General features: G+C 40.2%; 1 protein-coding gene and 1 non-coding gene across 4 annotated transcripts; both read left to right on the top strand.

Moving 5' to 3' along the window:
• Positions 1 to 31,828: 31,828 nt before the first annotated feature.
• On the top strand, positions 31,829 to 99,905 carry St6gal2 (ST6 beta-galactoside alpha-2,6-sialyltransferase 2). 3 transcript variants are annotated; one of them, XM_021149975.3, is made up of 6 exons: positions 31,829 to 32,092; positions 68,722 to 69,715; positions 77,776 to 77,873; positions 81,755 to 81,856; positions 83,725 to 83,899; positions 95,536 to 99,905. In XM_021149975.3, exons 2-6 carry the CDS (start codon positions 68,788 to 68,790, stop codon positions 95,805 to 95,807), a joined length of 1,575 nt encoding a protein of 524 aa, XP_021005634.1. In that variant the 5' UTR covers positions 31,829 to 32,092; positions 68,722 to 68,787; the 3' UTR covers positions 95,808 to 99,905. The 3 variants fall into 3 exon arrangements, with proteins under 3 accessions (XP_021005634.1, XP_085689034.1, XP_085689035.1); XM_085832908.1 differs by having other exon boundaries at positions 68,705 to 69,715; XM_085832909.1 differs by lacking the exon at positions 31,829 to 32,092 and adding an exon at positions 32,554 to 32,704.
• Positions 99,906 to 102,054: 2,149 nt separating this feature from the next.
• On the top strand, positions 102,055 to 102,157 carry LOC147000393 (U6 spliceosomal RNA). Its single transcript, XR_015046012.1, has one exon. It is a non-coding gene; the product is annotated as a U6 spliceosomal RNA (small nuclear RNA).
• The last annotated feature ends 42,022 nt before the right edge of the window (positions 102,158 to 144,179 follow it).

Genomic DNA, 144,179 nt, shown 5'->3' with positions numbered 1-144,179 from the left:
GTTTGGTCCCGTGACTTTTGGGACAGTGTCCAGGCAGTACTTCCTGACAGAAGAATGTAGCACAAGAAACATGCTTATCTGCTAGTCAACTAAACATAGAAAAAGAAAGGATTGTGGTGTCACAAACACTCTTCAAGAGCAAGCCACCAACTTCTTCCAACTAGGTCCAACCTCCTAAAGGTTTCGTTGTCCTAATTATGCTATAGGCCAATGATTCTGGGCCTGTGGTTCATGACCACCACAGGAGTTGCATATCAGATATCCTACATCTCAGATATTTACATTATAGTTCATAAGAATAGTAAAATTATCGTTAAAAAGAAGCAAGAAAAAATGTTATGGTTAGGGGGGAAGTGTTACCACAACATGAAGAATTGTAATAAAGAGCCCCAGCATTAGTAAGGTTGAAAAATCACTGCTCTGGGTGATTTTGGCCAATCATGCTTACTCTACCTAGGCTTTTGGTGAACACTTCTAGTTGCCTTCCTGTTGCGATGATAAAAATGGCATGACCAAAAGCAACTTGAGGAAGAAAAGACATATTTGGCTTATAGTCTATAATGGAGCAGAGCCAACGCAGGCACTCAAGAAGTAACCTAGAGGCAGTAACTGAGACAAAGACTATGGAGGAATGCTGCTTGCTGGCTTTATTCTTATGGTTTGCGTAGGGACATTTCTGATACAAACAGATATCATCTGCCTAGGAGTGACACCTCCCACAGTGAGCTAAGCCCTCCTGCACTGTTGACCAACTAAGAAAATGCCCCACATATGTGTCCACAGGCCAGTGTGGAGGCAGTGTCTCAATTGAGAGTCTCTCTTAGCAATTACTCTAGTTTGTGTCAAGTTGCCAAAAACTAGACAACAAAGGCACTCTTTTTTTTTTACTTTATATTACTTTATTTTTACACCAAAAATCACAACTTCCCCAAAGTTAAAGCGTGTAGTACTTAAATTTATTTTAAAGGTAAATGAGAGGGTTTTTTTTTCTCTCAAAAGAATATTTTTATGGATTCTTTGAGGATTTCACCTCATACACTCTGATCACAATCACTTTCCTTTCACCTGGCCTTGTAACTTCCCCATCTGCCCAGAACAACAATAACAAAGTACAGTTTGTGTTGTCTCTGTACTTACTAGAGCATTGTTAAAATCCCTGTGGCCTACTCCCAAAAGTCTTTCTCTACCTGCAGGACCCCTCCCCCTTCTACCTATTGCCAAAGCTTTCTACTGTGGAGAGCAACTCTTCAGCATCCTCATCACCATTTTTTAAGCGTTCTCTTGATGGCTTCCTTTTTAGGCTATCATCACAGAAGCCACCGACATTTCTACTTTTCAATTGTGCATCTGCAGTCATCCATACCACTGCTAAAGTAGCTTCTTCGCTCTTTACAGTCTACTGGAGCTGAGATCACGGGCTTCCTTATGGTTTTTGGTCACATCACAGACCTCGAATATGACCACAAGCTGAAGTAGGACTATGAACCGAGACAAGGCCCTCAGAGGCAGCCTGTAGTATGCATATCAACATGGCCTCAGGTGGCAGCACAGGCCACTCACCTCAACATGGCTCCTTGTGGCAGCGCAGCTGAAGACATCATTGTGGCTTCAGGCTGTAGTATGAACCATGAACATCCATGTAGTCTTCAGTTGTTAACATGGGTCAGACTTCAACTACATCAGGACCGCTGACCCACATATGGCCCTCAGCAGCATAACAGATCACAGCAGTCCTTGAAGAAGGATCAACCCAGAAAGTCAACCATTCTTCTCAGCCTCCATTATTGCCCTGTGGCTGTGAGGCATATTCAAGAGCAGAGTCTGTAGGACTCCATCTCATCAAACATACCAGGCCAGACCCTTTCTATTGTTGTCTTCAACCTGCTCTCAAATATGTTACTGCCATTACCTCTCCACAGAGCAAGTACTGTTTTACCTTTCCATTTGTCCCACCTCTCTAGTACACATTTGGTCATCGTAGTAGGGCCTACCTGCCTGTACATCTGAATGATGCAGGAAGCAGGAGCTGCTGGCTGGTCCATCAGCTTTCCTTTCACCTGGCCTTGTAACTTCCCCATCTGCCCAGAACAACAATAACAAAGTACATAATTTGGAGTTTCAAAGAGAAAGATTGAGAATTTGGTATGTTTATACAAGATGTAAGGATAACTATGAGTAGAAACACATAACTAGATCATGTTTACACAGTATTATTTTTAGGAGACCCATCTGATCATCAAGGAGAATGGAAGGAAAATAAGTGATAAGGAGGTAAGGATATATAGCATAAGAATCTCAGACAAAATGTAGAAGGGGGAAAGGTTTGTTTGTTTTTAGTTGTGTGAATTTAAGGCTTGAAGGATGTAACGGCGCTAGGGAGGAAGGGTTGTGCTTTTTCTTTAGATCTTCATTTCCCAGTTCATACACCTTGGTGGAAGCCATAAAGTCAGCCAAACTCCCATGAGTCAAGTATAGGATTTTTTTTTATGCCTTTTAGCTAAGAAGGAAAGCTTAAACTCTGGTTTCTACTCTGAACAAATGACTCTAAAGCCATACTTCTATTAAACACTGCTGTTGTCTGTACTTGACTCCCTATTCTGTTCAATGCTAACCCATAGGGCTTCTTGCCCTGCTCCTCTTAAGAGGTCGAAGGACCCAAGTTTGTCAGTTCTAGACTTTTTGTCAGATCTTCTTTTCCATTCAAGACTCTTGAAATTAAACACATTGCCTCATGCTAAGCATGTCTGGTAATATTTCTAAGGTGAGTACACAGAGTAAGAGTTACAGTATGTCCTCCCACAGCATTAGAACAACTGCCCGTTCAAAACACACATAGGAGTTCTTGTGGAAGCATCAAGTTGGGCAAAGACTTTGATCCCAGTTAAAACTCAAGGAACTTTAAAGTTCCCAAGCAAGCACAATCTTGGTTGGTGTTTTGCTGATGGATCTTAGAGATGACAAATTCACATTGAGTGGACCTTCCCTTTATGTGATGAATTACAGAAAACATTGCTATAAAGAAAGCAGATGAAGAAAGATAGCTATTACCAGCAGGGCCAGTTTAAGCAAGCCATTGTGTGCCTGGGTAGAAAGTACATGGTCCATGAGAAGCAGAGTTAATAGAGATAATTCCATCAATAACAGGTAGGCTTCTTCACCTATACTGATGCTAGTAGGAAAAAGAGGCCAAAGTCATACTTTAGATGTATAGATTTCTGGGCCTGGGAATCTAGAGCTGCTGCTCGAGTTCTATAACACCTTCAAAGAAGATCTAATCCCAGTTCTCACAAACTATTCCACAAAATAGAAACAGAAGGTACTCTACCCAACTCATTCTATGAAGCCACAATTACTCTGATACCTAAACCACAAAAAGACCCAACAAAGATAGAGAACTTCAGACCAATTTCCCTTATGAATATCTAGGCAAAAATCCTCAATAAAGTTCTCGTTAACCGAATCCAAGAACACATCAAAACAATCATCCATCCTGACCAAGTAGCTTTCATCCCAGGGATGCAAGGATGGTCCAATATACAGAAATCCATCGATGTAATCCAGTATATAAACAAACTCAAAGACAAAAACCACATGATCATCTACTTAGATGCAGAGAAAGCATTTGACAAAATCCAACACCCATTCATGATAAAAGTCTTAGAAAGATCAGGAATTCAGGGCCCATACCTAAACATGATAAAAGCAATCTACAGCAAACCAGTAGCCAACAACAAAGTAAATGGTGAGAAGCTGGAAGAAATCCCACTAAAATCAGGGACTAGACAAGGCTGTCCACTCTCTCCCTACCTATTCAACATTGTACTTGAAGTCCTAGCCAGAGCAATTAGACAACAAAAGGAGATCCAGGGGATACAAATTGGAAAAGAAGATGTCAAGATATCACTTTTTGCAGATGATATGATAGTATATATAAGTGACCATAAAAATTCCATCAGAGAACTCCTACGCCTGATAAACATCTTCAGTGAAGTAGCTGGATATAAAATTAACTCAAAGAAGTCCCAAAAAAAAAAAAAAAAAAAGCCGGGCGTGGTGGAGCACGCCTTTAATCCCGGCACTCGGGAGGCAGAGCCAGGCGGATTTCTGAGTTCGAGGCCAGCCTGGTCTACGAAGTGAGTTCCAGGACAGCCAGGGCTATACAGAAAAACCCTGTCTCGAAAAACCAAAAAAAAAAAAAAAAAGTCAATGGCCTTTCTCTACACAAAGAATAAACAGGCTGAGAAAGAAACTAGGGAAACAACACCCTTCTCAATAGTCAAAAATAATATAAAATACCTTGGTGTGACTCTAAGGAAGTGAAAGATCTGTATGATAAGAGCTTCAAGTCTCTGAAGAAAAAAATTAAAGATCTCAGAAGATGGAAAGATCTCCCATGCTCATGGATTGGCAGGATCGATATAGTAAAAATGTCTATCTTGCCAAAAGCAATCTGCAGATTCAATGCAATCCCCATCAAAATTCCAACTCAATTCTTCAACGAATTAGAAAGGGCAATCAGGAATTCATCTGGAATAACAAAAAACCTAGGATAGCAAAAACTCTTCTCAAGGATAAAAGAACCTCTGGTGGAATCACCATGCCTGACCTAAAGCTGTACTACAGAGCAATTGTGATAAAAACTGCAAGGTACTGGTATAGCGACAGACAAATAGACCAATGGAATAGAATTGAAGACCCTGAGATGAACCCACACACCTATGGCCACTTGATCTTTGACAAGGGAGCTAAAACCATCCAGTGGAAAACAGACAGCATTTTCAACAAATGGTGCTGGCACAACTTGTGGTTGTCATGTAGAAGAATGCAAATTGATCCATTCCTATCTCCTTGTACTAAGGTCAAATCTAAGTGGATTAAGGAACTCCACATAAAACCAGAGACACTGAAACTTAGAGAGGAGAAAGTAGGGGAAAGTCTCGAAGATATGGGTACAGGGAAAAATTTCCTGAATAGAACAGCAATGGCTTGTGCTGTAAGATCGAGAATCGATAAATGGGACCTCATAAAGTTGCAAAGCTTCTGCAAGGCAAAAGACACTGTCAATAAGACAAAAAGACCACCAACAAATTGGGAAAGGATCTTTACCTATCCTAAATCAGATAGGGGACTAATATCCAATATATATAAAGAACTCAAGAAGGTGGACTCCAGAAAATCAAATAACCCCATTAAAAATGGGGCTCAGAGCTGAACAAAGAATTCTCACCTGAGGAATACCGAGAAGCACCTGAAAAAATGTTCAACATCCTTAATCATCAGGGAAATGCAAATCAAAACAACCCTGAGATTCCACCTCACACCAGTCAGAATGGCTAAGATCAAAAATTCAAGTGACAGCAGATGCTGGCGAGGATGTGGAGAAAGAGGAACACTCCTCCACTCTTGGTGGGATTGCAAGCTTGTACAACCACTCTGGAAATCAGTCTGATGGTTCCTCAGAAAATTGGACATAGTACTAACAGAGGATCCTGCAATACCTCTCCTGGGCATATATCCAGAAGATGTCCCAACCATTAAGAAGAACACATGTTCCACTATGTTCATAGCAGCCTTATTTATAATATCCAGAAGCTGGAAAGAACCCAGATGCCCCTCAACAGAGGAATGGATACAGAAACTGTGGTACATTTACACAATGGAGTACTACTCAGCTATTAAAAAGAATGAATTTATGAAATTCCTAGCCAAATGGATGGACCTGGAGGGCATCATCCTGAGTGAGAGGCAACACAATCACAAAGGAACTCACACAATATGTACTCACTGATAAGTGGATATTAGCCCAGAAACTTAGGATACCCAAGATATAAGATACAATTTGCTAAACGCATGAAACTCAAGAAGAACGAAGACCAAAGTGTGGACACTTTGCTCCTTCATAGAATTGGGAAAACACCCATGGAAGGAGTTACAGAGACAAAGTTTGGAGCTGTGATGAAAGGATGGACCACCTAGAGACTGCCATATTCAGGGATCCATCCCATAATCAGCTTCCAAACGCTGACACCATTGCATACACTAGCAAGGTTTTGCTGAAAGGACCCCGATATAGCTGTCTCTTATGAGACTATGCAGGGGCCTAGCAAACAAAGAAGTGGATGCTCATAGTCAGCTATTGGATGGATCAGAGGGCCCCCAATGGAGGAGCTAGAGAAATTACCCAAGGAGCTAAAGGGAACTGCAACCCTATAGGTGGAACAACATTATGAACTAACCAGTACCCCGGAGCTCTTGTCTCTAGCTGCATATGTATCAAAAGATGGCCTAGTCGGCCATCTCTGCAAAGAGAGGCCCATTGGACTTGCAAACTTTATATGCCCCAGTACAGGGGAATGCCAGGGCCAAAAAGTGGGAGTGGGTGGGTAGGGAAGTGGGGGGGAGGGTATGGGGGACTTTTGGGATAGCATTGGAAATGTAAATGAGGAAAATACCTAATAAAAAATATTAAAAAAAGAAACTTAGAAAAACAAACAAACAAACAAAAAAACAGTTTTTAATTTTTTCTGTTAAAAAAAAAAAAAAGAATGCTGCTGCTCTTGAACAGGACCTGATTTTGCTTCCCAGAACTCACACTGACTGGCTCACAACCTAATACTCCAGCTGCAGGGGATCCAAGAGCAATGTATTTTTGCACAAATCCACAGAGATACACATATTTAAACATAATTAAAAATAAATCTTTAAAAATAAGTGTTCCTTTCCTTGCAATTCTTTTTTTATTAGATATTTTCTTTATTTACATTTCAAATGTTATCCCCATTCCTAGTTTCCCCTCTGAAAATTTCCTATCCCCTTTCCCCCTCCCCCCACTTCCCAACCCACCCACTCCCGTTCCTGGTCTTGGCATTCCCCTATACTAGGGCATAGAACCTTCACAGGGCCTAGGGCCTCTCCCATTGATGACCGACTAGGCCATCCTCAGTTACATATACAGCTAGAGCCACAAGCTCCACCATGTGTTTTCTTTGATTGGTAGTTTAGCTCCTAGGATCTCTGGGGGGTGCTGGTTAGTTCATGTTGATGCTCCTCCTATGGAGCTTCAAACCCCTTCAGCTCCTTGGATACTGTACTGGCTATTTTTGTGTCAACTTGACACAGCTGGAGTTATCACAGAGAAAGGAGCTTCATTTGAGGAAATGCCTCCATGAGATCCAACTGTAAGGCATTTTCTCAATTAGTGATCAAGGGGGATAGGCCCCTTGTGGGTGGGACCATCCCTGGGCTGGGAGTCTTGAGTTCTATAAGAGAGTAGGCTGAGCAAGCCAGGGGAAGCAAGCCAGTAAAGAACATCCCTCCATGGCCTCTGCATCAGCTCCTGCTCCCTGACCTGTTTGAGTTCCAGTCCTGACTTCCTTTGGTGATGAACAGCAGCATGGAAGTGTAAGCCGAATAAACCCTTTCCTCCCCAACTTGCTTCTTGGTCATGATGTTTGTGCAGGAATAGAAACCCTGACTAAGACAGATACTTTATCTTAATACCAATGAGAGTCTATTCTCAAGCTTCCTCCCTTCTGATGGCCTGTGACTGGTTACAGTGTAACCACAGGTCCACTATGAATACTATAAGCTCCTCCTCATATGCTTGTTCTTCCTATGGTTGTTATTACCAACTGACATGCCATAGAATCTATATTTATTTACTAAATCTGTGTAACACACACTCTCAACACTACACACACACACACACACACACACACACACACACACACACACACACACACAGGTGACCTTCCTTCCAGAGGCTAAACAGACCTGAGTGCTTGCCAAAATAGGTTTAAGGACACAGGTGAAGTCATCTAGCCTTGATGTTCTTAAGGGAACTTAGAAGAATAGACTGCCTGCTGAGCTGGCTTTGCAATGTAGGCCAGCTGAAACAAAGGCTAGGTCTGTGGGTGTGGGAACTAAAAGGGGGCTGGGGAAGAAAGGGGAGGGAGGATAGCCCAAGTCAGGCCAGAGTTCCTCCTAAGCTCTGGGCAGGCAGATGTGGGAGGGCTGCTAGAGGCTTTGCAATCAGCCCTGGGTGGGCATCTAAGCTTCTGACCCCACTGGACTGGGGGGTGGACAAGGGGCAGCCCTCCACCAGGGGCCCCGAAGCAACATCCTATAGCCCTGGGGTTATGGGGGAGAGGGCTGAGGGAGAGAGGTTCCCATGCAGGGGAGAGTAAGCGCAGATGAACAGAGACAGTCTATTGTTTTAGAGCTTTATTATAGAAAGGCAGGAAGAAAGAGAGAAGGTAAGAGAGAGAGACAGAGACAGAGACAGAAACAGAGAGGCCAGCCATGGCCAAGAGGAGAGAAAGGGGAAAAGGAGAGAGAGAAGAAAGGCTAGAGAGTGAGAGGAGAAGAGAGGAGAGAGGAGAGGGGAGAGGAGAGTAAGAGGAGTAAGAGCAAGAGAGCAAGAGGAGTGAGAGAGTGAGGTGGGGCTAAGCAGCCCCTCTTACTGCGTGCTGCTAACTTTACTGTTGCTAGGTAACTGGGGAGTTTAACCCGAAGGTCAGGAGCTTGGGACATTGTCTACATGACTGCTAGCCATGCTCCTCTTCTGGGGGCTAAGGGGGTGATAACTTTGACAGGAGCCAGGGTTCCAGGAGACATGAGAGAGCTCCTTCCATCCCATGTAGGTGAATTATCACCACCAGGTCCCAGGGTTCAGGATCTCAGATCTACTGGAGACCAGACTGTCTTTGCATAGCCCAATGCCCCACATGTGGGCTTTCCCTATATAAACACAGAGCTGAATATTAAACTTTGAGCCTTGATCAGAACCTCTGTCTTGGCTTCATCCTTCTCTTGCACCCTGTCCTTTTCATTTCCAGCCCCCCTTTCAGGTAACCCAGTTTATCCATGGCCACTGGACAGCAACACACATACATGACCATTAGGCCCACAGGGTCTTCAGATTTCTAATTACATTTTCATCATTTTATATGATTATATACTTTTACCTAGAGCAAGTCCTAGCATAGAGAAAACATTCAATTATGTATTTAGTGTGACCACAATGCTGTTAAATGCAACCACAAACAGGTACTGTGGACCACAGTGGTATGCTTAAAAAGGGCTTACTTTTGTTTGAGGTATCAGTTACGTTTTTGTTGTTGTTGTTTTGTTTATTTGTTTTTGTTTTTTTCTCAGACATATAAGCAAAGGATAGTGAGATTCTACACTCAAAGAAGTAGAAGAGGGTATGGAGGAAGAGGAGAGTAGAGCTCAGGTTGGGTGATAAGGGAATGAACACAGGATCTGGGGGGGATGTGATGTTAGAAAGAAGGGAGAGAAAAGGACCACATGAATAGCAGTGGCAAGAGCTTTAATGAAACACTAAAAAATTGCTTTATCAGAAATGATACAGTTGGACAGCCAGGGATTCACAAGATACTAGAACACATCAAGGAAGAGTGAACCGTCAAGTACATTGGTTCCCCAACTTGATCATCTCACCCATCTTTGTCATTCTCAAAAATACTGAGAACCCAAATACTGAGAATTCCCTTTATAGAATATCTATCTACATTTTGCATCATTTGAAATTATAACTGGGGGATTTGAAACATAGATATATCTTTCAAAATGTGTAGGCTGGCTGAGTTTTATGGTACATGCTTTTATCCTTAGTTACCTGGGAAGCTGAGGCAAGAGGCTAAAAGATGAAAGCCTTACTGTATAATTTAGAAAGGTCATGTCTTAAATAACTGACTACATAAAATAAATTAATAAGCAACACTAAGAGTATAGCTCAGTTGTACTTACCTAGTATGTGTAAAACCCTGAGTTTAATTTTCAGTACAATAAAACATAATAAAAGTACTATAAGCATTCCATATTAGCTCCAAATATTTTTAAATGAAAATTAAATGTTTCAGAACTTTAGCCACATGAATCCTATCATTTTATATTTTCTTCTTCTCCTTATTCCTCTTCTTATTCCCCTTCTCCTTATTCCTCTTCTTCTTCCCCTTCTTCTTCCTCTTCTTCTTCTTCTTCTTCACACTTATTATTATTACAATTATTAATTTATATTTTTACACTTCAGATTTTATCCCTCCGCGCTCCCCAGTCCACTCTCCAACTATTCCATATCCCGTACCTCCTCTCCACACCCCTGTCTCCACAAGGATGTCCCCATTCCCAACCCCTACCCCACCTGGCCTCTAAACTCCCTGGAGCCTCCAATCTCTTGAGACTTAGGTGAATGAACACAGACCCAGCAGACCTCTGTTGTGTATGTATTGGGGCCTCCTATCAGCTGGTATATGCTGCCTGGTGTTTGGTGGTCCAGTATTTGAGAGATTATGGGGGTCCAGATTAATTGAGACTACTGGTCCTCCTACAGGGTCACCCAGCTCCTCAACTTCTTCCAGCTTTTCTCTAATTCAACCACAGAGTTCAGCAGCTTCTGTCCATTGGTTGGGTATAAATATCAGCATCTGACTCTTTCAGCTGCTTGTTGGGTCTTCTGGAGTGCAGTCATGATAGGTCCCTTTTTGTGAGTGCTCCATAGCCTCAGTAATAGTGTCAGGCCTTGGGACCTCCCCTTGAGCTGGATCTTACCTTGAGCCTGTCAATGGACCTTCTTTTCCTCAGGCTCCTCTCCATTTTCATCCCTGTAATTCTTTCACACAGGAACAATTATGGGTCAGAGTTTTTGACTGTGGGATGGCAACCCCATCCCTCCCTTGATGCCCTGTCTTCCTGCTGGAGGTGGGCTCTATAAGTTCCCTCTCCCTACTATCTGGTATTTCATCTAAGGTCCCTCCCTTTGAGTCCTGAGTCTCTCACCTCCCAGGTCTCTGGTGCATTCTGAAGGGTACCTCCAACCTCCTACCTCCCCAGGTTGTCTGTTTCCATTTTTTCTGCTGGCCCACAGGGCTTCAGTCATTTTCTCTCATCCAATACCCAATCAGGTTCCCTGTCCCCATCTCTCCCTCCATCTACTTTCCCTCTCAGGTCCCTCCTTCCCACCCATCTTGTGATTGATTTCTTTTCCCTCCCAAGTAGGAATAAGGCATCCTCACTTGAGCCCTTTAGCTTATTGACTTTTTTTTTAAATCGACTTATTAGTGAATATGTACCATGCATGTCCTTTTCGGTCTGAGTTACCTCACTCAGAATGGTATCTTCTAGTTCCATCGATTTGCCTGCAAAACTCAGGATGTCCTCATTCTTTTTATATATTTATATATATATATATATATATATGTGTGTGTGTGTGTGTGTGTGTGTGTGTGTGTGTGTGTGTATTACATATTTTCCTCAATTACATTTCCAACGCTATCCCAAAAGTCCCCCATACCCTCCCCCCCCACTTCCCTACCCACCCATTCCAATTTTTTTGGCCCTGGAGTTCCCCTGTACTGGGGCATATAAAGTTTGCGTGTCCAATGGGCCTCTCTTTCCAGTAATGGCCGACTAGGCCATCTTTTGATACATGGATGTCCTCATTCTTAATAACTGATAAGTATTCCACTGTGTAAATGAACCAAATTTTCTATATCCATTCTTCTGTTGTGGAACATCTGGTTGTTTCCAGCTTCTGGCAATCACAAAAAGGCCACTATTAACATAGTGGAAAATAGTGGGGTATCTTTTGAGTATATTCTCAAGAGTGGTATTGCTAGGTGTTCAGGTAGATCTATTTCAACTTTTCTGAGGAACCTCCAGATTGATTTCCAGAGTGGTTGTACCAGTTTGCAATCCCACCAGCAATGGAGGAATGTTCTTCTTTCTCTGCATCCTCTCTAACATGTGTTGTCACCTGAGGTTTTGATCTTAGCCATTCTGACTGGTATAAGGTGAAATCTCAAAGTCATTTTGATTTGCATTTCTCAGAACAATAAGGACTTGAACATTTCTTTAGGTGCTTCTCGGCCATTTGAGATTCCTCTGTTGTAAATTCTCTGTTTAGTTCTATACCCCATTTTTTGATTGGGTTGTTTTCTTTGTTGGTGGTTAGCTTCTTGAGTTCTTCATATTTTTTGGATACAAACCCTGTATCAGATATGGGGATAGTGAAGATTTTTTCCAATCTGTAGGTTGCCGATTTGTCTTATTGGCTATGTCCTTTGCCTTACAGAAGCTTCCCAGTTTCATGAGGTCCCATTTACCAATTCTTGATCTTAGAGCATAAGCCATTGGAGTTCTGTTTAGGAAATTTCCCCTTGTGCCAATAAGTTCAAGGCTCTTTCCCATTTTTTCTTCTATTAGATTCAGTGTATCTGGTTTTATGTTAGGGTCCTTGATCCACTTGGACTTGAGCTTTGTGCAAGGTGAAAATATGGCTCTATTTTCATTTTTCTACATACAGACAGCCAGTTACACCAGCACCATTTATTAAAGATGCTTTCTTTTTCCATTGTATATTTTTGGCATTTTTGTCAAAGATCGAGTGTCCCTAAGTGTGTGGTTTTATTTCTGGGTTTTCAATTCTATTCCATTGATCAACGTATCTGTCTCTGTGACAGTACCATGCAGTTTTTATCAGTATTGCTCTGTAGTAAAGCTTGAGGTCAGGGATGGTGAGTCCTCCAGCTGTTCTTTTATTGTTAAGAATTTTTCCCCATTCTGGGTTTTTGCCTTTCCAGATGTATATGAGACTTGCTCTTTCCATGTCTTTGCATTGAGTATGTAGATTGACTTTGGTAGGATGGCCAGTTTTTACAATGTTAATTCTGCCAATCCATGAGTATGGGAGATCTCTCCATTTTCTGAGATCTTTGATTTCTTTCTTGAAAGACTTACTGATAGAGTTACCCCAAAATATTTTATATCATTTGTGGACATTGTAAAGGCAATTGTTTCTATAATCAACCTGTTTATCATTTATAAAGGAAGGCTACTGATTTATTTGAGTTAATTTTATATCCCGCCACTTTGCTGAAGTTTTTTATCAGCTGGAGAAGTTCTCAGGTAGAATTTTGGGGGTTGCTAATGTATTCTTATTATCTGCAAATAAAGATACCTTTATTTCTTCTTTGCCAATTTTTATCTCCTTGATCTCTTTTTGTTGTCTTATTGTTCTAGCTAGCACTTCCAGTGCTATACTGAATAAATATGGGGAGAGTGGGCATCCCTGTCTTGTCCCTGGTTACAGTGGGAGTGCTTCAATTACGTCTTCATTTTATTTGATATTGGATGTTGGTTTGCAGTAAATTGCTTTTGTTACTTCTAGGTATGGGACTTGAACTCCTGGTCTCTCCTATACTTTTCACATAAAGGGGTGTTGTATTTTGTCAAATGCTTTTTTTGCATCTAAGGAGATGATCATGTGATTTTTTTTCTTTGAGTTTGTTTCTATAGTGGATTATATTAATGAATTTTTATATATTGAACCAACCTTGCATCCCTGGGATGAAGCCTACTCGGTCGTGGTAGATGATGGTTTTGATGTGTTCTTGGATTCATTTTGCAAGAATTTTTATTGAGAATTTCTGCATCAATATTCATAAGTGAGATTGGTCTGAAGGTCTCTCTTTTGGGTCCTTGTGTGGTTTAGGTATCAGAAAAATTGTGGCTTCATAGAATGAGTTATGTCGTATTCCTTCTGTTTCTATTTTATGGAATAGTTTGAGGAAAATTGGTATCAGGTCTTCTTTGAAGGTCTGGTAGAATTCTGCACTAAATCCATCTAGTCCTGGGCTTTTTTTAGTTGGGAAGTTTTTAATGACTTCTATTTCCTTGTGTGATATGGGCCTGTTTAGGTAGTTTACCTGCTCTTGATTTAACTTTGGTATGTGGTATCTGTCTAGAAAACCATCCATTTCATCTAGATTTTCCAGTTCTTTTGAGTATAGGCTTTTATAGTAGGATCTGATGATGTTTTTGAATTATACTGCCTCTGGGCCCTTTAGTTAGTTTGCCTAGGGGTTTATCTATCTTGTTGATTCTCTCAAAGAATCAGCTTTTGATTTTGTTGATTCTTTGTATTGTTCTTTTTCTTTCTATTTGGTTGATTTTGCCCTGAGTTTGACTATTTTCTGCTGTCTATCCCTCCTTGGTGAGTTTGCTTCTTTTTGTTCTAGAGCTCTCAGGTGTGCTGTTAAGTTGTTAGTGTAAGATCTCTCCAGTTCTTTACCAAGGCACTTAGTGCTATAGTACTGCTTTCATTGTGTCCCATAAGTTTGGGTACACTGTGTCATCATTTTCATTAAATTCCTTGAAGTCTTTAATTTCTTTATTTCTTCTCTGATCAAATTATCACTGAGTAGAGAGTTATTCAGTTTCCATCTATCTGTATGTGCGTTTTCTGTTGTTTTTGTTGTGAATGAAGACCAGCCTTAGGCCAAGGTGATCTGGTAGGATGCATGGGATTATTTCAATCTTATTGTATCAGTTGAGGGTTGTTTTGTAAGCAATCATATGGTCGATTTTGGAGAAAGTACCATGAAATGCTGAGAAGAAGGTGTATTCTTTTGTTTTACAGTGAAAAGTCCTGTAGATATCTGTTAAATCCATTTGGTTCATAACCTTTCTTAGTTTCATTGTATCTCTTTTTAGTTTCTGTTTCAATGACCTGTCCATTGGTAAGGGTGGGGTGTGCAACTCTCTCATTATTATTGTGGGGGATTCAATGTGTCTTTTGAGCTTTAGTAAAGTTTCTTTTATGAATGTGGGTGCTCTTGCATTTGGGGCATAGATGTTCAGAATTGAGTCTTTCTCCTGGTGGATTTTCCCCTTGATGAGTAGGAAGTGTCCTTCTTTATCCTTTTTGATAACTTTTTGATGAAAGTCTATTTAATTGCATATTAGGATGACAACTCTATCTTGTTTCCTGGGACCATTTGCTTACAAGACATTTTTTTCTCCTTTTACTCTAAAATAGTGTCTATCTTTGTTATTGATATGTGTATCTTGTATGCAGCAAAATGCTGGATCTTGTTTGTGTTTCCAGTCTGTTAGCTTATGCCATTTTATAGGTGAGTTGAGTCCATTAATATTGAGAGATATTAAAGAGAGATGACTATTGGTTTCTGATATGTTTGTTTTTGCAGGTGGCTTTATGTGTTTGTGGTTCTCTCCTTTTGGCTTTGTTCTGAAATGCTTAATATCTTGTCCTTTCTTTGGTGCAGGTACTTTCCTTGTCTTGGAGTTCTCCTTCTAGGATCCTCTGTTGGACTAGATTGGTAGAAAGATACTGTTTGAATTTATATTTGTCCTGGAATATTTTGGTTTCTCCATCTATGTTGATTGAAAGTTTTGCTGGTTAGAGTAGCCTGGGCTGGCTTATGTTCTCTTAGAGTCTGTATGACCTCTGATCAGGCTCTTCTGACTTCCTAGTCTCTGTTGAGAAGTCTGGTGTAATTTTGATAGGTCTGCCCTTGCATGTTACTTGGCCCTTTTCCCTTACAGCTTTTAATATCATTTCTTTGTTCTGTGCATTTAGTGTTTTGATTATTATGTAATGAGAGGATTTTCTTTTCTGGTCCCATTTATTTGGTGTTCTATAGGCTTCTTGTACCTTTATGGTCATCTCTTTCTTTAGGTTGGGGAAGTTTTCTTCTATGATTTTGATGAAGACTTTTTAAGATCCTTTGAGTTGGGATCTTCATTCTCTATTCTGATCATTCTTAGATTTGGTCTTTTCATTGAGCCCTGAATTTCCTGGATGCTTTGGGTTAGGAGATTTTTAAGTTTTGAATTTTTTTTGGCAGTTGTGTCAATCTCTTCTAAGGTATCTTCTACTCCTGTGATTCTCTCTTCTATCTCCTGTATTCTGTTGGTGATGCTTACATCTGTAATTCCTGACCTTTTTCCTAAGTTTTCTGTTTCCAGGTTTGCTTCCATTTGTGTTTACTTTATTGTTTCTACTTCCACTTTTAGGTCTTGGATCACTTTATTCAATTCCTTCATCTGTTTACCTGTGTTTTCTTATATCTCTTTCAGTGAGTTATTGATATCCTCCTTAAAGGACTCTACTATCTTCATGAGATAGGACTTTAGGACAGATTCCTGATTTTCAGGTGTGCTGGTATATTCAGGGCTTACTCTGGTGGGAGAACTGAGTTCTGATGGTGCCAAACAAAGTATATTGGCTTCTGTTGCTTATGGTCTTGTGCTTGCCTCTCGCCATCTGCATATCCCTGATGTTTGTTGTTCTGGATGCCTCTGTCTGGAGTCTGTCTCTTTTGTCCCTCCCTGGGTTGCTTCAGGTCTCCCAGTAGGTCTTTGGCCCTGGCTGTATCAGACCACCTGTGGGGCTTTCCAACTGTGGGCTCTTTGCAGGGTTAGAGAAGCTGCTGCTCTGTTGTCCTGGTGCAGTAGGTTTTCATACTGTCCGGTCTTCAGAGGAGCAGTCAAGTTATTGTTTTGCGTGCAGTTGTTCTCCAGGGGGGTGGGGGGTGGGGCTATGGATGAGGTTTCTGTTTCCCTTTATGCAACAGAACTCCAGGGAGGCTTTCAGTCTGTCAGGTCAATTTTCCTGCATCCCTTCAAGCTGTGGTGTTAACTGCTCTGAGTGTGTGGGATCCTCTAGGATAGCTCAGGATATGGTGTCTTCACAGGAGCAGACCAGCTAGGAGACTCTCATTTTATATTTTCGATAGTCATCTTCATAATTGGGTTTTAAAACATGGGTAGACCTTAATGGCTTCTTTTGCAACCAATGTACTAAAATATCATGTGTCAAACAATATCCTGAAAGTTCCACTGTGCACTCATGGAAAGAAAGAAAGAAGACATTAAATACCATGCAGTATTATCATTGTATCCTTTACCTTAATAGACTCATCTCCAAGGTATTGAATAGATCCCTAAAGCCACACATAGTAACAAACCCTATATATTGTTTTTCAAAGCAATACATACTCATTATAAGTTTTCATTATAAACTTGTCACAGTCATAAACTAACAATAAGTAAATTAGGACAATTATAGTAATACCCTGCAGTAAAAGTTAAAAATTACTTATTACTGCAATTATTTAGTTAGTGTTTTCTGGCTTAAGAATGGTTGCAGGTAACTGAAACCTCAGAATCTGATGCCACAGATGAGAGAGTCTGTTATGCTACAATAATACTAGTGTCTTCTGAGACCCATTCTAAGAGGAACCTGAGGACCAGTGGGTGCTGAGCCACAGTTTAGGGGAGTGGTTCCTCTTCTTCCTCCTCCTCCTCCTGTTCCTCCTCCCCCTCCTCTTCTTTTCTAGTTACTTTATTGAACGTTTTACTTCCTTCTTAACTAAAGATTATTTTTTTGGTCACACATTTATTTTATTAGGAAATTTTTCATTTTACCTTCAGTGTGTTTTCCTCTTTTTTATTGGATATTTTCTTTATTTACATTTCAAATGTTATCCCCTTTCCTGGCTTCCCCTTTCCCAGAAACCCCCTATCCCATACCCTCTCCACCTGCTTCTATGAGGGTGTTCCCCCATCCACTTACCCACTCCCACCTCCCCTCCCTGGCATGTCCTATACTGGGGCATCGAGTCTTCACAGGACCAAGGGCCTCTCTTCTCACTGATATCCAACAAAGCCATCCTCTGCTACATATGCGACTGGAGCCATGGGTCACTCCATGTGTACTCTTTGGTTGATGGTTTAGTCCCTGGGAGCTCTGGGGGGTCTGATTGGTTGATATTGTTGTTCTTCCTATGGGATTGCAAACCCCTTCAGCTCCTTAGGTACTTTCTCTAATTCCTTCATTGTTGACCCCATCCTCAGCCTGATGGTTGGCTGCCATCTGCCTCTGTACTTATCAGGTGGGGCAGTCTCTGGATAGACTTTCTTTCTGTCTCTACTCCACACTTTGTCTCTGTATTTCCACCATGAGTATTTTGTTCCCCCTTCTAAGAACTGAAGCATACACAATTTTGTTTTCCTTCATGTGGTCTGTGAATTGTATTTTGGGTATTCTGAGCTGTTGGACTAATATCCACCTATCAATGAGTGCATACCATGTGTGTTCTTTTGTGATTGGGTTACCTCACTCAGGATGATATTTTCTAGTTCCATCCATTGGCCTAAGAATTTCATGCAATCATTGTATGGAATAGTTGAGTAGTACTCCATTGTGTAAACAAACCACATTTTCTGTATCCATTCCTCTATTGAAGGACATCTGGGTTCTTTCCAGCTTCTGGCTATTATAAATAAGGCTTCTGTGAACATAGTGGAGTGTGTATCCTTGTTATATGTTGGAGCATCTTTTGGGTATATGCCCAGGGGTGTATAGCTGGGTCCTCAGGTAATGCTATGTTCAATTTTCTAAGAAACTGCCAGACTGATTTTCAGAGTGGTTGTGCCAGTTTGTAATTCCATCAACAATGGAGGAGTGTTCCTCTTTCTCCTCATCCTCACCAGCATCTGCTGTCACCTGAGGTTTTGATTTTAGCCATTCTGACTGTTTTGAGGTGGAATCTCAGGGTTGCTTTGATTTGCATTTCCCTGATAACTAAGGATGTTAAACATTTCTTTAGGTGCTTCTCACCCATTCGGTATTCCTCAGTTGAGAATTTTTTGTTTAGCTCTGTACCCCATTTTTAATAGGGTTATTTGTTTCTCTGGAGTCTAATTTTTTGAGTTCTTTGTGTATATTGGATATTAGCTCTCTCTCAAATGAAGGGTTGGTAAAGATATTTTCCCAATCTGTTGGTTGTCATTTTTTCCAATTGACAGTATCATTTGCCTTACAGATGCTTAGGGCAGTGGTTCTTAACCTGTGGGTTGTAACCCATTTTACAGGGGTTGTGTAAGACCATAAAAGACTCACAGATATTCACGTTACAATCATAGCAAAATTATAGTTGTGAAGTAGCAAATGAAAATAATTTTTTGGTAATGGGGGCGGGTCACTACAACAGGAGGAACTGTTAGAAAGGTTGAGAACCACTGCTTTAGGGTCTTCTTCTGCATTTGAGAAGATGCCTAGGGAAATCTGTGGTGGCAGCACTGTGCTTGCACGTAAACATGATCCTACACGGGAACTTTTACAAAGAAAACCATGGATGTGTCATCCTTACACTGCTTTTCAGTGATGTAGTAGGTAAGAGCAGCCTTCACAATCTACATAAACTAGAAATAGAGACTCAAAATGCTAACTTTTTCAGTACAATTATATCATGTGTCTTGGAAATGTTGCCACCAGAAGCTAGAGTTGAGTTAAAAGTAAGAGACTGATTCTGTTCCTGCTATTCTGATCTTACCTGCCACAGGATAATTTGGTCCCTTTATGCAAGTCATTCAAAAATTTAAACACTATATTCCACATGTTATGTAAGTACCACTTAAAGTGGTGAGTTTTGTTGATTTTTTTGTTTGGTTGGTTTTACTTTTTTGGGACATGTCATCACTCTATGGACTCAGCTATCTGTATTTGTGAAAACTTATATACTTTAGCTGTTCTACTAGTGGGACTACAGGGGAAAGACACACTGGTGATTCTTTATAAAGTTTGTGGTGCTTGAATTAAGAAAGACATAGTAGTCTGGGCTATGCTGTTTTTTGGTTTTGGGTTTTTTGGCTTTTTTTTTTAATTATGTTTTGGGTTTTTTTTTCCTTATTTGTTTTGTTTTGAGACAGGATTTCTCTGTGTAGCCCTGGCTGTCCTAGAACTCACTCTGTAGACCAGGCTGGCCTCAAACCCAGAAATCCACCTGCCTCTGCCTCCAGAGTATTGTGATTAAAGGCATGTGCCACCACTGGCCAAGGGCTATGCTGTTCGATATATAACTTACCATAAATATCAATCATGGAGAAATGCCCTCAGGAAGCTGAATTAATTCTTAAACCCTTAGCTAAGACCTGGAATGGTGCAGAGAAGAATAACTTGAGTTAAAAGAGGCATATCAGGCAACTTAGTATTTCTTTTTTAAAAGTATGTAGGTTGTGTAAAAATTGGTCCAAAGCTTTTTGTTCATGCCTCTGAAGTCCTAAATTAGTGCCATTATTATCCATTAGTTTCTATAATGAAACCTATTTTGTATCATTTCTACTAGTGACTGAACAAAATTTAAATTGCTGCAGGATTTAGACTTCTGAAATGGCATCATGTTTTCAGCTCCATCATGTTTTCAGTAATCAAGTGTCAGAAGAGGTCACTTCAACTCAGAATGATTGGTGTTTTGTAAGGGATGGATGAGAAATTGCTGGGCTAATCAAGGAAAAATTAACCAGCACTCGAGGTGGGTTTTAATTAATTACAATATGCTTGCTCACTAAAGAAAGGCCTTTGAGAAAGTAATCAAAGGGGACGCACACATAGAGTGTTTCTTCTCTTAAGATAATTTTTCTAATGGAAATATCTACGTTGGTCTACAGATATCAAAACAGTCTTGGGATATTTTTCAGTTGATTTTCTTTCTTTTTTTTTCAATTTAATTATTTTATTAACAAATAATATGTAAAACATTATAAAGCAGGATTAGAGTAAATGAGTAAAATTAATATAAGGAAACCCTTTTTTTTTTTACAGCATACAACAAAATTAAAAAATCTAAAGCATAGAGTTTCAAATATATGCCATCAGTAATTTCAGGGCTTCAGATCCTGGACTTCGCTCATGTAATTCATCTGACTTTATGGTCATCATTTACAAAAACTTCTAAGATAATTTTCACTGATGGATTAGGTTTTTTTTTTTATTACATATTTTCCTCAATTACATTTCCAATGCTATCCCAACAGTCCCCCATAGCGCCCCCCATTTCCCTACCCTCCCATTCCCATTCTTTTGGCCCTGGCATTCCCCTATATTGGGGCATATAAAGTTTGCAAGTCCAATGGGCCTCTCTTTCCAGTGATGGCCGACTAGGCCATCTTTCTATACATATGCAGCTAGAGACAAGAGCTCTGGGGTACTGGTTAGTTCATCATGTTGTTCCAACTATAGGGTTGCAGATCCCTTTAGCTCCTTGGGTACTTTCTCTAGCTTCTCCATTGGGAGCCCTGTGATACATCCAATAGCTGACTGTGAGCATCCACTCCTGTGTTTGCTAGGCCCCTGCATAGTCTCACAAGAGACAGCTATCTTTGGGTCCTTTCAGCAAAATCTTGCTAGTGTATGCAATGGTGTCCGCGTTTAGAAGCTGATTATGGGATGGATCCCTGGATACAGCAGTCTCTACATGGTCCATCCTTTCATCACAGCTCCAAACTTTGTCTCTGTAACTCCTTCCATGGGTGTTTTGTTCCCAATTCTAAGAAGGGGCACAGTGTCCAAATTTTGGTCTTCATTCTTCTTGAGTTTCATGCGTTTATCAAATTGTATCTTATATCTTGGGTATCCTAAGTTTTGGGCTAATATCCACTTATCAGTGAATACATATTGTGTGAGTTCTTTTGTGATTGTGTTACCTCACTCAAGATGATGCCCTCCAGGTCCATCCATTTGGCTAGGAATTTCATAAATTCATTCTTTTTAATAGCTGAGTAGTACTCCATTGTGTAAATGTACCATAATTTCTGTATCCATTCCTCTGTTGAGGGACATCTGGGTTCTTTCCAGCTTCTGGCTATTATAAATAGGGCTGCTATGAACATAGTGGAGCATGTGTCCTTCTTACCGGTTGGGACATCTTCTGGATATATGCCCAGAAGAGGTATTGCTGGATCCTCCGGTAGTACTATGTCCAATTTTCTGAGGAACCGCCAGACTGATTTCCAAAGTGGTTGTACAAGCTTGCAATCCCACCAACAATGGAGGAGTGTTCCTCTTTCTCCACATCCCCGCCAGCATCCGCTGTCACCTGAATTTTTGATCTTAGCCATTCTGACTGGTGTGAGGTGGAATCTCAGGGTTGTTTTGATTTGCATTTCCCTGATGATTAAGGATGTTGAACATTTTTTCAGGTGCTTCTCTGCCATTTGGTATTCTTCAGGTGAGAATTCTTTGTTCAATTCTGAGCCCCATTTTTTAATGGGGTTATTTGACTTTCTGGAGTCCACCTTCTTGAGTTCCTTATATATATTGGATATTAGACCCTTATCTGATTTAGGATAGGTAAAGATCCTTTCCCAATCTGTTGGTGGTTTTTTTGTCTTATTGATGGTGTCTTTTGCCTTGCAGAAGCTTTGCAGTTTCATGAGGTCCCACTTGTCAATTCTCAATCTTACAGCACAAGCCATTGCTATTCTATTCAAGAATTTTTCCCCTGTGCCCATATCTTCAAGGCTTTTCCCCACTTTCTCCTCTATAAGTTTCAGTGTCTCTGGTTTTATGTGAAGTTTCTTGATCCACTTAGACTTGACCTTAGTACAAGGAGATAGGAATGGATCGATTCGCATTCTTCTACATGTTAACAACCAGTTGTGCCAGCACCATTTGTTGAAAATGCTGTCTTTCTTCCACTGGATGGTTTTAGCTCCCTTGTCGAAGATCAAGTGACCGTAGGTGTGTGGGTTCATTTCTGGGTCTTCAATTCTATTCCATTGGTCTATTTGTCTGTCACTATACCAGTACCATGCAGTTTTTATCACAATTGCTCTGTAGTAAAGCTTTAGGTCTGGCATGGTGATTCCACCAGAGGTTCTTTTATCCTTGAGAAGAGTTTTTGCTATCCTAGGTTTTTTGTTATTCCAGATGAATTTGCAGATTGCAATTTCTAATTCGTTGAAGAATTGAGTTGGAATTTTGATGGGGATTGCATTGAATCTGTAGATTGCTTTTGGCAAGATAGCCATTTTTAAAATGTTGATCCTGCCAATCCATGAGCATGGAAGATCTTTCCATCTTCTGAGATCTTCTAGAATTTCTTTCTTCAGAGACTTGAAGTTCTTATTATACAGATCTTTCACTTCCTTAGTTAGAGTCATGCCAAGATATTTTATATTATTTGTGACTATTGAGAAGGGTGTTGTTTCCCTAATTTCTTTCTCAGCCTGTTTATTCTTTGTGTAGAGAAAGGCCATTGATTTGTTTGAGTTAATTTTATATCCAGCTACTTCACCGAAGCTGTTTATCAGGTTTAGGAGTTCTCTGGTGGAATTTTTAGGGTCACTTATATATACTATCATATCATCTGCAAAAAGTGATATTTTGACTTCATCTTTTCCAATTTGTATCCCTTTGATCTCCTTTTGTTGTCGAATTGCTCTGGCTAGGACTTCAAGTACTATGTTGAATAGATATGGAGAAAGTGGACAGCCTTGTCTAGTCCCTGATTTTAGAGGGATTGCTTCAAGCTTCTCACCATTTACTTTGATGTTGGCTACTGGTTTGCTGTATATTGCTTTTATCATGTTTAGGTATGGGCCTTGAATTCCTGATCTTTCCAAGACTTTTATCATGAATGGGTGTTGGATTTTGTCAAATGCTTTTTCTGCATCTAACGAGATGACCATGTGGTTTTTGTCTTTGAGTTTGTTTATATACTGGATTACGCTGATGGATTTCCGTATATTGAACCATCCCTGCATCCCTGGGATGAAACCTACTTGGTCAGGATGGATGATTGTTTTGATGTGTTCTTGGATTCGGTTAGCAAGAACTTTATTGAGGATTTTTGCATCAATATTCATAAGGGATATTGGTCTGAAGTTTTCTATCTTTGTTGGGTCTTTTTGTGATTTAGGTATCAGAGTAATTGTGGCTTCATAGAATGAGTTGGGTAGAGTACCTTCTGTTTCTATTTTGTAGAATAGTTTGTGAAGAACTGGGATTAGATCTTCTTTGAAGGTCTGATAGAACTCTGCACTAAACCCATCTGGTCCTGGGCTTTTTTTGGTTGGGAGACTATTAATGACTGCTTCTATTTCTTTGGGGGATATAGGGCTGTTTAGATCATTAACCTGATCTTGGTTCAACTTTGGTACCTGGTATCTGTCTAGGAACTTCTCCATTTCATCTAGGTTCTCCAGTTTTGTTGAGTATAGCCTTTGGTAGAAGGATCTGATGGTGTTTTGGATGTCTTCAGGATCTGTTGTTATGTCTCCTTTTTCATTTCTGATTTTGTTAATTAGAATTCTTTCCCTGTGCCCTCTAGTGAGTCTGGCTAAGGGTTTATCTATCTTGTTGATTTTCTCAAAGAACCAGCTCCTTGATTGGTTGATTCTTTGAATAGTTCTTTTTGTTTCCACTTGATTGATTTTGCCCCTGAGTTTGATTATTTCCTGCCGTCTACTCCTCTTGGGTGAATTTGCTTCCTTTTGTTCTAGTCCTTTTAGGTGTGTTGTCAAGCTGCTAATGTGTGCTCTTTCTAGTTTCTTTTTGGAGGCACTCAGAGCTATGAGTTTTCCTCTTAGAAATGCTTTCATTGCGTCCCATAAGTTTGGGTATGTTGTGGCTTCATTTTCATTGAACTCTAAAAAGTCCTTGATTTCTTTCTTTATTCCTTCCTTGACCAAGGTATCATTGAGAAGAGTGTTGTTCAGTTTCCACGTGAATGTTGGCTTTCTATTATTTATTTTGTTATTGAAGATCAGCCTTAGTCCATGGTGATCTGATAGGATGCATGGGACAATTTCAATATTTTTGTATCTGTTGAATCCTGTTTTGTGCCCAATTACGTGGTCAATTTTGTAGAAGGTACCATGAGGTGCTGAGAAGAAGGTGTATCCTTTTGTTTTAGGATAAAATGTTCTGTAGATATCTGCCAGATCCATTTGATCCATAACTTCTGTTAGTTTCACTGTGTCCCTGTTTAGTTTCTGTTTCCATGATCTGTCCATTGGTGAAAGTGGCGTGTTGATGTATCCCACTATTATTGTATGAGGTGCAATGTGTGCTTTGAGATTTACTAAAGTTTCTTTAATGAATGAAGCTGCCTTTGTATTTGGAGCATAGATATTCAGGATTGATAGTTCCTCTTGGAGGATTTTACCTTTGATGAGTATGAAGTGCCCCTCCCTGTCTTTTTTGATGACTTTGGGTTGGAAGTCAATCTTATCAGATATTAGAATGGCTACTCCAGCTTGTTTCTTCATACCATTTGCTTGGAAAATTGTTTTCCAGCCTTTCATTCTGAGGTAGTGTCTATCTTTTTCTCTGAGATGAGTTTCCTGCAAGCAGCAAAATGTTGGGTCTTGTTTGTGTAGCCAGTTTGTTAGTCTATGTCTTTTTATCGGGGAGTTGAGTCCATTGATATTAAGAGATATTAAGGAAAAGTAATTGTTGTTTCCTGTTATTTTTGTTGTTAAAGTTGGCATTCTGTTCTTGTGGCTGTCTTCTTTTAGGTTTGTTGAGGGATTACCTTCTTGTTGTTTCTAAGGCGTGGTTCCCGTCCTTGTATTGGTTTTTTTCTGTTATTATCCTTTGAAGGGCTGGATTCGTGGAGAGATAATGTGTGAATTTGGTTTTGTCGTGGAATACTTTGGTTTCTCCATCTATGTTAATTGAGAGTTTGGCTGGGTATAGTAGCCTGGGCTGGAATTTGTGATCTTTTAGTGTCTGTATAACATCTATCCAGGATCTTCTGGCTTTCATAGTCTCTGGTGAAAAATCTGGTGTAATTCTGATAGGCTTGCCTTTATATGTTACTTGGCCTTTTTCTCTTACTGCTTTTAGTATTCTATCTTTTTTAGTGCATTTATTGTTCTGATTATTATGTGTCGGGAGGTATTTCTTTTCTGGTCCAGCCTATTTTGGAGTTCTGTAGGCTTCTTGTATGTTCATGGGCATCTCTTTCTTTAGATTTGGGAAGTTTTCTTCTATAATTTTGTTGAAGATGTTTGCTGGTCCTTTGAGTTGAAAATCTTCATTCTCATCCACTCCTATTATCCGTAGGTTTGGTCTTCTCATTGTGTCCTGTATTTCCTGGATGTTTTGAGTTAGGATCTTTTTGCATTTTCCATTTTCCTTGATTGTTGTGCCGATGTTCTCTATGGTATCTTCTGCACCTGAGATTCTCTCTTCCATCTCTTGTATTCTGTTGCTGATGCTTGCATCTATGGTTCCAGATTTCTTTCCTAGGGTTTCTATCTCCAGTGTTGTCAGTTGATTTTCTAATGAATACCCCTTCTGTTGTGTGGAAGTCACCAAAAACCATCAAGCAAAGAACAACGAGAGTCTAGATCCACATCTGTGTGTTGCATAGTCTTAAAACTAACAGACAGGTGGGAGAGCTTCAAAGTGGAAGGCATGGGAGGCGTTGGGTGGGAGCTGGTGACAGTCTGCTGGCCTGGGACCTGCAGGGTGATGGCAGAAGTGAGTGCCCCATGTAAGTGCTGTGGTGCATAGATTTACCTGTTTCTTACCTGCATGAAGGAAAGTGAGACCAAATAATGGATTGGCCCACTCTTCTTCATTTCCAGATGTTACTGTGAGCCTGCTACAGCACAGACACCTGACAAGCAGCTGCTGGAGTCGGTTAGTAATAGAACAACCCAGCAAGCATCCCTCTCACCTTCTCACTGTATATTTGTATTTGCAGACTGGGATTCCTCCCAACCTTCTAACAATCCTTCAGTTTGTTGAAGGTTACAATATTATGCACTGAAATAGGCACTTCAGTATCATCTTATTAAATCCTCCGAACAGCCCGAAGGTATGATGTTATTATCAATTTACAAATGGGGAAATTGCTTCAGAGTTAGCTGTCATGTCTGAGTTTCTTGCATTAACCAAGAAAACTTACTTACTTTCTATGCTGAAACTGGTTGACAAAGACAATAAATGTTTTTCCCAGGCATGCTATGAACAGAGAAAAAGAAACCTTTTTCTTTTTGTCCTAGGGAAATTGCCAGTTAGACTATGTGAAAGAAGAAACAACGTAGAGAAGAACCCATGTAGAGTTGGACTAGAAAGTAAACTAAAATTAGAGAGTGGATTTAAGGAGAAGCAACCTCAAATTCAACCCAAATAAAGTATCATTTAACTAGAAAGGGGTGAACAGCACTTCACAGTGGCAAGAGTAGATAATCATCTAATTTATCAAATAGGCAAGTTAACATTATCCAGTGTTGGGGAAAATAAGCACAGTAGCATCGTATGTTGTGCTGAGAGGAAATGACTCTCTGAGTTTATGGCCCCAAAATAAAAGAGAACAAAACTGTGAGTACATCTGCATCTAAACCATGGGGAATGTACTGGCTGGTTTTGTGTGTCAACTTGACACAAGCTGGAGTTATCACAGAGAAAGGAGCTTCAGTTGGGGAAGTGCCTCCATTGAGATCCAGCTGTGGGGCATTTTCTCAATTAGTGATCAAGGGGGAAGAGCCCCTTGTGGGTGAGACCATCTCTGGGCTGGGTTCTATAAGAGAGCAGGCTGAGCAAGCCAGCTCCTGCTTCCTGATCTGCTTGAGTCCCAGATCTGACTTTCTTTGGTGATGAACAGCAGTATGGAAGTGTAAGCTAAATAAACCCTTTCCTCCCCAACTTGCTTCTTGGTCATGATGTTTGTGCAGGAATAGAAACCCTAAGACAAATTGGTACCAGCATAGTGGGGTATTCCTGTAACAGTCTGACCATGTTTTGGAGAGGACTATGGAAGGACTTTGGAACTTTGAGCCAGAAGATCCATTCGGTGTTAAAAGCTCTGTTGAATGTTGTGTATGAGCTTGGAAGATAATGTTGAGAACAGTGCAGAAGATGGAAGCCTGGCTTGTGAAATTTCAGAGGGAAGATTAAAGACTCTTTTCAGGGCCATTGCTAGTTTGATTGTGAAGATTCTGTGGTTCTGGGTAGCTGGGGCTGAAGAATCAGCTGTGATTAACAAGATACCAGAACTACTAAAGCAAAAAATTTGCATTACTTGGAGTATTGATGCTGGTTAGCTGGAGCTAAGAAATTAGCAGTGATTAAGAAGAGACCAACATCATTGAAGTGACATCTTCTCGGAAGTGTTTTCTGAGAGCACAGAGGCTGTGTTCCAGAGATAGCCAAGGTTGTACCTTGTGCTGTGGCTGGACTTGGTAATGTGTAAGAGTTACCCACGTGGTGCTGGTTTTGAGGGCATGAAGGGGTCACGCAGAGCAGCTGAGGCTTGGCACTGTGAGAGGCCATGGAAGGCCATTGGTGAAGGTTCAGCCTTGGTTGCAATTGATGGCCCAGGACTGAAGGGGTTATGCAAAGGATTTGAGGCTTGGCAACATGAAGAGAGCCTATGAGAGGCTATTTGTGAAGCCTAGTTATGGTGAAAGACAGCAGCGTTTTGGAGATGCCAGTACCATGAGATGATCGCCAAGAACAGCAGCAGCAGTGGAGTATAGGCAGCTGGAGCCTAGAAGACAAGGTGTGTGCTACAAAGGGCATGGCTGGGGAAGTGATCCAAGTCCTTGGAGGAGCCCAGAAGATCGTGAGTTGGATCCCAGACATTGGACAGTTGGAGTTTAATTTTTGCATTTGATTGTGACTGTGCCCTGATATTTTTCCCTCTTGAAGGAAGAAAATATTTTAGTGGATCCCACAGTTAAGCGACTTTTAATTATAAAAGATTTTAAAAGATATTGGATATTTTAAAAGGATTGAACTTTTAATACGTAAAGACTGTGGGACTTTTAAAGTTATTTAGATCTTGGGAATGAATAAGAAAGTAAGGGTTGAGGCTTAATAGTGATGTGTTTATGTGTCAAGTTGACAAAAGGTCAATTGTACTGGCTGGTTTTGTGTCAACTTGACACAAGCTGGAATTATCACAGAGAAAGGAGCTTCAGTTGGGGAAGTGCCTCCATGAGATCCAGCTGTGGGGCATTTTCTCAATTAGTGATCAAGGGGGAAGAGCCCCTTGTGGGTGAGACCATCTCTGGGCTGGTAGTCTTGGGTTCTATAAGAGAGCAGGCTGAGCAAGCCAGGGGAAGCAAGCCAGTAAAGAACATTCCTCCATGGCCTCTGCATCAGCTCCTGCTTCCTGACCTGCTTGAGTTCCAGTCCTGACATCCTTTGATGATGAACAGCAGTATGGAAGTGTAAGCTGAATAAACCCTTTCCTCCCCAACTTGCTTCTTGGTCATGATGTTTGCACAGGAATAGAAACCCTGACTAAGACAGGGAACAAGCTCAACCTGGGAGTCACTTAGAAAATGGTTTGAATTTTTAAAAATATTCTAAGATATGTAACAGGCACACTGAGGAAATGACATGAGAGAGAAGAAAGAGAACAGAAAACCTAGCTATGAGAATGTCCCCAGTGATAGATAGTGATAGATATATGAGAAATGGAAATTCTAATGATGTTATTGTCTGAACATTGCTCATCAAGTGTTGGATTATCACACTGAGATTCATAGATATTGACAATTATATAGCTCTTTCTATTGATGGGGAAACTTTTGAGATATTCTAAATATTGTCTTTGGGGCAAAGGAACATGATGCACCTTTAACTCTTTAGATATGTGTGCTCCATTTGAATTATCCACAGAAGTCAGAAAATTAGTAAAGGGTTCTGAAACTTGGGGGTGGGTAGTCAACAGCAAGAAGAAGGAACATGTTGATACGAATCAGAACTTAAAAAAAAAAAAGAAAAACAGGAAAGGTTAAGTGGGGTGGGGATAGGAGGATAGTTTAGAGGAAGAAGCATGGGACAGGATAATTAACACCATGGTCCTCGTTTAAAAAAAAAAAACACATTGGCAATGTCTTCTTGCAATTTAAACATACACATATCTAAAAAGAGTTTTAAAGGAGTTACTCTATAATGGGGCCACAGTGCTCCTACCAGACACCACCGAGTAATGAGTGATAAGTAAAAAGTTTTGTGCCAGGGAGGGGCTTCCTCTTTATGAATTCTTAGACGGGGGGTCCAGTAGACCCTTAATATTACAGTTTTCTTTCCCTCAACTGCTGGTTCTACTCCAGACCTTGATGGTAAGACCCTGTTGACAAAGACAGCACACACATAAGACACAGAATGTGTACAAACCAAGCTGATACTGAGTGCTGCTTTCAGAGTCTATTAGCAGTATGGCTATGGGTTATGGCAAGGATGATGGAGAAAGCCTGAGTTTAACACAGAATACAAGTTAATAGGAGCACATACAGAAAAATGGATTTCAAAATGCTTCCTGGCTTTTTAAAAAAACATTCACTTGGAATTGAAAGGAATATTCTAGAGCCAACATTGCTCTTCAGTAGACCAATGGAAAGAACCCTGTCTACCCTTATTTAGGATTCCCCCGAGCAGACCAACTAAAGCATGTAAAAGTATTTCATTTATTATTACATTCCAACAAAAACCAGCATGACATACAGTTTTCTGCATTTAAACTGCCTTCATGATTCACCTGGGAAGCAACAGATTTCCAGGTCGACCCCATTTATTTTCTACTTAGATCATAAATGGTAAACTAAGTTAACTTACATTTCTATGACAGCAATTTGCATATTTGTTTTAAGCTGGGTAAATTTTCTACAGGCACAAAGTCCATTGTTGTCTTGGAACACATAGTGTTTTGGTTTTGTTTTGGTTTTTTTGTTTTGTTTTTAAGGTAGGCATGAAGGCATCATCTTTGAAGTACTTTTGAAAAATAGCAATATGAGGTAAAAAACATTCACAGTCTGTAAGAAATGTTATAAATTGCCGGATGTGGTGGTGCACACCTTTAATCCCAGCACTTGGGAGACAGAAGCAGGCGGATTTCTGAGTTCGAGGCCAGCCTGGTCTACAAAGTGAGTTCCAGGACAGCCAGGGCTATACAGAGAAACCCTGTCTCGAACCCCCCCCTAACCCCCCCAAAATAAATGTTATAAATTGAGGATTTTTACTTTGCAGTGAATTATTGTAAGGATGCTACTATGCTTTTTATTACATGAATTGATTTGTTGTTACATTTAAGGACTAGAGCATGTATAATCCACTTTTAGCACATTGTGCAGCATACCTTGCTGGTACTTGCAAACGTACCCATTAGACAGAAGACAAAGCCTAGAGTCACAGTTTACATCACTTCAGTGACTGGCAGAGTCCATCGTGGTGAATTGTGGGAAAGTGCAGAGCACAGAATTAGCCATAGCGTATGTATTTCTCATATATAAGATGCAGTAATTAATGAGTGACAGACCATCCCCTCAGGCAGTTCTTAGAAATTCCAAGTGTCAGAAACAGTTAACAGAACTGAGGAAATCCGAGAAAGCATCTCCCAGGTACACTTGACCACACACAATGAATTTTACTCTGTGGGTTTTAGTTTAATTCCCGGTTGTTAAATGTCTGTAAACTTCTAGATTGAGTTTTGCTCATCTATCATGATGCCTAGCCCCAAACACATAGTAGGCACTCCATGAATTCTGAATAAGTTGGACAACTAGCTAAAATATCTAAAACAAAACACCTTGACTAGATAGATGAACTTCAAATTCAATACATTCAGTGAAGAATTTTATCTTCAAAATGTTCATTCCTGCAAGGACCCCTTGCTCTTGTCCTTTTCTAACTACGCATGAAAACTTGTAGGTAACACTCACATCCAAGGGGGCAAAGTTCAGAGAAGCATGTTTACCCACAACCAGGGACCGCTGTGGATGCCTTTGAAAAATAGGAGGGTTGCAGTGACAAATGGGCATTAGCACTTGAACACACTCACATGCATTCTATCTGCGGCTCCCGCAGCACCGCTCTTGGTCACCCCTACGCCCGAGAGAGAATGTGACCACCTTTTCCAGGGTTGGATGGATGTATGGAGTTGACAAGTGGGAAGCTCTGAAAGCAGCACGTCCCCAAGTGTGTCCCTGCACTGTCGGGCGCTTCTCAGAAGCAGCCAGAGTGAGAATGCCGGCGGCTTGAGTTGGCCTGGGTCTGAACAAAAGGAGCCAGCGGCCCAGAGGATGCTGTGCTTCTCACGCTCCATCCAGCTGCCTGGCGCGCAGGTAGCCCGGCTTTTGCTCTGCCTGCAGAGGGCTGTGTGTTCGAAGCCAGCACACAAAGACTCACTTCCTCCCGGCCAGCTTCCCAGACCGCCCTGCCCACCACCGGCGGCCGGTGGCATTCCAGAGGCCACCACCGGGACACTCGTGTGCCCGGGTGCCAGGTACTTGGAGCAGAGGCCATTCGGGGAGCCCTTGGAGCCGCTCAGCTGGTGAAGGTGGCGGCTGGGATTAGCACGCCTTTTTAGGCAGCCGCGCCGCCCCACGCAGCGGAGTCTGCAATCGCTGTACGACAGACAGGCTCTGCGTCGCCAGAGCGTCCCCGCCTGCGCTGGCCGCGGGGCAAGCTGCGGGCCGGAGCGCTCGCGGGAGGCCGATCAACTCCCCAGAGCCTAGCCAGCAGGTAAGCTCCGGCAGTAGATCGGAACAGGGAAGGCGGGGGTGTGTGCGGAGCACCAGGCCCGCTGCCTCGGATCGCCTGCCCTCGGGGCCACCGGCAGAGGTGCCACTGCCACGCGGATTGGAACAATGAGGCGCGCGGCGCGGAGCTGAGCGCAGCCACGCACTGCTGCGAGGCCAAGCTGCAGCCGGCGGCGACGCGGTCATGCCTTGTCGGAAAGGAGACCGCTCCTACACAGGGTTGCCTGAGCCCCTAGCGTGGCGGCGGAGCTTCCCAGGGCATCCGAGAGAGAGTAGGAGCTCGTGGTGTGCGCGCTCGCTCATCCGCTCGCTCGCCCTCCCGCCCGCTCGCCACCCGGCAAGCCCTCCTGCCCTCTAGGCTGCGGGGGTGGGGAGGGGGTGGGGATAAAATGTGACCCTCACGAATCCTACTGAGGCACCAAGCACAGGCGAAGCAGCATAGGTGTAGGGACAAACTGAGTGAGTACAAGCACGCAGGTCTGTAAGGTCTGAGACCTGCCGTATCCTGCTGGAATCTCCTTGGCCGGTTGCACTGAGCTAGAGTTAGATAAGCTCTGCGAACAGAAGCCAGCGCTGTATGTGGAGAAACAACAGGGTGAGCGAAAGGAGGGCTTGCACTTGGACAGGTGGACATAGTTAACTGTGGGGATGAAATACTGTGCATTGGTTTGATTTGATGTGATTTGCTTGTGAAAGGTGGAGATTTTTTTTAAATCAAATTCCCACACCCATCTTCATGCAAATTAGCGCGCTTACAGCTTAGAGAGCATCCTACTTTTTCTTTCTTTCTTTCTTTCTTCTTCCTTTTGTGGCTATAATGTTCATGTGCAGAGGGATTTTCGGGAGCCTCCTAAAGTCAGTGTTAATTCTTATGCACTTGACTGGCAAAAACTCGGCGTTTGGGTTGTTTTACTTCCCACCGTTTAGAGTGGTTATGTGATGAATTCTTTTTAATTCAGAAGATGGCATCTATCTTTTTTGGACTTGATGGTACTGGTGCAGTGGGGCCAGTGGAGTTAAACTCATGGCTCTATGCAAATTAGGCCTTCCAAAGAGAGATGAATAGTGTGTTTGGAGAAGCTGTGCTTTCCAGGAATTTAAATGAGACTTTTGTGATTGCCTTCCAGCTTCTCCTTATGTGTTTCCTGGGGCATAACTTATAAAGTAGAGTTGGATTCCTAAAGCTTTGTGGGATGGGGAGGTATGTGTACCTGGATTTTGGTAAACTTTGGGGAACAGTCCTGCTGAAAATTTGAAGAGAAATAGGTCGTGTTTGGTGGAAATCATTGTCTCTTGGACTACTGAACAGTCTGGTATGTAGGAGTATACTGTAGCCCTTCTGAGGACTGCGTTTTTGGGTCAGGAGACGCCTTGGCCGACTTAAAAACCACACTTTGTGCATATTAAAACAAAACAAAACAAGACCGAACAGGAATTACCTCTTCAGTCTTTATTTTTCATGAGTGTTTGGGTGGCAAATTTGGGGTGACTCTTCTTTTCGAAGGGAAAGCAACGTGTGGCCCCTTAGCCGCTTTTTCCATCACTATTTTTTCTGAAACTGACAACCATTTTTTTTCCCCACTTTGTTCTAATGTGTTAAAATGACTGTCAGCAACGGTGGTTGAATATAGTAACTGAAGAAAGACAGCATTAATAGACGAATACGTTCTTAATTTTATAAGTCCGGAGGATGCTCAGACATGCAAAGAAGGGGTCCTTATCTGCTTCTTCTCACTATGACTGATAGAAATTAGAGCATGCTTTATCCCTTTTTGCTTGGTTAAAATGACGCTTCCTGAGTTGTGAACTGAATCCTTTGGTGAATTTTGAAGTACTTCTCTTCTGATAGAGCTACGAGCTCCACCTTTATGGTGCGGGTGGTATGCATAATTTAGAAAGTAAAGGTAAGGATGACAACACACACCTGCAAGAATCAGGTTGAGCTATGTTAATATCTGGAAATGTGTAAATGGATGTAGTACGAAGAAGGGACAGTCATTTGTGCTTAGTCCTGACAATGAAAACCAAGAAGGAATGGATTTGAGTTTCTGAGTGCACCCAAGCCAGATCTGATCAAGACTGAACAAGACAGCTTGTATGTTTGTTGCAGAGAAATATTGTCCATACGTCCTGTTTCTAGGGCTGTTTTTTTCTTCATCTTCTTCTGAGATTTGTTCTCATTATGTGCAGATACCTTGATAATATTCTAACTTAACTCTTATCCTCTAGTGTTGAATGTATCAACTCATTTTTCATAAGTGTTGATATACATATTCTTGGGCTGGTACAGCTCCTGCTTAGATAAATAAACCTCAGAAAAGCTTGGAGGCATGTATCCCATGGGAAATTTTTAATTAATCTTCAGGTCTGTTGCCTCGTTTCTGATAATCTGAATAAAAATATCTCATGCATGATAATAGGATATAGATTTCTCTTAGAGTACTGTAATATGCTATTCCCACTACATTGTGCTTTTCCTTCTTTGGAATATTCTGGAGTGTGAGCTTAACATTTAATTGTTTAAATTAATGTCTAACTCAACTTGGTCTAATGTCTAAGCAAAATATGAGTTTTGGTCACTACATGTTAAGTTTCAAATCTTTTAAGCCTTAAAACTGGAAACTCATTCTTCACCAAAGATGACAATCACATATAACTATAAGAGAAACAATTTCATGAGGCCAGACACTAATTTTGGAATCTGGTGGGAACAAGTGCACATTAATGCAAGTTTTCAGTGTTTTTAGCACCAACTATTGATGAGAGTGCCAAAGACTAAATGGGTTATGGATAATGACCAGCTACTGTTAGTAAATTAACATGACTTCAGTTTAATAAACCACCCCCCTCTTGAAAACCCTCCACTGTACCACTTTTGAGCCGTGTTTGTAAAGGTTAGCATACCTTCAGCACAGAGACTACAACACTGGGCAGAGATGGATTTATTAGGTCTCTTATCAAATCTAAAGTATATTATGATTCCAAATTCTCTGCACCCCCATTTAATGGATAGTGAATAGCTGCAGTGTAAAATATATACCCAGTCTGCATGTGGAATGCATTAAGATAGAGATAAGGCCATCTTCAGGCTTTGCCGGGGCTGGTGATCTGGTCCAGCACTGCTGTTCATCTTAACTTGGACATGTGGTAAAAGCAGGTCTCCACAGTGTCAGCCACCTGTGTGTTCTGATACAGGGGCAGTGGAGAAGAGTGGGTCTTTGATAGGAAATGACACCTGGAGGCTTGCTCCCACCCTCAAGCATGTTGTCTCTGCATGATTTCTGTAAGCCTGTTCTGTCTCCTACTGCCACACAAGCTGCAGCCTGTGTTCCTCTTGAGTACAGAATTCCAAATTCAAGGTGCAATTTGGGCCCGGAGAGATGGAATCATGTGAAGACTGAGTTTGCAATTTTGCAGTTCTCTTTCTTGAAGAACAAAGTGATCAAGAAAGCTGACAGCCAGTGGCCGTGCAGTGACTTATCCTGGAGGAAGTCTCCCTGCACCAGGAGTTCAGTCTCCAGAGCTGTAAAGGGAAAACAACAGAGACCAAATCTACTTCAAATTGACTTCTGGTGCTGGATTCTTAAGATCAATAATTTAATGTTCTGGTGTACTTAAAATCGATTTTCCTGGCAGCCCTAGGAGAAGGTAGCAATCCAAGGAATAATAATAGCAACTGATTTGCAGGTACTATGTACCACACCTTGCTATTTGCCTTGCATGGAATGAGTGCTCTTTAGCCACAAGCTGAGGAAGTATCATTACCCTATTTTAACAATGAGAAGACTGGGCCTCAGAAAAGTGAAATGTCTTGACAGAGCTGGCCCAAAGCTAATGTTCCTGGGGTGAGCTCCACTCTCCAGAACCCAAATAACCATTGTCAAAATTGTATCCAGCCAGAGATTGCTGCAACTGTGAATTACCACCTCCTCCATCAGGCTTGAGCTGTGGGGTGAGGCAGGTGCACTGGGGAAAGAAGAAGGCGGGAGCCCTCAGAGGCCCTGTAAGCAGAAAGAAATTTTTGAGCTAAAACTTTGTAAATGGGCTATGGCATCTGGAGAATTCAGACAAGCAGCATTAAAATGAAACTCTACCTGATATTAAGCAAGGCATACTGAGTGAAATTCTCAGGCAGAGATTGTGTTGAAATTTGAGAGAATTAGGCATTTGCTTTGCATTGTCAGGTAGTGACGAGAGTGTGTTTGAAGAGTAGTCTTTTGAGACATTTAGAGGTATTTTGGGTAAAGCATCAGCAAGTTCATTGTGGCAGGCCCTGCAGTGTTGATATCAGTCTCTTTTCATAACTTTACACTTCACACATTGAGTTCTTCTCAGTGCTGCTTGTAGCTTGAGCCCGATAGGAGAACACTTTATTAAGTTTCCAACAATTCATTTTGCCTGTTTGAATTGTACAGATTTTTCAAGTAGAGGTTCTTGTTTCTAAAAGGACTTGGCTTTAAATTAAATTGTGGTAAGGTGAACCTCTTAGATAATCCAAGTAGTTTATTATTTAGAAATATATCTGAGAAGTAGCTTCCTGGAAAGCACAGTGGTAATGATTTTTACGAATCGTTCTATATGACTGTGGATGAAAACTTTGATAAGATAACATGGAATTTGTTTAGGGTGGCTCACTCAAATGTAAGATGGATCTATAGTGTATAATTAAGTGAATGAACTCATTTTTGCTATTGAGGGAGTGAACTATGTAAACTATGTTGTATATATATATTTTTTAAATCCAATTAATATCACCTTGTGAAACTGGACATGGTGGTAAATTCTTGAAATCCCAAGCAATCTGAGCTAAGTAACAAAAATCACTATTTAAGTTTGTCCCTTATCACTGAGAGAGCATTCCTTTTCATATATAAATTATCTCTGACAGAATGATATTCTCTAATTTACATATGGTGTACAGAAAATTACCCAAATGGGTAGGGTTTAGAGAACCTTTAGTTTCTTACCAATAGGACATATGTGGAAATGTATGTTAATTTACGTGTGTGTATATTTATGGGGTGCATGCCTGTGAGTATTCTTAATAGCAAGCAGCACTTTCACTGTGCCTTTGGTTGTCTGCATACAGCTTTTGGACTGAGGAGCCTGGTTCTATTGAGGTCCTGAGCAGGCATCCAGTGGAGTGACCTGATAGACTGAGGACTGGACCACTCACTGTTCCATATAAGCAATTTTTCAGGTTATAGGTTGAGCCACTTACTTCAGATCAACATGAACTTGGTCAAATAATGTAGGTGATTAAGCCTCTCCCAGGAACAAAACATTGTTTGAAGTTGTCCTGAGTCATAGTGTGTTCTAGCTCACTGTTGATAGTAGCAGATCAAGGAACTTAAACAATAACCCTAAGACTTTTGTTTTTAAATACTACACTTCCCAATTCTCAAAGAATTTTTTGAGTATACAAATGTATGAGTAAATGGAAGTGGTTAAGTGTGAAAGTTTTTTTTCAACTGACTATCTGTAATATGTATGTGGTTATATAATTTCCACTTTTGAAAGAGAATCTCCAACTTGACTCACAGTATAATTAAGAGTTATTTTGTTCTGGATGTAGAAAATTAGTAGAGAGAAAACTTGAATTCATTAAGTAATTTGCCCAGTTTAATAAGGTTAGACCTCTGCATCTGTGAATTCTACACAAACAATTTAACTAACAGCAGTCTGTTTGGAAATAGTTTCACAAAATTGTGTTTATTCTGAACATATGTGGACTTTTTCCTGGCACCATTCATAAACAACTCAGCCTAACACATGTATAATCTAGGGAAGACTGAAGTGAGAGGATGTGTGCATTGTTTGTGAATATGCTGTCAGTTGACATGAGGGACTCAAGTAGCCAGGTGGTCTAGGAGTAGTGGCTCTCAACCTTCCCACTGCTGTGACACTTTAATACAGTTCCCATGTTGTGGTGATCTCAGCCATAAAACTATTTTTGTTTCTACTTAGTAACTATAGTTTTGCTACTGTTATGGATTGTAATGTAAATATCTCTGTTTCCTAAGAGTTTAAGGCATCCTCTGTGAAAGGATCATATGAATGCATGATGCATAGGCTAAGAAACACTGCCTTAGAGCAAATCCTGTAGTTCATATACCAGAATAACAGTTTTCATGCCATTAAATAATGTGTTTTATTAATCATTTGAGGTAAGGGATTTTCAAAAACTGACTTAACCATGTAGAAAATAGATATCTGTACATACCCTTTACATAATATGATTTTCCAGAAGGTATACCCCAATGTTCTCTTATATACTTCATTCTACTCTTTGAATCATAAAGTTAAAGTATATCATACATTATTATAATCTTACCCTAACAATATACCTTCTGGTAGAAGAGAAGATTTAGCACATATTACATATTATTTTTCTTATGGAACCATTAAAGGAATCCTGCACCAAGCTATCTGTGTTGTTCCTAAGGTGTTTCTAGGGTGTGCTTGCAGAACTGCCTAAGCTTAATAAGGTGTGTGCTATGCCTGTTGTATTGGCAACAATAACTTACTTTATCCTAAATTTCTCTGTGTAGACTTAGTCATCTGGACTGAATCTACATTGCATTTAAAAGGACAGTTATTGAATATGGCAGATGAGTGTATGATATTGAAACATAAAGTGAATATGCGACTCACACTGTGAGCACAAGTCCTGGCTTTCCATTGTAGCAACACAGAGCCAGCACCTACTGTGTTGATGTGCATCATTCCTTAAGAAAATCCATGCACATGCTGTGCTGTTTGCTTTAACTTTCCTAGTATTACAAGTACACAAAGATTGGCAATTTCAACGTGGTATTAAAACCCACCTCTTGTTGTAGGATCTAAAACCTTATTAGGTATATAGTGCTCACATTCTTTCTATAACAGCATAATATTTGAAAAAATCTACATATATTAACCAGGTGTCCTTCAAATCATCTCTAGATGACAAGTACCTAGAAGAAAGTTATAATGCATATTTTAGGAAATAATGTTAAGAATAACAATCATTTTTTTGATATACATGCAACATTTTGTGTGGGAGAAGGATGGATATTTTTATCCATTGTTGACTGCATCTAGAACCCGTGACTGTAGAGGGCCTATTGGACTATCTAGTTTTTCTCAGAGCTGTTATTTAGTGACTGTTCATGAATGGTATATGCTTGTAGAAAGCATGGGGGAATAGACTTTAGTGTCTCCAAAGTCCCTGTTTGGTTTCTAATAGGATAGATGCATGTTTTCTTCCAACTTACACTGGGTTTAATCAAAATGATCAACAATTTGTCATACTTTCTTGTAGAATTAAGACAAAGTTAAATAGGAATAGAATTATTGGTTATACATTATAAAGTTGAACACTTCTGTAGTAGTTCATTAATGTTACCAACTCTAGAATTGCTGTTTTTATCATAATAACTTAATTTTGTCAATGAGTAAACACCATAGGCTTTTTCTTTTTGTTGACTACAGCCAGAAGTAAATTTTAAAGTGTTCTAAAACTGCCATGTTATACTTCAAACTATGAAGACAGAGGGCAGAACAAAAATAATCAGTGAAATTTGTATTTCCAACTGAATTTATGTCATATGAATTGTAAATTTGAGATAATTTGATATTGCTAAAAGGACATTAGTAGACAAAGAGTTGTAGAAGGGGTTTTGCACAATCTGGTTAGAGTATCCTAGGAGATGTAGTAGAGAAGGTAGCGAAGGTAGTGTGGTGTGGGGTAGTTAGTCAGACTGATTCCTTGGTACTTCTTTTAGTCAGGATTTCTATTCCTTCACAAACATCATGACCAAGAAGCAAGTTGGGGAGGAAAGGGTTTATTCAGCTTACACTTACATACTGCTGTTCATCACCAAGGAAGTCAGGACTGAAACTCAAGCAGGTCAGAAAGCAGGAGCTGATGCAAAGGCCATGGAGGGATGTTCATTACTGGCTTGCTTCTCCTGGCTTGCTCAGCCTTCTCTCTTATAGAACCCAAGATTGCCAGCCCAGAGATGGTCCCACCCACAAGGGGCCTTTCCCCCTTGATCACTAATTGAAAAATGCCTTACAGTTAGATCTCATGGAGGCATTTCCTCAACTGAAGCTCCTTCCTCTGTGATAACCCCAGCCTGTATCAAGTTGACACATAAAACCAGCCAGTACAGCACTTATCTTCTTAGAGAAGTTTTCTCTTATACTGTGGAAATTAGTGGCGTTTCTGAAAACCTAATTCAGACTGTTCCATGACATTAGCTTACTATCTTGTGCTAGAGTGAGGAGCAACTTTGAGACACCTGCCTTCTTTACTGAAAGTGAAAGCGGGAAGGCATTTTCCCCCAAAGGTAGAAAGATATCTTAAAATTTAATAGAGGTGGAGAAAGCAAGACAAGAGCTGTGGGGCTGGAGAGATCAATAAGTAGTTAAGAGTTCTTGCAGGTGACCTGAGTTTGGTTAGGATTACCCACATTGTAAGGCTCCAAACTACCTGCAACTCCAGCCCCAGAGGATCTCATGAAGTCTTCTGACCCCTTTAGCACAGGCACTAAGTAGTACACATGTATATTCTCGAACACATATACACATGGACACACAGAAAAATAGAAAAATCATGAAAAAATAAAAAGGAAATGGAATTTAGGCAATAAGGATAATGGGTGAATTGCTTAATGAAGGTTAGCTGTAGTCAGATTATGTTGTATGAATTTGGGGTTTCCCCTAAAGCCAAAGCTGGCTTGTATTTCACACTAGCTGCAGATGTTCATTGTAGAGCTGTGCGGGAGGCAGAAAAGCCTACATGCAGGAAGGCTTTATGGCTGCCTCCTGTAGAGGAAGCTGTGTTTGCTACCTGCTTTCAGCAAAGCTAGCTCCTCCACAGCATGCTCCGGGGCAAGAGCTATTTAAGGGTTTGGAAACATGTCATTATGCCCCCTGTGCTTGTCAATCCCCTTTCCTCTTCTAGGCAGTGACATTTATGGTTTCTGGAGGGATACTGTTTCTTGGACTTCACTTTCAGGTCCTCATATCCTTAAAGAAAAATAGCAAGGAGAAATGGTTTCTTGTTTACAAAGGATGAATCCATGTTATCTCTCTCCAATCTTTTAAGACTTTTTGTCCATCTATTTTTATTTCTGCGTGCTAATGGGGCACAGTGGGGAATGCTGATACATGCATACATTTAAACATTTGCCTCTTGTGTGTTTTGTATTCTTTCCCCTTCCCTTTTTCATCTGTCTATGGTCTGTCTGACAGAGTCCTCTTATCAGGTCCCAGCCATTCTCCACAGTATACAAGGCTACGCCTCTGATCTAGAGCATCAGTGAGATGTGTTTCAGTATTGGCCCAGGTCATGGTCTCCACTTTTTTTTTGCTATTCTAGCCCATTCTGCTTTCAGGCTATTTTGTCTCCTTTGTAATTCCAAATAACACTGGCCATTCCATGCTTCCTCTCCCTAACACCAACCACCAGTTCTTGTTAATTTTTCCAACAGATGTTAATACACACACAGAGAAAGACACACACACACACAGAGAAACAGAGACAGACACAGAGAAATAGACACAGACAGAGACAGAAGCAGAGAGACAAAGACAAAGAGACACAGGGGAGGGGGGAGTTAGCTAATGGTCTTTCTGTTGATTTATTAACCACCACTTTTACCCCTTTCTCCCTGTCTTGGCTATAAGAATCTGTGTTCTAGCTACATAGATCATGGTGTGCATGATACTCAAGTCAGTAGGTGCTTCATGAATGTTTGTTGAGTGAGTAGCTCTAAGAATTTTAGTATACTTAGATGAGTGATGTCCATTCCTTAAATGTGAGTTTTAAAAATGAAAGGGAATGGGCAAGATATACACCACCACCACCACCCCTTATTTCAAGTCAAGTCTCCATGGAGACAGCTTCCCACTTAGAGCCAGAGAAAAGACAATGCCCAAGGCAAGGTAAATCCTTTTGAATGTACGTTAACTTGTGCTTGAGAGTTTCTATTAATCATTTTGAAGAAACACCTTTATTAGCAGTGTTGTGAAATCAGCATTAAACCACTCAACCTTAAAAATTTTGAGACAATGTGAACTTCAGAGAGGAACCTGAAATGCACATTAGTTTCTATAATTGTTACAGATAAGATTGAATGACTTTGTTTCTTCCTTCAGCAACCCATTCAGAATAGAAGGACATGAGAAACTGGTAAATAATTAGAACATAAATTAGGTAGGTTCTGTCTGTGGTGGACACATCATCTCAAGTTCATAAATATTGTATTAAAGCCTAACAATTAGGACTGCACACAGTACCCATACCTGACCAAGATAACAAGGCAGCATTAATATAAATGAGCTCACTAATGCTTTGTTATTAGGTTGTGTATTTAATTCTTCCTCCCCAAATAGCTATTAGAATATGGGAAAATTACCTTAAAGCTCCCGAAGAATTCTACATATGGAGTGCCTTGACTCTTAGTTCAGTCTAAGCCCAACTGCAGGTCAGGAATATAAGACACCTTTAGTTTTCAACCTGAGAATATATTCTAATGTTCCCTGCCCCACATCCCCTACACACCATATTAGATGCACGGCTCTGACCTTACTCTGCCAGTGCTTCTCACAGGAGCCAGATACATTGATGAGGGACTAAATCAAGAGTCAGTGTGCATTAGCAGGGGTATACACCAGCATGGCTTGTCAGAGCTTGTCAGCAGCTCTCTGTCCAAGTATCTTCCTGGACTCCTACACCTTCCAGTCCCAAACATTCTGCATTTCCCTCCTTAGTATCTGTGTAGTTTTATTTTGGCTTTTGAAATTTTGCTGTCTCTCAAAAGGTCGAGCTGCAACTGAGAGACTGCCTGAGACTTGTGAGTTCATTAAAAGGGCTATGTCAGTCACTCTCAGTCTACAGCAGACACTACCGGTGCTGGAAGTTGGAGACACTGGATGACTGTGAGTGGAAAATTATGCATTTACTAAATTGCACAGATGGGATCTGAAACAAAGAAAAGTGTATAGAGCCTTTGTATAAAGTCTTTCACTGTCTATTTATGATGGACTAGATAGGCAGGCTAGGAGTGAAGAGGCGAATTAAGGTGGACTGGTCACACGGAAATCATTTTACTGGCATTCATAATCACACCAAGTGCTAATGGCTTTGTGTGGGCTAGCTATTAGCTGTTATCCTGCAGAATGTCACAGCCTGGCAGTGCTGTTGTCTGATGGCCCTACCAGCACCTGAGATGTGACCTATCTTCACAGCATAAAAGTCTCAACTGGCCTTGAATTGACACCGAAAAAATGATGCTTTTAAGTTAAGAAAAAACAGTTCTACTATGAGGAGCTTTGGTGGGCCTCAGAGCATCTTTGTGTTGCTGTTAGTCACAATAATGTGTGAGATATGAAACTCTAGAAAATTTACTTCATGTTTTGTAATAATATTAGATCTCTGTGTATCCCAGGCCCTTTTCATTTTCCTTCTGAGTCATGCTATGCCAGCTTAATAGAGCTTGCATGGCCAGCTGGTTTCTGTGTCCTTTTAATTATGTTGTGGTCATTAACAAGGATTTGATAAGAGGATGTGGTAAGAAAAGTCTTATGCTTTTGTTCTGGAATATTGGTGCCAGCTAAGACAGCCTCATCCTACACTAAAGCCAACTCATCAATCAGAGATGAGTATAGGAAAGCAATGAACATAGACACTGACAGAACCTTCAAAATGATGCCACTGACAGAATCTTCAAAATGATGCCAGGCACAGGGGAAAGAGGATAGCTTGCTTTCACATCTCCTGACTGACAGGTTCCTGGGTGCTTTGCCCATCTATTTGCTGGATTTTCCTTTTTCTTCCTCCCTTCCTTCCTTCTTCTCTTTCTTTCTTTCTTTCTTTCTTTCTTTCTTTCTTTCTTTCTTTCTTTCTTTCTTTCTTTCTTTTTTGTTTGTTTTTCAACCGCATTACAGTCCTGGGGCAATGAACATGAATTTAATGTGGGGGTTTCCTGGGAAATTGGCAAACTAAGTAGATTAGTGGGATGTCTTGCCATTGTTTATGCTCATGATCATCTGTGGTAATTGGAAATTACAGTATTTTGGTCTCTGTTAGTAAATTCACTATTAACCAGTAATTTGACATACTACAATAGTGGCCTTTGTTTGGCGAAAATAGAAGCCATTTCTCTGAAAGCTTAAAATGATGTGTATTGTGGGGTCTGTATCTTCTCTTCTCTTCTCTTCTCTTCTCTTCTCTTCTCTTCTCTTCTCTTCTCTTCTCTTCTCTTCTCTTCTCTTCTCTTCTCTCCTCCTCCTCCTCCTCCTCCTCCTCCTCCTCCTCCTCCTCCTCCTCCTCCTCTTCTTCTTCTTCTTCTTCTTCTTCTTCTTCTTCTTCTTCTTCTTCTTCTTCTTCTTCTTCTTTTTCTTCTTCTTCTTCTCTCTCTCTCTCCTCTCTTCCCTCTCTCTCCCCCCTCTCCCTCTCGTTCTCTGTATTTGTGTTTGTGTGTGATCCTCCTGCCATCGTCTCCTTTCCAATTTTACCCAGAGGAATGTCTGTATAGAAGAATCCAGGGCAAAGTCCAGGGACTTCTAGGTGACAGCTGTGTCGAGCTGGCCTGCAACATTTTGCTATTGTTCTGGAGAGGAGCTCCTAGAAGCCACAACTGTTAGTTATGTCCTTCGGCCACCTCAGGTGTAGTGCAAAGGTGCTTCTATTGAGGTTTGCCTCCTAACATTCTTCACAAATAGAAGCTTGTCTGTACCAGGCCTGAGGTTATGAACCTCTAGGGCAGGGTGTTCTGTTCTATGCTCCTTCCAACCTATGATGGAGGGCATCATCAGCCCCATATCTGCTGACAAATTGGGTCCTGCTGTATCAAGTACAGAGCTTAGCTGTGGAGTTAATGAGAAGGCTTTAAAAGCAAGCAACTGCTCTGTCTTCTCTAGGCTCTGTGATGTCCAGGAAAGACTTAACTGGTAGCTTTGAGGACCCCTTACTGCCCAGAGGCTAGAAAATGGGAGGGGAGTTTAGAAACTTTTTAAATCATCAGTGGGTCTTTCTCTTAGTATCAGACGAATGAACAGGAAATTATGGTGCTCCTCTTCTTCCCCCTCAGTTTGGAACTTCCTAGGAAAGGAAGCTTAAGCACTATCTAAGGACTTGAGAGGGTGATAGTTTGAGAGCTCCTGGGGGGAAATGGTGAGACAAGGTGTAGTTTCTGCCTATAGTGAAAAAGTTCTCACATTGGCATCAAGTTGGTTTTCTCAGAGTATCTCAATGTTGAGCTCTGCACATGGAAGCTGCCCAGTCCAGCTGCCTCCCTTCCTGGTGGAAATTCTAGGGCTCTTCAGCTGCTTCCTGTCCTCCTTGCTCATAACTCCTGGATCCACCTTCTTTTTCCCTGCAACATATCTCCTTTCAAAGTCCTTCAATCATGAGAATTTGTTTAACTAGCTTTCTTATTAGTACCTATTCAGTGCCCCCTCACAGATATGAGGGATGTGCTGATCAGCAGTTTGTTTGTTTGTTTGTTTCCCAAACTAAACACAGGCTGGGCTAATCTGGGTAGTGGGGGGGGGGGACCTCAACTGATGATATGTTTTCATCAAATTTGTTCTGGAGGCAAGTCTGTGAGGTAGTTTTCTTGATTAATGATTGATATGGAAAAGCCTGACCTTTTAGGAGATGTGCTACCCTTGGGCAGGTGATCCTGTGGTGTGTAAGAAAGCAAACTGAGCAATCCAGGATGAACAAGCCGGTAAGCAGCATTTCTCCCTGCCCCTAGCTTTCTACTTTGAGTTCCTTGCCTGACTTCCCTTCATGACAGTCTATAAACTGCAAGCTGAAACCAACCCTTTCCTCCCCAATTTGCTTTGGTTATGGTGTTTTATCACAGAAAATATGTCATAGTAACAGTGAGTTTCTTAACACCTACATTCCTTTACATGTATTATTGTTTGGCCACACCTGGTGCCTGTGAAGGTCAGAAGAGGGCACTGGATCTCTTAGGACTGGTGTTATACATAGTTCTGAGTCTTGATTTGGATGCTTGAAACCAAACCTGGGTTCTCTGCAAGAGCAGCCAGTGTTCTTACCTGCTGAGCCATCTCTCTCTCTAGCCCCTACATTCTTTAAACTTACTACCAGGAAGTAGAAAGTACAATAGAAAGTAATGCACTCTGTCACTTTGTTTTTCCACTGATTCTTACTTTCCAGCCATAAGTAATGCATTTGGGAGTAAGAAAGCACATTTGAAGGTTGGAAATTTCTTTCCTAAGAACAAAGATAAGTGGTCAGTTCAGTCAACTCTTTGTGGATGGGTGGATGGCATTCTTTATATTAAATTTCTCCACAGAAGTCTCAGTCTCCCTTCTCCCTCCCCTGGAAATTCTTGCTGCTCTGCTGTCTTTCTCCAGTCCACCACAGGAGTACTTGAGTCATGACAGTAACCTCCAGGAAAGTTGGCCAGCAACATTACTGTTGCTTTGGGACCTGCACATACTTTGTTTACTATTGTCAGTTTTTAAAAATATGACCTATGAAGTTTTATTTTCAGTGTAGCTGAGGTCAGAATGAAACATTTCATCAGAAACCTTGTCATTTAGTTCTCCCACCTGTGAAAATGCTTTGGAAGCTGTAGAGGGCAGCCATGGGAGAGGCCCAGGCTCAATTCAGCAGTTACAGGCTCAAATCCCAGGGCGCTGCCTTCAAGAGATTTGTGGATCACCTCCTCCCCATTTGGTTATTGTTGTTGCTCCTCTTCATCCTTTCCCTCCTTCTCTTCTTCCTCTTCTTTTTCTCTTAAAGTAAATGAAAACAAAACCAACAAAATAATAAACCATTAAGTACATTCTAAACTTCAAGTCCCACCTCTGTAACATAAGAATTTTGTGACAAGCAGTATTGGGGGGTTAGCCATAATACCTGCACAGGACTCAAGGTCAGTGCCCTTGCTCTCATTTGAAACATAGCAAAATAGTCAAAGGAGACAGAGTTGACTGTGATCTAGTCCATATGGCTTCAGCAGGCTCCGTTAAGCCACATGGCATTTTTGTTCCACATTAACTCTGGGTAATGCCTTGTTCTGTGAAGGGACTTGTGATTGGGCTTGTGGTAGAAATCCTCAATTTTTCTTTCCCCCTTGGAACTTCAGTGCACAGTTTTAATCCCTTACCTCCAGTGCACATCTGGTCCTCGGTGCAAACAACCATTTGAAACTCAATGCCTCTTAGCCACCAAGGGCACTTTTCAAAACCCTCTTTCCTGTTTGTACTTTTAGTTCTCTAAAAGATCAGACCTGCCAGGATGTACAGCCTCTGGGCAGAGAGGTCATTAAATATGAGATGAGCCAGAGAGAGGCCTTGAGGTTATGTGAAACTTGCCATGTAAATGAAAACTTTTTGTTTTCATTGAGGTTATCAGAAGTGACTTTATCATACTTCTTTCTGAAGTTGCAGGTTAGGCTGATGTGCCCTGTGTGGCAGAGTTAGGTGTATCTAGCACGCAGGGAGTGGGTGACAAAGCTCAGCTGAAAGATACACAGAAAATCAGAGCAGGTGAAGGGGATGAGTTGTGTGCCTTCAGGAGTCCAGATTCATCTCTAACCTTGGAACAGCAGTGGACAACTCTGGACGCTGAGGAGTCTATTGTTGAGAAGCTGAATTGCCTTGTGCCAATGCAGACTAACTTTAGATTCACTCTACTTGGGACACTAGGCTGCCATTTACAAGGGTTGTATGTGGGATGCTAGGAAATAAGTTCCTGAAAGCAAGGTAGGACTCTCTGTTTATGGTTTACTCTTTAGTGCATGTAGTTGACTGAGAGAGAAAAAAAAAGTAAGAAAGGGCAGGAGGGTCCCTGGGTCCTTTGCAGTATATCTGTTTAGTTCTGCTGTGGAAGCAGCACCTGATTCTAGCAGAAAGCATGGTCTCTTTGGCAGTTGGGTCCCCTCTTGCCGTAAGGCAGTCAGTTGAGAAGTGAATGGGGGCAACGATCGGGTGGATGCACAATTCACGCATTCCTAGGATCTACTCTGCTCAGGTGCCTTGTTTCTTTCTCTTCCAATTCACATTATCTGCAGAATAAAATTTTCAGACAGCAGCGGGAAGGCTTTAGCTAGTGTGAGCCTTCCAAGCCTGTGGTTCCAGGGGACTATACAAAAGACAAACCAAGTGTCTCGGCCCTGCTGACATCTCATATACTCTTAGACAATGCTATTTCTTATACATGCTATCTATAGCAATGTGTATTTGTAGATTTCTTCTATGTTCTGTTTAGTGACATCACATTGCTAGTTTGAAATTATCTGAGGATAATAAAGAAAGATGTGCAAATGCTAACAGTCAGGTGTCTTTGCCTGCCTCTGTCTCCATAAGAATCTGGTAACCTCCCCCCCCCCCCAAAAAAAAAACCCTCAGTAAACTGCAGAGTTGGAATATAAATTCCTTTTGGATAATTTGTTACAAGGTGTAGCTACTGTGGCCATTAGAGACGCCATTAGAGAACATGAAAAGGAAAAGTTGATGTCATTCCTTGGACATTGGTCCTCGGTGAAACTTTTAATTGCCTTTTGTTTGAAGTCTGATTAAAATCCTCTTCTAGATGAATTAAACTGTTTGAGATTACATTGCTCTTGCAATTGGAGAAGCTGCCCTATGGCTTAATAATTTTGATAAACTTAATAAATGAAAATGACCACAGAAAGTCCTAAGTTAGAAGTTTGTTTGAATCCAGATATTCGTGACTCAAATTTCATTATCTCCGCTTTAGTCAATGGGAATATGAATGTATTTAGTGTTGTTGTTGTTGTTGTTGTTGTATGATATAGAAGATGGCATTTAAGGCCATACATGTACTAGGCACGTGTTTTATCTTTACAGCCTTACCATGGGAGGTATTTGCTTGTGAAGTACTGTGAGCAGAGGAAGAATTTAGGAAGGCCAGGAAAAGTCTTAGGGAAACAACTCATGCAAATCAGTAGATATGTGCCTGGAATCCTGTGCAGTCTCTCGGGTTGAAGGGAGAAGCTGGTTTGGGTAGGAGTACTGGGAGTTCACAGATTGTGGTCAGACTGGCATCTGTGAGTAGTTTGTTAATTTCAGTCATTATATGGATGTTTTTCTGTTCAACATACTGTGGGAAACTTTCCAGAATCCTAAACCAACTGAAGCAACACCTGGAACTCATCTTCTTCTAGATTTCGCTCAAGCATCTGCTCAAGTGTAAAGATTTCCTAGGGAGGCTCCTGGATGGTCATCCTTATCTAGTGAGTCTTGAGGAGAACATGGGATGGTGCTTTTTAAACACATCTGCTTAGAGATTCCAAGGCAGCATCAGGAATCACACCTGGGTAAGTGCTGTTTTACAGCTTCTCGGCTATCCAGGTGAAAAGGAAGGATTCAATCGATGGTAATCATCTTCCCTGTTCCTCTTCACTTTACACGCAGTCTGAATGGATCATCGTGACAGTTGCTGTGAGAGGCTGCAAGCCGTTAATTATTCTTCTTAGCTTACAGCTGAGAGAACTTTTTTTTTTTTTTTTTGGCCCTGCACCAGGATAACATGCAAATTCATGAAGTGTTTCATATATTTTATATTTTATTTTGTTATCTTTTAAAAGACGAATGAGTGGATGAATCAAAGAGTAAAACCTAACCACTAAGGTAAAGGTTAACAACCGAGTGCTACTTATACCTTCTGGGAGAGGAAAATTCAGTTTTCTCAAATAGAGTGGATACTGGAAGTGTCAAACACTCCAGAAAAGGCCTCATGGAAAACTCATCTTCTACTAGCTCAGGTTAATAAAGCAGCACCAGGTCTCCTCATTGGCCAACACTAGACCCAGACCTCTAGATTCTTTGCTAATGTGCTTTTCTTGGGTGCACACAGCCTCAGCATGGCCAAAGTGTTGTAAGGATGTTACCACATGGTGGTCTACATCAGGACCAGCCTTACAAACACAGTGCTTTCAACTCATAAGTTCTTTTGGAATAGTTCCTCTTTGCTAATAATAATTCATAAAGGAATTAGATCATAAGCTGCATTCACCTTGTAACCTTTCTACCCACAGGGAAACTGCATTATGTGAGAGTGAACCCTTTGAAGTTAGAACACCTAGGGACAATCATAGCCATCTCAGTTAATGTAAGTACATAGTAAGGTTTAGACACAGCCTTGAACATAACTAGTGGTACTTTTCGCAGAGTGTACCTTTATCATTAAGTGACATATGACTGTGCCCTGGAACACCACCAATGGTCTCATCTAGCCAGCATCATTGGATGATGGGTTCATATACACAGATTAGAGTTATGAAATCTTTAAGCACTTCTGTCTTTTTTTTTCCATTGCTTGGTGCCAGAATAAAACTGAGGATAAGAGAATGAACACAATTCCAGATATTGGTGCTTTCATTTTATCTGCATCCAGCTAGCTGGGTAACCTTGTATAATTCTCTCTCTTCCCCCCCTCTCTCTCTAAAGAAGAGAATGTTGGAATTTTGTAATGTCTGCTCCAAAATCTATAACTCCACTGATAGCATGTTCTTTGGTCTAAGGCAAAATATTTGCATGTAAGTCACATATCCATGGTTCTACCCTTACATTTGTTTATTTGGGATCTGGGACAATGGTAATGCAATTTGCCAGTCAAATCCTTTATATTTAAATAGTTCAGCAATTTGGTTAGCTCAACATTTGGTCACATTTTTTTTTGTTTGCATGACTGTCTGTATCTGGCTGGGGATGCTTGCCCCACATACTGCATGTGTCCCTTGGTTAGAAAGCAGTTTCCATTCATCTCCCCCTGCTTCCCTGTTGATTCTATTTAGATCTGATACTTTATCTTATTGAAGAACTGAAACTAAAATTTCATTCTAACAAAAGAGGCAATCAAGCTAGAAACTGTGTAATGTGCTGTAAACTTGAAGTAGCCATTCATGACTTGAGCATTACATTCTGAAAGAGCCAGAACATTTGGGTGTGTGTGTGTGTGTGTGTGTGCGTGTATTTTTTCTTTGGAAGGAAAGAAATAACCTTACATTGCTCAGAAATGAATTGTAGAAACAGATTTTTATCCAGCTCATCTGACACTTTAAGTCAAACTCAACTGATGAATTCTGTTTCTTTGATAGACATCATAAACATTTTTCCTTTTTCAAAAACCAATCTAGCACGTGTGTATTTTTAGTGTAGATAAGGCTGTGTTAAACTTGATGTAAAATAGATGCTGCAAACATTTGTAGAGGAAAGAAAAAGGCTTTTATTTCAATATTTCCAAGAGCAGAAATAAAATGAGCAAAGGCAAATTGGCGTTAGAGGCAACTCATGAAAATCAGGGTTGCTCTTCGGTTGCTTGGCAGTGGCTTAAGCACTTCATTAGTCTCTGTGTCACATATAGAATGATATCTAGTAATTTTATGTCTGAACATAAGTGGATTGCAAAGGATACTTACTGAGTGAATAAATAAATTCTGCTGCAAAACTGTGTAGTGTACTCACCGTGGATATTATATTCAGATACATACATTAATTGAATGTCATTTATATACTTAGTTGAGAGTATGACATAATAAACATAAGCTGTTTCACTTATTTATGGAATGCATTCAAGTGGCTCAAATGTCATGAAGACTCTTACAGATTTTCTTCACTAATCCTATAACTGAGGAAGATAAGTCTATTTTATATCATCTATTTAATTCCCACCCATTTGCATATTATCTGTGCATTTAGCAAATTCCAAAGGTGTATGTATGTGCTTGTGTGTGTATGGTGTGTACACTTTTGTTTAAAGTGATTGAAACCAAATATGTGTCAGATTTCAGATGGTTTTGATTTTGGATTTTTAAAATGTGCATAAAGAGACTCGGGGGAAGAGTCCCATATCTAAACATGGAAGTGTTTTGTCTTGTGTGCACCTTGCAGACAGAATGAAGGCAATTTCGTGGCAGATTTTTAGTGTCCTTTCATTTTTACCACAGGCACTCACAGAAGTCAAGGATGGACATTTCTGCTTGTGCGATAGGGCTGCCCCTCAAAGTTTCAACTATTGGCACATTTTGAATTTTAGATACTTAATCAAATTTTCTGTGAGTATATTAACATTTCCGTGTATTTATGAATGATCTTTATCCTCACAGGGCAGGGGAGCAATTTCTATGCACAGGCCAGAGAGCTTTACAATAAAGAAAAAGGGTGGGCCTCAGAAAAAGCCCTGTTTTTACCACTGATGGATAGGAAGTCTTGAATTCTGTAGTTTGAAGAGACCATGATATCTTTCTTCATCTTTGCTGTGCTGTATCCTGTATCATCCTGGAGAGGTTTACTGCAGAGTTTGGTTATCTAACCATATCCATGGCCTTATCTTTCTGTTGTCCTTTTACTTCTATCACTAATGTATCAAGAGCAGATTAAAGCCCCCCTCCCCCCCGCCCACCCGCCGCCACTTGCCCCCAGCCTATTCTGTGTCACTGGTCAAAGTTGTGCCTGTATTATTATTCTCTCTATTTTCTAATCCTATATATCACAGATTAGACTTCTGAAAGTCATAGGTGCAGTGTTTCAAAGGAGTTTTAACAAAAATCATTTGTAGGGAAGGGTCTCTCCTGAGATCCAGAGGGAGCACTGCAATCTGCTGTGTTAGTGTGTCCCCAACACAAGTGTCATGACGGGCTTGACATTACCAAAAGCCGATAATATGCTTTACAGATGCCAGCGCATCCAATTCACTATGTGTTCATGGGTTTGGTAACAGGTGACTAAATCCTTTATAGGGGATGTTACATAAACCAGAAATTTATGAAATTACAGTGCACCATGTCTAGCTCTTAGCTGCCTTAACTCTTCATTGCTGAGGTTCCCCAACTTAAAATCCATTCATGAATCTAACTTTTCACCATCCATTTCTTCTCAAGTTACATACTTCAGTCTCCTTATGACCTTCCCTGGATAGAATTAAGTCCACGAGTCTTATGTAAAGCCACTTCTTTCATTTCCAACTTCCTTCCCCGGAGTACTGTCCTAGGCACTGAGGATGAGTCTACAGGGGAGTCTATACTCACTAGAGAAGAAATGTGGGCAACAAACATAAGTTCATTGTCAGGGTCAAAAATTAAAACAAAGCCTGGCAAGACAGAGCACAAGAGAATTGGGAAAGCATTTCCATTTGAGTAAAACCTAGAGACAGCCAGGTCAGTCTAGAGAAGGAAGGACTCAGGTAAAGGAAAAAACCTGTGCAAACTCCATGTGACAGCATGAGTAGGATTGGGCAACAGGGGTTGAGGAAGGAGCCAGAACAGCACAGTAGTGCTACTGTGTGGGAGTTACTTAAGCATAGGGTGTGTTCTTTCAAGACCTTTGGCTGCATCTGACTCTTCTGTTTCAGTTTCTATACTCTCTTTCCAGCAATAAGGGATCAGTGAAGACTATACAGTATGAAACATATGTAATTAAGATCTGGTTTTTTCCCATATCACTGTCTGTTCCATTAGAAAAAGTTAATCTTTCTTTGGTCACTGGACAGGAGTATTATAGGACTTTCATGGTTGTGAATATCTGTGGATGCACAAGTACCTTATGTAAAATGGTGCAGCATCTACAAAGGATACACCTTCTTACATATGTTAATCATCTAGGTGATTTACAACACCCAATTTAGTATGAGTGGATACTTGCTATTCTGTATTTGTTAGAGAATGACAAGGGGATAAAAGGCCTATATGTGCTCAGTAGAGACACAATTATCTTCCCAAATTATTTTCAATCTGCAGTTAATTTTCTTCGTAAATGCTAAATGTTTGGATACGGAAGGCCAGATGTTCTTTATCTGCTCAGCATTGTGCTCACCATAGGTGCTCATATTTCTGAAAAAGAATGAATGATAAAGGCAGTAGGTGAGTAAGTGATGGATATCTGGACTCCTTGTACATTTGTGCACAAAAAAACAGCTGGTGCAAACTGAACCAGACTGCTGGACAGGAAACACCTGGCCCACTGCAAGGGGCTTCTCCATCCACAGTAGGGCTGACTATGACCAGCGCTTCTCTCAGCAAGTGCTACTCAAGTGTTTGTGTGAGGACAGCGTAGAGCCTCAGCGTTCAGAACTTAAAACTTAACTGTGAAGTGTCCTCAAAGCCCTATTTTACATACTAAATACTCAACTTGATTTTATATTTCATTTCAAAATATTTTTGTATGTGTGCATTAATATAAATTTAATGTTTCTTTCTCGTTGTCTCTACCTGGGTAGACATGCCGGGCTTATCCCTTGACTTTTACGGATGAGACATCATTAAGGACAAGATGTTAGTGCCTTCACAACGTCATAGTTCAGTGTTCTAATGTACTTATTGCATCTAAATTTTTGACAGTGGATTATATAATGAAAACCGAACGAGTTTGGTAAAATACCCTAATTTAAAGTGTTTTCCCCAATATCACTTCTTTCTGTTGACTGTCTAACAGCACTCTGAAACAGACCTCTCCTATTCTCTGGTAAGCCATACCATGCACCTTGTTTTTTGGTTTTTGGTTTTGTTTTGTTTTTTCTTTTGTTTTTTGTTTTTTTTTTTTTTTTTTTTTTTTCTGCACACCCATATATACAAGAGTTTGGGCTGCAGACCGTGTGGCAGGATATCACACCAGGATAATGCTGCCTCAGTGGCGGAGGACTCCTTTAGTTTAGGAAGAATTGATGGGAGGAAGAAGGAAACACAGTTGCAGCAGGAAAGGTTTCATTGAGGTCATCAAGATATTCACATATGCGGATAAGTACATAGCACACGTGCTACCACACAGCATAGGTGTCAGTTTTAGATTTTCTTTGTTTGCATTAGTACCATGGATGCTTCTCTTTCTGTGAATAACAACATTGGGGTGGGGGATGATGGGAAATACACTGAGTTTGTAGGTTGCTTCTGGTAAGATTATCATTTTCACAATATTCATTCTTCCAGTCCATGAACATAGGAGGCATTCATTCCCCTTTTCTAGTGTCTTCCTCAATTTCTTTCTTATTGGGTTTTGGGTTTTCACTGTAGAGGTTTTAACTTCATTGGCCAGGCTTATCCCAAGTCATTTTTTTTTCTATTTGGGGGCGGGGCAGGCAGAGTCTGTTGTTGTCTTAGTTAGGATTTTATTGCTATGAAGAGACATTAAGACCATGGCAACTCTTCTAAAGGCTACCTTTCAATTAGGGCTGGCTTACAGTTTCAAAGGCCCACATGGTGCTGGTGGAGCCAAGAGGTCTACATGTTGATTGAAGGCAGTCAGGTGGGGAATGTCTTCTACATGCAGCCAGGAGCTCTGATTTCATACTGGGAGTAGCTTCAGTATAACAAAAGTCAAAGCTCACTCCCACATGGACTCACTTCCTCCAACAAGGACACATTTCTATTAGTGTCACTCCCTGTGGGACAAGCATTCAAATACATGAGTCTATGGGGGCCAACCCTATTAAAACCACCACAGTTGTGAATGGGATTATTCCCCTAATTTCATTCTCAGTATGTTCATCTTTGATATCTAAGAAGGTTGCTGATTTTGCATGCTTATTTTACAGCCTGTTACTTTGCTTTCAAGTTACATTTACTTTCAAGTATATATTAGTTACAAGAGTCTGGTTGAGTCCTCATGGTCTCTAATGTATTGAATCGTATCATCCACAATTACTGGGACTTGGGCTTCCTTTTGCTCCGTTTGTATCCATTTCATACCCCTCTAGTCGTCTTATTGCTAGAGCTATGATTTCAAGTATTATATTGAATATGGGGGAAGAGACTCTTGTTCCTGATTGTAGTGGAACTGTTTTAAAAGCATCCCCACTTAGTATAATGTTGGCTGTAGATGTGTCATATAAAATCTTTATTTTGCTGAGATACATTCATTTTATCCCTAGTGTCTTTGTGTTTTTTTGTCATGAAGAGATGCTGGATTTTGTCAAATGATAAATCTGCCTTTATTGAGATCATGTAATCTCTACTCTTGAGCCCATTCGTGTGATGTATTGCATTTATTGATTTGCATATGTCTTAGTTTCTATCCTCATTGCAATGATAAAATAACTTATAAAGACAAGGTAAGAGAGGAGGGGTTCCTTTTAGCTCCAAATTTGAGCTACAGTCTGTCACGTCATGGAAGTCAAGGCAGTCTGAACTCTAAGGACCTGGTCACATTGTATCTACTATCACAGAGGCTGGCTAACTGTACCCCAGTACTTAGATTACAGATAGACACCAAAACAATGAACTCCAGTGATTAAATCACTCTTTTTATTTTATACCTTTCATTATTTTACTTTAAGGGGTGGTCTTGCCCACAGTTAAGATGGGTCTTCCCATAACAATTAACATAGTCAAGATAATCTTCTATAGGCATTATCAGAAACTAAATAATCCCTCACAGATATATGTGAAATCCTGTCTGCCAACAGATCCTGTCTTGTTGACAGTTACTACCTAAGATGACAGAGTGTATTGACCTATCCTTGTATCTCTGGAATGAAGCCAGTTGACTATGATAAATAAGCTTTATTCTGTGTCCTTGAAATTTTTGGACTGTTTTATTGAGTGTTTATGCATCTGTGTTCATGAGGGAGGTTTAGTGTGTGTGTGTGTGTGTGTGTGTGTGTGTGTGTGTGTGTGTGTGCCCCACATGTACACATGTGTATTTGTGTGTACATGTAGACCACAGGAAAACCTTGAATGATATTTCTTAGGACCCATCCACTTTACTTTTGGAAATAGGACATTTTACTATTTTAGGCTTTGTTGTCTTTCTCCTCATCCCCAGAGATGGGATTGCAAATGCACACAGATATTCCTGGATTTTTAACTTCAGATTCCATGGATTGTATTCATATTCTCATGACCGTAAGCTCTTAGCTGAATGACCTATTTCCTCATCCCCTAATTTTCCTCAATGTGTCATGTGTTGTATATTTTATCTTTATTTAGTTTGGGCATCATGATAATACTGGCTTCCTAGAAAGAGTTTGGAAGCATTCCTTCTTCACAGAATAGTTTGAGATGGATTGGTGTTACTCTTTTGTGATTCTGTTAGAATTCAAGAGTGAATTCATCTGAGCTTGTTCTGGACTTACAGATGACTATGAGCTAAGATGGGTGCTGAGAATTGAACTGGGGCTCATAAATAATAGTCAGTGTTTTTAACTGCTGAGCCATCTCTCCAACATCCCCCACGCAGTGTGTTGTAATGATTTAATAGGTATCTGTGCTAGTGTGTTCCTTTGAAACAGTTTTCTCTCTATTTCTTTTCTCCTTCTCCTTCTCCTTCTCCTTCTCCTTCTCCTTTCTCCTTTCTCCTTCTCCTTCTCCTTCTCCTCCTTCTGCTCCTCCTCCTCCTCTTCCTTTTCTCATCCTCCTCCTCCTCCTCCTCCTCTTCCTCCTCCTTCTTCTCCTTCTTCTTCTTCTTCTTCTTCTTCTTCTTCTTCTTCTTCTTCTTCTTCTTCTTCTTCTTCTTCTTCTTTTTTAGGTAAGAGTTTAGTATCTTGTTTATCTTCAAAAAATAACCTATGACACTTTGTGTTTTGGTGTTGTTAATATTGTCATTGTTTTTCCTATTCTATTAATCTTTGCCCTAAACCATACTTAGTTCCACATACTGCTTTGAAATTTGACTAATTTTCTGAGACCTTAATGTGTATAATTAATGTATTTATTTTAGACCTCTCTGTATTTTAATGTACACACTTGAGCAGTGAACTCTCTCCTTGGGAACTTCTTTTGTTATATAGTACATAGGTTCTGCTATGCTGTACTCATCCTTCTATCAGTCTTAAATTGCTTTTTTTTGTTTTTTTTTTCAATGACCTGTTCTTCATTCAATAAATTCAATTAACCTCCTTGAGTTTGTGAATATTCTGTAGTTAATTTTGCTGTTGATTACTAGCATCCCATTGTGGTCAAATAATATACAATTTTCTTGTATGTATTAAGACTTGCTTTGTGTCATATGAACAATTGCAGAGAATTTCTGAAGCGTGTTCTGCACTGTTTGTGTATAATGTCCTGGGGATGTCTATTAGATCCATTTGATCACTGTTACCACTCAACTCGCATATTTCTCTGTTTATTTTTAGATGACCTATCAGTTGCTCAGCCTGGGGTGTTGAAGTCACTAATATCTCCTGTCACTAGTTATTTGTAATCTTTAGAATTTTATCATTCCTCATTTGCTTCACTATTTTTCCATCATGGCTTCCTCCTTACTGTGTCATTCTGAGGGAATCTTTACAGCATCTTTTGTGATGGTCATTAAATCTTTTAGTCTATTCTTTCAGAATATAAGTCCTCCTGGGTTTTAAAGTTTCTTTAGAAAAAGCATGTGCCTGCCTTTATATGCTCTTGTAGATTTAAATATAAAGTTTTGTTCTGTATATTAAATATTTTTAACTATAAAATGTTCTTTTTTTCTGCTTATTACTTCAATCTTTACTTGAGTGGGTATCTTCCCCTATATTTGGGGAATTCTCTGCTATGATTTTTTTTTAAATAGTTTTCTCTGCCTTTGGCATGAAGTCCCTCTTCTTCTTTGCCCGTGATGCATAGGTATGTTCTTTCCATCATATTTCATAGATCTTCAATGCTCTGTTAATATGTTTACTAATTTTCATTTATCACTGACTAAATGCTCTAACTGAGTTTCTATTTTTAAGGCTTCACATTTGGACCCCCATCTGTACTATCCCATGCAGACTTTGGAGGTGCATTTTCAGTTGACATTATTGATGTTTTCATTTCCAGTATTACCAGTTTGCTTTTTTGTTCATTATTTCTATCTCTTTATTGAATTCTATTTTCCTGTACAGTATTGAATTGCTCATTTAATTCACATGTTTGTGTTAGAATCCACTCTAGTGTTTATTTTTGTCCTGTTTGATTTCTTGGAAGGTTTTATAATCATTCTTTTGTGTCTTTTGTCTGAAGTTTCATTGTATTCACTCAGATTAAATTGTTGCCGTAGTTTATCATGTTTCCTGTGATTTTTACATTGGGACTTACCCATCTCTGGTTAGGTCATTTATTTATTTTAATTTAAGGAATTCTTATTCTTTTGATGTATATATTCATAATGTTCAAGATAGACCAGATTATAGGATTGAGTTGAGATTTTCGTATTTCAGACAGCTTCTCAAGTTACCAAATTAATTCCCAAAACTCCTCTGAGAGTAGAAAAATGTCTTTAAAAAATACCCTTAAGAGGGTAGGGCCAGTGTGAAAATGTAGTGATGGTCAAATAAGTAATAACCACTCTTTAACCATCAATCATTTTAGGAAATTAAGCAGCAACAGTACTGTGCACACTGATGTGTTAGCATAGTAGAATGATTGTTTTTAAAAACCACTTCCTATCAAGAAGAACAAACTAGAAGAAGGGAGCTAAATGTTTCAAGGAAAGAAATGATAAGAGATAAAAATTATAATTGTCATGCTCTGATAAATGCACAGTGTATTGAAATATCAAACTATGCCCCATAAGTATCTATAATTATTATGGGAAAATTGAGAAAGAGAAAATGAAAGTAAAAAGCTGTAACTCTATAGGGCTGAGATTCTCATTATTTTATGTACTATGATAAAGCTTAACATGTACAAACTTGCCCAAGTTCATGTAGATGTGAGGGCTATGGATCTGAAGCCTCTTCCAGTGTAATCCTGCACCATCATTTACTTCAGAAAATTACATTTATTTGGATGGAGGTGTATGGATGTAAGAGGACAATTTGGTATCATCCTGTTGGTCCCAGGGTTCAAATCAGGTTAGCATCCTTGGTGCCAATCACCTTTAACCACCGAGACATCTTGCTATCCCCCTTCACTATCATAATCAGTAGATTACACAGTTTGTCTCTTCTTCACTGATAATATTGTCTCACTAGAGTTTTGACTAAACCTGAAACCTTGTGTAAACTACACATTTTATGTTTTGTGTTACTCTCTTAGCAGTAATTGTTACCTAAAGTGCTTTGGAAATAGATTCATTAATGTAATTGCAGTTAATGATACCTCTGTCTCATTTTTATGAATTTTATGATTGTTTTTATTATTTAAAATTATTGACTACTAGACATATAAGAAAAAGGATTCCAATAAAGGAGTTTATGTACTCATATTTAATGATAGCAGTATTTTTCTTCTTTGGATCCTTAAATGTTTCTGCATGGTGCACATACACCCCTTCTCTCTTATCCATTAAAATTTCTTTGCTTCCCTCAGAGGTGTTTAGTCTATGGAGTTCTGTAACATTTTACATGGTTACATAAATGGCCAATCTGTGTGTTTGCTTTTCTAGCCTCTGATGCTCTCTAAGGTCATATTTCATATTTGCTCATGGAGATAGCACTAAGACATTTAACTTTTCTTCTATTTTTACTTTTTGTTTACATCTTTGAAAACAAACCCTCTTTCAGAGAGAGAAGCAAATTTCACACAGAGCCTCTAAAATCTTCTGCAAGTTCCCTGAAGCCCTCTTTATTTGGTTCTTGTAAGAAACCTAATTTTCTGTTCTAGAGAGATTTGGGGCTTTGACTCTGTACAATCCTTCCTATTCCTGCTTTTGCTACAAAGTCACTTCTCCAAGAACTGAACACCATGTAACATGCATTCACCTCTACCTTCAGTTTAATAAATATTTACTGAATTATAGCAGAATGAACTATAATAAGCTGACTAGTGCCCCAAATCCATTTGAAGATACATATCAGTTCTTCTAGGGTAATTTTACATTGATGACTGAAGCAGTAAACACAGGTCTTTATGTAGGGAATATTTTTTTAGTGCTTATAAGCTATAGTCAGGTATTGATATTTGTCTAACCAAGGATGCCTCAATGTAGGGTCATGTAAGGAGAAGGAGATGCCTAGCTCAAGTGAACTCAAGGAACCCAAAGGAAAACAGTAGAACCCAAAATTTTTATGCCACTCTTTCCATTTGTACAAATATGAAATCTACCTTTTTTTTTTAAAAAGTATCTAGGCTCTTGGTGTGGGTTAGACTCTGTGCTGAGTGTGTCAGCCACTTCATTCATTCACTTCATAAGGAAATACTGTGTAAGCATAGCCATGGCTGTAGGTTTGGTGTAGAAACTAAGAGTCTAGTATCCTGTTAGAAAGTAACACTTTTCTTAACACAGAGACTTCTAGTCAACCCTAGTTTGCCTTTGCTCTTGTTTTTGATTGTGTGTGTGTGTGTGTGTGTGTGTGTGCGTGTGTTTGGAGATGGGACTTATAATGAAGTCCAGTTTGACCTTGAACACACCAAGTATCCAGGAAAGTACAACCTTGAACTTCTCATTCTCATGGTAGCTCCTGCCAAGTACTGGAATTACAGGTGTGAGCCATCACATTTGATTTTCTTTAGTGCTAACTAAATCCAAGGTTTTACACACACTAAGCAAGCAGTTTGCCAGTGAAACATATCCCTAGTCCCTTTCTTTTCTCTGCTTAGATTCCATTGTCATATGTTCTGTTCAACCCAATGCCTAGGTCAGGGATGTTGGCTCTGACTTTACAGTTGTATCATCAGATGCCTGTGGTGATACTCTAGATACCCCTTGGGTTAGGATGGGGAGCAAACTACACTGTGAAGTTGCAACTTAAGCGGTCTTTGGAGAGTCGGTTGGATGGTGTTTTGCTGGGGCTAACGTGTGAACGAGTGTTTTCCTAAATTGGACACACTAAGGCAGACTCGTGAAGGAATGTTGCACTGAAGCAGACACCAGACAAAGGATGTTCTCCTAAAGCAAGCACACAAAAGTGCACATGATGAAGGATTCTTCACCAATGACATAAATGTATTTGTCTGCCTTACACTGCATAGTTGAGCTGCATTTGTCAGGATTCCATAGAGAGAAATGCACCAAAAATCTTCTGGTGATGTGCTGTAGTTTCTTGGCTCTTTCTCAGACTCAGGCTGATTGGCAGAGACAGCTGAGACAGAGGCACATGCTGAGGCAAGACATGTGTAGAGGCAAGACCTGTGCAGGACATACGATGTTTGGAGAATATAAATAGGACTCTACAGACAGTGACAGAGGCTGAGCTTGGCTTGCTTATAGAGCTAGCTGTGTAATGATTATGGGTCTTGCATCTTCATTGATATTCGATTCCCTGAGGGAGACACAGAGGAGAACTTCTCCTAGCTTTCCTCCTGGTCCGTCCTATTGAATAGAGCCCAGGCTGAGGCCTGGCTATCTCTACTAGGTAGTGCCACTGCTGCTGACTCCTGTTTGATATCCCAACTCTGCCAAACTGGATTAGTGTTGTATCTGTGAAGTGTTTGCAAGAGGATAGAGCTGCCTCTACTAACCTGTGAACTGAGTTGCCTATTTCCAGACAACACATTCAAGAGTTGCTCCAAAGAAGCTTTCTAAGTAGGACCACTTTCCCCTTATTTTTTATTTTCTACTACCTCTGGTGGTTGGTGGGCTAAAAGGGAGGCTAAAGCATTTAAGAACCATCATTAAGAGTTAACTTTGTAACAACTAAATTTACAACATTGCCTTTTGAAAAAACAGGGAGCCTATGCTTGTACAGAACTCTCTTCTAAGAGCCAACTTTGGCTATATCTATGTTATGTTCAAGCCCAATTCTATTTTAAGAGTCCATGCAAATCTTTCAAGTCTGCAACTTCATATCTTCTGAGTTAAACAGTGGCGCCAATCCCTGACTATTAATGATACTCTGTTATGCTAAGGCTCCATCAAGCAGGTGACTCAGACAGATACCAACACCCACAGTCAAACACTGGCTGGAGTTTGACCCATATGGAAGAATAGGAGGAAGGGTTGCAGGCCCTGACAGAGATAGGAACCCTACAGAAGACCAACAAAGTCAACTAACCTGAACCCTTGGGGCTTTCTGAGACTGAACCACCAACCAGAGGGCTTACATGGGCTGGACTTAGGCCTCCTAACACATATCTATTAGATGTGCAGGATGGTCTTAATGTGGGTTCTGAACAACTCTAGCAGGGGCTATTCCAAAAGTTATTTCCTATACATGGAATTAATATGTTCTTCTAGTTGGCCTGCCTTGTCTGGCCTCAGTGGGAGTGGATGTGCCTAGCCTGGAAGACTTGATGTGCCAGGGTGTGAGGATACCCAGGGGGTCTCACCCCCTCAGAGGAGAAGGGGAGGAGTAAGAGGAAGGATTGTGAGAGGGGGTGACTGGGAGGGGACAGTGAGTGGGATGTAAAGTGAAAAAGTAAAATAAATAGATAGATAGATAGATAGATAGATAGATAGATAGATAGATAGATAGATGGATGGATGGATGGATGGATGGATGGATGGATGGATGGATAGATAGATAGATAGATAGATAGATAGATAGATAGATAGATAGATAGATAGATAGATAGATAGATAGATAATCAGTGCTGAATCAAATTGACAGCTTCAACTACAAGCCTTGGCACATTATTGGTGCAAACTGTAAATATTTGAATGCTAATGAATATAAAACAAAGAGACATTGTGCCCAAAGTCTGAAAGCTGTTTCAGAAAGAGAAAAGAACACCACACTAGGCAGCTTGTGTTGTTTTCATACAGTACAATCAGTGATAGTCTTTTGAAATCATTTTTTCTTCCCCTGCTCCTGCCCCACTGAAAGCTGCCTGAGAGACTCACATATGCAAATCTCCCTTTAAAACCATTTCCTATCTGCCTGACTCCTCAGCAAAAACACTGTACTGTAGACAATAACTGACCTAGAAATATATGTATGCCACCATCTTGTAAGAGCATCCCACCCTGAGTCAACCCAAACCTTTACCATCCTTGTGCTTTGTGTTTTCTGCACACATCCTCATGCAGGAACAAGCCTAGGTGTCCCAAGGCTTGAGACAATCACCCCTCTTCCACCCTGATCATAAGTGTCCATCTCCAGGCCTTCTCTTTACTGAAGTACTCAAGGTTTGCTTTAGTGCACTAGGCATGCAAAAAGCCTAACTGCCTAATGCCTAGTTTTATGCATTCCTGGAGCCAACCCAGACCCTCCTTGTAGGTTGAGAAGCATATACCAACAGAGCCATCCTATAAACAACTAGGAACATGTGCTTTCCTGCATTTGCTATATCTTACTAGTTCCAATCATTTATTTGAAAAATACAGTTTAAGAGTGTTCCATAGGCCATCCACTTTCCCTGAGTGTTTAAGACTGAATAATATGTTGCTGCCACCTATAGGAGGCTTGCAGTCATCTCCACTGTAGCTTGTCTAAGTATCTTATCATTAATTGCCCTGGCACCCCTTATGAAAACTTAACACCTTTGCCAAATGAGATCCTTTGAGTGTGTCATCCCTTCCTCACATCTGTGCTCACTCATAACCCCACCCTGTCACAGAGAAGAGGCCTCTCTATCAAGGGGGACTGTTCTTCCAAAGACAAAGATTTGGAGTACTCCTTAAAAGGGGGCTTGTGTCCCATCACCACAATACTCCCTGATCTGGCTGGCCTTTCCCTTCTGTTTTTCTGAATATGGCTTTAGAACGGGATGGGACTCTTAGCCTTCTGTATTTATTTAGTGGTCTAAACATGTCCTTACCTTTACAAAAGTGAAGTAAGGAAAGGGGCCATTTGTAAAGGGGCCTGTGAGGTTGGGAAGCAATAGATGCATCCTAACTGGAGCACTTTATATTCCTTCTCTATGTCTGGAATGCCTTCTCGTGTGTAACAAGAGCTAATTTTAAGGACAAAGGTCATGGAGACCATTTAGATATGGATGTCCCTCTGTAGTTCACAAGTTAAATCTTAGATTTGAATTTGGTCCAGACAACTCTTTGGTTTCTGAGACTCGCAGAAAACCTGGTCATTAGGGTTATGCCAAACGTATTAAAAGTATATTAACAACTGCAACAATCAACACCAAACCTGAATCAAAACAAAACAAACAAACAAACAAACAAAAACAAAACCTGGTGATAAAACTTGTCAATCTTAGGGCTCAGGAGTGATTCCATTACAGAAGCAAAGACTTTAACTATAATTCAACTCTTTGTCCTTAAACAAAACAGAAACTTGGCTGCCTTAGCATCATGCCGAATTTTACAGCTTGCAGAATTGTTTACATTTCATAATTTCATCTAACAACATGTCTTTGGGAAAATATGATCTCTTTTAGAATACTTTGAAGAATTTAAACACTCTTCTGTCTAATTATGATTTTCCTGAAGACAACTGAACTCTTTTTATTTTCTCTGTTTGGAAGAGGAAATCCATATCTTAGATAAGGAAACCCACCAAACTTTCTAGATGAGCAAAGGAATAAGAATAATTTCTAGGGGTTATGGATCTATTCTCTACATAAAAATAGAAATTCCATAGGACAGAGGTAGTGCCAATAACAGAGAGAGTCCCCTGGGCATCAAAATCTTCCTGCTGCTAGGTAATAATTGAGCATATCTGTGGAGAGCAGAGTAAGTTGCACTGGTCCAGTATGCAGATAATCTTGCCATAGCTGAACGTGGCAGTCATTTAACCCTCACTGACAATATACACATGAAGTTCTGATTAGGGAGTACTTTCCACTGGCATCTAGGGACAGATGCTTTGCCTATGGACCTCTCCTCTACCTCCGATGCCATTTATACCATACCCACTAATGATGGCTTATAGCAGTGAGTGCAACAGATGATTCTGTTTAAGTGATGTCATTATAGCAGTTCAGATGTGCTATCATAGGAAAAGGATGCTCTCTGTTGCATAACAAGAGCTTCCCTTCCACATGAAGCAGGACACATGCTTTGACTTTAATGTCCCTCACCTTTCTGACCTAGATCTGTTATAAAATGTGTCTGATGGAGACCAGGAATAAACAGAGGGAATTATGTGTGTTTTGCTAGCAGAGGATCTGCCAGTGTCTTTGAGACGTAATCATTTTGAAGGGTGGTCTCTTAATTAGCAACAGAAGGCTTGCAGCCATCAAAGTTGCACGGAAGACTTGAATTATTAAAAGTTGAAGCCTGATCATGAGTGGAGGCAGCAAACTTCCTCCGCTGCATAATTACTTACTGTGTGCCAGGAGGTCTGTGCATCTTACCCGATGCAGAACTGCTTGTTCTTTGCCTTGAGATTATTACTTCTTTTGTGAGCTCTGAGGATCATGGGAATTCTTCTGTTTTCTCAAGTCTAGCACATCAGGAAGGAAAGAACAAATAGGGACAGGGCCTTGGGTACTCAGTGGGACCTTCTTTTCCGAGTGTCCCCAGACATCTTCTCATTATTTTACCTCCCTACTGTGCCAGCCATTATTTCCCTTGACAGAAAAGGCTTCCCTTCTCATTTTCAAGGAACTAGGCATTTTCATGTAAAGAAGCCGGGCTCTGATCTCGGGAATCATTCTGTGTAATTCAGCAGGTTCACCTTCAGACTTCTTTTGCCTCAGCTTCCTGCAGTCACTAAATTATAAGGCAACATGAATTCATGTAGCACGTGAGGCCTGGCTTCTGGAGCCAGTGGTATCTGGCTTCTTCCCAACAGCTCAAAGCTGTTTTTTTTTTTCTATTTTATTACACCCCTGATTCTCACACCCCACCTACCCCACCTTTATCTGTAGGATATAAAAAGGTTCTCACAGGCTAATGCTGAAATGATCTTATCTTTCTCCTGTTACCCGCTCAAAGCTCAGAGTAGCGAAACCATCCCCATTTAGAAACAGGAAGGCAGGCTTTCAAATCCATCCTTTCAGTCGTAGCTCGCCCTGTGAACACTGAAGGACTCCTTTAGTCTTTGTCATAGGAACCTTTCTGAAACTCTGTTTCAAATATTCAGATTCCCTGTCATAGAACTATGCTCATGATTACAAGTTCCTACAAAGCTTAAGTTAGGGACTTCTGAAAGGCTAACAATGTGAATTTTTTGGCTTAGAACTCAGTATTGCCTTCCAACAAGGAAAGGAGAGCTGTGCATTGAGTTTACTCTTGAGGCTGGTAATTCATGAAATAATACCCATATAACACAACCTCAGTAAAATGCTGGCAGTGAGATTCGATATAGCTCTATGACTACTGAGGTTTTTGTATACTAGAAATGATATCCCTTCATTCATCACCTCATGGGTCTTGTGTATATAAAACCAAGATAATTACATATACCATTTTGCTTGGTTTTGTTATTCATTATAGCAGAGTATCAAACCTAATGGATATTGTGGGAATTTTCTGCTTGATAGCTGAACCATCAGAAACATGGCCTGGTGACCCCACCTAAGGCTGGCATCTGAAGTGAGGGAAGTCTTATGAATATGCTCCTCACTTGCACCACCTATGGGTAGTAAGTGATAGAATGAAATTGCAATGTCCACACTTTTAGTGGAAATAGAATAATTGTTACAGAGGGTAATGTTACGATTTCCAGTTGATTCTCAAAATACTAGAGAGGACTCCTAGACCTTTTTGTTGGACGTTATAACTTAAAACATGATGGACTGTGTCCTTAATGGACAGGTGAGTTGAGTAACATAGAAAATGACCTTCGAATCATGGTCCCAGGTTGCACTGTAGAAAAGTATCTGTTATCTCTTTCTGGTGAGACATGTGGGGACATAAAGAGTAAGCAGTGAGAAGTTTTGACAGTAACTGGCACAGCCATTACATTCTGGTTCAGAGGGAAACAAAAAAGTATAGCAGTGAGCGGCAATTTGAGTGAAAATGATCCTTTACCACAGACAGATAAGCTAAATCTAGAAAATACAACTTTCCTTAAGCAGATATGAGCAGATATGAGCAGATATGAGCAGATATGAGCAGATATGAGCAGGTATGAGCAGGTATGAGCAGGTATGAGCAGGTATGAGCAGATATGAGCAGGTATGAGCAGATGCTTTCCAAGTTTAGTGAGCCCCAGGGTCATAGTGGGTTTGAACATAATATTGCTTGCTCGATGTGTTTGTGAGCATATTGGTTTACCTCGGTGGACCTGTTCCTTCATTTGGAAATGGATGTAATAGTGCTTTATGTCTTATTCAGAGATAAAAAGATCAAGAGATAACTCAGGACAAGTACAAATGCAGGGTCCGGAGCACAACAAGATAACTGCTGGTATTTTCTCTTGGTTTACTTTGTGGCTCTAGTTCAGTCTTGCTTGCAGAGGGTAGGGCAATTCTTGAGGGCACTGAAGTCAGCAAGGACCCTGCAGTATTTGCCTGTAGCCACAGTCACCCAGCATTGCTCTATTCAGTACTAACAGTGGTGGATTTCTGATATGTTCTAGTTGGGTCATGAAGAACTTAGGCCTACCATTGATGCCTATAAAATGTATGAGCTGAGACTTTGATGGACTGCTAGCAGATATGAGCAGGCTACTTAACTACTTTATTCTCCAACTTTGCCTCACCTAAATAGAATTCTGTTAGATGCCAAGGGAGGGAACAGCAATAGACCCTCACAAGAGTGCTTAGGCTAGAAATGGCGGACATGTCCAGAGTCTCTTGGGAGACGTTTATTTCTCTCAAGATTTTGCTTAGATGGTGTGACCCTTTGTCTTTCAGAAGTCAAGAGTGAGAGTAGGGGAGAAGAGAATTCTGTTTTTCTGATTTCCCCCCCCCCCCCTTCAGTCGACTTTTGATTAAATGCTGCCCCAGCAGTGTCTGAGCAGATTTCTTATGCTAACCAGGCTCTTGTCTTTTTCAGGTTTTGTCCACCTTGTAGTGCTTTAGAACCCCAAGGTGAAGGAAGTGCTGGCCCCAAAGATCTGCAATGAAACCACACTTGAAGCAATGGCGACAACGAATGCTCTTTGGAATATTTGTTTGGGGGCTCCTCTTTTTGGCAATTTTCATCTACTTCACCAACAGCAATCCTGCGGCACCTATGCCCAGCTCCTTTTCCTTCCTGGAGAGCCGTGGGCTCCTGCCTCTACAGGGCAAGCAACGGGTCATCATGGGCGCTTTGCAGGAACCCTCTTTGCCCAGAAGTTTGGATGCAAGCAAAGTGCTGCTGGACAGCCACCCTGAGAACCCTTTCCACCCCTGGCCTGGGGACCCACAGAAATGGGATCAGGCCCAAAATGACTTGGACAATGGGGATGAGTTTTTTACATCCCAGGTTGGGAGGAAATCACAAAGCGCTTTCTATCCCGAGGAAGACAGCTATTTTTTTGTTGCGGATCAGCCTGAGTTGTACCACCACAGGCAGGGTGCACTGGAGCTGCCATCTCCAGGGGAGACATCATGGCGATCAGGACCTGCTCAGCCCAAGCAGAAGCTGCTCCACCCAAGGCGAGGCAGCTTGCCTGAGGAAGCCTATGACAGCGACATGCTGTCGGCCTCCATGTCCAGAGCCTTCCTGTACCGGCTCTGGAAGGGGACCGTGTCCTCTAAGATGTTGAACCCGCGCCTGCAGAAGGCCATGCGCTACTACATGTCCTTCAACAAGCATGGAGTGCGCTTCCGCAGGCGAGGTCGGCGCGAGGCTACGCGTACAGGGCCAGAGCTGCTGTGCGAGATGCGCAGGCGTGTGCGTGTGCGCACATTGGACGGCAGAGAGGCGCCCTTCTCAGCGCTGGGCTGGCGGCCTCTGGTACCAGGTGTACCTCTGAGCCAGTTGCACCCGCACGGTCTGAGCAGCTGCGCAGTTGTCATGTCTGCTGGTGCCATCCTAAACTCTTCCTTAGGGGAGGAAATCGGTGGGTCCCGTGGGGCAGTGTTTTCTGAGCTCTCTGAACTTCTAGTTCCAGTCTGGGGCTGTGCCCTAGATGCTAGACAAGCTTCATCCATCTTAGGAACCATAGTCATCATGAGCAGAATCAACCAGGATCAGGGGCAACAAAAGAATACGGGGAAAGGAGCTAAGGTCAAGTATGCTGGAGGTTGCTTTTAGGGGTGCCACTCATAAAAGAGAACGATAATGATGGTACTGAACTCCCAAGGACTAAACTCAAGTTTAAGGGTGCTGAGGAGAGCTTGGCTGCTACTGAAAACCGTTCCTAGGAAAGGCTTAGCCTAACCTTCGTTTGGGTCACAGCCCATGTGTACAGTGGGGACCTTCTTCAGGATGGTGAGCAACATGACCTACTGAGACAGCTATCTACTCAACCATACTGTCCTCAAAACCTCTTGTATTTGGAGAGAATGGGTTTCCTACTTCCTCTATCGCTCAATAGTATATGGAGAGGGAGGGAGAGATTTAAAAGGACTTGGCTGAGCGTACAAGTCTGAAATGTGTAGGATATACTAACAGTTGGGGAATGTTAGATAATTTTAATGCGTTCTTTAAAAAAAAATCCTCTAAAGATTTATTATTATTTTATGTGTTTGAGCATCCTATCTGCATACCTGTAAGTGTTCAATGGGATGTATCTACTCCTGGAGTCAGTGGGGACTAAAAGAGGACACCAGATATCCTGGACTTGGGTTTGGTTAAGGTTGTGAGCAGTCCTGTGGGTTCTGGGAACCAAGCCTTGGTCCTCTGCTCTTCTCTTCAGCCCCTCTACGGTACATTTTTGAGGCAGAGCCCCTTGCCGTACCACTGTGTATGTTCTTAGCGCCTTCAACTGGTTGAACAAGGTCCAATACAATATGGACAGTAATCTGTTTTCCAAGGGAGGATGGGGAGGGAATCCCTTCACAGTGACAACCATGCCTCCTCATAGCATACATAGACAGACAGACATACAGTGTCAACTTAGTTGAAGGGTATGGAGTAGGGTTGAAGTACATTTCCCACAGTGGAATTCATATCCTGCTCCAGATGGGCTGGCCTGGGCTCACCAACCAAATTCTAGTTCTTGGTGGACAGTATTCATTTTCTCACCCTTCTTTGCCAGAGAAGATTATCTACTGTTCTGTCCTGTCCCTCCTCCAGTGTTTCTCTTTCTGGTAGTTTAAGGTGCCTTGTTCTAGGAACCTTCTGGTTAGGTTGATTCCATTGCTGTGCCCATAAGCAAGCAGTTTGGCTGCTACTGAAAACCGTTAAAATATAACCTTAAAAATAACTCATTTATTTCACAAGCCTGTATTTATCCACTAACTGGTTCTTTGCTGAGCACGGGCTACAAATGTGGCTGAAACGTAGCCTCAGCTTCAAGCCTGGATGCAAAAGAACAGTTACTACAGTCACCCTGCAGATGGTAGTAGATCCTAAGTAACTAGTCTGAAAGTGACATTCAGGGGACATTGCTCCTTCATTATAGGTGATTAATTTACTGTTTCTTGTATTCTTCTAAGCAGATCCTTTAGTTCTGTGTCCTTGAAGAATGATGGTGTCCTGCAGACATCCCAGACCTCAGCCTTAGCTCCCCTGTTTCTGGGAATATTAAGTGGGATTTTTTTTTTAATGTTAAAAACCCAAGGCAATAAAAACAAATCTGGACTTGTAGTGTGTGAGGTCCCTGTGTCTCCGTGCTGACATTACATCAAGCTCATAATAACACTATCCATGTGTCACATAAGCTTGTAGCAAAACCCAGAGCAGAACAGCCTGCAATTTATTAAGAAAGAGCAGTGGTTTAGAAGTCCCCAGGGTGAAATAACACCACAGCTCTTTCTCATTTCTGCGGACCAATATTAAAATTAAGAAGAGGAATTTAAGTATTGTGCTTTGAAGCAGGCAGTAACTTTCTTCTGGTTTTGTTTAGCTTTAAACACCTCTGCATCGTAAATATGCAATACTCCAATGGTTCTTGCATACAAAAGAGAATTTTCTTGTCCTTTATTCCTTCATAAATGCTCATAACTAAAGCTTTTTTAAACTCTACTCAAAATTTGAAAGAGGTTATGAAAGTCAACAAGAGCCATGTTTCTGGGGAACATGAAAGGCCACATGTATTTGTTAATTTCTAGTGTCTAAATTTAATTTCAATGGTGTGGTTTCATGATTAGAATTGTAATGTCCCAAATGAAGAACAGGCTTATAGATTTGGTTGTTTATTTGCTACCTTGGTTGGTTGGTTCTGTCTTTTTTTGTATAGGTTTAGGTTTTATAACTAGTTTCTTAAGCCATAGAACTATAGCATTGCTAAGTTTGTTTAAGCAAAAAAGCTGTTCATCTCTGATAAGCTGGTGTGGCAGGATCATTACTGTACACATCAGGGGCTGGCCTCCTTCTTGTTTACTTGAAGCTGCCATTGCAAACCTACATGGTCTTTAATCACTCTCAGAAAACAACAACATCAACAATAAACAACAACAATAGCAACAACAAAAGCCTTGGAGTGTTGGGCATATTTGAGCTAACCTCAAACTGCCACCTTCTGGATTGGCTAAGTGAAGATCAGAGGGGCTGCCAAAATTCACATGGTGAAAAATTTAAAGCTGTCCAAGGCATCCTGTATCATAGCCCACCCTCAGTCTGCCAGGAAGGCTCTTTATCTAAGGTCACCTACTTCTTTGTTTTTCCAGAAGGAGGCCAACCTTTCAACTTCCCTGGGTATTTGTTTTGTAGCCATCAAGTCCTTTTCTGGGTGCCCCATTCTGTTAGACTAAAACCTATGGAGCTATTGTTTAGGATTTGAAAAATATAGTGATTGTAAATGCCTTTAACTTTGCATGCATATATAGCCTGGTCTGTTTTGGAAACATGGAACATTCTTTCCTGGAGTTATGAGACAGTTTTTTGTCATTTATACAACAAATGACAATTCCTGGCAGGGCTGTGGAAGCCCACCACAGAAAATAACAGTTTTCCGAGAGGAGACATCACAGTCCTGATGTGAAAGACAAGGGCTTGTGTTACTGTATAACTGAATACTGTCATGTAGGTGAAAAATGGAAGGCAGCAGGAAGAGTAGAGGGGAAGAACCCAAAGTAATTTCTGAAGCAAGTCTTGGATTTGGCAAGTTCTGTAGCTTTACATTTAGAAAGCCAAGAAAGTAGTTCATATAGTCACTCAACCACCACTAGATACTTGCTGACCACAGCTTTATCAGACCCTGTGCTAAACACAAAGATGAATAAGTGACAGGCAGAAACTTCAAATGCTATATTACACTGTGGAGAATCCAGACCATGAACAGACAATTCCAGTGTCCTGTAAATTGGAGAAATGCAGGGAGATATTTAGACAAACAGGATAGAAATGACAACAGAACCCTAACCTCACAGTGGGTTACGTATTGGTGGGCAGAGAGATCGACATAGACTGCTCTGCAGAAGCTGGTCCAGGCCAATGCACAACTTTAGTGAGTACAGGGGCTAGGAGGAGGAGGAGGAGGCAGCTGCAGGAAAGAAGCTGTCTAGGAAGGGAGGAGGGCAGTGCATAGATAGTCCTGTGCTTTCAAAACCAGACTTCAATTACTAATTGTAGTAGCAGTGCCAACTGAGATGGTTTGCTGTAGAGAAAACCCTATTTTAGTGTGATTTAGCTGTTGTAAAATTAGCATCACCAAGGACATGTGCCTCTAATGTCCCATGGGCAGAGTGTGGATTCTGCAAGTGGGTCTCTGACAGCAATGATGTCTGAGACAAGGGAACATAAGAGTGGAAGTTTGATTTTGAGAGACATCACGTGTGAGCCTGAGTTTGGGGGCATGAGAGAAGTCAAAAGGGATAGGCAAGCCAGAGAGGAGAGGGAGAATGCAGTGGGAATTGGTAGAGGTTATTCATAGTTTTGTCTGATACCTGTGACTGTTTAATTTTTATTTTCTATTCAGCACAAGTCAGGAGGAGAAAAGAGCTAGATGGAGACTTGGTGCTGGGACTTCTGGCATTGTTGGCTGTTCCTTGATGGTTCTGTTGTAAAGTCAGCATAGCTCTACTCTGACCCAGAAATGCCTCCTCTAGAGGTGTAGCTTGATGTCATTCACCTTGTGCTTACTGTATGATCTCTTCCTTTTCCTCCAAGTATGAATAAATGGCTTAGCTTCTGCAGATACATTACTGTGCAGTCCAGTGTATATTTACCAAGTGCTTATGGATGGGACAGATGGTTTCAGCTTTTTAACCCTTAGCTCTGCTTATTGACTGCCTTCACTATCAGCAGACTCCACCACTGCCTCCTTTGCACAAGTGACCTTGTGACTCTTGAGACCAGCGCTCCTTCCAAGGCATTCACTGTCTTCTGCCTTGTAACATTGTAAGATACTGGTCCATCTATGGCACATGTGGGTCACAATTCCTTTGAAGGTGAATGACCCTTTCACAGGAGTCACCTAAATACCATCAGAAAACACAGATATGATTCATAACAGAGGCAAAATTACAGTTATGAGGTAGCAATGAAAATAATTTTAGGTTTGGGGTTCACCATAATGTGAGGAACTATATTAAAAGGGTTGCAGCATTAGGAAGGTTGAGAACCACTCACCTGAGGCAATAGGCATTTAAATGCCTAGAGATTTATGAGGGTCATTTTATTAATTAGAATTATAGTCAATTTACTTGAAATATATCCATTGTTTAGGACACTGGGTGTGTTCATCAGACCATGACACAGAGACTGTCACAGTGGTGGGCAGTATGGCTTTGGGCAACATGGCTACCTAGGAGACATGGTTGGGGAGTTGGTATCATACTTATTGCCTAGCCTTGTGCCCAAATCCTTCTGAACCCCTAGTAAGACCCTCAACCGCTTGGTGTCACCCTCATCTCTCTTGATTTCTTTTTGGGTTTGTCTCTATCACTTCAAATCTGTGATTCATTTATGGTTTCCAGGGCCCATGCTCTACAAGGTAAAAATCAATTTTTATATCTCAAATTTTTTTCTTTTTCAATTTTGACATATGTACCAGGAAAACAAAAGCAGTGAAGGATAAAAATGATGGCTTCTGAGCACATATCTGGAGAGGGGTGTTCATAACATTGGCCACCATTGTTTCTTTATCACCAAACACTAAAAAGAATGAGTGCCTTGTTTGCTGTATACAGCTTTGATGCAGCAGTCAAAAGGAGTAGTTTCAGGAAGTCTTGGCATTTTCCGTGCAGGTGTTTCTCAGATCCTGTGTGACAAAGAAAGATATGGGAAAAGGCACATATGCATGAGAAAACCCTATGGGATGGAGTTGGAGGATGAACTAGCCAATCATGCCATGAAATATAGTTTTTATCTGAAAAATAAGATGACAGAAAGACTTCAGTTATCTTGAGCTGGACACTTGACAGCTTCCTTCTCAGAGAAGGAGTTAAATGAACTGTCACTCTTAGAAAGATAACTGACAGGGCTGGCGAGATGGCTCAGCAGGTAAGAGCACTGACTGCTCTTCCGAAGGTCCTGAGTTCAAATTCCAGCAACCACATGGTGGCTCACATCTGTAATGAGATCTGATGCCCTCTTCTGGTGCGTCTGAAGACAGCTACAGTGTACTCACATATATAAATAAGTAAATCTTAAAAAAAAAAAAAAGATAAATGACAGTAATTGTTGCAATGATAAAATGCAGTTTCTAACTAGGATCCTGGAAGCTTCCCACACTTGAAAACTGATGAGAGCCATGGTTTATTAACCAATCTGGTCTTTGGATGATTTATAATGGAACATAACAATATTTAGGATCATTGCCCAACTTGTTTCCTGAGTATTCAAATTAACATTGAATAACATTGCAAAAATTTTTACTGGTTAAAACACATTTTAAGAGCAATGGAGAATAGATTATAAAGTGGCAAGCTATTTGGATCGTTGGATTTATAGCCATTCATTTTAATTTGTTTTAAAAAATTAATTTTGGAAGACCTATAATTTCAGCCACAAAATAGTACTTTCTACAAGGAAGACAGCCTGCATGATAGGCACAGACACCAGAATGCCAAAAGAGACCTGCTTTTCACTTCATAATAAAAGTAGGTTGTCAGTAATCTTTTTGGACCAAAAAAAAAATTTTTTTAAATTCATTAATATGCTTTGAGATGCCATAATGCAACCAGCTCTTAACAAACTACCACTTAACAAGTTTGAGTGAACTGTCAAAGAATATTCACAATTTTCTGGAAGAACTTATAAAATCTTCTCTTTTTAAAAACCTGTGTGCATATGCATGCATGTGAGAGAGAGAGAGAGAGAGAGAGAGAGAGAGAGAGAGAGTATAACAAGTCCTGTTAAAGATTAAAATATGAATTTATTGCTCTGTATAATATAATCCTTATAATTCAAATTTTTAGATTATTATGTAATTTTAATTAAAATATAAATAATGCAGTTCACTGCAAAAATGCAAATCAGTGCTTAACCAATGTGGTCAAGTTGCCTGAAAGTCCTCAAGGGTTTTTGCATTATCTTCACAAAGCTTAAATTCCTTGAAATCTTGAGATTTATAAACTTTTTTTTCTTTCTAAGAGCCATGTAGTAAATATTTTAGGCTTTGTGGGCCACAGGGTCTCTGTTTCAAAGTCACTTGTGCCAGAATAGACTGTCTGTTTTATACACTTTTTACATATGTCTGGTTTACAGGTTTACAGCTTTATTCACTAAAACAGGGGCAGACCACATTCAGTCTACTGATAATAGCTTGCCAACCCTTCCAAACTTTGCCCCAAAGTGTGTGTGTGTGTGTGTGTGTGTGTGTGTGTGTGTAGTGTGTGTGTGTGTGTGTGAGAGAGAGAAAGAGAGAGAGAGAGAGAGAGAGAGAGAGAGAGAGAGAGAGAGAGAGTGGCTAAGTACCCTTATACATTCATTGTTCTCAGAACTTGTCTATAAAGGTATCTTTTGAAATCATTGCTTTAGTGGGCATGCACAGTAGCATCTACTCTAATGTTCTAATGAGTGGGATGTAGACTCTGAGAAAGGAACATGAGAACCCTTTTATAGAAAGCAGGTTGTTGAGAATATGGTCCCAGTAAGTACAGCATCCATGTATCCTTGTGACTCCTAGCCATGTCAGAAATCTATTGAGTTTGCCTCTCACTTACAGAACCAAATCATTGTGCTTGCTGCAAGTTAAACTTGAAATGTGCATGGGATTCTTAAAGCTAAAGAAATCCCGTTACTGTTTGTACAAAAGCCTTGACCACTGATGATACTGCTAGCTTCGCCAATTGCAAGGACTCCCTGGTATCCACAGTGGCAGAAGAGAATTCATCATGAAAACAAGACTTTTTCTTTTAAATCTAAACTTTCACTAAAAGATGATAAAGCAGACTTAAAGGCAGTTTTTAGATTGTTTAAGAGAAGGCTGCAAGATTATATAGCAGTTCTTATCATGACCTCAGCTCTACTGGCTACAAAGATCCAAGTGAGCTGCTTCTGTGCTCTAAGCATCTCTACCTGTTCCTGTAGATCCAGCTTCTACATGTTTTAAAACTTTAAGGGGACTGATTGCACAAAATATGATATTTTACACAGTATAAAAAATATCAAGCATCTAAATGTAGCAAGCAAAATAGGTCACCCCTAATCCACTGGTTTTGTGTATGTGTGTATGCACATATACACACATAGTACTTTATCAAGAAACAAGGGGACACGTCCAAATAAATGTATCATTTGGTGACTTTGCCAGTAGTGAGCCTCATATAGTATACTTTGAAAAAGAAAATGTGACTGTTACTAGGAAGTATAACTTGGGACTATATTTATATCTCTGAGGTGGTATTGACTGGTGTGCCCTAGGGCTGTGGGACTCTTGAGTATCCATACTAGTGTCTCTAGGCAAGCTGTCATCCCAAATCAACATCAAATTATCTAAAAATCTGTGTATATGTACATTAACTTTATTAGTGGTTTCTAAGTTTCAGATATTGCAAGGTTTGTTTTAATGCTTTTTCCCTCAATTATGTGATTTCACAGAGAAAAAAAATGTCACTTGTGTGCCCTTAGATTCTCATGATGCAGTTTTGAGATTTAACTCTGCCCCTACACGTGGCTATGAGAAAGATGTCGGAAATAAAACCACAGTGCGCATCATTAATTCTCAGGTAAGATGGATGAAGTGTTTTCACTGAAACATTTTGTAGGCAAGTCATTTAACTTGATGAGTGAATAGAAATATTGTTAGCATAACCACAATACCATTATTTTTACAGAATCACAACGAACTAATAATCACAAAGAATTAGTGAAGAGAAATGCCAAGAGAAAATTGAGATGTGATTTGGATAGGAAAAATGAGTAACAGCAAAGGGAACTCAGATTAAACATAAAAAATAATTTTTATTTGTATGTACATATTTTTGATATTAGAGAGATCAGTGGTTTTCAACTTTCCTAATGCTGTGACCCTTTCTTACAGTTCCTCATGTTGTCCTGACTCCCAACCAGAAAGTTATTTTCATTGCTTCTTCATATTATAACTTTGATATTGTTAGGAATAGTTAATGTAAATATTTTTAGGGATAGATGTTTTCCAAAAGTTTTGCTACCCACAGCTGCTGTGGTAGATTATCATGATTCAGTTTATGAACTGCAAAATGCTATTTAGTACAGAAGATATTATGGAAATCAGGAGTAAGGTGCTAAAGGGAACAGAAACACATGAAACAGGAGAGCTTGTAGCATGTCTTCAGTTTGTGATTTAGAAATTTGTAAAATGAAAATAAGTTGGTTGGTGGGAAGCAGGGATACCTCTTTTTCTATGTTCTTAATGTCTTTTGAATTTACAGAAAAATATTTCCAGAACAAACCGCAATTTCTAATTTCCAAAATTAGAAATGTAGAAAACTGAGATAAGTGATTTATGGTGAACTTCTTGCAGAACAGGCTATTATCACCTTGTACTGTTCACTGTACCAGGCAGCCTGCAGCAAAGCAAAAACAATTACCATATTTTCTCAATTCATAGTCACTGGTGGAAAGATCTACATTTCATTTAATAGTTTCTCAGAAAGTTATAAATCTGACCAAAGTAAAATACATATATTCTGTAAGATATATCCTGATTTCAGAACTACTAAGATGTGATAAAATTAAAAGTGCCTCTTCATTAAAATGAGATTTTTTAGTTTAGTTTTAAGTCAATTAGTTTTAGGTCAAGTCCACCCTGACTCCCTCCCCTCTGAACTCCTACCACTCTTCCCTCTGAATTTCATATATTATCTTTTTTTTGTTTGGGTCGTTGTTGATTGTTTTGCTTTGTTTTGTTTTATAACCCACAAAGTGCACTTAGTGCAGCCTATATGTGCAAGGACATGGGCCTATCTTCTGTAGCTTTGGTAGCCTCTCAGAAGATACATCCCTGAAAAAAAAAAAAACTGTCTCTCTCATCCCAGAAATCAATTGCTAATAGCTCTTTAGCTAGGGGTGGGACTTCATGTCTAGCTCCTCCCTATGGTAGAATTTTCCTGGCTTAATCTTGTGCAGGCAGGTCTTGTGCTGTTGGATCTGAAAAACACTGTTCAGATGTAGACATGAACTGTGCCTGTGTCTTACACTCTTTCTAACCCTCGTTTCACAATGATCTCTGAACTTTGGGGAGATGAGGTGTGATGTATATCTCATGTATTAATGGGCATTCTGAAGTTTTGTGTTCTATCCCTGTTCACCAGTTGTAGTTTTCTGTGCTAATCACAATCCATTGTAAAGAGAAGCTTCTCTGATAATGATTATTGAAAGATGCATGAATCTATGGGTATAAGAGCAAGGCATTAGATGTCAGATGCTAAATAGTCCTCTCCTTAAGTCTACCCACCATAAGTTCCTGACCATGTTGATTGTACAAAGCATGAGTTCTGCTTTATGGTGGGGACTGAAATCCAGTGAGAGGGTGGTTTGTTTTTTCCATACCTTTCATGCCATTATTGCACTAATAGGCACATTCTACTGGACCAGTCATTATTATAGCTCTCAGGGTTTACATCTAGATGATAACTTTTCACCTTCATAGCACCATGAAAGCTAGTCAGTAGGATGTGAAACCTCTAACCAGTGCCTGGTTGATTTCTCCATGCCTTATGATGGAAATATGTGGTGTCTTTGGCAGCAGGGTCTTATTGCTAGGTTCCAGAGGCTAACCAAGTGCAGTGGCTATCACTTATAATGTTTAGTGTCTATGAAGCTACACATAGAATAAAAATATTCCAAAGAGGTAATCTATTCGGGGCACTGGGTTTCTTTGTTAATATAGGTTTCTGAAAGAGGTTTTGCCCCACTATTGTAGGGTAGCTCTATTTACACACATACTCTCTCTCAAATATAAATGTAATATATATATATATACACACACACATATATATATACATACACACATACATACATATAATGTGTGTGTGTATGTGTGTGTGTGTGTATGTGTGTGTGTATGTGTGTGTGTATGTGTGTGTGTATGTGTGTGTGTATGTGTGTGTGTGTGTATGTGTGTGTGTATGTGTGTGTGTGTGTGTATGTGTGTGTATGTGTGTGTGTTAGGAAGCTTCTGTAGAAGAAGCTTTCCATAAGACATTTTCAGATGGGCTTCATCTTGTTACACACACACACACACACACACACACACACACACACTGTTCTATACCCTACCTTGCTATCCTCCACCTCACTTAACTCCATTTCATGTCATTTATGTCCTTTTACCCAACTCCCATCATCTCTTACTGGGTTCCTGACTTCCTTAGGCATTCCAATCTAAACGTCCACATCTAAAGAGAGAACCTGAAATGTTTGTCTTTCTGAGTCTTGGTTACCTCACTCCAGAGTGGTTATTTCCAGCTCTAGCCATTTACCTAAAATTTTCATTTTTTTTCTTGACATGTGAATAGTAAACCATTGTGTATATGTGCTGTATTTTCGTTATCTATTCATCATTTCATGGATATCTAGGTTGTTTCCTTTTCCTGACTTCTGTGACTATAGCAGCAATGAACATGGCTGACCATGTATGTGTCTCCATAGTAGTATATATAGAGTATGAGGGTGTATGCCCAAGTGCATTATATGGGTCAGAGACTAGATCTATATATAGACTTTTGTAGACCCTCCACATCAGCTTTTATGGTAGTTATACCTGCTTGCAATCCCATCAACACCTAGTAAGCATTTCCATCTGCCCGTATTCATGCCTGCATTTTTTCCTTTTAAAATTCAATTCTGTTTTAGCCATTCTGACTGGTATAAGATGAAATGTCAAAATAATTTAAGCTTGCATTTCTCTTAGTTAGATAATGTGCGTTTATCTAGCTAAGGATAAAAACATTTAAAAAGTATTTCTTCTTTTGATAACTCCATTTGGTTCTATGCCCCAATTTTAATTCAATTGTTTGTTTTAATACATTAAGCTCTTTGTATATTCTATACATGAACACTCTGGTAAAGATTTTTCCCATTCTTTGGCTGCTGCTTCACTCAAGTGATGATGTCATTTGCTATTCAGAAGTTTTATAGCTTCATGAGGTCCCATTTGTCAGTGGTTGGTCTTACTTGCTAGTGTTTTAAAAAAAGATGGATGGCAGGTGAAATTAATGGGTCCATCAAGAATCAGGTAGGACCTGGGAGGAAATACTACAACTGACAGCTCCTAACTCAATTATAGCTGTTCTTTACAGATACCTGTCTCATGTCACATGTCAAAGGTAATGAGGAAGCCAGGAGACTGAATTAGCTGAGGAGTTTCATCTTGCAAGGAATGATAGACACCCTTGATGCAGTTCTGATAAAAATGGAGTACTTTGTGGGTTTGGGATTTTTTAATGTTAAAAAAAAAAAAAACTTTAAACATATTTTGCCTTTCTCCCTCTCACAAAGGAAAATATAAAATCCAAGCCTTACTCTATTATTTTTAATTGTGACTTGTTTTAAAAATAAGCTTTTAAAGAAGCAATCACTAGTTATAAAGATCTTCATTTCTGCCCCCTCCCCCATATGCTTACAGATTCTGGCCAACCCCAGCCATCACTTCATTGACAGTGCTTTATATAAAGATGTTATCCTGGTAGCCTGGGATCCTGCTCCTTATTCTGCCAATCTTAACCTGGTAAGTGTTTTCTTTGTGCCCTAGACTATTGGTCAGACAGTGTCTCTGTTTAATTACTCACAAGAACAGGTCACTGATAGGCACAAACTCACCTGTGTTTCATGCACCTTTTTGATATCACTTAGAGTAGTAACATAGCCACCTTCAGCAAAGATGCTTTTCCTCTGAGAAATAGAGAAAGTGCAGCATATGTAAAGGCTTAAAATGTTGTAGTTACACCTAAAATAAGACTGATCAGACTGGCAGTTGTCCAAAGTGATAGGATGGTAATAAGGGCTTTGGAAATAAACTATGTGCATTTGTCAAGAAAAATATAAACTGTTCATTATTATTTAAATAATTATCTCCAACTTTCATAAGGATAATTTTCATTGGCTCTTTCTCAATGTGTTAAATTTTATGAAATAACAAGTGAGCTGTATATTTTTTTTAAAATCTCCATGGCAAATTAATATTTTCCCAAGCAAAAAAACTGACCATGTTGTATGGGACTTCATATGAGAAGCCAGTGGGCTTATGTGTCCTTTTTTTTTTTTTAACTGAGCTCAGAAAATTTTATGTTCACCCTAGTGAATGAGTGTTCTTCATTTCGTTTACCAAAACTAGGAGCGTACAGATTTATTAAGATGAATGTGAATGACACAGATCTTCGCTCCTTCAGGGATCAATCATTTTTAGAGCTGCCCAGGATAGAATTGGCCATCAAGAGGAGTGTATGTGGTACTGTCCACCTTGAGCCTCAGGCTGGACATTTGCTTGACCTTATTACCAGTGTTTTGTTTGGTGTGTGTGTGTGTGTGTGTGTGTGTGTGTGTGTGTGTGTGTGTGTGTTTTGCCAGTGGTACAAATCAGAATCACTGGCTCATTATTCTTTTTAAAAATATGCCTGCCAAATTTCCATTTCTAGAAGCTGAGAACACAGCCTCAGCAGAATTATGTGGAAAACTCAATTCTCTTAGGCTAAGCATCAAGTATCAATGGAAACTGGATATTTCTAGCTTTGTTTACCCAGATTTCAGTTCTTGCAGGATTTTAACTGACTGACTACTGGGGATGCTAACCTTTTTCTTCATCTATTGGGAGCATCCAAGCCCCGATCAGAGTTTTCTCCCCTTATAGATGGAGACAAACGGGGTTAAAGTACAAGCAACATGGCCATTATGGTGGGATTACAATTTATCCACCATTATAAAGAAAGAAAAGTTTTCATCAAATCATGTCAGTCCACCCCATAAGTTGTGCAGCTTTTCTCCCAAAATACAGGATGATGTATTTTCTGCCACTGTAGTACAATGTGGAAAATCTACCTTCAAAACACACTGCTTGAGTACCAGGAGGCCAACATACTAGAGTATGAGCCACATTTGGCCACCATTCTCATTATAAAACTGGAGTAGAACACAGTATGCCCATTGGCATTAACTGCTGTGACTGTTTTCATGCTGCCATGGTCTGTTCATGGCAGGCCTCTAGCCCAGACCTCTCTGATGTTTGCTCTTTGATCTTTGCAGAAAATGCTTGCCACCTCTTATCTAGACCCCGCTCTCATTTTACCATGAATAATATCATGTGATATTATTCAGTGATGAATAAAATTCAATATTCAGTGATGAATAAAACATCACTGGGAGAGCTTGATAGGAGGAAAGGAAAGGGAAAATTGTATAATTACTAATTATAGAGTCAAAAATAAAAGACTTGATTAAAAGATACAGCATTATTCCTCCTAGGGCCTCTCTTTGTACTTTCCCAGGTGACTGAATCCTTCAGTACCTTCCAGCTCTCGACTGGCTCTAGACATATTCAGTGTTGTCTCCTTGTCACAACATGATCTGTACTCAATTTGAATTGTTTTTATTTTGTTTCAGTGGTATAAGAAGCCAGATTACAACCTTTTCACTCCATATATCCAGCATCGCCGGAAATACCCAACTCAGCCATTTTACATTCTTCACCCCAAGTTCATATGGCAGCTTTGGGACATTATCCAGGAGAATACAAGGGAGAAGATACAGCCCAACCCGCCATCTTCTGGTTTTATTGGTACGTGTGTCTAATAGTTGGAATGTTAGGGTGCACAAGCAGGGTAAGAATTCATTTTATACAGAAAGAACCAATAACAGGTAGTTTGAAATGCTAACCAACAAAAAGGACATTGTTCAGTTATGCATTACTAAATTTCCAACTGTTACACAAAACTCTCTCAATCTCATTCCTGACTGGTAGGTATGAACTTGTGTGACTGGGCAATTATTCCACCCTACAATGCACTGATGGGCTGTCTATGTTTATTTTCTTTCACTGTCTTGTCCAGTGCATCATCTGTTAGCCACATGACTATTTAAATTTCAATTAATTATAATTAAATAGCAAATCACATCTGTTTCTGAGGCCTGCTAGCACTATTTCATGTATTCAGTTGCAACATCCTCCTGGTGGCTACCATATTACACAGTCCTAATAGGGAGTGTTTTTATTGTCACTGCTAAGTTCTGCCAATATAAAGAAACTAAAATGCAGAAAATTGATAAGAAAACATTGGGTTCCCAGTGAGCTAACTGTGTTCTGTGGATGGACATAAAACTGCAATAGAGGACATCTGCTGCATTAGATATAGTTGCTGCCTCTGAGCCTCACCATATTGAAGGATGTGAGATTCTTACCACTCTGAGCGATGGTAACAACCTGGGTTACTTTTAGCAACACCCTCTGAGCACCCCCAAACTGTTGTAGAGTTCGTACTTCCTCTTTGATCTGGATGAGATGGAGTTTTTCTGTTAAGTTATTTGATGTTTTCAAATAGCTGTAGAATGATGTTAACTACATCTCACTCCCTCTCCCATGAAAATTTTCTGTGAAATCAATAAGTTGGGTTTTTTTGGTTCTTTTGTGGCTGTGGGAGAACTCTTCTAATTAAGGTTGAAGCCCAGCATAACCAGAAAGCCTCTAGGCTCCGGGCAATATGGGAGACTCTCTTCATTAGTGGGGCTCCACCTTCTCTGACCTTGTATAGAGAATTCTGAGCACCCCTGTATGCCTCTGTTTGAGGAATGTCAGGTAGCCTTAGTTAGGTTTCAAGATTATGTTCCTTTCTCCTGATAAGAACCTGTTAAGCTAGCACCTGAGGTTCCTGAAATGTCTCCCCATGCTAATGATGTGTTTCTGTACCCTGAGCCCTCAGCCAATGATATAACTACCCCCAGTCCCCCAAAATATTATAAGCCTTGAGTTACTCTAAGGAAAGTTGGACTGCTTCCTGATAGCCCGTCCTGGTGTATTCATTCGCTGTGCACATTCACATGACTTCTGAACCACCACTACCCCCTTCCTCAGAAGATTCCCCTGAACCCCATCTTTGCTCCCTTTGCCCTCATGGACTGTATTAGCCAATGCTCCATGAAAGCAGGAAGAAATACAGTTGCTGTGACCAAAAGTATGCTCCAAATGTCCCTTGCCTGCTCTAAAGTCTTGCTGAAGTGTCAACTTGATTAATCAGCATCGGTTATCTCTAAGGCTGTAAGGATCAGCCCCTGAAAAAAACCCATTTGACAGGGGCAAATCGGGTTAGAACGTTTTAGTATACACACTCACCAGTGTGCTTGGGAGCTGGTCAGCAGGCAGTTCCTCATCCAGTGGTAGCCCAAGGCAGGCCCTCCTCACCTTGCACTACACTCCGGTCTAGCACTCAGCTGGGCGAAACAGTGGGAGTCCCTAACAGTAACCCATCTGTGGGGAGTACCCACATGTGATTGCTCATACAACAAACATCACGCATTTTTCTTATACATGCTCAGGAATTTGTATACATGAAGTGGAGGGATGTCATAAGCTCACTATTTTAATCAAGAAACACATATCTTTGTACAGAAATTAATGTACAAAGGGGGCTAGCTTCTCAGAAAGATTCCCCTGAACCCCCAAAATAAAGTGCTATGGTCCCCCGAGTGGCTTATTTGGGGATATGAATGAAGGAGCACGTCGCTTCAAGAAGGCTACAGGGCACTATGGAGGGCCTTGTAACCATTTACGCTTTTTCTATGACCACCCAAGTTCCCAAAAATGACATTGAGGCTTCCCAATTAGCTCTTAACTTAATATTAACCCATTTATACTAATCTAAGTTCTGCCACCTGCCTAGTTACCTCTCATTAGTTTCATATGTCTAACTTATTCTGGGTCTCAGTGGCAAATCCTCCTGACTTTTCCCCAGAGTTCCCCTCTCTGTGCTGGAGAGTTCCCACTCTCTAAGCCTGCCTCAACTTACCATCCATCAGCTTTTTATTGACAGAATTCCCACAGTGCCTAGAGATTATCTCTACAGGGTCTTAAGTGGGTACATATTAGGTGGATGCCCTCTATAATCTGGGTTCTGCATCCACATATTCAAATATCCACTAGCTGAAAATAGTTTCGAAAATAAATTTTGACTATGTGCAGACCTTTTCTCTTGTCATTAATCCCCAAACAATAACAACAATTTGCATTGTGTTTAGTATTAAAGGCCATCTAGAGATTCATAGAGTGCACTGGAATTTGTGCATAATGATATGGGATGTTATGATGTCTTATAAGTGACTTGAACACCTTTGGATTTGGGTATCTGCATGGGGCCCTAGGTCCAGTTCCACAGGTACGGAGGAATGGGAGTATTTGGTGAATGAACACATTTTTGCTCACAGGCTCTCAAAGTTTAGCATGTCTTGCATCACCTACCTATTTAAGTAATACATTTCTGCAAGACAGAGCTTAGCAAGTGAAAAGAATGCTCAGTAGGTGCGAACTTACAGACCTTGTACAAGTGAGTACTATGGAGACCGAGTGCCTGGGTGACTCTGGATCACAGTTTTTCTGAGAGCGTGCGTGTAAGCACCCATCTCTACTGCGCTGTCAGACTGCTGTGTTCTTTCTGCTACAGAAGTCAGGATCCTTGCCGTGAGAGGCAGGCAGGAACCATTGAGAGCCAGTTTGGAAGGGAGCTTCTGAAGCCTCTCAAACCAAGGATTCTGAGTAGGTGGGGGAGGTTGGAGTTCCCATTTCTTATAGTCTCCAGTGACACGGATGCTGGTTCTGGGATACTCAGATCCCCACTCTCAGCCTCATGGAAAGGATCAAAGTTGCAGGGAACTGTAAAAGCCTACTCTGTAAGTTCTATACTGATAGACACCGTGAGAGAGCCCAGAACTCAGACCTGCCTACTACTTATCACTTAATTATGGCCATGCTCAAACATAGGTGTTATAAATATTTTTATTTATGTTTACGTTAAATAGTACAGATATTTTTTTATTAGGTATTTTCCTCAATTACATTTCCAATGCTATCCAAAAAGTCCCTAATACCCTCCCCCCCCCAGTTCCCCACCCACCCACCCCCATCCCTTGGCCCTGGCATTCCCCTGTACTGGGGCATGTAAAGTTGGCAAGTCCAATGGGCCTCTCTTTCCAGTGATGGCCAACTAGGCCATCTTTTGATACAAATGCAGCTAGAGTCAAGAGCTTTGGGGTACTGGTTAGTTCATAATAATGATCCACCTATGGGGTTGCAGTTCCCTTTAGCTCCTTGGGTATTTTCTCTAGCTCCTCCATTGGGGGCCCTGTGATCCATCCAATAGCTGACTGATAGTACAGATTTTTAAAAGTATAAAGTGTATTTGTTATCTTTTGGAATGGTGTAGCATTCAGTCTTCCACTCTGGCCCTGCTAGATGTTAACTGCACTTGTATCCTTGTGTTCTCTCTCTTTAAGCCACAAATGGACAAACAAAATTTAGACATAATCAGCCATCTACTGTACTAAGTTTCTGTTGGTACATATTTCTTGTATATAGGATTTTCAGTTGTGTTTTGATCTCCTGTGTACTGCTTCTTTTCTCCAATTCATTTCCCTGTCCTTGTGTATGGCTTGTCTCCTTCATTCCCCTAATCTCTTTTACTTTCATACATGCTGTTTTATGTGTCTCTGAAATACATAGGATCGAAAAATGATCAGAAATGTGTATAACCAGGATCCCTGAATGTATGTGCATTGTAAAGGGGAACCTATTAGATTGGTTTACACAGCAGGAACCAGGTAGTTCAACAACAGTACAGTGTTAGAGGGAAGAGATGTCTAGAAGATCTGCTTAGGTGCAGGCTGCCTGGTGAGCCTCAAGCTGTGTCAACATTGGGACAAGATCCCAGCAAGGGACTAAGCCTTTTTCTCCTTGCTTGAAAATCTGCACATTATCATAATTAGCTTCTCCAGTGAACCACATTTGAACAAATGTGCTTCATTTACCACAATATTCTTGGAAATAATGGGGCTTCTTTAATTACTTAAGGAAGCACTCTACAGCTTCTTCTTCACACCTCAGTTTGGAGCAATTATCCCTTTCAGAGGTTTGCAGTTCATGTTCATAGAGCTTATGAAAGCTAATGATTTATTATCGCTTTAAATTAATAATTAGTGGGATGGAAAGATGACTGAACAGCTAAGAGGACCTGTTACCCAGAAAGGCTGGGCTCCTCTCTCCCAACACTTATGACAGCAAGCAACCATCTATAACTCCACTTCCAGGAGATCTGGTGCCCTTTCTGACCTCCACGGGCTCCTAGATGAATGCAGAGCACATAAATTCACACAGGCAAACACACATACACATAACTAAAAATAATCAATCTTTAAAGAAGAAGAAAGAAATGAGCTAAAGGACATGTGTAAGGATTTATAATTATTAATGTAAACACAGATTCACATTGAATGAATTAAATTATATTTTTATTCATTAATATTAATAAACTACTTATTAAACTTTGTATGTCTATAATGTTGTTAGTTCTCTGAAATTCTGGATGACTACAATTAATATCATGTTTTCTGCATTTTAAACATCAGATCCACGTTACAAATTAGTAACCCTGCCTGTCAAAATATTTTGTAGAATCATTATTTAAAATATGAATATTTATTGTAGTTAATCATTAAAATTAACTCAAATTACATATTAATAACTGGAAATTACCTTTGAAATATTTTTAAATAACTCTGAATCTGTTTGGACTTGATTACCTGGTTATTACTTAAAAGTAAGTGAAGAAACCTACTTTTAAAATTGTGTGTATGTGTGTGACTATGTGTGTCTGTGTGGTTGCATGTATATCCCATACTACATTTGTGGAGGTCAAAGGACAGTTTGTAGGAGTTGATTATGTCTTTCCACCATGCATATCCTAGGAATCAAGCTTATTAGCTTTGGTGTCAGGATACACTAAATTGTCCCGCTGATGCCAAAACAAACACTTATTTTTTCCAAAAATCCATTTCATGAGTATGTAAGTCAAAAGAAGCCTGGAGATGTTATTTGTTCTCACATTGATATAAGCCGAACACTTCCACTAAACCTTAATAACATTGGTGCATAGTGTCTTAATTAGCTTTGCTAGGCAACGATTTGGGGTCCAGGTCTTGATGTGTGGCCGGCTTCAGACTCCTGAGTGCTGAAAGTACAGGTGTTAGGCAGCTTTTTATAATTTTAAGGAATCTCCTATAACTTTCTCAATTCTATGAAACGTGGTAAATAACAGTATCAACTAAATGGTTAAACATTTTGAAAAACACTGAATCATTCTCCTCGCTCTTCCTAGCACAACCTTCCTGGTTTTATTTTATACTATAGTTCATGCCTCTACCACATCCAGGTATGACAAATGTGCCTCTAGTGAGCTCTCACTGGGCCAGAACACATCATGGGAAAATGGGTGGGTGGGACATAGATCTCTCAGTTTCTGCACCATCATTATTGTGATATATATCTCCTGCAGGATGCTCACCTCCTCCTGTGCTGCTTTGTAATTAAGATCTTGAAATCCACAAAGACCAGAATAAAATCAGGGACCTAACTTACTAGCTCTTAACCCTATTTTTTGGTCTTGCGAAAATTATATGCACCAGTACAGGGGAATGCCAGGACCAAGAAGTGGAAGTGGTTGGGTTGGGGAGCAGAGGGAGGGTATAGGGGACTTTCGGGATAGCATTTTAAATGTAAATGAAGAAAATATCTAATAAAAGAAAAGAAAGGGCCTTTATAATAACATTTTCATGTGGCTAAGAATAATAACTTCCTAATATTAGTAACACTTAGCAATAACTCTGCTGTGCTCCATGTAAGATTTGTTACAGGTGCAATAATACCATACCCCCAAACAGAAACATACAGAAACAGGAACAGGCTGCTTCCTTGTTATATGCCTACTCAAGGTAATAGTAGCCTTTGATGTTTCAAAGGACATAGAGTTAGTTATATATCATAATTGTTGCCTGTTTTGTTTGTTTGTTTTTGTTTGATTTTATTATTTTCTCATACAATACATCATGACTGATGCCTCTACTCCCTCCCCTTCTCCACAACCCCCTCCCCTCTCCTCCAGATCCACTCTTCAGAAAAAAAGCAGGCTTCCTAGTGATATCAAACAAACTCAGCATAACTAGATGCAATAAGATTAGGCATAAGAGAGGAAAAATTGCAGGAGCCAGAGGTGTTGGGGCCACCAGGAGAACATGGCCCACAGAATCAACTAAGCAGGGCTCCTAGGAGCTTACAGCTACTGAAGCATCAACCACGGAGCCTGCACTGGTCCACACCAGGCCCTCTGTGTACATGCTGTGTTTCTTTAGTTTGGGATTTTTGTTGCATTCCTAATAGTAAGAGTGTGGGTGGCTCTGATTAGTTTGCCTGTTCATGGGACCATTTTTCTCCTACTAGTTTTTTTTTTCACTCAGCCTTGATATGAGGATATATACCTTCTCTTTATGCCTTTTTATTGTTGATTATTTTTATTTTTCCAGAGACTTTGATATCATGGAGCAATTATGTCAATGAATCATTGCTCTAATCAAATAGTAATACATAATTAAAATATTTCTATATGTAACATAATTTTTCCTTTCCTTTAAGCTATTTCCTTAAACCCTGAACCTTATGGTTAGGGGGTCATTGTGAGCATATATACTCATTTCCAACAGTCACCATCAGTACTACATCTGACTTTTTCAACTGCTTGTTGGGTCTTTCAGAGGGCAGTCATGATAGGTCCCTTTTTGAGAGTGCTCCATAGCCTCAGTAATAATGTCAGGCTTTTGGACCTCCCCTTGAGCTGGATCCCTCTTTGGGCCTGTTGCTGGACCTTCTCTTCCTCAGTCTCCTCTCCATTTCTATCCCCATAATTCTTTCAGAAAGGAACAATTATGGGTCAGAGTTGTGACTGTGGGATGGCAACCCCATCCCTCACTTGATGCTCTGTCTTCCTGGTGGTGGTGGGCTCTATAAGTTCCCTCTCCCTACTGTCAGGCATTTCATATAAGGTCCCTACCTTTGAGTCCTGAGAGTCTCTCACCTCCCAAGTCTCTGGTGCATTCTGGAGGTTCACCCCAACCTCCTATCTCCCGAGGTTTCCTGAATCCATTCTTTCTGCTGGCCCACAGGGTTTCAGTCCTTTTCCCTCACCCAATACCAGATCAGGTTCCCTTCTCCACCCCCACTCCCACTAACTGCCCCCCCCCGTCCATCCCTCCCTCCCTTCACACTTGTGATTGCTTTCTTCTCCCTCCCAAGTGGGACTGAAGCATCCTCACTTGGACACTTCAGCTTGTTGACCTTTTTGAGTTCCGTGGACTGAATCTTGTGTATTCTGTACTTTTTTGGCTAATATCCACTAATTAGTGAGTACATACACGCATGTCCTTTTGAGTCTGAGTTATCTCACTCAGCATGATATTTTCTAGTTCCATCATTTGCCTGCAAAACTCAGGTTGTCCTCATTCTTAATAGCTGAGTAGTATTCCATTGTGTAAATGAATCACATTTTCTGTATCCATTCTTCTGTCATCTGGGTTGTTTCCAGCTTCTGGCTATCACAAATAAGGCCGCTATGAACACAGTGAAACATGTGCCCCTGTAGCATGGTGGGGCATCTTTTGGATATATTCCCAAGAGTGGTGTCTTAGTCAGGGTTTCTATTCCTGCACAAACATCATGACCAAGAAGCAAGTTGGGGAGGAAAGGGTTTATTCGGCTTACACTTCCATACTGCTGTTCATCACCAAAGGAAGTCAGGACTGGAACTCAAACAGGTCAGAAAGCAGGAGCTGATGCAGAGGCCATGGAGGGATGTTCCTTACTGGCTTGCCTCCCCTGGCTACCAGCCCAGAGATGGTCCCACCCACAACCCCCTTGATCACTAATTGAGAAAATGCCTTACAGTTGGATCTCATGGAGGCATTTCTGAAACTGAAGCTCCTTTCTCTGTGATAACTCCAGCTGTGTCAAGTTGACACAAAACTAGCCAGTACAAGTGGTATATCTGGGTTTTCTGAGGAACCTTCAGATTGATTTTCAGAGTAGTTGTACCAGCTTACAATCCCACCAGCAATGGAGGAGTGTTCCTCTTTCTCCACATCCTAACGTGTGTTGTCACCTGTGGCTTTGATTTTAGCAATTCTGATTGGTGTAAGGTGTAACCTCAGGGTCGTTTTGATTTGCATTCCTCTGATCACTAAGGACTTTGAATGAAAGGTGCTTCTCAGTCATTCAAGATTCCACAGTTGTGAAATGTCAGGTTAGTTCTATGCCCCAGTTTTTAATTGAGTTGTTTTGTTTCTTGATTGTTTGTTTGTGTTTGTGTTTGTTTGTTTTGGTGATAAGCTTCTTGAGTCCTTTATATATTTTGGATATTAGCCCTTTATCAGATGTGGGGTTAGTGAAGATTTTTCCCCAATCTGTAGGTTGCCAATTTGTCTTATTGACTATGTCCTTTGCCTTACAGAAGCTTTTCAGTTTCATGAGGTCCCATTTACCAATTCTTGATCTTAGAGCCTGAGCCATTGGAGTTCTGTTTAGGAAATTTCCCCTTGCCAATAAGTTCAAGGCTCTTCTCCACTTTCTCTTCTATTAGATTCTGTGTATCTGGTTTTATGTTAAGTCCTTGATCCACTTGAACTTGAGCTTTGTGCAAGGTGACAAATATGGTTCTATTTTCATTTTTCTACATACAGACAGTCAGTTAAACCAACACCATTTATTGAAGATGGTTTTTGTTTCCCATTGTATATTTTTGGCGTCTTTGTCAAAGATCAAGTATCCATAAGTAAGTGGTTTTATTTCTGGGTTTTCAGGTCTATTCCATTGATCAATGTGTCTATCTCTGAGCGAGTACCATGCAGTTTTTAACACTATTGCTCTGTAGTAAACCTTGAGGTCAGGGATGGTGATTCCCCCAGCTGTTGTTATATTGTTAGGAATTTTTTCCCTATTTTGGGTTTTTGCCTTTTCAGGTGTATATGAGACTTGCTCTTTCCATGTCTTTGAAGAATTGTGTTGGGATTTTGATGAGGATTGCATTGACTCTGTAGATTGACTTTCATAGGATGGCCATTTTTACCATGTTATCTCTGCCAATCCATGAGTGTGGGAGATCTCTCCACTTTCTGGGATCTTCGATTTCTTTCTTGAGAGACTTATTGTCAGACAGATTTTTCACTTGTTTGGTTAGAGATAATTTATACCCCAAGAAAAATTATAATATTTGTAGCTATTGTGAAGGGAGTTGTTTCCCTAATTTCTTTCACAGCCTGTTTATCAGTTGTATAAAGGAAGGCTACTGATTTATTGAGTTAATTTTATATCCAGCCACTTTGTTGAAGTTGTTTATCAGCTGGAGAAGTTCTCTGGTAGAATGTTTGGGTTCACTTATGTATATCATATCATCTGCAAATAGTCACACCCTTATTTCTTCTTTACCAACTTGTATCCCCTTGATCTCCTTTGGTTGTCTTATTGTTCTAGCTAGCACTTCCAGTACTATATTGAATAGATATGGGGAGAGTGGGCATTCTTGTCTTGTCCCCGAATTCAATGGGATTGCTTCAAATACGTCTCCATTTTATTTGATATTGACTGTTGGTTTCATTAAATTGCTTTTATTATGTTTAGATATGGGCCTTGAACTCCTGATCTCTCCAATACTTTTAACAGGAAGGGGTGTTCTATTTTGTCAAATGCTTTTTTGGCATCTAAGCAGATGATCATTTTTTTCTTTGAGTTTGTTTATATGGTGGATTACATTAATGAGTTTTCATATATTAAACTAACCTTGCATCTCTGGGATGAAGCCTACTTGATCATGGTGAATGATGGTCTTGATGTGTTCTTGGATTTGGTTTGCGAGAATTTTATTGAGTATTTCTGCATCTATATTCATAAGTGAGATTAGTCTACAGTTCTCTTTTTTGGTTGGGTCCTGGTGTAGTTTAGGTATCCGAGTAATTGTGGCTTCATAGAATGAGTTATGTAGTGTTCCTTCTGTTTCTATTTTATGGAATAGTTTGAGAGGAAAATTGGTATCAGGCCTTCTTCAAAAGTCTGGTAAAATTCTGCACTAAATCCATCTGCCCCTGGGCTTTTTTTGGTTGGGAAATTTTTAATGACTTCTTCTATTTCCTTATGGGACATGGGCCTGTTTAGATAGTTTACTTGCTCTTGATTTAACTTTGGTATATGGTATCTGTCTAGAAAATCATCCATTTCATCTAGATTTTCCAGGGTTTTTTTTTTTTTTTTTTTTGAGTATAGGTTTTTGTAGTAGGATCTGATGATTTTTTTTTTAATTTCCTCTGTTTCTGTTGTTATGTCTCCCTTTTCATTTCTGATTTTGTTAATTTGTATACTGCCTCTGGGTCCTTTAGTTAGTTTGGCTAGAGCTTTATATATCTTGTTGATTCTCTCAAAGAACCAGCTTCTTGTTTTATTGATTCTTTGTATTGTTATCTTTGTTTCTATTTGGTTGATTTCAGCCCTGAGTTTGACTATTTCCTGCCTTCTGCTCCTCTTGGTTGAGTTTGCTTCTTTTTGTTCTAGAGCTCTCATGTGTGCTGTTAAGTTGTTAATGTAAGATCTCTCCAGTTTCTTTACCAGGGCACTTAGTGCTATGAAATTTCCTCTTAGCACTGCTTTTGTTGTATCCCATTGGTTTGGGTATGATGTGTCAACATTTTCATTAAATTTCAGGAAGTCTTTAATTTCTTTCTTTATTTCTACCCTTACCAAGTTATCATTAAAGAGTTATTCAGTTTCCACTTGTGTGGGGACTTTCTGTAATTTTTGTTGTCCTTGAAGACCAACCTTAGGCCATGGTGATCTGATAGGATTCATGGTATTATTTCAATCTTCTTGTAGAGCTGTTTTACTATAGGGTTCTGTTTTAGAACCATCTGAAGAATAGTTTATATTCAGTTTCTAATAAACTTTGATATGCAGATTTTTGTGCCATTTGTTATGTGCTATAACAGTCTACTATAACACAAGAGAGCAAAGTGGACATTATGAGTCACACATTGGAGCAAAGTCCCCCAATATTCAGTTTTATCTTTGTGGGTCAGTTTTAGTTCTCCAGTAATAACTGAGCAAGTGAATGGATACATGCAGTATTATACCTTTATATAGTCATTCACCATTAGCCACTCTTCATAATGGAAGCTGTAGCACTGCAAATGTAAAGTATGTGTATCTCACCACAGTCGTTCCTGTAAGTCACCACAATTCTAGGACCAAAATGAATAAGTAAATAAATAAAACCCAATAAAACAACAAAAAAAAAATCTACCCTTACTTGGAATTACTTACTGTATTTTCATTTCCTTCCTTGTCAGGAATCCTCATCATGATGTCCATGTGTAAAGAGGTGCACGTGTATGAGTACATCCCATCTGTTCGACAGACAGAGCTTTGCCACTACCATGAGCTGTACTACGACGCAGCCTGCACCTTGGGGGCCTACCACCCACTGCTCTATGAAAAGCTACTGGTGCAGCGCCTTAACACAGGCACCCAGGCAGACTTGCATCACAAGGGCAAGGTAGTCTTGCCAGGCTTCCAGACCCTTCGGTGTCCAGTAACCAGCCCCAACAATACACATTCTTAAAATGGAACTCTTGGGAACTGATGTGCAATAAGGTACTACTGTTGTCCTCAAAGTCACACACACACACACACAAAAAAAAAATACTTGAAGATAGATTTAGACAATGTATTGTCTTTAACTGTAACTTAGTGCCCATGAGAATTCTTTCTAGTCTAAGCCATTGGGTTACTATTACTGCTATGAATATAGAAACGAAACTTTAAAGCCACCCAAGAAAGAAGCCAAAATAAGATGTATAGAAAACAGATTTTTACTCATGGGCATGATACCTCTAAACATGTTAACCTCTACAGCAGGGACACTTTTTATCACAGTTGGTTCCAGCCACAAGTTGAGATGATACTACTGATGATACAGTTTCCATCAAGAAATATCCAAGTTGAGGTCCTGTAGCTAGCAGTCACGTATACCTCCATTTCTCATTATGCCTCCTGGAATCTGTGATGAATGTCTGAGTTCTCACTCAGATGTGTTTGACGTTTCTTCACATATACTGTCAGGCCCAGGATTTTCAACAACAGCTTTGCAGTTTTGCTTCCCAGTGTTCTCTGAATGCTACAGCTAAGAACCAAGCCACACTTACAAACGTACAAACCATCCCTACCACACAATCTAAGAAGTCAAACGAAACCTCTGCCAACAGCAAAGAACAGCACCTTTGTCTACCTGCAGCATACTGTACCTAGCCAACAACATGTAGCACACACAGGTGGTACAGGTGGTGTGTGCAGGGTTATGACTGGTCAGGTGTCCCTAACCTGGCTTTTCAACATTATATTCCTGGCTTTCCGATCACTCTGTAGCTCTCAGATAGACAATGACGTACTGGGCAGTAGCATACTTGCAGGTCAGCCAGGGGACACCCTTGTTCCTTTCAAGCTATAAAGAATAGCTTGGAAGCATGCACTCTGAGCTGCATGGGATGCACACTTCCCTGTCACTTCTATTGGAAGCTCTTGTAGGCTTTTCTCAACTATTACAAACTTGATCTCCTTGCTCTGAATGTTATTCAGTTTTAAGCATAAACAGCTAGAAATCCACCTTTGTTTTTGCAGGCATGTTTTATGTTAAGAATGTGATGGAACCACAAAATTGTTTTTTAACAATTAAGTTAAAACTTTTTGAAAATGACAATATCAGTTTAATTAAATGTACAAGCCTACCCCTTGCAAAATGTGTGGCTTTCAAAGTATTGTGGGGAAAAAAATGTTTCACTATGTGTTTATTCTGGAATGCTCTATTGATTACTTCCTGAGGAAGCAAGGTTTTCAGAGACCACCAGTTTTTGTTTGGGTATTGCCCCCTGCAGAGCTCAAGCAGGACTGCAGATATCCTCAGTGGCTTGCTATAGCAGTGAAGTGAGAGAAGTTGAGCTTTCAGTCATGAGATATCTGCTGGCATCCCACTCTGAGTGACAGAGTATCATCTTCTGCTCAGCCTGGTCCAACCCTGTAATCTCATGAGAGCTCAGCCTTGTTGCCATGCTGACATGTCTAATCATCTCTGTAACTCTAGAGGAGGCATTGTTCACGTTGTATGAACATTTTCTCCAGTGGTCCTTGGAGCTTTCTAGATCTTCCAGCTTTTGCAATTTTAAATGATCATAACCAGTAAGTTTCTTTTGATAGCCTGGAATAGGATTCACTTAGAGGCATAATTAGTATCCATGACAATACCCTTTGATGGCCTGAGAACTTGATTAGAGAATAACTTATTGAGGTCAGTGTAAATATTCAAATTCAAAAGCTCCACAAAACACATCAAAGGTTATTAAATATCATTCTGTTTTTGCACATGTATTTTTAAAAGGTTTCTCTCAGTTTTACACGGGGTTACAAGGAATCTGAAGAGCATAAAGGAAATGTAATTAATTTTTTTAATTTATTATGGCCCTAAAGACTTGTGGGAATCAGAGTCTGTTAAATATTCAGAAAATATGGCGCACATATGAATATGCTATTGGCTAGTCACTCTTGTATTTCAAAGTTTAAATAGCTTAGCAGATGCTCACACAATGATTGCTAATATGGTGGCTGCTTCTTGAATTAACAAAATGTGTCCCAACTGGCAATATTTTGCCAGACATTGATTAAATACTTCAACCCCACATTTACTATCCTGAAGTGACCCAACAGTACCTGTGAAACAGCAACACTAACTATCCTCCCACCTCATTTTTTCCTGGATCTGACCCTGGCTCTTCCAGAACCTTCTGACCTCTTCTGTGAAAGGACTCTGGTTAGATCCTCATGGTGGCACCAAAAGCCACCCGGTGCTGTTTGTTCCCTGAAGACTAACCGATGTCATAGTCCTTTGTGCTTTGAGAAAAATATCTCTATTTCTTATTGTTATTATTGTTGTTCCTATTACAAAGATACTAGTGTTGTCCAAAAATGATAATTCAGCCACTCCAAGATTCTCTCGAATTTGTGTCTCTAGCTGCTCCCATGAGGCAAGTGGTAGTGTATAATGAATATGTTAACTACAGACAACTCAGTGCAATAATAGGGCCATGTGGTTGACTCTGCCTGCCACATTATCTGTTGCAAATTATGGAAAGGCAGTGGTAATCAAACACAAATTACATGTAAGTATATAAGATGTGCTTTAATGGGCAAATTCGGGGCTTGAGTACATCTGAATTGCTGTGTTTACCTGGTCTCTGAGCTCAAGGTGTTTTGCACTTTGCATGTGTCTTGACCTCTTGGTCCCTTAGTCACTCAACATGGACTTTCCAGTAGTCCTCTGTCATTGGAGCTATAATATCTGAACAAAAGTAGTGCTGTAGTGGTCATTAATATTTTTTTAGACTCAAATATCAAAGGGCCTGGCTTACTCTGTTATGTTTATGAACCAATACATCTGTTGGATCAGAGTTCAGCCTGTGTTGCCAGCTGACCATACTCATATAGTCTGGATTTATTGGGCACTGTTTGGGTGCATCAAGTAGAATCAGTCTCCCACAAGTTATGACGTGATAAAAGACTTTGGTATACATAGGCAGCTTGATCAAGTTTCACCAGATTTTCTTAGAATACATGTAGAATAGTCTCCAGATCTGTCCCATCACACTGCCAATTTCTGTTTGACTTTCTGATAGTCAAATATGACCCCATGGCTACATGACTGATCAAGGCAGCTCTGTTTAGACATAATTAAGTTAGGTAAACCATGCCTGCATTTCAGCAAACTTTTTATATCAGGACATTTCCATTGTGAGATTTTTCCACATTTCTGTCTCTTGGTATGTTTAGATACTCGGTGAATGTGTAACAGTTCTCTAGCAGCTCAAGAAAATAAAATGCAAATTCTTAGTTCTTGTTTTGTTAAATGAATGGAGCCTTCAATAAAGAAAGAAAAAGCATATTCTTTATAAGATTAGGGTAGTGACATTTAAGAATTCTTATTCTTAACATAAAAGTGTGCATGTAGATAGTTATATAATTGTATATATACTTATCTACACGCATGGTTGATCTTATTGTCTTTTTCAGTCATCTTTATAATGAGAGCTTTACAACAAATTTTATTTTAGTTATTCAAACACTAATTTTTTTTAAGAGAAGGAAGTAAATATTTTATGTCCTTCTGCAAAAAATAAGTCAGTCTTCTGCCCTCACTACAGACACACTCATTCTATATATCTTGGCCATATTAACAAACAATAACCAAAATATTGAAAGGTACCATTCACAGAACCATTCAAGTGTAGTATTAGTCAGAAGCATGATATAGCTCTGAAAATTGAAGAGTTTGTTGATTGTCCATGGCTTATATAAGATTAAAGGAAGAAACATTTGTTGGTTGTAGGAAAAATAGATTTCAACAAAACAAGTGCAACAGTAGCATTAAAATCTAAGTTTACAATACACCCCTCTTAGGCTCTAGATAAATATGTATAGAATCTTTCCACTGGAAACCAGTGAAGTTTTTTAAAGGCTTTGGGAATTTTTTTGTATGATAATTTTTAAAACAAAATGTGTTCTCTTCAAACTAATTAATGGCTTGAGGTTTTCCAAGAAGCGCATTTTAGACGTGTTTGTACACATTTTAACACTTGAATATTTTGTATTTTGTTTTTGTATATTTTTATGTGTACACAGTGTACAGAGTTGTAAATAAAACATGTTTTCATTTATCTAGAAGTGTCTCTGCTTTAATCTGGAAACACTGAACATGTAAATAAATGTGCAGCCATACAACCCTTCTGAAGGCAATTCAGGCACTGTAGTACACTGGGCCTGGAAGAGGAGGAGAAACATGGGTGAACACAGGCATTACCAGGGATTGAGTTTAGTCAGAAAGCAGAGGCAGCTTACGTTCAGATCATATTTTCTTCCTGGTTAATTGTCATATGGAGAAAAATGGCACGGGTGAAAACCAAGTAGAAAGTACACAATTTTGGCTATATCTAAATATTGCCTCTAGACCGAAATATTGTGTTGTGATTAATTTTACTAGTCTTCTTACCTACCAGGCTTTAAGTCACACCTACTGTAATGTCAAACCAGCATAGGTCTTCACACCTACCATGGAAAGGAAAAAAAAATCAACTAATTAGGTCCTGAAAAGACCTAGACTCTACTAACTCTGCACAATGACATTTCAATCAATCCAAAGACTATATATTCAACTCTTTATACTACATAGTCGCTGTGTAGTGGGGTGTACTTTTTAGGTTTCCCTAAGTATGAAACTAGTAGTGTTCAGATAATGTGGAAACTAAGAACATATCCCCACCATTAAGCAAATATACTTTGTATATTAGGAGAAGTTGGGCTTTGAAATTTATGGATAGTCAGATTTTTCCAGAACTGAGTTTCCAAAGCTCTGGCATGGAACTGAACTATATACATCAGGCAAGTACACATCTTACATTGATGTAAGAAGCTGATTTCTCATTACCATAGCCCAGTGTTGACATGAAGTGTTACTGAAGGCCTCCATTGAATGATATTCTATAGCTCTCTACCCCCCAATTGAACTCTACCATACTCAGCAAACAAGTCAGGATAACTTAAAGATTGATGTTCTAGCTTAGACAGTTTTTTTTTCTTTTCTGAAAATTATTTTCTTTATTTACATTTCCTAGTTTCCCCTCCGAAAATCCCCTATTCCCTCCCCACTTCCCCCTGCTCCTCAACTCACCTACTCCTGCTTCCTGGCCCTGGCATTCCCTTATACTGGGGCAAAGAACCTTCAATGGACCAAGGGCCTCTCCTCCCATTGATGACTGTAGTCGGCCATTCTCTGCTACATACGCAGCTAGAGCCATGAGAAACCATGTGTTTTCTTTGATTGGTGGTTTAGTCCCAGGGAGCTCTGGGGGGCAGCTTAGACAGTTTTACAAATCAGAAAAGTTAAGGTATAGCAGAAATCAATGATACTGGAAAATGCAGTACCTTTTTTCTTCACTAAATTCATTATCATCCCAAAGATAGAGGAAAACACAATAACCAAATGGTTAAAATAACCCATTTTGCAATTGAATATTAAAAAGATCATTGTGAAGAGACTATAAAGCCTGTAAGGGAAAGCCATGGGGTTTCAGAAGAACCTGGAGATAGATATTATTCTGATAAAGTCCACAGCATATCTGGGGTCAGTACAGGGAGAAAGTTGTGGTTGATGTGGTGGTTGAGATGCACTATCAAGTAGACCTGCCACTGACAGAGGTCCTGCAAGGATCATACTTGCTATGCTTTCAACAATAAATCCATATATAGACCCAGATGTTCACATAGCCCTGGTGATAAAACAACAGCCCTATTGACCTAGAGAGCAATGAGGCCAGCCTCCTGACAATGGGACTTACCTGATAACCAAAGCTGACCTATAGTTGCTTATGCTTGACCCTACATATAGGCTAATCAGAACTATAAAGTATGAATGCATGAGAAAATTTGAACTGGAACTGTCAGCAGTGTGTCCGTGTGTGTGTGTGTGTGTGTGTGTGTGTGTGTGTGTGTGTAGAGCACCCCATTCCCTTTGATGAGCCAGTTCTTGTCTGAGCTTTGAGCCTGTGTTCTAATAAAGAAGGTTTACCTATGCTTTTCTTGGTCCAGACCATTCTGCACTGTTTTCTGGACCCAAGAATCAGACTATAATAAGCACTTTAAAATGACTCCAAGAAGTTGGTTATCCTTATTCTTATTCTTCTAAATTACACTGATGTCATCTTTTGGATCTACTTTCCAAGACAAGGCAAAAGTTACCTTGTTTTCCAACAAAAGAGTACTATACTCTAAAATTACTTTAGCAACATTTACATGGAGCTTGGAATAATACTGAGATTAACATGGTCCCTGCATAAAGATAACATTCAAATTATAGTAGGAGTCCATTTTCTGTAGCAAATAATGTTAAGTGGCATAAGACAGCCACACACAACAGGCACAGAAATAGATGCCAATTGCATCTTTTACATTTGGAAGCAAAAATAGTTGATCTAGGTAGAGAGTAGATGAGTAGGTAAAAAAGGCTGGAAAGGGGTAAGGCATGAGATAGAATAAGATTGTATGTGCTATGCCCTCACTATAGGGAGACTAGAGCTCACAACTTACTGTAGTTGCTTGAAAGATACCAACATATAGACAAAATATATAGAGAACGAAAGAGATGAAAGTAGGAAGTACACTGATCTGGTAATGCAAAGGCTCATTCTACCTGCTGCACACATTAGTCCAGAGGCAGGCAGTGAAGAGAAAGAACTTTACAGGATGATCCACTAACTGATCAGAAGGCAGAATTCATCACAAAGGACCATCATTCTATAACCTAATTCAGAAACTGCTGACTGGTGGCTTCTCCCACGGGGGTGTTCACCCAGATGACATAGCTAATTAATAATGATGATGATGATAATAATAATGATAATTCCTCTCATATATTATATCTGGACTTCAGTTTCTTACCCCTCTTAACCTCTCCCTCTTACCTCCTTTTTCCCCCAGATCCACTCGTGCCTCTGCCTCCTGTCAGAAAAGAGCACACTTCACAGGGACCTCAACCAAACAACCAACAATAAGACAAGGCATATGTCATCACTTCAAGGCTGAACAAAGTGACCTAGTAGGAGGAAAAGGGTTTCACAAGCAGGCAAAAATAAAAGTCAGAGACAGCCCCAGCTTCCACCTTTAGGAATTCCACAAGAACACCAAGCTACTCAGCCATAACATACATAGAAGACCAAGATCAGACCCCTGTAGGCATTCTGATCTCTTTAAGCCTCCATGAACTCCAGTCAGTTGATTCTGTGGGCTTTGTTCTCATGGTATCCCTGACCCTTTTGATTCCTAAAATCTGCTTTCATTAATTGCTGGGTGAAGTCTCTGGTTTCTCAAAATGAATGTTGTTCTAGGCTCCAGTCCTAGAATACCCTGAAGTCAGGACAAACTGTAGGTCAAAGGTTTGATAAATTAATCTTAATTGCCTAGTTATCAAGATGGTTTTCTGTCCTTCAAATCTCAGGAAAGAAATTATGATTGTTTCTGAGAAATATCACAATTTCTCAAGACTTTTCTTCTCTGTATGCAATTCCTGAGACAGTACACCATCAGCAGGCTATAGGGAGTGGCAACCCTGAGAGCAAGGACAAGCAGGTAAATTAAACACAAAGTCAGGAAGGTTAGGAGAGAGATGTTCCTTTTATTTGGGGTGGATTCAGGGTTCCTAGTTACCCTCAAAGAGAGATTTCTTTAAAGATGATTTTGGCATATATATATATATATATATATATATATATATATATAAACATAGTGCATTCTATTTAATCTCTTCCTCTCTCATCTTTTCCCTAAACTTGTCATCTCCTCTTTCCTTCAATTCGCTTTCTGAATTCATGCCCTTTGAAAAATAAAAGAATTCTTGGGACCTACTGATTTTTCCCCCCAGAACTGTCTGTGTGGCCATGTTTTAAATGTTTTTTATGTCTTACTTTATTTTGATGGATACACAAAGGATGCTTGTCCTGAGCTACCGAGCATCCTGTCAAAATGTACCAATATGAAATATCCATAAAAATATAGGGAAATACATTTAGAAAACTAGCAATGTCAGTGTAGCTCATTAGTCAGATGTTTGCCTAGCATGTATACAACCATAGACTTGTTACCAGCATAACAAAAAGAAATGATAAATGGATTAACAAAAACATCAAAAATTGCCATATTTGTTAGGGAACTAGGTAGAGCTGTTAGCAGGATTCAGGGTCCTTGGCATGAATACCCACCCCTCATAATCAGTGGCCTATAAAAACCTAAAACTGAAACAGCAGGACTCTGGTTACTGTTAAAATTAATAAGATCTAACTTATGTCTGATCTGGATGGAGATGTAACATACTGAACTGCCCAGAAAGTCACTAGTTGATAGTTAGTTAAACCTTATAAACTTCTAATTATCTAGAGGCTTTCTGTAAATTACATAGATATAGCATTTTCTCCTACAGGAATCAATCCATGGCCAGTAAACTTGCTCAGCATCTGTTGCCAGGCCATATGATTGGAGTTCAGTACCTGGGACTCTACATAATGTAAAGAGAGAACTGATTCCTGTAACTTGTCCTCTGACCTCCACATTTACATGTGGCATGCACCCCATCACACACACAGATACACAGAGAGAGAGAGAGAGAGAGAGAGAGAGAGAGAGAGAGAGAGAGAGAGAGAGAGAGAGAGAGAGAGAGAGAAATTAATTTTAAAATATTTCAAAAGGAATCAGTCCAAATGGGCCTGTCTAAAATGCTTATTAGAAGACTTAAAATGAAATCTTCCCAGTGGAACAAAGACCAACAAAAAGGCTGAAAATCAGTACTGGGAATAGTCTACTTAGCCAATAGTATCACAGAAATTGAACAGCCATTTACAGAAGAAAGAAGCTAGGCTCCTATTTCTCAACATACATATAGATGGATTTCAAGAGTGATGTGAGAAGTGAAAATCTAAATTGGTTAGGATAAAGTACAGGAGAAAATATGTAAAAATATTAGCTAGCGTACAAAAGGCAGAAGCAAAATCAGATAGGACAATATCTAAATAAAATCCTTATGCATGCAGAAGAATCAGAGCCAGGAAGCCACTACAAAGTAGGAGGGAATTCTTGGTGACTACATCTCCCATGTGGTATGTATCCAGAATAGAAGAGCAACTCCAATGACCCAAATGGCCAGCAAGGAAAGCAAAAATAATTAAGACTTTTAAAATTGGTAATAGACATAATAGGTATTTCTGAAAAAAAAAAAAAAGATATTCTAGTGACCAATATGTGTGTGTAAATCAGCCGAACACTGTTAGAGTGAGACAGTGCATATCCAAAGCACAGTGAGATGAGACTTTTTCAATGTGCAATGGCTAGTATGAAAAAAATCACTACTGGCAAGTGTGAGACAAATATAGAGCCTTGTACACTATTGCTGGGAAGGCAAATTAATGTATCCATTATGGAAAACAATATGTGACTTTGTAAAATAATTATACACAGCATGACCAGATGGTTAGATTTATATACAAGAGGCATAAAACCGATATCTCAAAGAGACCCTGCACGCTCTGATGCTTTCCATAGCGCTAACTATTCACAACAGCCAGGGAATAACAAATCAACAGAAATATGGATGAAGATAATATAAGATCTATATTATATGTCAGTATACACATACACATATTGATGCGTTGTAATTACCATTCAACCACTAAAAGCTCTGTCATGTGGAACAATATGGCTAAAACCATAAATGTGATGATTTGAATTTACTTGGCCCAAGGAGTGGCACTACTAAAAGGTATGGTAATATTCAAGTAGGTGTAGCCTTGTGGGAGAATGTGTGTCTTCGGGTTAGCTTCAGATCAAGATGTAGAACTATTATTGGTTTCTCCAGCACCAAATCTGCCAGCATGATGCCATGCTTCCCACCATGATGAAAACTGACTGAAACTCTGAAACTGTAAACAAGACCCCAATGTTGTCTGTAGTAAGACTTCTCCCAGTTATGGTGTCTTTTCATAGCAAGGAAACCCTAACTAAGACAATAAGACATTATACTGATTGTTGTAGAACTGTTTTCCCCCAGATTAAAACCTTCCATCTTGGAAGAAAACTTGTTAAGCCCAGGATGTTAAAAAGGATGTAAAACAACATGGTTTCCCTAGCCCATCCCTCCCTAAGCTTAGATAAGCTCCATCTCTGGTGACGTGTGGGTTCAGTCCCAGTCTTCAAGGGACTGCATTTGATTTCCAGGCTGCAAACGTATTCCTGGCCTAAAAGCATGAGACCATCCCAATACACCACTTTCTGTATAAAGTAAAACTACTGGCAAGTATCTCCCTAAACAAAAATTGTATATCTTTGAAAATTAACTAATGATTTTCAATTGCCCAATCTCAACAAGAACAGGACAGGACACTTTGTAGCATTTTGCATTGCCTTGTCCCCTTCCTTACTCTCCAGTCTAATGATTTTCTTTAGCAATGACAGCTTCACACTGTAGGAACTGGGAAACAAGAAGGCCAGACGCCACCAGAAAGGTCAGAACAGCTAAGATGCTTCTAGAAAAACCCAGGAAGCTGTGTCTGTATTTCTTGCAGGTCACTGAGTTCAGTCCTCTGTAGTTTCTACACTCGACTCACCTCTTGGGAAGCAACCCCATCCATGGGGTGTTTGATCAAACTATCTAGCAGCAATAGTAAAACTCCAAAGCTATTCATAATGGCACCCCTTGGTTCAACAAAATGAAAATTGATAAAAATCCACTGGGAAATAAGATGTCCATAGTCATCTTTAAATTACTTGTGTGTGTTACTGTGAATCTCACAGCCACATGTATGCTTTTGTGAAAGTCTCATATTGACCTGAATGCTTTTGACACAGCCCAACACACACAGACACCCTCCTGCACACACATACCATTTGTAATTTTATTTAACTCCTTATTTTAAAAAGTTATTCTTTTTATGGTTCCTTAGCCCAAAATATTTTTCTAATAATTTTTGAGATTATAATGTAATTACATCATTTTTCATATTCTCTTTCATCCCTGCTTAACCCTTATTATGCAGTGCTCCCTCTTGCTGTCTCTCAAATTTATGGATTTTTCTTTTTTAACTATATCAATATAAATATATTATGATTGTGTATTTAGACAGTACAGGTGAATTACTTAACATTGGGTAAAACCAGGTGAATATGAATTGTCTGTGATCTTGTCTCTATTTTATTTTGATCTCTTCTGTGTAATATATCTAATTAATTAATAGTAAGGAACTCTAATATATGCTAGATGGTCACATCTTCAGGAACGTTCAACTCATTAGCATTTAAAATCAACTGAAGTTGTCCAGTGATGGTTTCTTTCCCAGGGTCTCTAAACATCTCAGGAATCCTCTTTTGTAAAATGAAAAAGAAACAAACAAAACAAAGAAACAAACAACAACAACAAAAACACCACAGGTCAGTATGACCCCAAAACATCTTCTTTCCTGCCCCCTTACATTCTTACACCTACTTCCAAGAGGTTTGTTGCTAAATGCTTCCAATGAAGGAGTTAAGAATATTTCAGTGATTCTTGTCAAAATCTGTACTAACACCTCAGGGAAAATATAACCTAAAACAAGTGGTGTGAGCAGCATGCTGGTATTTGCTTGGCAGTCTATTTGCGCTTCCCTACTCTATCAGAACTGTTTATTGCTTCAAAGTAAACTGTCATGGGGAAAAACAGGAGTGATGGGCTCTTTCTCACACGGTTGCTTCTTGTTTGGGAAATCTGTCTACTTGTTTCTCTTGGGCATCCTATCTGCCAGGAGGCACAGAGACAATAGATTTAAAGTCACCAGGATGGCAGGTTTAAAGGCACTGGAACAGCAGATTTAAGCTGGTCTCATTCACACTTCTACCAGGTAGTGCTACCTGCTGAATGGCTCCTCTCACTTCTCTGTGGGAGCTGTCTGAGCTTCTATAAGGTAGGAAGCTTCCTCATAAAGGACGACCAGACAGTGTGCTGAGCAGAAAATGACTGAGCCCCACACCTCGCACACATCTTACACATTCAAAGTGAGAGAGGGAGCAGTGGCACCTCACAGGTCGGTGAGGACAAAGTGACACTTGCACCAAGAAAGGAAATAATGTGGCGATTGAACTGTTGACTTTCGGCCCTCACTTATGCTGCTATGAGCTTGCAGCCATACCTAAAACACTGTGTTTTCCCATAAGATAATCATAACAGAAAACCACTATTACTTTCAGTTTTCTGGTGCTATGACACAGTGACACAAATAGATAGAGATATTTATTCCCATGGTTGTGGAGGCTGAAAAGTTTGAGCATAACATGCTAGTATTTGACAAGGCCTTCTAGAGGTATTCAAAACGTGAAAGAATGCAGTATTTAGTGAGTGAGCATGTCAGAGAGGAGTGGGGTCTATAAGAACTCGCTTCTATAAGAGGCATATCACTCCTGTGGAAATGGTATCTGTATTTTCAGGAGAGTGAAAGGTGCATTCCATAGTCATCACTGAAAGGTTCCCCCATGAGTTTAACTGCTACATGAGTTTGGAAAAGGTAGTCCCAACTGTAGCATACTGCTATGGAGATGGAAAGCCATACTACTTAGGGAGCCAATTCAGAGCAAGAGTGAAGTCATGAGTGAGGTCTACTTGTTTACCGCCCCCAAAATCTCATCCTAATACTGGCAGAAGCAGGACTGTTTATCCCCCTGCTCTGAGCCTGCATGTTCCAGCCCAAGTAAGCCTTACAACCTCCACCTCTGCCAACCTTGAAGAGTGATGTAGCCTGGTGGCCAAATTACAGGTTTAACTTCCTCTCTCCCTTTAAGGGCAAGTCCAGCAATGACCTGGAATTCCTCTCTATGCAAATGAAGCATTCCCAGCTTCTCAGCACAAGCTAATAACTTACATTCACCTCCCCCAAACTTCTACCCACTCCCTAAGGTTTAGATAGCCCTAGCTACCACCAGTAAAGAGCATCTTCGGTGAAAACTTTCTCTGGAGATGGCTAGTTCTCCTGTACGCATGCTGATAAGATCCTGTGGAACTCAGCCACCCAGATAAACTCCATTCTTTCCAGTCCAGCCCAGTGTGCAATACTGACTACATACATCAAGGCCAGAAGCAGAACTGACATAGGAAAGGCACAGAGAAGTCTCCAAAGAGCTTGCAGTCATCAGCACCTCTTGCTCAGTTCTTGGTGCCACAGAAGTGAAGCTTTTTGTCTTACTTCTCCAACATCCCAACCCAAACAATGTGGCTTTCTGAAGGTAGCTGGGAGAAAATGGGTGAAACTATGATCAAATGTGTGATTGGGGGCAGCTTCTCAGCAAACCCCACAAGGTCTACTTGCTCCACTGCCCCAGCAGAGAGAGCTCACGAGACTTTGTTAGAGAATCCAAGAAACACAATGCTTATAGGCTTATGCTTGTGAATCTGTGCCAGCCTGGAGTTACTGGGGGTCAGTGTTCCCACTTTTACTCACCAGTTCTTGGAGTCTGTGAAAGCTAGTGCTCCTTACTCTAAAGGTCATAAAGTAGCTGTTTCCCATTTGAATGCTGATGGATAAAATTTGAGCAATGTAATATTATTCCTCATAGAGAGTCACATTTTAAGGGAAATGAGATGCTAACCATGCATGGAATGCTCTGCAGAGCTGTAAATTCTTAACTGCAGTTATTTAAACCTACATGCTATGGAAGGCCTGGTTCAGAATGACTTGATGCCCCATAGAAGGCTCCAGTGACATGAAGGAACTGGAGTTTAATGGCTGTTTATAACTGCTGCAGAGTCTGATGGAGCAAAGACATTTCAGCTCTTGCCTTCCTGGATTGCAGGGAAGATGAAGCTGCTAGAACTACCTTGAAGATAGGTATTATTTATTTTCCACCACTAAAAGTGAAGGCTTAGGAAAACTAGCCCAAGGTTGAGTTCTGAAAGTAACGGAATCATAACACAGATGAACATCACAGTCTTCCCAGGTCTCTTAGATATCATGAGGGAAAGTGGATAGCTGCCGCACTTAGAGTAAGATCGTTGGAAGGATCTCTGTGTTGGTGAATAAATTGAGTTTTATAGTTTGGCAATCCTCTCTTGTTCTAAGAAGATTCCTCAGGCTGGGCAAATGAGTCTGTTCTTCCTTCAAGAACACACGATAGCTACACATATGTAGATACCTTACAGGGATGTTCTGCATCAAACCAACCCAACAACTCTCCTTGCTTCCTATATCAATGATTAGAGTTCAGTAATAGCTATAGATTCACTGTGGTTTCCAGGATCTTAGTATAGTATCTTCTAAAAATCTCTCTAACATATAATAAGCAAACTTTAACCAATATGCATTGAGGGGAAGAAAATACACAGAAATACATTCTGGAGGCAACTCATTTGACTGTAGTATTCTAACCTTTCATCCTACCTATATTTCAGGCTTCCAGAACTGTGTGAATCCTTAGAGAAGGTTCTATAGACAATCCATCCCACTGGGCAAGATGCTCTGCTCTTCACAGGAAATATATCTTTCAGCACATCCTATGTAGTCTATAGTATTTTCATAGAGAAGGTCCCATGCAAGTTTTTTAAAACAAATTCATCCTTTTTTTGCAGAATCAAACAAAATCTTCCTGGACTCTATAGACCCCCTTAGTTTTTCGGTGATTCTAAATGTTCATTAAGAAATATGTTCTTTCAGTCACTCAGCTATAAAGTTTGGTGTGGGCAACCACTGTTAATCATCAAATTGAACTGCCATGTGGTGAAATATGCTCCAAGCAGGACTTAAGAATATAGGATTTATGACTAAGTAAGTACTCAAGCTTCTGTGTGTCTGTTGCTCCTGCCTAACATCTTTCCTTCAATATACATTGGGCTTCTAATAGGGATCTCCAAGGAACAAGTGACTAAGGGTTAAACAATATCATGAACCTTGTTGTTCCGGTATATACAATTGTATGTGAAAGGGACATCTAAACTCTACAGCCCAACAGGTGAGTACTTTCATGGGCAGAGGTGAGGGAGGCTCTCAGGATTGCTTACTGTGATTGCAAGAACAGATGTTATCAGCACACACGAGGCTCTGAGAATCAATCCTCAAGTAGACCTAAAGTCACAGAGTGAAAGCATTGGTTTCTTGGGAGTTTAATAACACTTGATATGTAGAGTGTTTCTGAAATGAGAACATTGTATATACTTGGACCAGTCACTCCCTCTGCTAAAAGTTTGTCTATTAGATCCACCAGCAAATAATCAAAAGTTTGATAGCCAAACCCCAGTAACAAATACCTGGCTGCTAATGAGGGAGCCCATCACAGTGCAGGGCAACACCCTTTACCATGTTCTTCACCGGAGCCTATTAGACCCCAGGTTGGTATTGGGAAGGTAGAAGATGGCATGCTTACGCTGAACTGTTACATCGCATATAGCTTTGCAGCACTGCCTGGGGTGAATCAATCCCTCCCTTTGGAAGTATCTTACAGTACCTCAATGGACTCCTAATATCACAAAGAATTCCCAACAATCTCTGTATTATTTTTTCCTATACATATACAAACAAAATGCATTGTCCACCTGCACTAATCACTAGGCATATACGATGAATTTGAACCTTTTCACAGAAATAAAAATACCATGAATTTCTTTTTACTCATAGTTTTACATGAAGCAAATTCATTTTCTTGTAGATCTCAGCAACTTCAGCACGTCACCTTTTTCCTTTCCATAGTTTATCTAGTTGTAAGAAAGATATTATCATTTCTTCATATAAACAACTTGGCAATAGCTGCCTTTTATACGAATGCTGTGGCACCATTTACACATATAGCATGCAGTTGTTAGGAGCCGGTTTAATACATCTTTTTATCAGAATAGTAGTAATAGAAGATATGACTTGTCCATTCGCAAATCCTGTAGTGTCTTTCTGCCTCATGGCATTTCACTCTGTTCCATGTCAGGAATGTAAGGCTTTTTCTAAAATAAATACATCTCTACCTCATGATAAAGACAGGTCTCCCATACCTAGGTGAAACAACTGTGGGTGGAAAGTATAAGTCTTGTTCTGATGTTGCCTCAGAGATGAATCACTTTACTTAACTAAAAAGACTTCATAGATTGATCCTCATTGCTCTAAGTACTTTTTACCATTTTTGATATAAAAATTTGAGTTTGGGTGTTTTAAAATTTTAAGACATTCATATATATCTAATCCTTTACTAATGCTTGTAAGCTAACTAGACATACCTAAATCTGTCTAACTTGTAGGTTTTTAAATGCAATAGCAAGCCATGCACACAGTATCCTAGCCCACACCCAATACTTCTGCAGGGGCCAAATGATCTTTCAAATAAATACTTGGCTCACCTTCAGAATGATGTTAGCAATTACTTTGTCAAAAGTTTTGCCTCATCCCATGAGGGATCTGTATCACTATGACCTCAGGCTGATGGAGATGCCACTCATTCTAATATGTGCCTTTTGACAGTCTCTGCCCTCTGGTTGTAGAGAGGAAAAGAATGAAGAGATGCGGTCTTGGTGGTATGAACACCACTCCTTGTTCAATTGGCTATACATCATCATGTGACCATATACAATTGCAAAGAAGACTGGGACATGAAGTCTATTTTGTACCATGAGTCAAAGACTCTAGAGAGTACTCATTCCAGTGGCATCACATTCTTTTCATAAGAACCAGGGTTTGTTCATTTGCCTATTGATGCAGACAGATTCTCTCTGACCTTAATAACCCCATCCACAGTCTGTATTTAGAAGACTTGGTAGATATCCAGCCTTTGGTGGGCTGACCTCCAGTCATGAGGTGTTACACTTTTGTGATCATTAATCTTTACTGTAACGTAATGATATTTATATCACCTAGGAATGCTGAAGCATGATCATGTTCATTGGATTAATTGAAGCAGGAAGACTGTGGGTGTTCCCATTCTCTAGGCTGGGATCTTGGACTGTAAAAAGAAGACTGGAAAGTGCAGTAGCAATGTGCTCATTGCTATTTTACTTCCAATTGTGAATTAGATGTGACTAACTACTTCAATCTTTTGCTACTTCTATAACATGATGCACTATACCTCAACTTTGAGCCTAAAATAAACCCATTCTTTCTTAAGCTGTCTTTTCCAGTGTATTTTATTAGAGTAACATAGATACCAACTAATACAACTTCTCCCTAGGATGCAATGCGTCTGATTTCTTGGCTTACAAGGAAAATCCTGCCTGACAAAAAGAATTCTGAATTTTAGAAAGCATTTAGCAGAATCTACTTCAACCAAGAAAGAAACAGTTGATCTCATGCCCTGAGCTGAATGGAGTTTGATGTTGTTAGTGTCTTGATGTTTTGTTAGTCTTATTTTTCTTTGTGGAGGGAAGAAAGGAAAAAGGAGTTTAACTCCATTCAATGATCCTCAAATACTTGCAGGTGTTATGTGCTATTATAGTTTTATCTACAGAAAGCTTGGAGGACTCAACTATCTTTCTCTTTCTAGAAAAAGGAACCAAAAACCTAGCATTTGTGTTCTTGTGATCTTTGGCCCCATAGGCTGTCTGTGGGAGCTCCACAGTTCACTGATACCGTGGCAGATGCTTACTTTGTCAGTTCTTTTCCTGCTTCTTACCACTGCCCCAAGTTAGCAGAGGTAAATCAAAATGTCAAGGCTTGATTTTGTGTGCACATCCCACTAGCACCTAAATAATTCTTGATAAGGATTTAATTGAATAAAATGAATGTTTCAATATGGAATCATGGCAGATTCTACACTTGGGACTTCTGTAAGATCTTGGAAGAGGCGAAAAACATGAAGAAATGTGTTGTGTTCTAGTGTGAAAGACTTCCACCAAGCAATATTAGAATTTAGAAGGAATATGTAATCTAAATACATATTTTGGCAAATTGTCCTTGTTGCCATATATTAAAAACACCACAATCAAGTTAAAGACCAGCCTAATCAACTTAAAGAGACTCTATGTCAAATTAGAAAGTAATGAAAGGTCTGGAGATACGGTCCAGTGGCAAAGTGCTTGTATAATTTATGTGAGACATTAGATCCAGTTCTATATACCCAAACCCTTCAAAAAGAAGAAAAAAGAAAGATGGACTCAAGAAGGCTAAGGCAGGGAAAGATTTCTGAGGGCCAAAAGAAAAATTCACATAAGCTCTTTGAAGACCTCTTTCATTGGCCATGGAGTGTTGGAAATGAAGTGGCTGACTGGGTAAGAGTTCTACTATCAGAGCATCTTGTCTGAATTATTGCAGTCTTAACGAATGTTAAACCTTGTTCCACAAGTCTGTGTGTGAATGTGATATTTGCATACTGTGAAGTATGTGTAAATTAAGAAATCTCCTCTAGGCTTTTTGAAAATCTTTGAGGAAATGCTTATCTCAATGTGGCAGGCCCTTCTCAGTTTTACTTCTAAGCTCCAGTGTCATCTAGGTCAGGAATGATTTCATTGTGCTATCTTAGTTTTTATATGCAAAGCAGAGTTACATCACAAATGTTCCTTCATGCTAGGGGCATCTACTATCTGCCTGAAAGATCCTATTATTGCTATGTAGACATTCAAAGAAACACCCCATCCCATATATGTGTGTGGAGGGGAGGCTAATGAATTGATGAAGAAGCCAGTGTGGTGTGTCCTAGAAATGAGACAACCCAATATGCCATCAACTTTTGCCAAAAGCATGACATGTTTCCAGCACATGAAAATTGGACTGAAGTATGCAGGGAAATCATAGGGAGAAAGTGGGGAGAACAGGCCTTCACTACAGCAACAATTTAGTGAATCCCTCTCTGTTCTACTTTGCTTGCTATTGCTGTGATTAAAACTCTGGCCAAAAGCAACTTAGAACGGCAAGGTTTACTTGGCTTGTGTTTCTGTGTCACAGTTCATCATTGAAGGACATCAGTGAAGGAACTCACAGTAGGAAACTGTAGCTAAGAGCTGATGGACCTATCATGGTGGAATGGTGTCAAGATGTCACTAAGATGACAAAGATAGTGTAAGCTCCATCCTTAGAAATCTGACTCAAGAGTCTGTACAGGTCAGAGTGGGGACCACAGAGGCAGACAGCTTCTGGGACAGGCGGGAGCCACAGAGCCGCTGAGGCAGCACCCTTTTGGGGCCGCAGACATCCGGCACCCTCCCAGTTGGAGTACAGTGACCTGCCCTGCAGGGAGCGCCATCTTGGCTCCGGGACTCTGCCGAACTTAGTCTGTACAGGTCAGAGTGAGGACCACAGAGGCAGACAGCTTCTGGGACAGGCGGGAGCCACAGAGCCGCTGAGGCAGCACCCTTTTGGGGCCGCAGACATCCGGCACCCTCCCAGCCAGAGGACAGTGACCTGCCCTGCAGGGAGCGCCATCCTGGCTCCGGGACTCAGCCGAACTTAGTCTGTACAGGTTAGAGTGAGGACCACAGAGGCAGACAGCTTCTGGGACAGGCGGGAGCCACAAAGCCACTGAGGCAGCACCCTTTTGGGGCCGCAGACTTCCGGCACCCTCCCAGTTGGAGGACAGTGACCTGCCCTGCAGGGAGCACCATCTTGGCTCCGGGACTCCGCCGAACTTAGTCCGTACAGGTCAGAGTGAGGACCACAGAGGCAGACAGCTTCTGGGACAGGCTGGAGCCACAGAGCCACTGAGGCAGCACCCTTTTGGGGCCGCAGACTTCCGGCACCCTCCCAGTTGGAGGACAGTGACCTGCCCTGCAGGGAGCGCCATCTTGGCTCCGGGACTCCGCCGAACTTAGTCTGTACAGGTCAGAGTGAGGACCACAGAGGCAGACAGCTTCTGGGACAGGCGGGAGCCACAGAGCCGCTGAGGCAGCACCCTTTTGGGGCCGCAGACATCCGGCACCCTCCCAGCCAGAGGACAGTGACCTGCCCTGCAGGGAGCGCCATCTTGGCTCCGGGACTCAGCCGAACTTAGTCTGTACAGGTTAGAGTGAGGACCACAGAGGCAGACAGCTTCTGGGACAGGCGGGAGCCACAGAGCCACTGAGGCAGCACCCTTTTGGGGCCGCAGACTTCCGGCACCCTCCCAGTTGGAGGACAGTGACCTGCCCTGCAGGGAGCGCCATCTTGGCTCCGGGACTCCACCGAACTTAGTCTGTACAGGTCAGAGTGAGGACCACAGAGGCAGACAGCTTCTGGGACAGGCGGGAGCCACAGAGCCGCTGAGGCAGCACCCTTTTGGGGCCGCAGACATCCGGCACCCTCCCAGCCGGAGGACAGTGACCTGCCCTGCAGGGAGCGCCATCTTGGCTCCGGGACTCCGCCGAACTTAGTCTGTACAGGTAAGACTAAGGACCACAGAGGCAGACAGCTTCTGGGACAGGCGGGAGCCACAGAGCCGCTGAGGCAGCACCCTTTTGGGGACACAGACATCCGGCACCCTCCTAGCTGGAAGACAGTGGTCTGCCCTGCACAGGAGCCCTCTGCCTCAGGAGCAGGGAGCACATCTTGGATCCAGGACTCCACTGAACTTAGGAACTTAGTCTGCACAGCTGAGAGTGTGCACCACAGAAGCCTACAGCTTCTGTGACCTGCCAAAGCAACACAGCATCTGGGAAAGGTCCTGTTTTCCGCCTTCTTCTTCAGCCAGGAGGAGGTCCAAATGCCAGATATCTGTACAACTTCCCTTTAAGAGGAAAGCTTGTCAGCAGGGAGTGCTCTAACCACTGAAACTCAGAGGAGAGAGCCTGTCTCCCAGGTCTGCTGACAGACGATACTCAGAATCACCAGAAGAACAACCTCTGAACAGAGACAACTATAACAACTCCAGAGATTACCAGATGGCGAGAGGTAAAGGTAAGAATCTTACTAACAGAAACCAAGACCACTCACCATCATCAGGACCCAGCACTCCCACTTCGCCCAATCCAGGGCACCCCAACACACCTGAAAAACTAGACCTGGATTTAAAAGCATATCTCATGATGATGGTAGAGGACATCAAGAAGGACTTTAAAGAACTACAGGAGAACATGGCTAAAGAGTTACAAGTCCTTAAAGAAAAACAGGAAAACGCAACCAAACTGGTAGAAGTCCTTAAAGAGAAACAGGAAAACACATCCAATCAGATGATGGAAATGAACAAAACCATACTAGACCTAAAAAGGGAAGTAGACACAATAAAGAAAACCCAAAATGAGGCAACACTGGAGATAGAAACCCTAGGAAAGAAATCTGGAACCATAGATGCAAGCATCAGCAACAGAATACAAGAGATGGAAGAGAGAATCTCAGGTGCAGAAGATTCCATACAGAACATCGGCACAACAATCAAGGAAAATAGAAAATGCAAAAAGATCCTAACTCAAAACATCCAGGAAATACAGGACACAATGAGAAGACCAAACCTACGGATAATAGGAGTGGATGAGAATGAAGATTTTCAACTCAAAGGACCAGCAAACATCTTCAACAAAATTATAGAAGAAAACTTCCCAAATCTAAAGAAAGAGATGCCCATGAACATACAAGAAGCCTACAGAACTCCAAATAGGCTGGACCAGAAAAGAAATACCTCCCGACACATAATAATCAGAACAACAAATGCACTAAATAAAGATAGAATACTAAAAGCAGTAAGAGAAAAAGGCCAAGTAACATATAAAGGCAAGCCTATCAGAATTACACCAGATTTTTCACCAGAGACTATGAAAGCCAGAAGATCCTGGACAGAGGTTATACAGACACTAAAAGAACACAAATTCCAGCCCAGGCTACTATACCCAGCCAAACTCTCAATTAACATAGATGGAGAAACCAAAGTATTCCACGACAAAACCAAATTCACACATTATCTCTCCAGGAATCCAGCCCTTCAAAGGATAATAACAGAAAAAAACCAATACAAGGACAGGAACCACGCCCTAGAAACAACAAGAAGGTAATCCCTCAACAAACCTAAAAGAAGACAGCCACAAGAACAGAATGCCAACTTTAACAACAAAAATAACAGGAAACAACAATTACTTTTCCTTAATATCTCTTAATATCAATGGACTCAACTCCCCGATAAAAAGACATAGACTAACAAACTGGCTACACAAACAAGACCCAACATTTTGCTGCTTACAAGAAACTCATCTCAGAGAAAAAGATAGACACTACCTCAGAATGAAAGGCTGGAAAACAATTTTCCAAGCAAATGGTCTGAAGAAACAAGCTGGAGTAGCCATTCTAATATCAGATAAGATTGACTTCCAACCCAAAGTCATCAAAAAAGACAGGGAGGGGCACTTCATACTCATCAAAGGTAAAATCCTCCAAGAGGAACTATCAATCCTGAATATCTATGCTCCAAATACAAAGGCAGCCTCATTCATTAAAGAAACTTTAGTAAATCTCAAAGCACACATTGCACCTCATACAATAATAGTGGGAGACTTCAACACTCCACTTTCACCAATGGACAGATCATGGAAACAGAAACTAAACAAGGACACAGTGAAACTAACAGAAGTTATGGATCAAATGGATCTGGCAGATATCTACAGAACATTTTACCCTAAAACAAAAGGATACACCTTCTCAGCACCTCATGGTACCTTCTCCAAAATTGACCACGTAATTGAGCACAAAACAGGACTCAACAGATACAAAAACATTGAAATTGTCCCATGCATCCTATCAGATCACCATGGACTAAGGCTGATCATCAATAACAAAATAAATAATAGAAAGCCAACATTCACGTGGAAACTGAACAACACTCTTCTCAATGATACCTTGGTCAAGGAAGGAATAAAGAAAGAAATCAAGGACTTTTTAGAGTTCAATGAAAATGAAGCCTCAACATACCCAAACTTATGGGACGCAATGAAAGCATTTCTAAGAGGAAAACTCATAGCTCTGAGTGCCTCCAAAAAGAAACTAGAAAGAGCACACATTAGCAGCTTGACAACACACCTAAAAGCACTAGAACAAAAGGAAGCAAATTCACCCAAGAGGAGTAGACGGCAGGAAATAATCAAACTCAGGGGCGAAATCAATCAAGTGGAAACAAGAAGAACTATTCAAAGAATCAACCAATCAAGGAGCTGGTTCTTTGAGAAAATCAACAAGATAGATAAACCCTTAGCCAGACTAACTAGAGGGCACAGGGAAAGTATTCTAATTAACAAAATCAGAAATGAAAAAGGAGACATAACAACAGATCCTGAAGACATCCAAAACACCATCAGATCCTTCTACCAAAGGCTATACTCAACAAAACTGGAGAACCTGGATGAAATGGAGAAGTTCCTAGACAGATACCAGGTACCAAAGTTGAACCAAGATCAGGTTAATGATCTAAACAACCCTATATCCCCCAAAGAAATAGAAGCAGTCATTAATAGTCTCCCAACCAAAAAAAGCCCAGGACCAGATGGATTTAGTGCAGAGTTCTATCAGACCTTCAAAGAAGATCTAATCCCAGTTCTTCACAAACTATTCCACAAAATAGAAACAGAAGGTACTCTACCCAACTCATTCTATGAAGCCACAATTACTCTGATACCTAAACCACAAAAAGACCCAACAAAGATAGAAAACTTCAGACCAATATCCCTTATGAATATTGATGCAAAAATACTCAATAAAGTTCTTGCTAACTGAATCCAAGAACACATCAAAACAATCATCCATCCTGACCAAGTAGGTTTCATCCCAGGGATGCAGGGATGGTTCAATATACGAAAATCCATCAACGTAATCCAGTATATAAACAAACTCAAAGACAAAAACCACATGGTCATCTCGTTAGATGCAGAAAAAGCATTTGACAAGATCCAACACCCATTCATGATAAAAGTCTTGGAAAGATCAGGAATTCAAGGCCCATACCTAAACATGATAAAAGCAATATACAGCAAACCAGTAGCCAACATCAAAATAAATGGTGAGAAGCTTGAAGCAATCCCTCTAAAATCAGGGACTAGACAAGGCTGTCCACTTTCTCCATACCTATTCAACATTGTACTTGAAGTCCTAGCCAGAGCAATTCGACAACAAAAGGAGATCAAAGGGATACAAATTGGAAAAGATGAAGTCAAAATATCACTTTTTGCAGATGATATGATAGTATATATAAGTGACCCTAAAAATTCCACCAGAGAACTCCTAAACCTGATAAACAGCTTCGGTGAAGTAGCTGGATATAAAATTAACTCAAACAAATCAATGGCCTTTCTCTACACAAAGAATAAACAGGCTGAGAAAGAAATTAGGGAAACAACACCCTTCTCAATAGTCACAAATAATATAAAATATCTTGGCGTGACTCTAACTAAGGAAGTGAAAGATCTGTATAATAAGAACTTCAAGTCTCTGAAGAAAGAAATTCTAGAAGATCTCAGAAGATGGAAAGATCTTCCATGCTCATGGATTGGCAGGATCAACATTTTAAAAATGGCTATCTTGCCAAAAGCAATCTACAGATTCAATGCAATCCCCATCAAAATTCCAACTCAATTCTTCAACGAATTAGAAAGTGCAATCTGCAAATTCATCTGGAATAACAAAAAACCTAGGATAGCAAAAACTCTTCTCAAGGATAAAAGAACCTCTGGTGGAATCACCATGCCAGACCTAAAGCTTTACTACAGAGCAATTGTGATAAAAACTGCATGGTACTGGTATAGTGACAGACAAATAGACCAATGGAATAGAATTGAAGACCCAGAAATGAACCCACACACCTACGGTCACTTGATCTTCGACAAGGGAGCTAAAAACATCCAGTGGAAGAAAGACAGCATTTTCAACAAATGGTGCTGGCACAACTGGTTGTTATCATGTAGAAGAATGCGAATCGATCCATTCCTATCTCCTTGTACTAAGGTCAAGTCTAAGTGGATCAAGGAACTTCACATAAAACCAGAGACACTGAAACTTATAGAGGAGAAAGTGGGGAAAAGCCTTGAAGATATGGGCACAGGGGAAAAATTCTTGAATAGAACAGCAATGGCTTGTGCTGTAAGATCAAGAATTGACAAGTGGGACTTCATGAAACTGCAAAGCTTCTGCAAGGCAAAAGACACCATCAATAAGACAAAAAAACCACCAACAGATTGGGAAAGGATCTTTACCTATCCTAAATCAGATAAGGGTCTAATATCCAATATATATAAGGAACTCAAGAAGGTGGACTCCAGAAAGTCAAATAACCCCTTTAAAAAATGGGGCTCAGAATTGAACAAAGAATTCTCACCTGAAGAATACCAAATGGCAGAGAAGCACCTGAAAAAATGTTCAACATCCTTAATCATCAGGGAAATGCAAATCAAAACAACCCTGAGATTCCACCTCACACCAGTCAGAATGGCTAAGATCAAAAATTCAGGTGACAGCAGATGCTGGCGAGGATGTGGAGAAAGAGGAACACTCCTCCATTGTTGGTGGGATTGCAAGCTTGTACAACCACTCTGGAAATCAGTCTGGCGGTTCCTCAGAAAATTGGACATAGTACTACCGGAGGATCCAGACATACCTCTTCTGGGCATATATCCAGAAGATGTCCCAACCGGTAAGAAGGACACATGCTTCACTATGTTCATAGCAGCCCTATTTATAATAGCCAGAAGCTGGAAAGAACCCAGATGTCCCTCAACAGAGGAATGGATACAGAAATTATGGTACATTTACACAATGGAGTACTACTCAGCTATTAAAAAGAATGAATTTATGAAATTCCTAGCCAAATGGATGGACCTGGAGGGCATCATCTTGAGTGAGGTAACACAATCACAAAGGAACTCACACAATATGTATTCACTGATAAGTGGATATTAGCCCAAAACTTAGGATACCCAAGATATAAGATACAATTTGCTAAACGCATGAAACTCAAGAAGAATGAAGACCAAAGTGTGGACACTGTGCACCTTCTTAGAATTGGGAACAAATCACCCAGGGAAGGAGTTACAGAGACAAAGTTCGGAGCTGTGATGAAAGGATGGACCATCTAGAGACTGCCGTATCCAGGGATCCATCCCATAATCAGCTTCTAAACGCTGACACCATTGCATACACTAGCAAGATTTTGCTGAAAGGACCCAAAGATAGCTGTCTCTTGTGAGACTATGCAGGGGCCTAGCAAACACAGGAGTGGATGCTCACAGTCAGCTATTGGATGTATCACAGGGCTCCCAATGGAGAAGCTAGAGAAAGTACCCAAGGAGCTAAAGGGATCTGCAACCCTATAGTTGGAACAACATGATGAACTAACCAGTACCCCGGAGCTCTTGTCTCTAGCTGCATATGTATCGAAAGATGGCCTAGTCGGCCATCACTGGAAAGAGAGGCCCATTGGATTTGCAAACTTTATATGCCCCAATATAGGGGAATGCCAGGGCCAAAAGAATGGGAATGGGAGGGTAGGGAAGTGGGGGGCGGTATGGGGGACTTTTGGGATAGCATTGGAAATGTAATTGAGGAAAATATGTAATAAAAAAAAAAACAGTGGAAAAAAAAAAAAAGAAAGAAATCTGACTCAAAAGATTTCCCAAATGGCCCATCTCCAAATAAACCATTAAGACTATAAATATGAGGGTAACATATCAGCTAATCTATACTATGCTTAATCAACTTTTTTTCCAGGCACCCTCAACAGTCCATTTCAGAATGGTACCAAAAGCAAGCTCTAAGGCAGGTGCCCAGTTAATGTAATAAACCTAGCCTTGGCAACAAGGAAAGCAATATATTTTAGTAGATGCAATGATCACTTATTTCTAATTTCTGTTGAAGGAGATGCACATTACCTGGAGATCATGGCTTCAAGCCAGATCCAACAGATGGATATTTTTTAAACCATCCCCATCTGGATACAATCAGTATGCTCTCTGTAGAGTAATGAAATTAATCAGCATTTATGGAGTAGAAATATGGCAGTAGAGACTTCTGGCTTCACAAGAAGAATCCTGTTCTGTATTGCATGGCTAATCATGTTACCTGGATTCCTTTCAAATGAGAAGAGACAAGGTGATGTGACTTGTCAGGAAATTACTTCTAGACTGGATTATTTGTTCTTCTCTTGTGTGATGTTCTGGGTACATTTCTCTTCTCTGTATCAGGATTGTCACGAAATTGTTGTGAATTGGGATTAAAGACAGAGGCAAGAAGGAATCCCAGGACTCAGAGGCTACGTTATAACAGCTTATTTATTCTTACGTAGCAATAAACAGTTAAATGGCGAAATGAGATCACACTAGTTCACACACACACACACACACACACACACACACACACACACACTTACTTCACTAACCTCCGGTCTAGCTCGATGTCGTAGCCTGGCTTGATGGCAGTGCATCAAGTAAGGCCTGTGATGTCTCCTTCTGCTTTTTGGGTACTGCTGGAACTGGGTCAGTACGATGCAGGCTTGTCTCATTTGGTGGCAGGCGTCCAGGTCGTCTCTCAGCTCAGCACGATAGCATCTCTATTGGGTTCTGGGAATGAGTAAGTTGCCTTGGCCAGATCAGGGTTTTTAAGCTAATTTCAGCCAATCATAATTAAGGCATTCCAACATTATTTCATCGAGCTGCCCTTACTCCAACCTTGTCACACTCATGCACACACACTCTATGGCTTGGTTTCCATGGTTACATGGAACCACGTGGCAAGTGCAGCTATGGTGGTGGCTCGGGGCAGCTTTATTTACCTCATGGGGCCACTCATTCCTTACAAGACTGATCAGGGAAAATTGGAACTGAAGATGGCAAAGCCTCCGTTGACTTGAGTACATGAGTGGGTGCATGAGGCCAAGTTCTACTCCCTTAAGACTGAATGTCCCTGTATTATACCATAAGAAAGAAATAAAATGAGGCTTGTGTTAAGACAGTTTGTATTTGAGGTCCATGCTGGCTGGTATTTGTCATCTTGACACAGCTCAAATCATCTGGAAAGAAAAATTGAGAAAAATATCTTCATCAAATTGGCCAGCGGGGGGCGTGTTTTTTTCTTTCTTTTCTTTATTTTTATGAATAATTTATTTTTTCTTTACTTTAAATTTTTTAACACTCCAGATTTTCTTCCCCTCCCTCTCCACCCTCTGACTGTTACACATCCCATATCTCCTCCCTGCCCCTTTCTTCACAACAATATCTCCACCCCACCACCCCACCACACCAGACCTCTAAATTCCCTGGGACCTCTAGTCTCTTGAGGGTTAGGTGCATCTTCTATGACTGAACTCAGACCCAGCAGTTCTCTGCTGTATGTGTGTTGGGGGCCTCATATAAGCTGCTGCATGCAGCTTGGTTGGTGATACAGTGTCTGTGAGATCTCGGGGATCCAGATTAATTGAGACTGTTGGTCCTCCTACAGGGTCGCCCTCCTCCTCAGTTTCTTACAGATTTTCCCTAATTCAACCACAGGAGTCAGCAGCTTCTGTCCATTGGTTGGGTGCAAATACCTGCATCTGACTCTTTCAGCTGCCTTTTGGGTCTTTCAGAGGGCAGTCATGATACGTCCACTTTTGTGAGCACTCCATAGCCTCAGTAGTGTCAGGCCTTCAGGCCTCCCCTTAAGCTGCATCGCTGGACCTTTTTATACTCAGACTCTTCTCCATTTCTATCCCCGTAATTCAGACAGGAACAATTATGGGTCAGAGTTTTGACTGTGGGATGGCAATCCCATCCCTCACTTGATGCTCTGTCTTCCTGCTGGAGGTGGCCTCTATAAGTTCCCTCTCCTTACTGTCAGGCATTTCATCTAAGGTCCTTCCCATTCACCTCCCAGGCTTCTGGTACATTCTGGAGGGTCTTCCCCCACCCCCCTTCCCCCAGCATTCTAACTTCCTCTGAGGTTGCCTGTTTTTCCATTCTTGCTGGTGGCCCTCGGGACTTCAGTCCTTTTCCCCCACCCCATACCAGATCAGGTTCCCCTCTCCCCATCCAGGTACTTCCCTCTCTTCCCCCTTGTGGTTGCTTTCTTCTCCCTTTCAAGTGGGACTGAGGCTTCCTCACTTGGGCACTTCTGCTTCTTGACCTTTTTGAGTTCTGTGGATTGTATCTTGGATATTCTGTAGACTTTTTTCTGCTAATATTCACTCATTAGTAACTACATACCATGCATGTCATTTTAGGTCTGAGTTACCTCAGTGAGGATGACATTTTTTAGTTCCATCCAGTTGTCTACAAAACTCAGAATGTCCTCATTCTTAATAGCTGAGTAATATTCCATTGTGTAAATGAACCACATTTTCTGTATCCATTCTTCTGTCGTGGGACATGTGAGTTGTTTCCAGTTCTAGATATCACAAATAAGGCCACTATGAACATAATGGAACCTGTGCCCCTGTGGCAGGGTGGGGCATCTTTTGAGTATATTCCCAAGAGTGGTATTGCTGGGTCTTCGGGAAGATCTATTTCCGATTTTCTGAAGAACTTCAGATTGATTTCCAAAGTGATTGCACCAGTTTGCAATACCACCAGCAATGAAGAAGTGTCCCTCTTTCTCCACATCCTCACCAACATGTGTTGTCACCTGAGGTTTTGATCTTAGCCATTCTGATTGGTGTAAGGTGGTGTCTCAGGGTCGTTTTGATTTGCATTTCTCTGATTACTACTGACTTTGAACATTTCTTTAGGTGCTTCTCCGCCATTCAAGATTCCTCTGTTATGAATTCTTTGATTAGTTCTATATCCCATAATACAAAGAATCAACATAACCAAAAGCTAGTTCTTTGAGAGAATCAACAAGATAGATAAACTCCTAGTCAAACTAACTAAAGGGCCCAGAGGCAGTATGCAAATCAACAAAATCAGAAATGAAAAGGGAGACATAAAAACAGAAACAGAGGAAATTAAAAAAAATCAGCAGAATCCTACTACAAAAGCCGATACTCAAAAAACCCTGGAAAATCTAGATGAAATGGATGATTTTCTAGACAGATACCACATACCAAAGTTAAATCAAGAGGAGGTAAACTATCTAAACAGGCCCATATCCCATAAGGAAATAGAAGTCATTAAAAATCTCCCATCCAAAAAAAAAAAAAAAAAACCCAGGGGCAGATGGATTTCGTGCAAATTCTACCAGACCTTCAAAGAAGACCTGATACCAATTTTCCTCAAACTATTCCATAAAATAGAAAGAGAAGGAACACTGACTAACTTGCTCTATGATGCCACAATTACTCTGATACCTAAACCACACAAGGACCCAACCAAAAAAGAGAACTTCAGATCAATCTCGCTTATGAATGTCGATGCAAAATTACTCAATAAAACTCTTGAAAACCGAATCCAAGAGCACATCAAAACCATCATTCACCACAATCAAGTAGGCTTCATCCCAGGGATTCAAGGTTGGTTCAAAATATGAAAATCTATTAACGTGATCCATTATATAAATAAACTCAAAGAAAAAAAAATCACATGATCAACTCCTTAGATGCAGAAAAAGCATTTGACAAAATACAACAGCCCTTCCTGTTAAAAGTATTGGAGAGATCAGGAATTCATGGCCCATACCTAAACATAATTAAAGCAATTTATGGCATTTTCTTGATTAATGATTGATGTGGAAGTTCTCAGTTCACTGTTTGTGCCATTATTCAGCAGGTGGTCTTTGATGATATAAGAAAGCAAACTAAATAACCTGTGATGAATAAACTAGGAAGCACAATTACTTCATGATCTTTCTATCAGTTCTTGCCTCCAGGTTCCCACCATGGGCTCCTGCCCTAACTTCCCTCAATGATGAACTATGACACAGAAATATAAACCACATAAGCCCTTGGTTTCCTAAATGGCTTTTGGCCAGTGTTTATAACAACAATAGAAAGCAAAGTAGAACAGAGAGTAGTTTGCTAACCCAACGAATACTACACTAAATAATATATGGTGTCCTATTTTGTTTTCCTCATGTCCTAACCTACTGATCTACGTTAAAATTATTAATAGGCAATCAATTTTAGCAACACTTACAAGCCCTCCCCATACCCCTGCAATGGATCTCTAGGTTTCACTGCCTCCATTGTTATTTTGGAGACACACCAAAGCTGTTAATTTCTCAGCCTTTTTAGCATTCAGTGGTAATGTAAAGTTAATGAGAAAATACCATACAAGGCCTTCTGAGGAATGAATAAGAATGCTGCTACTGACTATAATACCTGACACGTACATATATAAGAAAAGCATCTCCTTAGTTTGAGTTAATAGCTTATGCCTAAAAGTTCACTTGACAAAAGACAGACTAACATTCAAAGAAGATACAATACCTATTCACATTGATAATTCTATGTTCGCAGGCAAAGTAATACACTACTTTAACAAAAGGCTTTACATGGTGAAGAACTGATTTGAGCTTTTAGGAATATCTAGTGTAAAGGGACTGAGAAGAACCTGGGAAAAGCTAGTGATGGCAAGGGTGTTTGGGTCTGATTCAACTGTGAAACTCCTTTCCTGCTGAGTCTCTCCCCCTGCCAGAAATGGGATGTTCTCATCGAGCTGCAGACCAGGTTATGATTTATACAACCTTCACAAGAGAAAATTCATGCCCTTCCTTTATCAGAAAAAGGAGAAAATGGAGACCTTTCCTTGCATTTGCTGAGTTAGATGTTCAATAAATGCTCATATTGATATTGTTCATGTTATCTGGAAGAGGACTCCATTGGTTTGTAAAGACCCAGGGACAGAATTCTGATAATATAAATAGTTCCAAAAGGAAAATAAGAGGTGACAGTATTTGAGTGGTTAAGATGCTGGATGGGAGGGTCTGGGACTGAGAACAAGGTATGAAATTGTATCTGTGGTTCTCAAGCGACTGTATCAGGATTCCGACCATGTTATCCAGCACACAGTAGTGACAGTGCTTGGAACCTTCACATACAGCAGGAAACATGACACAACCTGGTGACTAGTGTGAGGCTAAGGAAAGTAGATTTAGAAACAATTAATCTTCCAAAGGAGAAGTCAGTTTCAAATGCTAAGGAACCTGGAAATCAGAAGCCAGTGTTTGCAAATGAAACTATGCAGAGCATTGTTCTTCATCGTATGTGTGAATGAAGCCAAAGCAAGTTCCACATGGTAGTGAAGTGAAGTTGTAAGTATGACCCAAGATGGCTCAAGTTAGTCTTCAAATAAATTGAGCACGACACCACACATAGTTTCAGGGTCTCTAAAACTATAAGTAGGATACCTAAATATGTAGAACTTGAGAGCAGTGATCAAGTTGAAAATTTGACTTACCTGATCCAACATAGAGGAGACTTTGAGAGTCCACACAAAGGACTAGGGATATGGGGAGATTTTTAACTAGTACTTACCATCATTGTGTTATGTATGACTCCAGATATCTAACCCTACAATCAATATTGCCAGGTACAGAGCTCTGAGAGAAATACCATTTTGTCATAAAATTATGTTATTCTGTCATTCTTGGGAACATTTTCTAGAGCTCAGAAGCAATAGTCCTTTGCTTCAGGCTCCCCTATACCCTCTGGCAACCAACCTCCTCCTGTATCCACCTTGAATAGGCCAGTCAAATTGCACTCATCAATGAATATAGATGACATTGTTGCCTTTATCATCCAGTCACATCTCAAAAACGTAATTCCTAAACCTTTAGGAACATTTTCTATTAAACCATCTCAACCAGATCCTGAATCACCACCCTCTGATCCTGGGTTCCCCAGTTCCCAGAAATGTGGAACATGCATGTCTAATGTTTATAAACTACTGAATAGATATCATTTTCTTATAGCAGAATGAGGAGACTAGGAGAGTATTTCTCCATGGCTATATTTTCAAAAGGTGAATTCAATTATCTCTCTTCTTTTATGCAAACCTCTGTGCAAATGATCTTAATGAGCCCAAGTTCTAAGGGTTTTATTGCTGTATGCATTTCATGAACTTTGTATCTTAAGAGCACATCACACAAACTGCACACACTGAGTGCTTATTGACTTCTACTGAGTTGCAAGTGAGCCTCAAATGAGAATCTCAGTGTCTTTGTATAGTTACTGAGAACTATTCAGGAGGAAAAGCAGCACAACCTTATTCCCTAATACAAGACAGCACTGTTGTTGTTGTTGTTGTTGTTGTTGTTGTTGTTGCTGCTGCTGCTGCTGCTGTTGTTGTTGTTGTTGTTGTTGTTTTATGGTTTGGGTTTTTTAATGTGTTTTTGTTATGTGTGTCATTAATCACCATGATTTGGTAACTGATAATTTCACAGACAACTTTTGCATTTAGATGTGCACTGACTGCATATATGTAGAGCTATAATAAATGTTACAATAAAAAGCAATAGAAAGAAATTCTTAAAGATCATTTAGTTCTTACTTGTAGTTATGAAATGTGTCCCAATCTAGACCATTGGGTGACCTATCTTTTTGTTTTTATCCTTAGAAAGGATCCAATTGTGTTCTTTCGGTTGACTTTAAACATTTATTTTCATATGCTTCCTATTTTTATTTTTAGTTGATCTAGAGTTTACAATATATATTCTTGAATCACATGGCTTGACCTTCACATATCCCATTGCTGCTTCCCATGGTTGGTGACTGCCAGTAGCCTCCTCTCTGAGATCAGTGGCAGAGCAACAGCAATTGCCATGGTGCTCACTTTTGTGTCATAGAAAGATTCCTAATTCCTTCCCATGGGGAAAATAAATACTTGATTAGCAGCCTAGCTGGATTCAAAGCATCTTAGAGCTTCATGTAAAGAGAAAATGATGTTTGCCTTGGTAATTAACCAAATGAAGAGACAAGACATCCCATTCATGTTATACCAATTCTGAAAGTTAATAGGAATATTGTTTAGCTTTTCTCACTAGTAGACCTGTGGAACAAGTAAATTAGTAAATTGTCTCAGCTCATGAGCATCATTCCTCACTGGGTTGTTTTCACTGTAGAAAAGAAGGTGACTCTGGGGGCAAGCCAATACACTGCTGCCCTTGCCCTGGGCTTTCCTAAGGCAAACGATGACATACTTTTTCTTACTTCAGATTAGCTACTTAGTCCTGAGCATTTACCCACAATCCCTATTGCAAGAGAAAAACTATAGAGTAAGGCTCATTTTCATACCAAAAGAAAGTCAGAACTGTATCAGGAGGAATGGCCAATAAACATGAAATAGTAAGTGAAAGAGTCTCTGCCACATCCACACACAGCAAAGAGACCTTATTGACCTTCCAACAAGCTCTTTTCCTTCGAGTTCAATTGATCAATGCTATATTTTAGACCCTGTGTACACATTGGGCCAGTGGCCTAACGTAGACAATTTCAGAGCTAGTTAACCATGTTCCATGCAGATACAACCTTCTCCACATCTGTCCATCTCTGTCATGAATCCAGTTATAAGTTCTACCATTATTAACACTTTTAGTAGTCTTTTAAGTTAATGTGTCCTTTTCTGTTTACTCTGAGTCACTTAACAAATGTAAATGTTAGGCATCTGCTTAAGAAGTCTCCTTAACAAGTATTTTAAATAGTGGCATTGCAAGTATAGTTGTGAATTAAACAACAGTATAATTGCATGTTACCATCCAGTCTCATAGCTTTAAGTTCTAGAAAAATCTGCTGCTGCTGCTGCTGCTGCTGCTGCTACTGCTGCTGCTGCTGTTATATCACCACTATTGGAAACATTTTATTTTGAAGCCAAATCAGGAGTGAAGGTTTTTCAAATTTCTATTTACTTAAAATACAGTTACATTCTCTTCTTCCTTCCTTCTTTCCTCCAACCCATCCCATTCCCCTCCTTTCTCTCTAAACAGATTCTAATCTCCTTATAGGGTAGTCTGTTTATGCAGACTGAGCACTGGGTCAGCTTCCACTTGTGATCAAAACTGTTTCTCTCTTCTTGTAGATGGCACAGATACCTTCACATAGGGTACTGTGCTTATAGGCAGAAGTCAGAGAAAGAAGTGAACATTTCCTGCATCTGGGATGCTCAGTTGCCTTATTGTCAGAGGAACACTTGGCTATGTTGGCACATTCTGTAGAGGTCTGTCTCGATTCTGCTCAGTGTGCATACAAAGAATTTAGAGGGAAGTGCACTGATGTGTGCAAATTACTCTGAAATGGATTTTAAAACTAAGATGGTTTAATAAACAGATGAATATTTGATGAATAATGAATGACTTTTAAAAACTATAATGAAAAGCTAATGGCAGTAGCTAGGTAATAACTATATGGATATTTAATGTAAAACTATGTCATGTTTGCTGAGTATTTGAAAACTTTTGTAATAGAAGTTTTGGAGACATGCTATACTTTTGGCAAATCTTGATGGTTTATTAGGTTGTCCCCTTTCATGGTAACAGATACCATGGATTCTCCATCAGTTACTTTCCTCCACATTGAGCCCCCTCCCCCAAATTCTGCCTGTTTCTGGAAGTAGAAAAGTCTTCTTAGGCTTCTATGTGGGCTTCTGCCTCTGTGAATTCCTGTCTACATTATAAACCTGTGGCACTGTGAATCCACTATAGAGAGCCTGGAACCAGGTTTTCCTTGTCCCTGGAAGCCTCTGAGAAGTTTACTGGGGCTAAGGGGGAATGTAGCTCAGTGGCAAATGTTTGCATAGCATGTGGAAGACCCTAGGTTCAATCTCCTGCACTGAGAAAGGTGATAGGAAACAAAAAATCTTTGATTAGGAAACATGGCTGAACATTATCCTTCATTCCTGATTGTAATACACATCCTCCAACCTACTGCTCACTTCCTGTTGTTCTTTCTTCCCCATCAGAGCATCGACAGTATTGTTATTTTTATGTTTTATACATAAAACAACTGCTCTGCCCATACTTTCTCTTATCTGCCACCCTCCTACCCTTATTGTCTTCCAACTGTACCCATTCTGCTTTATGTAACACATTTACATATCATGAATACACATGAGTATATATTTAAACATAGACTCTATATCTGGGTTAAACCACACACACACACAAAAATGTTTTTGATGTTCTCACTTTACACCCTCCTGCCTCCACTACCTTTTAGATTCTGACCACAAAGTCCCTTTCAATTTCAATACACACACACACACAGAGTGCATAAGATGAAACATGCATTTTTTTTCTTTCCTGAATCTGGCTAATTTTTCTTAATGTGATGATTTCCAGTTCTATCTATTTTCCTTAAAATGGTAAATATTGTTTTCTTTTATGGCTGATGAGACTCAACTGTAGATACCAATAACAATTTCCTTATCCATTATTATCCTGATGGACATCTAGGCTAGTTTCACATCTTGGTAACTATGTTCTGAGCAGTGATTATAATTAGTCTGCAAGTGTGTGTGTGGTCTTCTCACTTGCATCTATGGACACATATCCAAGAGTTGAATAGCAAGGTACATGTTAATTCAAGTTTTAGCATTGTTTTTAGTGGGGAAAACTGCATTGCATTCTTGATGCACAAATTTACATTCCCACATTCCCACTAGCAATGTATAACTGTTTATCCTCCTCCACACAACAACTAGAATTTGCTGTCATTCCATTTCTTTTCTAAAAGCTTTCTTTTATTTTATATGTATGTATATGTACTTCATATGAGCAAGAAACCTGTAGAGATCAAAACAGGCGTTGGATCGACCACCACTGGAGTCAATGCTGAGAAATGAACCCCTATCTCATGTAAATACAAGTGCTCTTAGCTGCTGCTGAGCCATTTCTCCTGCCCCTGCATCTGGTTTCTTGATGGTAGGCATTCTGACTAAAGATGATTGTTGTGGACTGATTCTAATGTTACTTGTGTTAACTTGGCTCTCAAAATTACATGGGAACCCACACATCTGTGTATAAGACACTGAGGGTCCCTGCCCCCAGTTGACTTTGATTGGTAAATAAAGTTGCTTGTGGCCAATGGCTGGGCAGAAAGACAGAGGTGGGACTTTAGGATTAAGGAAGAAGGGGAGAGAACAGAGGTACAAGTCTGAAAAGTGTAGGACAGAAAGACAGAGAAACTGCCAACATGGAAAAATTGGAGGTCAGGGCCCAAGAGGGCTACTACAGGCCTGGGTCTGGATAGCAAAGATAGAACATATATTTTAGTAAGAAATAATTCAGGAGTATTGGAGGGGAGGTATTAGCTACATGGAAGTTTAGGAGTGGCCCAACCATTGAGCTATTTAAGACATATTAAAAGAGAAGTGTGTGTGTGTGTGTGTGTGTGTGTGTGTGTGTGTGTGTGTGTGTTTCATTCAAGAATCCAGAACAGTGGGGCAGGTAGCAAAGAGTGCTTGCCACCAACACTGTGGAGTAGAGCAAATTAATCAATTTGAATAGAGAGGAAAACAAATACTGAGCTTAGACTTAGGGATTTTTGTGTTTCCTTTCCTCTTCTGTATATTTTCCCCCAGGTAAAAGGAAGGGGGTTGAATGGAAAAGGAGGATAGAGTATATTATAAAAAAATAGAAAAGGCTATACTCAACAAAACTGGAGAACCTGGATGAAATGGAGAAGTTCCTAGACAGATACCAGGTACCAAAGTTGAATCAAGATCAGGTTAATGATCTAAACAGCCCTATATCCCTCAAAGAAATAGAAGCAGTCATTAATAGTCTCCCAACTAAAAAAAGCCCAGGACCAGATGGGTTTAGTGCAGAGTTCTATCAGACCTTCAAAGAAGATCTAATCCCAGTTCTTCACAAACTATTCCACAAAATAGAAACAGAAGGTACTCTACCCAACTCATTCTATGAAGCCACAATTACTCTGATACCTAAACCACAAAAAGACCCAACAAAGATAGAAAACTTCAGACCAATATCCCTTATGAATATTGATGCAAAAAATCCTCAATAAAGTTCTTGCTAACCGAATTCAAGAACACATCAAAATAATCATCCATCCTGACCAAGTAGGTTTCATCCCAGGGATGCAGGGATGGTTCAATATACGGAAATCCATCAACGTAATCCAGTATATAAACAAACTCAAAGACAAAAACCACATGGTCATCTCATTAGATGCGGAAAAAGCATTTGACAAGATCCAACACCCATTCATGATAAAAGTCTTGGAAAGATCAGGAATTCAAGGCCCATACCTAAACATGATAAAAGCAATCTACAGCAAACCAGTAGCCAACATCAAAGTAAATGGTCAGAAGCTTGAAGCAATCCCTCTAAAATCAGGGACTAGACAAGGCTGTCCACTTTCTCCATACCTATTCAACATTGTACTTGAAGTCCTAGCCAGAGCAATTCGACAACAAAAGGAGATCAAAGGGATACAAATTGGAAAAGATGAAGTCAAAATATCACTCTTTGCAGATGATATGATAGTATATATAAGTGACCCTAAAAATTCCACCAGAGAACTCCTAAGCCTGATAAACAGCTTCGGTGAAGTAGCTGGATATAAAATTAACTCAAACAAATCAATGGCCTTTCTCTACACAAAGAATAAACAGGCTGAGAAAGAAATTAGGGAAACAACACCCTTCTCAATAGTCACAAATAATATAAAATATCTTGGCGTGACTCTAACTAAGGAAGTGAAAGATCTGTATAATAAAAACTTCAAGTCTCTGAAGAAAGAAATTATAGAAGATCTCAGAAGATGGAAAGATCTCCCATGCTCATGGATTGGCAGGATCAACATTGTAAAAATGGCTATCTTGCCAAAAGCAATCTACAGATTCAATGCAATCCCCATCAAAATTCCAAATCAATTCTTCAACGAATTAGAAAGTGCAATCTGCAAATTCATCTGGAATAACAAAAAACCTAGGATAGCAAAAACTCTTCTCAAGGATAAAAGAACCTCTGGTGGAATCACCATGCCGGACCTAAAGCTCTACTACAGAGCAATTGTGATAAAAACTGCATGGTACTGGTATAGTGACAGACAAATAGACCAATGGAATAGAATTGAAGACCCAGAAATGAACCCACACACCTACGGTCACTTGATCTTCGACAAGGGAGCTAAAAACATCCAGTGGAAGAAAGACAGCATTTTCAACAAATGGTGCTGGCACAACTGGTTGTTAACATGTAAAAGAATGCGAATCGATCCATTCCTATCTCCTTGTACTAAGGTCAAGTCTAAGTGGATCAAGGAACTTCACATAAAACCAGAGACACTGAAACTTATAGAGGAGAAAGTGGGGAAAAGCCTTGAAGATATGGGCACAGGGGAAAAATTCTTGAATAGAACAGTAATGGCTTGTGCTGTAAGATCGAGAATTGACAAGTGGGACCTCATGAAACTGCAAAGCTTCTGCAAGGCTAAAGACACCATCAATAAGACAAAAAAACCACCAACAGATTGGGAAAGGATCTTCACCTATCCTAAATCAGATAAGGGACTAATATCCAATATATATAAAGAACTCAAGAAGGTGGACTCCAGAAAGTCAAATAACCCCATTAAAAAATGGGGCTCAGAACTGAACAAAGAATTCTCACCTGAGGAATACCGAATGGCAGAGAAGCACCTGAAAAAATGTTCAACATCCTTAATCATCAGGGAAATGCAAATCAAAACAACCCTGAGATTCCACCTTACACCAGTCAGAATGGCTAAGATCAAAAATTCAGGTGACAGCAGATGCTGGCGGGGATGTGGAGAAAGAGGAACACTCCTCCATTGTTGGTGGGATTGCAAGCTTGTACAACCACTCTGGAAATCAGTCTGGCGGTTCCTCAGAAAATTGGACATAGTACTACCGGAGGATCCAGCAATACCTCTCCTGGGCATATATCCAGAAGATGTCCCAACCGGTAAAAAGGACACATGCTCCACTATGTTCATAGCAGCCCTATTTATAATAGCCAGAAGCTGGAAAGAACCCAGATGTCCCTCAACAGAGGAATGGATACAGAAATTATGGTACATTTACACAATGGAGTACTACTCAGCTATTAAAAAGAATGAATTTATGAAATTCCTAGCCAAATGGATGGACCTGGAGGGCATCATCTTGAGTGAAGTAACACAATCACAAAAGAACTCACACAATATGTATTCACTGATAAGTGGATATTAGCCCAAAACTTAGGATACCCAAGATATAAGATACAATTTGCTAAACGCATGAAACTCAAGAAGAATGAAGACCAAAGTGTGGACACTGTGCCCCTTCTTAGAATTGGGAACAAAACACCCAGGGAAGGAGTTACAGAGACAAAGTTCGTATCTGTGATGAAAGGATGGACCATTTAGAGACTGCCGTATCCAGGGATCCATCCCATAAGCAGCTTCTAAATGCTGACACCATTGCATACACTAGCAAGATTTTGCTGAAAGGACCCAAATATAGCTGTCTCTTGTGAGACGATGCCGGGGCCTAGCAATCACAGGAGTGGATGTTCACAGTCAGCTATTGGATGTATCACAGGGCTCCCAATGGAGAAGCTAGAGAAAGTACCCAAGGAGCTAAAGGGATCTGCAACCCTATTGTTGGAACAACATGATGTACTAACCAGAACCCCGGAGCTCTTGTCTCTAGCTGCATATGTATCGAAAGATGGCCTAGTCGGCCATCAATGGAAAGAGAGGCCCATTGGACTTGCAAACTTTATATGCCCCAATATAGGGGAATGCCAGGGCCAAAAGAATGGGAATGGGTGGGTAGGGAAGTGGGGGGCGCTATGGGGGACTTTTGGGATAGCATTGGAAATGTAATTGAGGAAAATATGTAATAAAAATATTAAAAATCAAAAAAAAATAGATATATGGGATGGATTACTAACTTACTAAATTTATTCTTAAAGCATTGTAGAGATGTAACCTTACATAGGTATAAATCTTTATCGTTGATGCAAAATTGAAGTTATAATTTCTTACATTGGTACAGAATTTAAGTTTTTTATTTGTATAATTTTTAATATTGATATACAATTTGAAATTAATATTGTAACACTTATATAGGCATTGTGTCTGTGCAACTCATTCAACAAGTCTTTGACCCAGTCCTTCTATAGCTGTTGTAAACTGTTTAGGATGATTAAGTAACAGAAGTTAAGGGCCAGATAGTAAACTCATGGGCATATTAGATTCTGATTTAATTAGAATAAGATGCTTTCATTATTGTTCAATTGAAAATAGCTAAGAGTAGTCAACTTTTAACAGTTCAGATATACTATAGATAGTCTTCAAAAGTATCATAAATCCACAGAATATGACATTTAATATCATTTTTATCAACATTTTTATGACTAAGATACATATTTGCTCCTGCAGTACCTCCTTCATGGTTCAAAGAATATATTGAGCATCATAACCTCCATATGGGGTTGGTCCAATTGTGGCAAGGTAGCCACTGGACAAGAATTGCCCTAATTCACCTACAGACATAAAAATACTCTCCAAGAAAAGACACAAGATAGTGTGATACTTGACAAATTAGCTCTCCCAAGAAAGAGTAAGCTAGTCCTTGGTAGTTTCAGCTTCTCTTAAGGTCTATAAGATGGTTCTGGACCAGAAGGCTGAAGACAGATGTTCCAATGTTTTGAGGAATAGGGGACTATCCAGGTAATCAGCTGTCTCTACAATTGGGTAAGTTTTGAAAGCTATGTTTTTGTGCTTCCTATAAATTTAATTTGTTCTCAGATCTCTGAGGGGTTGAGGAATAGTTATGGTCTCATAATCAAACTTAAGTTGTTTACCATTGAGGAAGATGATGCACATTTAAAGGGATGGTTTTCAGATGGTAATACAAGTTAAAATCAAAACATAATTAACATATAGAATTGTAAACTCTTTAAGTTAACATAGATGTTAGAGTAATGTATCTAAATTGACAAAATTGAAGAACTGTATGCTACTAGTGTGTATCATACCTTATAGCTTACATAACTGTTATAACTATGTTCAATGTGTATTTGAGAGAAAAGACCTTAATGGACGAAAAGGGTAAAATGTGGATTGGTTCTAATGTTGTGTTAATTTGGCTCCCCAAATTACAGGGGAACCCACACTTCTTCATGTCAGATGCTGCGAATCCCTGCCCCCAGTTGGCTTTGATTGGTAAATAAAGTTGTCAGTGGCCAAAGGTTGGGAAGCAAGACAGAGGTAGGACTTTTGGATTGGCAGGCAAGGAACTGAGGAAGAAGGGCTTGAGAAGTGTAAGGCAGAGAGACAGAGATAGCCAACACCTAAAAGTCGGGGCTGGGGCCCAGGATGGCTACAGACCTGGGTCTGGGGTAGCAAAGATAGAATATAGATTTTTAGAAAGTAATCGGAGAGGAGGCATTAGCTACATGGGAGTTTGGGAGTGGCCCAGACACTGAGCTGTTTAAGACATTAAAATTGAAGGCTCTGTGTGTGTCTTTCATTTGAGAATCCATAGCCCTGGGGTGGGTAGCAAGAAGCACATGCTGTTGCAGATGGGGAGCAGAATTACACAAGATAGAAACTTTTGTTTTGTTTTGTTGAGACAGAGTTTCTCTGTGTAACCCTGGCTGTCCTGGAACTTACTCTGTAGACCAGGCTGGCCTCGAACTCAGAAATCCACCTGCCTCTGCCTCCCAAGTGCTGGGATTAAATGCATGTGCCACCACTGCCCAGCACAAGATAGAAACTTAATGTGATTTTTATGTCATTTCCCGAATGGCTAAAGGTGCTAACATTTTTTCACATATTTATTTGGTGATCTTATCTTTTTCTTCCTAACTTTTTCTTTACTAACTTTCTGTTTAATGCATTTGCACATTAATTAATGAGAAGAATTGGGTTTCTGTTTCTGTTATTCAATTTTTGGAGTTAGTGATATATTCTAGACATTATTCTCCCTGGAATAAACATCAGACAACAATCATTACCCATGAGCCCTTTTGACAATCTCTTTATTCTGATGATAATTCTGTGCAGAAACTTTTTGGCTTCATGTGGTCCTATCTATCTGTTCTTACCTTCATTTTCAGTGCTGGGTGATCTTATCCAGACATTCTTGTCTATGCTTACACCTTAGAATGTTATCTTCTTTGGTCCCCAACAGCAGTTTCAATGGCAAGTCTTATTAGGTTCAAACACTGAGTACCACTAAATGCTTGAGGAGTTCCAACAGTAGTGATGTGCCTGGCAGTCACACAGGTATCTTCAAGGAGATAATCTAGGAAGTCCTTCGTTCAAGGAAGCAAAATGTATTTGTATATTTACTTTTGTTGGAGTCCACCAAAAGACCCTCACTCACAAAGACCACAGATACTGGCATCACTGCAAACCGCAAGAGGTTTATTGTTCTGATGCTTGGGGTTGCTCAGCCTCGCAGGGAGAGTCAACCCAGATTTCAAAAAGCACAGCTCTTTTTATGGTGGGTTATTATGATTGGTCAGCAAAGCAGCAGTACATTTTGAATTTATGGGTCAGCTATTAATGTCATGGCTATTAATGTCATGGGGAATTCTAGCAAGGTCAGGGCAGTTTGTGATCTTTCTTGAGATTTAGTGCAAGGCAGGGCAGGGGAATTTTTCCAAGAACTGTTATTTTTGTTATGGTTATTTTTCTGAGAAGAGCTAATCTTGTTTTGGCAGCTGTAGACTTGGTCTGGTCATTTTGACCACTTAAACTATATAGTTTAGAAACTTCAGAGGGGGAAAGGGGCTGGTCTTGAATTTATTTTGGATTTTATACTTTCTTCTTCAGACACATTTATCAGGCAGCAGAAACACAACATTATCAATATCTTCAATAGTCAATACACACCAAATGTTAAGTGCAAATGAATGAAAAATATGACAAAGAAGGAAAGCATCTTTCCCCAAAGCATTTTCTTTTCTGAAAGGCCAAAGTCATGTCACCACAGAAATTTTCCTGGTGTTCTCAATAGTTTTATTACAACTGGATCCAAGCTAGTCATCCAAGAGGAAACCTCAATAAACAAAGTGCCTCCATCAGGATTTAGGCAAGCCTATGGGGCATTTTCTTAATTAGTAACTGATATGGGAGGGCTGAGCTCATTGTAGGTGAAGCCATCTCTAGGCTTGTGGTCCTGAGTTCTATAAGAATGGAGGTGGAATAAACCATGAGGAGTAGACGGGCTAGTAAGCGGCATGCCCTCCATGGTTTCTGCATCAGCTCCTGTCCTGTTACATTCCTGCCCTGCTTTGTCATCATTTCTTTTGATGATAACTCACTGTTCACAGTATTCATCACAGCTATAGTAACCCTAACTAAAACACTTGAAAATACTGAACCAGAGTTCCTGGGGAGATCATTTACCCTGTTTGTCAAGTGCCATGTTTACTCGTGCCTAAGTAACACTCTGCTCCTTCAAAGAAGAGGCTACCTCACCTGGTCGCCAAGGTTCTGCTTAGACTCTGGGATTCCAGATCTTGAACTGTGTTCCTACAATTGTACCTTGAAAACTTCTTATTGTACTAGTCCCTCTACTTGTTCTTGACCAGGGTTATCATGCACAGTGCAAATACTTCTCCTTCCTCCTCTTAGGGAGTCCTCCTTAATTCAGGAATCACCAGAAGCTACCATGTATCCATCACATTGGTGGTTTCTATAGGGATTATTTTATACCTCCAAATAACAATTTCATAAAGTTGTGCATTTTATTAAAATAGCTATAATAACTGAAGGATACTTTTTGTCATACTAATATAGACATGTCTTGCTATTGCAAAACAGATTGCTGATAAGCTGAAACCCACTGGGTTACTCTGTGTCTTTGGGGGCCATGAAAGGACAAACAAGTTAAAACATGGGAATTGTGTACAAAGTGATCAAACAGCGAATCAAGATAGCAATGTGTTGATATCAGGATCTGGATAACCAGTTCCTGTTTTGCATTAGCTTCCCACAGCAGCACAGCAACATAAAACACAATGAGCTTCGAAAACTTACATTTCTGAAGACTTAGATTGTCTGCAGGGTTTGTTCATGCTGCTGCTTCTCCAGAACAGGTATACTGTCTTCTCCTTGCATATTCTGCCATGTTTGTTTCTGTTTCTGTTGTGACTTCTTGTGAGGACACTGGTCACATTGGATTTAAGCATACATCAGTGACCTCATCTGATATTATCTCTTTATGGCTCCCATCTCTGGATATAATCACATACTACAGTACTGATGATTAGGACTTCAACACAAATTTTAGGAGAAGACAATTCAGCCACTGACATGGGCACTCATTTTGAAATGCTTCCAATTTTGTTATATGTTTCAATATTTCAAAAGCAGAATGTTTCAGCAATTCCCCTAGTTGGTTTGACTTGTTTTTAAAAGTGAACTTTCAGAGTTTTATGGATTTCATACACTTCAGGTCAGGAAATAGCCCTGTTCTTCCTTTCACAGAAAAGAGAGAGAGAATGATTCTATATCATTCTGTGTTTCATTTATACAGACAGCTAAAAAAGTATCATACTTGGCGAAGCATATTCCTATATGTGAATATTGAAACAGACAATACCAGCTGATGTTGTAGCTGGAGATCACAAGCTTTAATTTATACTGAAGCTCAACAGATAAGATACAACTTACTCTCTAACCTCCAGCACCAGCAGAATGGGAAGACATTTGGAAAAGGAATAACTGAGGGAGGGGTGGATAGATAAGTAATTGGAATGTGTTCATAGCACCCACTAAGGTATCTTCAGGTGGATGAATGCATTAGGGATCCTACTATAATGGGACTTCTTGAGCTCTCTACCATCTGAACAAAATGTAAATGAACCCAAAGCAATCTCAAAGAATAAGGTTTTAGCAAAAATCACTTGGGCACAGTTATGATCCAATTAGTATCTAGAGCAATTTACAAGAAGAAAATTGGCACTTACGAATTGCAGCTTCCCATTCTGCTATTTTAAGACCATGGGAAATGTAAATGATATCAAAGAGCCAGGGTAAGAGGAGGAAGATTGCTTAAACAGTCTCAGCAGACTGTCCATATGACCTAACATCTGCACACAGTAGACAGAAAAAGAGCTGCTTCAATCTCTTCTCAATTCTAAAGTTAAAAAAAAAAAAAGGAAAACGAGGGGAAATGAAATTTAATTGTTATTCTTGTCTTCCATGTAGATCATCCTATAAACTAATTTTATGAGGCAGATCCCATATCTCCTACATGGTTTCTGAAGTCTAAGAAATGTATGGATGGTACAGGAAGTTAAAGTCTGAGTGTTGCCCTGGTCATTAGTGTGAACTGTCCTTAAGAAAGCCATGCTTTCTGCTGTGTCTGGATTTGCTATTAATTGAAGATGACAGCTTAATCTTTCTCTCAGGAGGGCTGAGAGGAAGAAAGCACTAAAAATATCTTGATGTCATTGCCTGAAACATCAAAGGCAATGAGACTTGTGTGTTATTGGGGCATGCACTATTTTACTGAAAATAAGAGAGATTGCTCAACGATGAAATATAGTATCCTACTGTCAAGGACTTTGGAACATTTTGGCATTTACTTGGTACCACATACAGCCATCTGACTTTGTTTCAATGAAATGGAAACATAGAAAACACATGAATGAGATTGGAGTCCCCAGTGTCAGACTGTGGATCTATGGTACTATCAGACTACAAATATCACAGTCAAACTGTACCATTCAGCAGAATTTACTATGGGGTCGCCTGCAAATATGTAGTCATGTTTTAAAGACACTGAAGAACAACTCAGTAATTGGTGGAACTTCAAAGAGGCAAAAGGACAGATAGTTAAAAAGCAGATAGAGCAACTACCAAAAAAGTTTTCTGAACTGAAAAATGCTGATTCCTTTGGAGACTCAGCTGTATCATCTGATGTTTTTCTGGAAAGTGTCTTATGAGAGAGAAGCTGAAGCACACAAGAGAGTGGATATTTTGCTGAAGCAGATATGTGAGAGGATCCCAGGTGCTTGGAAAGAGTATTAAGTAGTACCCAGGGAATGATGATTTTGTATTGGTTAACCTTGCAACAGTTCCCTTTTGATGTTCTTACACTGGTCCTCCTTACAGCCTTTCTCAGGCCTTTGCTGACAAAGCTCATGCATTGGTCTGCCTTCCAGTGCTTTGCTGGTCTTTACTGATCTTCACTTGACATTACTTTGTAGAGAGAAATGTGCCAAAGAACTTCTCATGGTATTCTGGATTCTGGCTAGATTCTTCCCATGTTGACTCAGTGGAGTTTGTGTTTTCTTCTAGATCTAGCTGCTGCTTCTGATTCTTGTTTGGTGTTTGACGATTGGATTGGACTGCCACTACTGATTCTTATTTGGTGGTAGACTGGACTGCTGACAAAGAAGATTGGAATAGTGCCAAAGAACTACTTCTAAACAAGTCCACACCTCCAATTTTCTATCACCCTTTCTTTTCCTCTAACTATGATTGGTGGGCTAGAAGAGAGGCTGGAGTGTTAAGGAACCCTAATAAAAGTAGGTTTCCAAAAATCTAACATATGGTTTTCTTGTTTTATTTCTCTTGCTATGATGAAACATCAGCATGGAAATCAGCTTAGAGAAAAAAAAGGGTTATTTTAGCTCACAATTTCAGCTTACAGAACATCATAGAAGGGACATAAAGTCAGCAGAAACTTAAAGCAGCTGGTCACATTGCACCTATAGTTTTTGGAACAAAAAGAAATGAAAGCAGGCATGCTCTCTTGATTGCTTATGCTCAGTTTGCCTCCTTTTATACAATTCATGAACCTATACATGGTCACCTCTACTGGTCTGGATCTTTCTATATCCATCCACTTAATTACGATAACCTTCCACAGACCACACAAATGTAGGCAATCTTTCTTTGAGTTGCTTGTTACATGTGATTACAAGTGTGTCTAGTTGATGTCAACCACAAGGTCCACCCACAAGAGACTGTGATGAAGGCTAGGGTCAAAGGCCAGCCTGAAGTGACTCTAGAAGGAGGAAATAGGACAAGCAAATCCTCGAGCTTCTTTCTTCTTAGCAGGACAGAAGGCCTTGTGATATCATCTAGGCAAGCCAGATTTCCAGACCTGTGGGCCAGGAGGAGGCCTTCAGTCCACACAGGCTTTCAGCATGCCATGGTGTGGTCACAAAATAAACCCTGCAGATGATTTCTAAGAGCTAACCCCAGCTTGACAAAGGAGAACTGTGAGCTATGAAAGTTATCCTAGTTTGCTTTCTGTTGTTTTCAAAAAAAATACTGACAAATACGAACAAGCAATCAAACAAAGACAAACAAAAAAATAACACTTTGGGGAAAAAAATGTTTACTTGAGTTGCACTTTTGTTTCATGGTGCTTCATTGAGGGAATTTAAGGCATAAGTTCAAGCAAAAAACTGGAGGTAAGAAATTAAGACCAGGGTAGGGAAGTTCTCTGCTCACTACCTTGCTCCTCGTGGCTGCTTTTGAAATACAACTTAGGACCATCTACACAAGGATATTCCCAGCCCCAGTAGCGTGGGCCCTCCAATATCAATCATTAATCAGAAAAGTACAGGGAATACATGCCCACAGGCTGGTCTCAAAATGTATTCCTTTAAACCATGAGGAACCTATAGTTACCAGGAAAGCTCAGTACAAG

Source organism: Mus caroli, unplaced genomic scaffold (assembly GCF_978045245.1).
Source record: "Mus caroli unplaced genomic scaffold, Mus_caroli_1 scaffold_18, whole genome shotgun sequence".
Classification (NCBI taxonomy): domain Eukaryota; kingdom Metazoa; phylum Chordata; class Mammalia; order Rodentia; family Muridae; genus Mus; species Mus caroli.
The sequence above is the reverse complement of the archived record's forward strand: the minus strand, read 5'-3'. Positions and strand labels throughout refer to the sequence as shown.

Bases quoted from the DNA above. Each gene is read 5' to 3' on its own strand.
- St6gal2 (XM_021149975.3), top strand. From the start codon at position 68,788: ATGAAACCACACTTGAAGCAATGGCGACAACGAATGCTCTTTGGAATA. The intron at 81,857-83,724 runs GTAAGTGTTTTC...ATTTTGTTTCAG, and splicing joins ATTCTGCCAATCTTAACCTG to TGGTATAAGAAGCCAGATTA. The intron at 83,900-95,535 runs GTACGTGTGTCT...CTTCCTTGTCAG, and splicing joins GCCATCTTCTGGTTTTATTG to GAATCCTCATCATGATGTCC.